Source organism: Conger conger, chromosome 6 (genome assembly GCF_963514075.1).
Source record: "Conger conger chromosome 6, fConCon1.1, whole genome shotgun sequence".
Classification (NCBI taxonomy): Eukaryota; Metazoa; Chordata; class Actinopteri; order Anguilliformes; family Congridae; genus Conger; species Conger conger.
Window position 1 is genome coordinate 50,409,035 of NC_083765.1, and position 144,179 is coordinate 50,553,213.

The 144,179-nt window shown below is 41.6% G+C and overlaps 4 protein-coding genes across 8 annotated transcripts in view; 2 read left to right on the forward strand and 2 right to left on the reverse strand.

The window, feature by feature from the left end:
• Positions 1-11,008: 11,008 nt before the first annotated feature.
• kcnc1a (potassium voltage-gated channel, Shaw-related subfamily, member 1a) lies at positions 11,009-56,506 on the reverse strand. Of its 5 annotated transcripts, none has more exons than XM_061246028.1 (5): positions 55,883-56,506; positions 32,375-33,308; positions 20,496-20,534; positions 19,510-19,692; positions 11,009-11,119 (listed from the first exon to the last, which is right to left on the reverse strand). In XM_061246028.1, the coding sequence occupies exons 1-5, from the start codon at positions 56,450-56,452 to the stop codon at positions 11,016-11,018; spliced, it is 1,830 nt and encodes a 609-aa protein (XP_061102012.1). In that variant the 5' UTR covers positions 56,453-56,506; the 3' UTR covers positions 11,009-11,015. The 5 variants fall into 5 exon arrangements, with proteins under 5 accessions (XP_061102012.1, XP_061102013.1, XP_061102014.1 ...); XM_061246030.1 differs by lacking the exon at positions 11,009-11,119 and adding an exon at positions 11,682-12,959; XM_061246029.1 differs by lacking the exon at positions 20,496-20,534.
• Positions 56,507-62,933: 6,427 nt separating this feature from the next.
• On the forward strand, positions 62,934-90,937 carry LOC133130405 (CD81 antigen-like). The gene is made up of 8 exons (XM_061244981.1): positions 62,934-63,272; positions 73,255-73,369; positions 81,680-81,777; positions 82,069-82,143; positions 83,584-83,682; positions 83,827-83,916; positions 84,188-84,274; positions 86,469-90,937. Exons 1-8 carry the CDS (start codon positions 63,207-63,209, stop codon positions 86,529-86,531), a joined length of 693 nt encoding a protein of 230 aa, XP_061100965.1. The 5' UTR covers positions 62,934-63,206; the 3' UTR covers positions 86,532-90,937.
• A 10,084-nt stretch (positions 90,938-101,021) lies between these two features.
• Positions 101,022-130,280, forward strand: LOC133130859 (plakophilin-3-like). The gene is made up of 13 exons (XM_061245784.1): positions 101,022-101,503; positions 109,193-109,284; positions 111,027-111,778; positions 114,694-114,817; positions 117,086-117,290; positions 119,527-119,701; positions 120,383-120,500; positions 120,709-120,873; positions 121,331-121,513; positions 122,686-122,839; positions 125,461-125,656; positions 126,670-126,757; positions 127,604-130,280. The coding sequence occupies exons 1-13, from the start codon at positions 101,275-101,277 to the stop codon at positions 127,643-127,645; spliced, it is 2,523 nt and encodes an 840-aa protein (XP_061101768.1). The 5' UTR covers positions 101,022-101,274; the 3' UTR covers positions 127,646-130,280.
• A 2,884-nt stretch (positions 130,281-133,164) lies between these two features.
• LOC133130869 (anoctamin-9-like) overlaps positions 133,165-144,179 on the reverse strand; it is a 34,581-nt gene continuing 23,566 nt past the window's right edge. Inside the window, exons 17-24 of the mRNA XM_061245811.1 lie at positions 143,512-143,609; positions 142,771-142,970; positions 142,130-142,282; positions 141,197-141,344; positions 139,168-139,290; positions 138,609-138,702; positions 135,717-135,829; positions 133,165-134,623 (exon numbers count right to left, since the gene is read on the reverse strand). Coding sequence (XP_061101795.1) covers positions 134,584-134,623; positions 135,717-135,829; positions 138,609-138,702; positions 139,168-139,290; positions 141,197-141,344; positions 142,130-142,282; positions 142,771-142,970; positions 143,512-143,609 — 969 coding nt within the window. The 3' untranslated portion in view covers positions 133,165-134,583. The remainder of the gene's footprint in view (positions 134,624-135,716; positions 135,830-138,608; positions 138,703-139,167; positions 139,291-141,196; positions 141,345-142,129; positions 142,283-142,770; positions 142,971-143,511; positions 143,610-144,179) is intronic.

A 144,179-nucleotide genomic window follows, 5' to 3' on the forward strand; every position in this document is an offset into this window, starting at 1 on the left:
TGAACCTTAACATGAATTCAAGCAAAAGCTGACATCATTGACCTGACCGTGTAGTTTTCCAGATTACCTTATAATATGAATTTTGCTCTGATCACCCATTCCATTCAATTCAATATTGTATAGTAATGGAAATATTGGCCCTAAGCCCCCAAATAGCATATGAGGTAAACAACTCCCTAGTAGAAGAAAAAAACCCTCAAACAGTGGCGATGGGAACATTCTCGAGAGGAACCCGGCTGTAGGGGTTGGTAAGGATGGCAACACGTCTGGTTGTAAAGTAGCAGGTAATCTAGAAAGTCCATAGCAATCTTGCTTTTACATTTTCAGAAAGGTCTCATGTACCATTTTGAGGTACAGGTCTGCCTTCAATCACATACAGATTCATTGTAACAGACATTTAAACCAGGGGTGCACAAATCTTTGCACCCTACCGAATGTCATTCTTCACAAACTATGTGTAGCTATCTGAAAAATGGAAAGGGAAATGGTCACTTAGCTAATGGGAGAGGGTCACTTAGCTAGCTAACCATCACTTGCCACTTGTAATACATTGTAACCCCGGTTTCTTAATGTAACAAACAATGGCTGTTTTAAGACAGAAACGTATTACTTGATTTTTCAAAATAACTGCTTCAGAAAATGAAAATCAGAATGGCATCATCGCTTGACAAACGCACAGACCTGTGAATCTGCTCAGGTGCTGATGGGCGCAAGCACATCCTCGGTGGCTAGCTCACAATGCAGTCTTTGCTCGCAACACTGTCATGAATTTAGAGTAGAGGCTCAAAACGAGCTCCCAAAAGAGAGGGGCGAAAGGGAATAGAAAGAGTAGCATACCAACACTCACAAGCAACATGTAATTATTTTGGGTGAGGTGCGTAAATTCTATTTCTGAAATGAAGAGATGGTTAAACTGCGTCTACATGCGTTTGCCCTCCACTACACCCCTGGTGACAGCATGTGACAGTTATGTTATGTTATGTAACTGTAAGCACATTATAAAAAGGGTCATTGGATTCTGCCTGGTCACAGTGGAGAATAGTCATCCACCTATGTAGAAACATGTGATTCTGGGGACCACAACAAACTTTCCCATTCAGAATCAGCAAACTGCATACTTGCTGACTATCCAATATTAGAAAAGAAATTAGCTTACCACTTGCAATGCAGAGAAAAAATGTAACACTATATAGGGAAAAAATGAATAAATAAATAAAATAAAACATTCAATAACACAAGACACTTGAAAATCAATTGTACTTTTTTATTTCATCACCCAGTAAATGACACAAAATGCATCAGAACAGCTAAAATGAATTCATTTTTTAACCATCAATAATGAATCCCATTATTAATGAGTTGACTATCTTCTCAGTTAATATGATGTTCACCTACACAGGAACAAATCAGAAATAACACACGTAGGTGCCAAATCAATATGAATTCTCTAAGGAATTCAGTGTCAAGTTAATTTCTAGCCGGTATTGCTTGATAGTACTGAACTGATGACAAGTGGTGGGCATGTATGTTTCCTATGAAAGCACTGGTGTGTTTAAATTTTCCATTATGTTTGTGAAGTGTATGGGGTCCATTTCAGGACACCGTCAAATATGCACTGGAGCCGTATCAGCATCAGACTAAGCGGACTCATCCAGAGTAGCTGTCAATGAGCCAAACTCATTCACTCGGGGCATCAGCTTCAGGATAACATCTCCCCTGTGTTGGTATGAAAGTAGCCTTGCTTGCAGGCTTGCCATTTAAGAATGGGACGAGTAGCTATCACTGAAATGGTGGCTTAAGTTGAATCAGTTTGCACGGTACATGAGTGGACAGGGGGCTGGGATTGAGGATTATTACTGCATTTTTATTGATACTTATTTCTCGACAGTTACGGTATATATTTAAGTTTTTCGGTTAGCTTTTTTCTGTCGTACCATCAACAATATACAAAATATATTCTGCACATATCGCCCAGACATAATTGCATTAGTCAGAATATCTTTGCTGAAACATATAAATGATGCTGTCCTAAAATGGACACCATAAAAAGGGTTTCCCCTGTACGTTTGTGCTCCATTAGTTACCTCCTGTGGCAGTGTGTCTGCTTTTATTGAAATATTGGTCCAGAACAAAACAGGCAAACTGGTGAACAACGGTTCCTAGAAAATTCAAGAAAAGTATTCAAGAAAGTCAAGAACTGTGACAAACGTGTTGTCTTTTGTCACTTATATATCAACACAGCTTACTGTTTCCATGATGTTAGCAAATAGATCCTGTCTCAAACCGTGAAACATAAAAAAAAATGATGATATGACTCATTAGTTTGCAAATGACGATAAGCTTCATAGGCATCAGGCTGATTCAGTGGACTGAGCATGTGAAGCATCCTGTATCAGATACCATAGGTACGTTATGTATATTATATGTATACACGGCAGTTCTGTACTGTTTATGACCTGTATAAAGCTTTTAATGTTCTGACACATTTGTGTTCCTAATTTCCAAATATTTATTCATGAGAACCTCGATGCAAAATTCTGAAGATGCTTAATTTTTCTGACAAGGCAGCTGTTTGATCCTGGATTTCATACAGTCAGACAGATCCTCTTACACCAGACGCCATAGCCCTAGCACTTGTGCTATACTTTTTATGCTGATTAAATTTTTCCTCAACTGAAAATATTATTTATTAGGTACAGCCTACAGTATAACATATTTTGAATAAGAATTATAAAAGTGTATGTTAACATACATTTTATTGCTAAATCACAAATAAGATTAAAATAAGTTTTATGTCAAAATGTACATGCAAGTAAACACTTTTCAATATTTTCATAGAAATAAGATGTTTTTTATTCTGTGAAGGAATTTCTTTTGGTGTTTATCCATTTACATAAATTGAAATAACATTTCAATCTTAGCTAGGTGTAATTGAATTATTTGTAAATTCCTTAACATTCTAATACATTCTTATTTAACATGGCTTAACACTGCACATGAAAACAGTGTAAACTGCATTTGTTGAATGCAATGCTAATGCTTAGATGACTAGACAATACTACTCTAGTGTTTAAATCTCAGTTACTGTATACACTCAGTGAGCACTTTGTTAGGTATTTATTAGACTTATTTTTTAGACATTGTTCTTCCGCTGCTGTAGCCTATCCACTTAAGAGGTTTGACGTGTTGTATGCTCAGAGATGCTCTTCTGCATACCACTGTTGTGATGTGTGGTTGTTTGCGTTCTTGTCACCTTCCTGTCAGCTTTGACCAGTCTGGCTATTCTCCTCTGACCTCTCTCATTAACAATGCATTTTTGCCCACAGAACTGCTCACTGGATTTTTCATACCATTCTCTGCAAACTCTAGAGACTGTTGTGTGTGAAAATCCCAGGAGATCAGCAGCTTCTGAGATACTCAAACCACCCTGTCTGGCACCAACAATTATTCCACGGTCAAAGTGACTTAAATCACATTTCTTCCCCATTCTGACATTTGGTCTGAAAAACAGATGAACCTCTTGACCATGCTTGTAAGCATTTAGTTGTAGTCTCTAGAGTTTGCAGAGAATGATGCGAAAAACCAAAAACATCCAGGGGGCAGAAGTTTGGTGAGCAGAAACACATCATTAATGTGGTCAGAGGGGAAGGGCCAGACTGGTCGAAGCTGACAGGAAGTTAATAACCACACATTACAACAGAGGTATGCAGAAGAGCATCTCTGAACACACAACACGTCAAACATCTCAAGTGGATAGGCTACAGTAGCAAAAGAGCAATAAGTCTAAAATATAGGTCTAATAAATACCTAATAAAGTGCTCACTGAGTGTGTGTATGTATATATATATATATATATATAGTCCCCTCCAAAAGTACTGGAACAGCAAGGCCAATTCTTTTGTTTTTGCAATACACGGAATACACTTGGGGTTCAGATTAAAGAGAATTTCAGCTTTTATTTCCTGGTATTTACACTTAGATGCGTTAAACTACTTAGAACATAGCACCTTTGCTATCAGACCTCCCAATTTCTAGCTGAGCAAAAGTATTGGAACAGACAGTATTTAAGTAATTGAAAGTAAATTAAACTTAATATTTGGTAGCATATCCCTTGCTTGCAATATCTGCATCAAGCCTGCAACCCACTGACATCACAAAATTGTTGCATTCTTCTTTTGTGATGCTTTTCCAGGCTTTTACTGCACCCTCTTTCAGTTTGTTTTGAGGGGGGGTGGGTTGGGCCATTGTCTTGCTGCATGATGAAGTTCCTCTCAATTCGTTTAGATGCATTTCTCCGTAATTTGGCAGACAGAATGTTTTTGTAGACTTCTGAATTCATCCTGCTGCTCCAACCATGGGTTACATCATCAATAAAGATTAGTGAGCCCACTCCAGAAGCAGCCATGCAAGCCCAAGCCATGAGACTTCCTCCACCGTGCTTCACAGATGAGCTTGTATGTTTTGGATCATAAGCAGATCCCTTCTTTCTCCACACTTCACTTTGATAGAGGTAAATCTTGGTCTCATCAGGCCATAAGACTTCGTTCCAGAAATTTTGCAGCCTTCCAATTCAAACTTCTGATGAGTGGTTTGCATCTGGTGGTATAGCCTCTATATTGCTGCTCGATACCTTCATCCCTGATTGTTTGTGATGTCACCGACTGATGTCAATGCTCTCACAATGTTTCTGTCATCAACAGTTGTTTGTTTTCCTTGGTCGACCTGTTCGATGTCTGTTGCTCAGTACGCCAGTGGTTCCTTTCTTTTCCAGGACAGGATTCCCCCTCTTTTCTCCCAAAGACAGCCTTCACAGGCAAAACCCAAGGCTAAAACCAAGAGTAGACATTCAGAACTATTTATTGTTTAACCAATCAATCTAGCAGGGCACATCTGAGCAACAATAAAACAAGTCACATGCTCCAATACTTTTGCTTACCAAAAAATTGGATGGTCTGATACAAAAGTTGTTTAACAAATGTAGATAAAAATACCGGGAAATAAAAGCTGAAATTCGGATCTGTCATCTGTCTCATGTTCATCTTTTAACCTCAAACTCAATTGCCTTCAGTTGCCATTCCAAACAAAGGAATTGACCATGCTGTTCAAATACTTTTGGAGTGGACTGTATATAAAATACAAAAAGTATTCTGGGCTGCATTTCCCGAAGCCTTCTTAACGCTACGTCATTCGTAAGTAATGCCTTAAGCTGTATCTTAACATTTCAGCCTGTTACCCGAAACACTCTTAGCTAAGTATAGCTATACGTTATCAATGTTGTCAGCTCACGCTAGTGGCCACCACTGTTACGACCGCAAGCCTATGACATCAGCTGTTGCTCTTAGTTACATCTCAATCTGTTAAGCAATATGTACACTAATAATTCTACAGTTGTATTTGGCTAATAATATTACTAAAATACCACATTAATGGGACTGTTTTCATGCAAAGAATAAAATTGTACATCACGAAGGCTGCATGTTGCACTTTATAGAACATGTTGCCTGATTGCCTTTTAAATTATATTTATAAACTATATTTCCCACTCTCTCTGTGAGCTGGAGCGATGTCTAACCATAGTTCTTTCTTTGTTTTGTTGGACACCATAGTCCTAAAACTGTAAAATAATGTTTCTATTTTCAGCGCCACGTTCTCTAACAATATCTCCATTTTGTTTGCTGTGAAGCTGTGTGACCGCTTCTTTCTTCTTTTTTTTTCGCCATAGCTTATGTTGTTTTCGTGTTGGTGCGCTTTTATTGAAAACGTCAGCCAATCAGAGAAAATAGTTAATTATACCAGTAATGTGATGGTGCGTCTGGCAAATCAACACTGATTGCAAAGTATTTTAAGGCACCATGACAAAGATATTAAAATAATGTAAATAAAACATGACATGCCAAAGGAGGCGTTGCCAAGGTGGCATAGAGGGGTGAGGTGTGATACCACAATCTGAGGTGCCGTGTTCTTGCACCCATTTGGCAAAAATTATATATAGGGTTGGATAATTAATTTTGTAAGTTTTTTATTCTATTAATAAGTTCCCACCAGTCATGATAAATGCAATATTTCTCTTATAATGCAGTCAAGCAGTCACTGCATGGAGTGAATAATCAATCCTGGAGACATCTATGGGCCTAGTAACATCGCATGTAGAAGCTATCCCTTAAGCAACCTCCTAAGTGATAGTTCGGGGACCACACCGAGAAAACGAAACAATTTTAGTAAGGTATACCTTTCGAGTCTTCGTAAAACGTTAAGAGACACTGTTATCGGGAAACGTGGCCCTGAATATTATTGTTTTTCTATTTATTATTTCTGGATTCTCCCAAAAGTATGAACATCTAGTGCACATGTTTTCTTGTGGTATTTGTACATAGTAAACCAAAAAAATTTCAACAAATGGTTCTGCTTCAGTCATACACTATAGAAACCTTCCTGTATTAATTTTGTAGCAAAGTAAGTCATGTTAGCTTGTGCTTGTAAATCACAATTTGATTTCACAATATAGACACTCAGAATTCACAACTGTAATGAATGTAAGCACACTTATTAGGATCATTGGATTTTGCCTGGTCACACTGGAGAATAGACATGTGGTTATGAGGTTCACAACACCCCCTTGGCCATTTTCTTCCCATTAATCAGTACAACAATGTTTGTTATCTTTCTAGCTTGCAAATATATCTTTTAAAAAGCTTACATCTATGATTATCAGCAGTTTTATATAATTATCTACAATTATATATGTATAACTGCCCAATGCTTACACATATATAGGCAGCAGCCACTAGCAAGTGGCCAGCCCAAGAACAGACATGATTTATAATGGGTGTTTCTGCTGGGTGAAGAGCAAAACACAATATCTGCCACATTTCTAAAATGATCACTTTAAAAATAAATTAAATGTATATGATATTCCATTGCCCTATTCAGTGGGTTGGGTGCTGAACATGCTGAATTGCTTTTTAATAGAATATTAAAATAAATATAAATATTAAAAAGCAATATTTTTTACTGTAATGTAAAACCAAATGTGGTTATTCCTCCAAAATGTGTTATTTCAGACATTGGTAATGCCAAAATGGTCTTTTCCCTCATTTTAATTTGAACTTGTGTTTGTCAAAACCAACCTTTGCAGCTCAATGTATTTGTTTGCATTGCAGTAGGTTACAAAACATAGAAATGGGAGAAAGATAACCTGATCTATTGCCCTTTCCATCTTTATAAAATCAAATGATGGTGACATGACAGCCATAAGGCTGGCCTCTCAGTTTTCAGGTCATATTCACAGCTCCTATGTACCCAGACATTATGTGTTCTTATCACCTACCTATGAATTTTAGAATTAGCATATAATATTTTATGCTCCTCATACACACTTACTTAGCACTTTATTAGGAAGACCTGTACACCTAGTTATTCATGCGATTGTCTAATCAGCCAATCATGTGGCAGCAGTGCAATACAATCATGGAGATACGGGTCATAAGCTTCAGTTAACGTTCACATCAACCATCAGAATGGGGGGAAAATTTGATTTTTACCGTGGCATGATGGTTGGTGCTAGACGGGCTGGTTTGAGCATTTCTGTAACTGCTGATCTCCTGGGATATTCACATACAACAGTCTCTAGAGTTTACTCAACTGGAAAGTTGAAGACTGGAAAAACATAGCCTGGTCTGATGAATCTCAGTTTCTGCTGAGGCATACAGATGGTAGGGTCAGAATTTTGCGGCAAAAGCATGAATTCATGGACCCAACCTGACTTGTGTCAACAGTCCACTCTGGTGGCAGTGGTATAATGGTGTGGGGAGTGTTTTCTTGGTACACTTTGGGGCCATTAATACCAATCAATCATCACTTGAATGGCACAGCCTATTTGAGTATTGTTGCTGACCATGTGCATTCCTTCATGGCCACAATTACATTACATTACATGAATGGCATTTGGCAGACGCTCTTATCCAGAGCTACGCACAGTAGATTAGACTAAGCAGGAGACAATCCTCCCCTAGAGCCATGCATGCTTAAGGGCCTTGCTCAAGGGCCCAACAGCTGTGCGGATCTTATTGTGGCTACACCGGGATTAGAACCACTGACCTTGCGTGTCCTTTACCTTAACCACTACGCTACAGGCCGCCCTACACAATGTACCAGCTACTTCCAGCTTGATAAATTAATCTCAAACTGTTTTCATGAACATGACAATGAGTTCAGTGTTCTTCAGTGGTCTTCCCAGTCACCAGATCAGAATAGAACACTTTAGGAGGCAGTAGAATGGGAGAATCGCAGCATCTTGTAGCAAATACGAATTGAAGCTGTTTTGAGAGCAAATGGAGGCCCTACGCAGCATTAGTATAGTGTTCCTAATAAAGTGCCCGGTGAGTGTAAGAATACAAATTATAATTGATTAATTTGTATGATTTTGATACAAAATTAACTTGTTTCCAGACATAAAATATGCAAGTCTATAAGCAATGCTCCATACCGAAACTCTAATCCAGCACATTACATTTGAAATGAAATGATCATCCCTTTCTATACATAGCCACCCCATTTTAGGGGACCAAAAGTAATAGGACTTCTTAGCTGTTCCTGAATAATCAGGTGTATTCAATCACTCCCTTATTGCAGGTAAGAAAGCTTTCAGTGTCAAGGCCTCATTATATGCTTTTGATTGCTTTTGGAGTGTTATTGGCATTTGTCAACATGCTTCTTGTCAATGACAGTCAAAGTAAGCTGAAAAATGAGAAAAAACTGTCAGAGACATATGCAACAATAAAAACAATAGGCCTACTAAAATCAACTGGAATGTGATTTAGAAGAAAGAGAGCACTGATGAGCTCTGATGAAGAAAAACATCACAAAAAGATCTACAGAGCTATAGATCTGGCACGATAGACACTGGTTTATTCCACAGCAAGGTATACCAAACACATACCAGCGCTTCATGATGATCCAAACATTTTTTTTCTATTATGTCTCTGTCTGTTTTTTCTTATTTCTCAGCCTCATAGGGCGGATTGCACCAAAAATGATTAATCCTAAACCTGGATTAAATCCAGGTTTATCTATTAATCCAGTTGCACCAAACTTTAAACTTGGATAAAAAATAATCAGGGTTAAACCACAAGGCTATCAAATGCTGGAGTTTACAAATGTCAACATACATGTAGCTAGCTAGATAGCTAGCTGGACAAAGTTTTTAGTTAGCTTGCTAGCAAAGAAGCAATGCCATGTAATGTTTTTAGCAACACGTTGGGTGTAATTTAGCCTGTGTAATTGAACTAGTCCAACTGCACTTTGCTAGCCTTCATCAAGCTAGAGCTACGAACAAATTACTAGCTGGGATGACATTTTTCCTTGTTGGCTATCACAAGCTGGCTAGCACTAATGTTAACAAGTTAGCCTCAAAACCTCAAACTGTAACTTTTTTTTATATATTTGCCTGCACAAGCACTATGGCTGTTTACTAAACATAGCTAGGTCTGTAATCATTGCATTCCTTGTAAAAGAGAATGAAATGTAGCCTAATGCTAATGGTTAGTCTCAATTGTGCAACATTGTTGTGGTTTGTTTACGTTACTCCATCATGCCGGACAATGAAAATGAATCGCAGGTCAAGGTTTAATCGCAGTTCAAGATGTTATTCGCAGATTTGTTAAGCAACACTTAAAATTAAGTGGTGCAACAGAACTTGAATTTAAATAAAACCTCAATCAACAAATCCTTGATTATTTCTAAACTGTGCTTAATGTAATTCTTCTTGGTGAAACCCCGCCCTAATGGCTATCTCATTGGCACAACTCTTGGCCTCATGTTGACAAACACCAATAACAGACAATAACAGACTCCAAAGGTCATCAAAAGCCCAGAATCAAGACTAGACACTGAAAGCTTTCTTAAACATGTGCCAAGGAAGTGAATGAATACACCTGACTAATCAGAAACAGCTGAGATGCCAACTGTCCAATTACCCCTTAAAATGTAGGGACTTTGTATGACAAGGGATGTGATTCCAAGACAGATTTCCCAGTATGGATGTAAATAGCCTCAAATTAAAGGTGGCAGTCTGCACTTTAACTTAATATTCATTTCAAGACTCATTCTTAAGTCTCATTTCAAATACAATGTTCTGGAGTACAGAGCCAAAAGAACAGATATTGTACCACGGTTCACATACTTACAAACTGCACTGTCCTCATATCCTCAACCTGGCAACCTATCCAACATAAAACAGGCAGCTTGATGGTCTTCTGATTCCAATGTAATTCTTGACTTATATTACTACAAATCAATCAAATGGACAAATATGAAATTTGGGACCTAATCATCTTCCTTTGCATTCTCTTAAAGGTACTCTTTTTAAGTTGACAATGCCCTCCTTTGATTCTGAGAATATGTAATTTCAGAACAGCAGGTGGACTCAACGTGTGTAGATGTGCGCTGTCCCAGTTTTACATCAGAAACAATGCTTTGGAACTTTCAAGACAGAAGTGAAGCATTTCAGAGCCCTCCAATCTACCGAGAGGAATGTAAAAGTTTACAGGTGCAAACACAGCCAAAGGCAACCCAGATGTATCAATTACAGTACAAAGAAAAAAATACAGCAATATGTCTTATATTGCTCCCCTTGGCGAAACACAGTTTGGGAATATTTGGTGATCGTTATCACTGGAGAGGGGAAAAGACATAAAATGACAAAAAAAAAAAAAAAAAAAACAACAACAAAAAAACATTTACAGACATGTTAAACCCTTGAACCGTGAACCATTTAAAGAGTCACATGGGGCTGGACAACACAAACACAAAATAAGTATATTTACAACACACACACACACACATACACACTACACCAATTATAACAAAGTCACAGTTACAGAACGCACAAGTACACAAGGCAGGACAACAAAGCTTCTTCTGTGCGGCAGGTATGCGGAGCTGGCGGCAGGGACGTCGTCTCTGCCCGCGCCCTCTCCACGCCACTCATCTATGTACACAAACAGACTACAGCGTTATCAGGTGGGGGCTCTATGGTTCATGCACACTGTGGTCGGGACACCGCGGTTCATGACACATACTGATTCTGTGGGTTGTCTGCGGCGGCCCAGTCGATGGGGCTCTATAAACATATAAAGAAGAAGAAAACAACAACAACAAGAGCGTTATTACCCAGCCGGGACTGAGGCGGTCAGTGACGGGATGGCGGATGGCGTCTCTAAAGTGCAAGTGGAGGGGAGCAAGATGAGACATGTTTCCAGAGTTAAAGCCAGAGAAAATGCGCTCCGTTAGTTTCCCATGGTAAATATGGTTTACCATGCAATATCCATGCTCAGCTGATGCATCATTCGTCTATGCAAATATATACATTATACATATATATATATATATATATATATAGATCTTAGTTTGACGTAAGTTTGCCATTGTATTTAATCATGCGTCAGAGAAAAGTCAGATGTTATGTAAGTTGTCACCATGCTGCGTTGTGCGGTTTTTCTCATGCTGATTCTGTGCCAATCTTGGCCACTAGAACTGCAACCCATTTTTCCCTCTTTTTCAGTCCCTTCAATGACCTTCTCTTTGACCTCTACTTTTGTTAACTGCAAGATCAAAAAGCAAGATACACTAGAGGGCAGAAAGGAAAAAATTAACTTTCCTTCAAATAAAGCAGACTCCAAATGCAGGTTTGATAAAAAATTTATTTCATGCTAGTATCTTTTATTTTATTTAATTACTTATCTTGCATAACATTGTGCATGCATTCACTTCCCCCCAAGTACTAAATTGCATACAATGCTCTCGTGTTTTTTCTTTTTGTTGTTTTTTCATGACTTAACATTTGAGTTAGAGAGTTAGCCACGTTTGTTCTCTCCCAACTTTTAAAGTAGGACATCCAGTTTTTAGCTCTTTTAAAAATGTCCTTTAAAAATAACACTGTTAAAAGTCAATACTTAATATGTGATATGAACAACGTCGCACTGCATGTTTCCACATGGGATCTAAACACCAATAATTATACCATAAAAAATAAAGTTTTTTGCCCAGCAGATTTTTTTTTTATACGTTCCAGGGTCACAAGCATGCCAACAGAAACAAAGTCTAAATTAATTTGCTTATTAAACTACACTGAGAACTTTTTTTTTCTGGATTTCTCAAGTATGTTTCTAAAATGAAAGGCGGTAGTCAATATGACCAGAGCTGCCTCATTTAAATGTGTCCATCAACAGAAGATAAATGACTGGAGGAAAGACCAAATAACTGGCTGACCAAATTAAGGGAAAATGACACTATTTCCTGTTCTCTTATATTTTGGCTAAAAGTTATGTAACAGTAAGGAGCTTTGGGAAGAATTTTTTTTTTTTTTCTTACAGATATTCATCAGGATGACATTTTTTCTTTTTTTTTGTAATTCACCATGCAACTCATGCTAAATGAACAGATAGAATTCTACAGTTGTCATTATCTGATGACAATATCGGTATTATTACCATGATTAACAGTTACTGTTACTCTTTGCTTATTATGTTTATTCCTTGTTTTTATTTTGGCTGCAAAAATAGCCCCATTGTCTTCTTCACATCGAGTCTTCTGTTGTCTTTGTATGGTCCTTTCTTGGGAAAAAAAATCCACATCTGAAAACCACATTTTCACAAAAGGTTTGATATCATCTTCTGCTTTCATTTTCTTTACATTTTAGAAAAAAAAAGTTTACACCATTTGGAGTGAGATTAGAGACATCCAATGTTGTCCTCCGTCCCTTTGTCTCTGTCTCACTGCTTTTCCCTCTCTCACACACTGTCTGTCCAACCCCCAAATCCCATTTGTGTATTTCATCCATTGTGGAATCAAGGATGCTTAAGTAATGTCCACCTTTAAGACAATATCAGGCCCCCGTCAGGTCACTTTGAGAGCCTCTGCTTGCATATACTTAACTAGGACTGTTTCCTCTTTACAGGCATCTGTGGTAGAGAATACAGGGCGTTTGCTGAGTGTCAGCCAGTCACGTTCATTGAATCATTTTAGAATGGTTGCAAGACAACAGAAAAAGAGTAGGGCACAACAACCCTGTACAGTTGTTTAAAAATGTTGTCTTTTGGTTCACAAAATCAACACATGAGGATGAGACAGAGGGACATACTCAGAGAGAAAAAGGAAGAGAGACCAAGCACTGAGGAGAGCTGTTGGGTAAGAATGGTGCGCATGCAGATGAGCCTGTTCCTTTCCGCAGCCAAGCTCCCCCATGCAACACCACACACCCAGCCAGAGCATCACACACCCAGCCTGAACATCACACACCCATCCTGAATATCATACACCCAGCCTGGACATCACACACCCAGCCTGGATACCACACACCCAGCCAGAACACCACACACCCAGCCTGAACATCACACACCCAGCCTGAACATCACACACCCAGCCTGGACACCACACACCCAGCCAGAGCATCACACACCCAGCCTGAACATCACACACCCAGCCTGAATATCACACACCCAGCCTGGACATCACACACCCAGCCTGGACACCACACACCCAGCCAGAACACCACACACCCAGCCTGAACATCACACACCCAGCCTGGACATCACACCCCAAGCCTGAACATTACACACCCAGCCTGTGCTCCTCCTGAACATCACACACCCAGCCTGTGCTCCTCCTGAACATCACACACCCAGCCTGGACATCACACACCCAGCTAGCACCCCTCCTGGACATCACACACCCAGCCTGTGCTCCTCCAGAACATCACACACCCAGCCTGTGCTCCTCCTGAACATCACACACCCAGCTAGCACCCCTCCTCAACATCACACACCCAGCCTGGATATCACACACCCAGCCTGAACATCACACACCCAGCCTAAACATCACACACCCAGCCTGAACATCACACACCCAACCTGGACATCACACACCCAGCCTGAACATCACACACCCAGCCTAAACATCACACACCCAGCCTGAACATCACACACCCAACCTGGACATCACACACCCAGCCTGAACATCACACACCCAGCCTGGACATCACACACCCAGCCTGAACATCACACACCCAGCCTGGACATCACACACCCAGCCTGAACATCACACACCCAGCCTGGATATCACACACTCAGCCTGAACATCACACACCCAGCCTGGATATCACACATCCTCCCAGAGCACTCACACAGAGGGGAGCATTATAGGTCGATAGGTAGGTCCATACTGAAAAAGTTGAAAGTGAAGAAAGAACAATACAAATGAAGAAATAAAAATGAAAGGATGGTGCTTGGATAAGGGGAGCATTGTACTCAGAATTTCCTACTGGAAATAAGTGTACATAGTGCTGTGTAAAAGTCTTAGGCACCCTAGATGTTTTTGTTTTTTTCTGTATTCTACGAAACAAAACAAAATAAATGTTCCAGAGAAATCTTTGTTTAAATTAAATAGAAACATTAAGGAATAGACAACTTCCAGATAAAAACTGGGAGAGCCAGAAGCAAGAGAGACCACCAAAGTCTGCAGAAGAACTGTTGTAATTTCTATGTTTGGAACAACCAACCAGCCGATTTTCTTTTGAAACTGTAGGCCAGTACACCTAAGATAATTGATGCCGTTTTAAAGACAATTGATCACAACAAATATCGGTTTTAACTGTTTACTGCTTTATAGTTATATTTATTTTCCATATTGAAATCTGTTGATTTTATTATTTTTGAAAGTATCTTTGCTTGAAGTTTTTCACACATGCCCAAGACGTCTGCACAGTACAGTGTTTATGTGCGTGTGTGTGATTTTAGGAATGACATTGACAGTGTAGAACAACAGGGACAAAGAGAGAGGAAGAGGTGGGAGAACAGAGATGCTTGGATCTGCAAAAGAAACATGAATAATGAGCCCGCCTAAATAAAGGACCAATGCTGAAGAAACGCACATGCCCTCTGCTTTTCTGCACATTTTTCAGGCATGACGTTGACTGGATTATTCGTTTTTTTTCCTGGAAAGTAGGACCATGGCTCTGAAGAACAGACGTGTTTTGGGCTCATCTCATCTAAAGCCCTGACCTGTAGCAGAAGAGGCCCCGCCCCCTTCTTCTGGGGAGAGCCTGTTCATTCAAGCCCCACCCACCACGTATTCATGTGTGTGTGTGTGAGATTGGTCTCTGAGACCAGACTGTGAGCAAGCTACGTGTACTCAAGGTTAGCACATCAAATTAGGTTTTCTATATCACAATCTTTGTCTTTTCCTATTTTTTTTTTTAAAAGGTTTCGGGGAGACATAACAAACAATCTACATAGATTAAACAGGGAGTAAAAGCTGAAATGGGAAAGTTAACAGGAATGGGACAAACTGATGCGACACAAGGTGGTTAGGGGCTGCTGTGGGCGGCAGGGGGGAGGGAGGAGGAGGGGGGCAGAGAGTCCGTTCTGTACTACTGATCCATGCTCCAGAATGGACGGGACGGTGCAGGATGGGCCTTTCCAACCATGGCAGCAATGCTGCTAAGGCCCTGAGACCTTTCCTCTAACATTCGTTTGAAGAGAAATGCGTTTGAGGACAGGGCAGCCCTGGATCAATATCAGAATAGGCATCTCTTTCGCTATGTCCCATTTTCTCTTTTGTCATCATTACCGATCAAAAACAAACATTGTAGCCAATTCAGCAGCGCCATCTCCCATGCATTCTCTGTGTAAGAGGTTCTAAAGCATGCACAGTGTGGTATCATGGTGACAAGAGGCATACCTGGTGTCAAAGGGGGCATCGTTAGGAAATCAAGTCAGGTTGGCAAGCGTTTGAGTTACCCGTTTGAAGCTGTATTCATAAGCAGACTCCATATATTTTCGTAAGAGTTGTTTTAAGAGACATTGGTTGCCGTGTTTCGTGATTGTTCCAGAAACAAGAATTTAAAGGCATACTATGCAGGATTTTTACCATGAAAATATAATAAAACAGCCATGCAAAGTCATTAATATGACGCACTGGCAGTCTGTATCTGTGTTCCATTCTGCCTTGCTTGTCTACCTGTATTTGTTATTTTAAAGCGTGCACAGGGCATTTCTGGGCGTGGCCTTCTGAGCAACGGTATATCTGAAAAGCATGTGGCCAATAGAAGACACAGGACGAAACCTGTATGGATTGGCTACTACCACACGACAGTGCGATAGGGTCCTCTTGGTGGCTAACCGCTAACCAAGTGGCTGATCAGCATTCGGTAAAGTTAGCTAGCTGCCATTATTGGCTAAATAAATTCAGTAATGCTTGGCAGCTGCTGGCCATGATGGCTCAATAGTTTGCTATGGGTCCTGTATTTTAGTATTTTTAAGTAACAATACTTAAGCTTGGAGAATAAGATTCCAATATGCTCCTCTCGGTTCATGTGCGGCAGCTAGCTATCGTTAGCTAGGCAATAGAGGTCATTCCAGCAATTAGAATCAACCAAAACACTACTATGCCGTATACTATATTTTTTACTACGCAGATCATGTACGACAGCACACTACAATATGTTGCAGCAACAGATACACAAATCTACACTATATCGCTGCAACAGATACACAAATCTACACTATGTCGCTGCAACAGATACTCAGAAGTAAGGAAAGGAACCCTACATAGTATGCCTTTAAGCTTTTCAATTCAAGAAATGAATTAAAATACAACAAATTCACAAATTCATTCACTTCCATTGTTGTCTGAATTAAGGAGGATCTGGACCCCACCCTTGGCTGTTATGCTGCCACCCTGAGTCTCAATTCAGAACTCCATATTGGACACAGCTAGAGTACCGCATGCAGAATGTAAAGTTCATGTAACTACGCGTATCAGAGTAACACACCTTTTTGTATGTGGTCTGCTCATGGACGCTGCTGAGCGGTTTATCTCAGTGGATAGGCAGCCTGACTGGCCCATACATCAGAGTGTGCCACTCTACGTCACCTCCCTGATACCACGCAAGAGCAGGAAACCGCATGCATCATTTGGTAAAACAAGTGCCTGAGGACATGCACAGAACAGTTGATTCACATAATATTGTGGGCACACACACGCACACAGTCAAACGGACACATACGTACACACATACACACGTACATAGGTAGACATATAACATGTGTTTTTTTTTTTTCTATTCAAATTTGATCCCTAAATCTGGGCCATCAATATTCTGTAGCAATGTTTTTTTATTCCTTACAGTTTGAATGCAGACTACATTAATAACAAATGTCAATATTACAACTTCAGCAAATTGATTTTCAGAGTCCGTATTTGTGTTTGGGAATCATTAAATCTATAATTTGGTAAACATCGTGGGTGGGTGGCAGCGTGAGGGTGACATCGTAGCACGCGGACGCACAGGAGGGGCCGTGTGGTAGTGACTGGTTCGTGTGAAGTTTGCAGGGTTCAGGAATGGTGATGGGGGAATTAGGACATGTGGTTTGCAGGGTTGGTGGCCTTTTGTTGGGATAAAAAAAAAAAAATTAAAACATGCTTAGCATGAAAGAAGAGTCACAGGGAATTTCAGTTCAGTGTAGAGACAGCAAGCTTGCAGATGTTTCAATATATTCTACTTTAAACGTTGTTCTTTATTGGACTTATTTGTTGTAGCATTTGGAAGGTTTTCATCAGCAGATTGCAGCAGGGGACCTGTTTGGAATGCGTTGTGCTGGTAGCTGATAGCAATGTGAACCTCTATGAATCTGCATATCTGGTTGAGTCCTGGGCCAGGGTAGGGGACAGAGACGTGTTTATGTCTTGTTGAACACAGGGAAGGAGGCTTTCCTCTCCCCCGTCAGTCAGAAGTGGTGCCTAATCCAGGACAGCACGACCTTCCCACCCCTTGCTGTGGCATAGCTTTGGTAGATCTTCACTAACCTTGCTATAGTCGCATGGATTTTAAAGGACTGGGTTGCAGTGATATCACCCCAAATTGAGTTCCTCAATTTCCTGCCAGATGTCTAGGTCTTTAGACACAGTGAGCCGTGTGTCTGTGAGTCTGGGTGTAGGAGATGCAGTCTACGTGGCTGCAGGGGGCTTTTAATTCCTGTGCGGATTGGACGTCACTGACTGCAGCACAGCTTCTCTGCAAAGTGCCGTGAGCTAAACTGCAGAGTGTGCAAAATGTGCAACAACAATGTGCAAAATTTCCACCTGGTGACACACACTGACGTGTGACAAGCAGGGGACAAGGAGGAGGTGATGTTCTCCTCACTCACTTTTTTGGGGGAAGTGAACATATCCTCTTGCGTGTGGTTTCTCGTGTGGTTAAAGGAGGACAGTGCCTAGCGCTGTCACACCCGCTTGGGGCCTCGTGTGGTTGCGGGGCTGTGGGGCGAGCCCAAGCTACGAGGCCTGCAGTGGCGTGGGGCGGGTGCGAGAGGGGTCTCAGGACTGGGGGCAGTCTGGATGTAGGGTGGGAGGGGCATCAGTGTGTGAGCCTGGCACAGCTGTCCTCTTGGCACCGTACCCAGCCTAGCTGCAGCAGGGGGTACACCTGAGGGCCGACCGGGGGGCCAGCCTCCCCCAGGGGCCTCCCGAGGGAGGGACAGGCTATGGGGCAAAGTGGAACGAGGACATGGGAGGAATAAAAGAGGAAGAAACAAACAAACATCGGGGGAAACAGGAAAAAACAAACAAACAACAAAGAAAAAGAAAAAAAGTAAGGTTAAGGTTGGTCCACAGGCTGTCTGTCCGCCTGCATTGTGGGAAAGGACTGAGGTTAACCGAAAGACACCCCGTGGCAGATGTGGACAGTCTGTTCGGTGAGACAGTGATGTGGAAGGGGTTAGGCATAAGGGGAGGGATCATGCAATGAGTAAAAGGGTTTCTCTAGGAAATCATAAAAGAACAAGGCCAGCATTTGCATATATATATATATATATTTATATCTTTCAGGCCATATGTTTGGGAAAAAAAAGATAAATAAAGAATGATGGATTGTTCTCTCTCTACAGTCTCAGACCTGGGTTGAGTAAAAAATGAGACGTGCGGTAGTGGGGGAGGGGGAGGGGAGGGGGGCGGGGAGGGGGGCGGGGAGGGGGGGGGGGCGTTGTCCAGGAGATGTACACCGTGCAGTACACCATCCAAGAGATCACACAAGAGCTGAGAAAAAAACCAGCTCAGGGCATGCGCTGGGGGAGGGAGAGAGAGAGAGGTGTTGCCCTGTGTTAGAACATCAAACCAGAATGCAGATCTCTGTAAGGTATGTGTGGACAGGGCAGTGTACTGGGGGCTGTGTGAGTGTGTGTGTGTGTGTTGGGGGTGGGGCGGGGGCTTCTGACAGTGGGGGATATGATGAGGTGTTTGGACAGGGCTTCAGAAGTGGGGAAAGGGGACTCTGTGCAGGGAGGGGTGTGATGGGCCGCTGATGTGCTGTTTCATAGTTTTTTTTGTGTGACCGTGTCCTCCTGTCTGCTCACAGTCTGCCGGTGGGTGGCAGCTGTTTCTCGTGAGCCCAGTTTTTTTGCCTGTTTTTTTCTTTTTTTGGGACAAGGCTTGTGGTCAGGGGTGCTGTTTACATACCCTTCCTCACTCTTCCCCCTGTGTGGCCTCGCCTGTCGCCCGTGGCAACGAGGAAGCAGGGCTGCTCGCTTCTGTCGTTCGGGCTAAAGGCCTGCCCGTCCTCAGGCGATACGGCCTGGTCTATATGAGGGCAGTCTTCATTGGCCAACGCCGCCTTAGCTGCCTCCCCATTCACTTTGGAATCTTCAAACATATAAGCACAAGTGAGAGGCTGTCCAACGCGGGAGACCGAGCATTTAGTTTCTTTGCATGTTTCCTGCTGTGACCTGCAGCTAAGGAGAGGGGAGGTTTGGAGGAGATGGCCGTATCTGCTGATGCAGGGGGGGGGGGGGGGGTGTGGTCTGAATAGAAGAACAACATTAGTGGCACATTCATCCAATGTTCTGAATAAAGTTAACGCCCACCGCCCTTCTCCAACCCCCAAAAGCCCCCCAAGACTAATGCCCATCTCCCCCAAACCCCATTCCTACCATCCAATACCTGTACATGAATGCATCAAATCAAAAACACATTACCATTCTCAATCTGCTATCCAATTTTTTTCTTTAAGCTTCCCCATTCCTTTAGCATACAGCATTTCTAAACAGATTATACATTCTAAAAATTGTTCAATTTATTTTTAAAATAATTTCCAAACCTCTCCCTCATAAATGTTTTCAAGGCAAAAAATTAAAAACATAGAGCAGAAAAAACAAGACAAGAGTGGACCTTCATAAGATTCTTCTAATTCTTTTGGAATGTAGAAGGTGGTAAGCAACATCTTATGTGTCCACATGATCAGCCAATACTGTCAAGAGAGTATTATCAGCAAGGGATGCTTATTGGAGCAGCAATGTAGGGTAGGAGTAGGATATGACGGTGGGAGGGGGATCTGAACTTATATTACTTCTTGCAAACATTATTACATTATTTTATGCAAAGAAAAGGCTGGTAGAGAAAGCGGAGAAGAAAGCAATCTCAATTTTGACAATGATAAAACACTTTACCTGCCTGCAGGGCTCTGTTGACCTGGATGAATTCACGGCCTATTGATCAAACAGAGAAGACAAATCGGGTGCTGCTAGAGGAAAGTAAAGTAAAGAACTTGTGTTTAATTATTTTTTATTTGTGGTCTAACTGTGATATTGCTACTTGGTCAGTTAATTGTTCTGCAATGGTTCAAGGTTTTATCGATGGGATCACTCTAGCACTCGGAACCACACTTCCCTCTAGGGTTTTCAGCGCATTTGTCCCTGGTTATGATTTGCACTTTATTGTAAGTTACTCTAGATAAGAGTCTGCCAAATGACAATAATTTAATGCAATGTAAAGTACCTTGGGGAAATGGACAGTAAGGCCTGGGATTTGTGTATGTGTGTAAGTTATACTTGCACATCCCCCCTTCATCTTGATAGTGGATAGCTATCAAGCATTTTTGTACCCATCTTGAATACAATTAACGTTGTTCACAGCCTTGCAGCAGCTATTCCGAAGAGTGAATGAAAGATATCCCTCCACAACAGTAACACTGTTCTTCTATAGTGACTCATTATTTAAGGAATCTTGAAAATGTACTGTATACATACGGCAGCCATCACAAGTGGAATCAGAGTGGCTTGGCAAACCTGTTTTTTTTTTTTTTCAGACCAGCAGCTATGACACTGTTCTCTCACATGTTGTGGCCAGGCCAGGGAAAGGGTGTTAGCAGGACATGACATTCCCAAAATTAACTCAACCAACTGGAAGCCCCGGAGGCCGCTGACTGTCAAAGCAGCACACCTGAAGAGGAATGCCTCACTATACCGGCATCAATCTCGCCCGGGATCACCAGTGGCACTAAGCACAGATGCAGGAGAGAATGGAGGGCGAGTGATACCGTCTCACTGGCCCTTTGAATGTTTGATTCTGACACATGTTCTGGCTGACAGTCTGGAGTGAGCTTTCATGACAGGCTTAACACGCTGTGTAATCATTTGGGATCGATTGTTGTGATCTGGGAACACGCTCAGCTCACTAGTGTTAGGCAGCTCTGTTCATCCTTTTCCCTTGCGATATTGTCGTTGGGTGAATTCCCTGTTTTAGCGCATTCCTCTGCCCGCCGCCCAGCACTATGGAGCTTCTCCAGACACAGTTGCTATGCAGCGTGTGCTTAAAAATAGAGCTCCAATCACTGACACAGTTGTGCACAGCATAGGCGACTCCTCTCATTACCAGCGCCGCTCTGCCTTTCCGGAAGCTTCTTCTTCACTGTTCAGGGAATCCGTCGGATTAATCAGAGAGAGAGTCCACTGTGCTGAAGCGGCCTGTCCTAAAATCATGTTAATAATGTTACGAATGACTGATAGCGATATACTGTAAGTCTCCTTCTCTCACTCACTCTCACTTCTCTCTGCCCCTGGTTTACTCCTGAGCTCCGCTCATTCAAAGCACCTGGACGCCGCCTAAAGAATAGAGGAGGTATGGAGGTACATACCCAAGCTTACAAAGACCATCTTACAGCTCTTGCCATGGCTCTAGATCTTCCTACTATGCTGACATCATTAGGTCAGGGAAGGTAAATGCAAGGACCCTTTTCTCTGTTACAAACACTGACCTGAGCACCTGTATATCATAGGGCCCTTTTCTCTGTTATAAACACACTCATCTGAGCACCTGTAAATTCTAGAACCCATTTCACTGTTATAAGCACACTCATCTGAACACCTGTAAATCAAATAACCCCTTTCACTGTTATAAACACACTCATCTGAGCACCTGTGCATCATATGACCCTTTTCTCAGTTATAAGTACACTCAAACCGGGAAACAGAGCTTTCTCTGTGTCTGCTCACTCTCTGTGGGGAGCAAGCGTACCTCAGGGAAGCAGAGACTATTGCCATTCACAAATCTCATCTCAAGACTCACCTTTTCAATATCAGTTATCCTTAACTCGTCCTTTGCCTTGTTTGTAAGTTTGTTTGTGTTACACCCCTCTGTATGATCTTCCCTTGTGTCTGTTCTGCCTGTCTGTGCTGTTCTTGCTGTTTTTACCCTTTTAAGCTCATGTCTGTTCTGCCTGTCTGTGCTGTTCTTGCTGTTTTTACCCTTTTAAGCTCATGTCTGTTCTACCTGACTGTGCTGTTCTTGCTGTCTTTCACATTTTAACCTTGTATCTGTTTTGCTTTTTAGCCTGTTTTTAGGATTGTAAGCAGTACAAGCCTGAAACAATAGTTAAAAAAATAAAAAGATTCACTTTCGCCATTCTTGTGTAGGCTGTTTGGCAGAGCTCTGTTATTTAAGAATTTGCATTTGGCACAGTTTGTATTTTTATACTGCCCTGATAATCCTTTGAGGACATTATCTACCTCACTATAAAATAGTCATTGGTGCTATCCTTTTTTTGGGGAAGTAAGAGTAAATATTTGACTTGGTCACAAAAAAAGAAAAATAATGAAACAACGATGTGCAGTCATTTACCATAAATGCACGCTGGTCTCAATAGGGGCCTGTCTCTTATGTAAGTGCCTGGCGAAAACGGTGCACCCCGGCAGTTACAAAATATTATTAGGGCCCCGGAGTACCACCTTCTCAAATAGTAAAATCCAGCATCAAATAAAGAAATTTACAGATTTACATGCATATCAAGCAAATAATTAAATTAATTGTTATGTAGTTTAAATTCTATATATTTGTTTGTTGGTTCGTAGCTGTTGCATTTCTGACACATCACAGATTTTATTTTTTATATCTATTTAATTTCATAACTTACTAACATAATATATTAATATTTATTATTTGATCCCTCCAACATTTACAAGCATTTGGCACAATATTACAATGAGAAGAGCGTAGCTAAGGGCAGATGGATCGATCCAGCGGTTAAGGTGGATCTGGCAGCTTGGGTCAGATACCTTCTATATAGACAGACCTTTATTTGCGCTAGCTGTCTTTCATCTGTGTGAAGGACACTTTCAAAGCAGCGGAAGACATGCTAATTAAAAGAGCCTTATAGCAAAACCAATAAGCACACGGGTGATGCCTTGAGCATATGGACAGAGATGGGTGGTCAAAATCAGGAAGAAGGGAAACACGTCCAGATACATAATGTGGTGGTGATGTAATCACACCGATAGATGCCTGGTTTCTGTGCTCTGTACTACTGCCATACCTTTTATTATCATTTAAAGATTTGGTGACTTTGTGGGTGGCTACAGGGGGTGGCCTGTAGCGTAGTGGTTAAGGTAAATGACTGGGACCCGCAAGGTCGGTGGTTCTAATCTCGGTGTAGCCACAATAAGATCCGTACAGCCGTTGGGCCCTTGAGCAAGGCCCTTAACCCTGCATTGCTCCAGGGGAGGATTGTCTCCTGCTTAGTCTAATCAATCAACTGTACATCGCTCTGGATAAGAGCGTCTGCCAAATGTAATGTAATGTAATGTAATGTGGGTGATCTTGTGTTAGTTTAAAGTAGCAGACAGTGTGTGTTATTTTGCAGGCGTGCGTGTGTGTGCGTGTGTGTGCGTGTGTGTGCGTGCGTGTGCGTGCGTGTGTGTGCGTATGTGTGTGCGTGTGTGTGTACGTATGCACGAGAGGGAGACAGGAAGTGCCAGCGCTGCAGAGCACGGTGGCGATGGTGGCGTGACGAGAATGGAAGCGTAAACTTGTGATCGGCTGTGCGGCTTGTTAGAATCCCATTACGCCGCGGTTCCAGCACTGTTGCCATGGCAACAAGGCTGAGCTGAAGGGAGAGACGGCTGAATGAAAAAATATAAGACACGGAATAAATCCAGAAGGAGGGTGGTGGGAACGTGATACAACACATAAGACATTAAATGAATCCAGAAGGAGGGTGGTGGGAACGTGATACAACACATAAGACATTAGATGAATCCAGACGGAGGGGAGTAGGAACGTGATAAAGCAGCGTCCTCCCCTCAGACCAGAGTTCGCTAGATTGCAATATGTAAAGCAGAGCAGGATCAATTGTCCAGATTTATGTCATAATTTACATTCTGCTGTCCTCTCGCTGGGCTAATTCTGAGCCGTGGCGGTCGGTTAGAGACATTGACGCTTGTTCTTGTTGCGTTGCCTCCCCCTGCTGTCTCAATGTCAGTATGAACTGATCCGTTACATCTAAAATGTTTTTTTTTCTGTCTGTGCTGCGACAGGGAGACTAATATTTCCGAACACTGCAAAGTGCTGAAACAGGAATTCACGTATGTGTGAGAGTGGGGTAAAAGGGAAACAGTTCCAATCATTTTGACCAATCTGATCAAAATGGGTCTATTTACTGTAGCTATTCTGGCCCCTCGGACAGACTGCACTTGGTCCTCACTGAGCCTACTGCTGTCCACTGAATAGCTCAGGGGGTATTTCATTCATTGTATTGTATTGTATTGTGCAAAGTAACAATTGTTCACCTAAAAGCACTAGCATGAGCTATGAGCCTGTGGTGTTAAAACAGGCAGGCCAATCCCCCAAGGGATCACAATAGCGTAGCATAAAGATATTATTGCACACGAAGACGGAAGACTTCCTCACAGTACGGACCTCACCAGCATCAGCACTCAGTAGCAGAAGCTAATTTAGAGCTTCTACAGCAATACAGTAAGAGGAGCTTATCTCGCCACTTCACATCTGAAATACACTGATTTATAAGAGTGTTTAAACCAGGTCAGCATATCACCCCTGGTAATAGGAGATGACTTATTTTCTGCCAATTTAATGTGAACGCACTGTCTGTAAATACAACGGACAAATACACTGACTATAAATACAATGGGCAGACTCACTGTCTGTAAATACAAGGGCCAAACACACTGTCTGTAAATACATGGGGCACATCCCAATGCCTAAAAGAACATGTAGTCTCCTATTCTCAATACCCCTATACCCTAGGATTAAATATATAACTAAAGATAACTGTACTCAGCAAAGGTAAATGGGAAAAAAACCCTAAAGATATGGAAGAGTGGGGCTAAGACTGGGCAGACAGTCTGGGGCTTATTAGTTAACAGCCTGCAGTGTTAACACTTAAGTAAGACATTCAATAGCTTATTCACTGATCACTGTGCAGTTCTATGCTCATATTACCATTAATGAGATAACTCAAAGGGACCAGCGCATTGTGGGTCTGAATCCAAGATGTTGCTCGCTGTTGGGAATAAGCTAGAGCCCATTTTATTCTACACATGCAGAGAATGAGGAGGCCAAGCTATCGATTACTATCGATTATCGAGTCTTCTCCTGTCATGACCGCAGAACCATGTACATACGTGAGCTCCATAACATTTGGAACAGATTTTCTTTTTTCTTGATTTGGCTGTGTAGTCTCTAATTTTAGTAATTTTTTTGTAATCAAACATTTAACCACATGTGGTTAAAGTACATCTTTTTTTATACATTTCGCCATGTGGAAATTACAGTTATTATAGATGTGTTCAAGTGCTTCCTTACTGTGGGTGGGCAGTTGACATTAAATGTTTTCACTGTTCCTTAATAAAAAATAAATAAAAAATATAAAAATCATAAATAGGAATCACATTTATAAAAAAATATATATATATTATCTGTTTTAATTGATAAACTATGAATTTTGATAAAACGTCTTAATATCATCATGTAATTTAAATGGAACATTTACAATGCCCTCCCCTGTAGATGTCCCCAGCTTTCAGCTTACATGAAGAATGTGAAAAAAATGATTAATTTCAGCAAAAATACATCATCAAAACCTCTACTTTCATAAATGATTAACCTTGGACTTATTGTAAAAAATATAGCAGCTTTTAAAATTGTCCCCCAGATCATCTCTGCCGATCTTTTGCCAGACATTGATTTTCAAACGGGCAGTTTCTCAGGCACACCTAAAGTCTCTGACCTCGGATCAGGACCAGGAATCCAGGACCACAGAGCAGCTATAGGGACTAGAGAGGGTGGGAAGTAAAGTATGGCTGCTGGGTACAAAACATAGAGCAGGGGTGTCAAACTCCAGTCAAACTCCATACATTTCTAAGTCTTTAATTGGCTAAAGAGTCCACACACCTTGTTCTCAAGGCCTTAAATGGCTGCTGATTGAAAGGAAACCACAAATACCAGCAGACACTGCGGCCCTCCAGGACTGGAGTTTGACACCCCTGACTTAGAGTAATAATATAATAACCTGGGAAAACTAAGCTGCTGGAATTAGTGTTGGTGGGCCAGTAGGGGGCGATCTTCCCTCTGTTCAAGTAAATCCCAGTGCCCCAGCACAGTGATGGGGACACAGTGCTGTAGGAGACACCGTCTTTCGGATGAGATGTTAAACCGCGGCCTCACTCAACCTGCCACCTAATCATCCCCTAATTTATTTGGCTAAAAAAAAGTTCTCTCCCTCTCTACCTCAGCGGATGTGTGGTGAGAGTTCTGGTTCAAGATGGCTGCCGTTGCATCACCCAGGTGGGTGCTGCACATTGGTGGTGGTTGAGGTGAGTTTCCCCCTCATCAGTGCTTTGAGTGGCCAGCTAGTGAGAGAAGCACCATATAAATGCAAGGAATTATTATTATCCCAAATTATTGGCACCCTTGAAAAATACTGTCAACTAAACATAAGCTTTATTCTCGAACATACTGTAGTGTAATTTATTAAAGATTCATTTAAATAAACCCCCCAAAAAAGGTACCACGATTATTGGCACACCTAGTTTAATACTTCAAATAGCCCTGGCAAAGATGACAGCCATGAGTCTTTTAATGTATTTATTTTATGTCCTCCAGCATGTTACATTTGAAATGAAATGAAGAATATGAGATCATAAGAATATGAATACTGACATTAAGTGCAGACTATCACCTTTCATTTGAAGCTATTTACATCAATATTGGGTGATCTGTGTAGGAATTACTTCTACTTTTAAACATAGTCCCCCCATATTTTAGGGGACCAAAAGTAATTGGATAGTTGGCTAATCAGCTTCTCACCCCCCAATCGCTTCCTTAGTATAAAAATGACCAATAAAAAATAAACAATAGCCTCAGAACATGCCAAACGTGCGGAGAATGCAGCCTATTGCAGTCACTATTAATGAAAATATTTGCGGCAGTCCACTTCCTTTGAAATCAGTATTGTTCTCTTTTCTGAAAGAAAAAGATTGCTGGGCAACATGCCTGTGAATGTTGTTGGCTAATGTGAAGTGTCTATTTATAACAATGTGATGATGCAGAGTGATGTAATTAGTTCGTTTTGGAATTGTGAATATCAGCGAGTTGGGAAGGAAGATGGCGACTGCAGAGGTGTGAGCTCCCGCTGTAGCTCAGGCCTCCATGGGAACAGAAGAGACAGCCGACTTATCAAAGGATGACATGATTTTATCCAGAACCTGTGACTTAAACGTGACAAACTGACTGTGACAACTAATTAGCGTTAAAGCAAGCAACGGCTGTAACCTTATCTTTAGAGATACTGCGGGCTCCAGAATTATTGGCACCCCTAAAAAACTTCACAAAAGCTGCTGATGTATTTGATGTATTATGATGTATTTCCCCCAAAAATTATTTTTCCTATAATTTGTGATAAGGTTAGAGAACACATGGGAGGGATTTCTGACCATTCCTCCATGCAGCAACTTTTCAGAATCATTGATATCTTTGGGATACCTGGTCAGAACATGGTTGTTGTTTTGACTTATACCACAGTGTGGGTGAATACTCAATTATGATTGGATGCTAGGTGGTGATAAAATTTGCATAATCCTTTGAACGTTTGGCAGGTAGTTCCGGTTAAGCCTAATCACTGTTCTAAATTAATACGCTGCAGTTTTGCCAAGGAGTGACCAAAAGCCAGCAGTGTGATACGAATGGGGTTTTATTTATTAATCACGATTTTCTTCATGTGCATAAGCACTTACAACACAAATTTAAGTTGGGACCGGGAATTACAAATAAGAATTTCCGAATAAGAAATCAATTTAATCCTTGTTTAAAACCTTGAATTTTACCAAGATAAAAAAGAATCAATATCGGACTTCTACACATCTGTGTAGCTTCACTAATTTGATCAGAACTTAACCAACATATGTAACCATAGCAACATGCTGAAACAGCAGCCACCTTAATGGCCTGAAGTAGTTAGTGGCAGCAAAAAAAAGTTGTATTTTGAGGGTGAATTAGCCAAAAATATTGACAACTTCTGCTGATATTTTTATCTCTGGTAAAAGGCCATGGTATAAGTGGAATGCACTCCGAGGTGGTCATTGCAGTTTTAACACACGATGCAGAGGCAACCTGGCATTGTGCGTTAAAACCGCTTATACAACGGATGGGTCCGGTCCATTGTCTCAATTGGTCAGTTTTAAGTAATGAATAATCCACTCCGGGGTGGTCATTACATGCTCGGCATCCAGTGTTAAAACCGTGTAGTGACCACGTCGGAGTGGATTATTCCTTACTGAACCGGTGTGGATTTCATGTATGCTTGGAGTAATTGTCCTTCTGGGCAATGGCATTGTCCTCTCAGCTTCCTAGCAGAGACAACCGTATTTTCTGCCAATATTTCCAGGTACTTTGTTGAATTAATTGTGCCATTGATCTTAAATAGCGGACCACTGGCAGCAAACCATCTCCAAATCAATGACCCTCTGCCATATTTGACAGTAGGTATGAGGTGATTCTCCTTTAAATTTTGGTCTCCTCTGACCATAGCACTCTCTTCCCATCATAATTACAATGAGGTTTGGCAAACTCAAGTAAGAGGTTTGTGCTCAGTAAGAGCTGTCTTTGTGTCACCCTTCCAAAGTTTGTTGGCATGGAGGTGCCACTGTATGTTTTTTTAGACTTGGTGACCCCAATCTCTGCAATTCCTAAACTGTGATCCTGGTGTTACTCATGGCCTCATTCACCGTCTTCCTTACCGTCCACTGGGGATAATGTGCACTTGCATCCTCTTCCTGTTTCCTGGCAACCATTCCATATGTTTTACACCTTTTGCCCTTATAGTGCATAAGTGGTATGCTTAATTGTTTATGTATTTTCCTGTACCCATTACCGGACTTGGTGGTCAATTACCATCTGTGTCTTCTGAATTGACAGTTATTTGGCTTTTCCCATGCTGATGGTTGACAATGCGATTTTGCATGTTTGTAACCTCATTTTTATACTCTACTGAAACAGTGATGGAATGACACAACAAAGCTCCTTTAGACAGAAATTAACTAAATGAAAGTTAAATTGTATTGCCAATTTCACTGTTTGATTTTATTTACAATAATCTTTCAGGGTGCTAATATTTTTGACACCTGAGGTTTTCATAAAAACGAGATTACTCAATAAAAAAACATTGAAACATGAGAGTAAAGGTATTGATATAAAAGTATATAGTTTGCCGGTATGTTTGAACAGAAAATATACACTCACTGAGCACTTTATTAGGTAGACCTGTACCCCAACTTGTTAATGCTAATTGTTAATCAGCCAATCATGAAGTCAGAGGAGAAGGGCCACACTGGTCGAAGCTGACAGGAAGGTGACAGTAATGCAAATAACCACATATTACAACAGTGGTATGCAGAAGGGCATCTCTGAACACACAACGCATCAAACCTCTAAGAGGATAGGCTATAGGAGCAGAAGATTTAATAAGTCTAATAAATACCTCAGTGCTCATGGAGTGTACATCATTATCAATGTTGTTTATTATATGCAGCCTTTTTTCTTCATTTTTATTAAGGGTGTCAATAATTCTTGAGCCCACTGGATATCACCAATAACATTCCCTGCTCAACTGTTTATATTCAGGACCTGTTGTAGAGATGCTCATACTTGAACCCCACCCAGTAACGTCTACCTTTGCCGATGTTACTTTACTGCTTTAACCCGGATACTAGCTGTTACAGTCCTATATGCATGTAAAATAAAGCCTGTAATTCTTGCACAGATCACACAATGTAAACACCCTCAAATCTAGAGCTAACAGTTTGCACTGTAACATCTTCATTGTTTCACTCATTGACTTGTGTCAGAGTGATGGCAAGATGAAAAGCCTGAGTAAACTGTGTAAAAGTAAACCCCCCTCATCTGCAGAATACGGTGGTGGGGGGTGTAACGGTTTGGGCATGTATGGCAGCCACAGGCTCTGGCTCACTTGTGCTCTTTGATAATGTAACGTGCTGAAGTTTAATCAGATTCCCTCAAACTCATTGGACAGTGCTTCATCCTGCAGCAAGGCAGCGATCCCAAACTTACACCAGCGCTCTGTCATGATGCTCGGCAAGCTTATTGTTTTGCCTGTAAATTGATTTCTTTACTGTTCAAGAAATATTTAAAGAAATATATACAGTATATACAGTTGTTTTGGCACATGCTGCTGTGACGTCAGGCAGCGGGACACACCTCTGTTCCACAGGTGATTTTGGTTGCCTCCTAAGTGATGTGGGGGTGGAGGAGGTGACGGCAAACAGAAATTGGGTTTGTGGTGAAGACAGTTAGAGGTACTGCTTAGGGGAAAACAGTTTATTTGTGCCCCATGTCGTTGCTAGTACCGGTCAGCGACATAGAGGGACGGTTTCCGGCCAGCACATCAGCTTAATGTGATCAATACATTTCCCAGCACTGAGGGAGTCATAAGATGTATAGTATTCTACATTGACTCCTGTCATGCAGTGTAACGTCATGTCCTGCAGTATACGCAGTTTGCTGCAGTTGCACACCAGGGACCGGGGTTCGATTCCAAAAGTTTGGCCGGCTCACGTGGTGCGGCATCCAGAGGGAAGGACTTGGCAGGGTGAGCTGATCGCCGCACAATAAAACACCTCGGGTGACTCGGAATCACGGCCACGAGCATGAGACGAGACTGCTTGAAGAAGGCGTGTCGCTCTCCTTCGGGCCGTCGAGGGACAGGGTGTCTAACACTAACTCTAATTGGATCAGATTAGCTACCATATTGGGAGAAAAAGGGAAAAATCTGAAATATATATATATATTTCTTTTTAATGCTAAATTATCTGGGTATTCATTATAGTTAAGAGCAATTTTGCGAAGATGGGCACAAATTTTGGAAAATTATATTAGGTTGCTAATGGAAAAGTGCTGTCAAGTGAACGTATTTCCTATAAACGGTTCCCATTTGTTCCTGCACGTTTCAGTTCCTTAATTTGTGATTGTCTGTCAATTTGCGACAGGATATTGCACATTTCTAAAGTTCACTTCTGCCTGCGCCCAGGTATCAACGAGCCGGTGCTAAATTCTGTGAGACTCCCGGACCTTCAGGGAGAGGTGGGATGTCTGTAGTATAACCATCTTTCTGCCCAAGAAACCATTAAACCATTTGCATAAAACACAAGACTCTCTAAGTTAAGTAATACATGATACATCTATGCATGGGACTGTAATGACTGTTTCTTCTGCATCATAATGAGTCAATACAGAAATGCATTATCGTGACCAGGATGCATAAATGGTTTTAAACTTAGGCTCTCTTTCGACAGTCTGCACTACAGGCAAAAATGGAAAACATTTATAAGGGAAGGTTTAAATACAGCATTAACAGTTTATAGACAGTATTGTAAGGGTGTGGTGCGTACTGTTACAGGGGTACAGGAAGGCGGTAGGTGAAATTTGAGAGGGGCATGGGTCACGGGGTGGTATGCCATTGGATGAACGTGCTGCAATGTTCCTCTATCAGAACACCGAGTGTGTGGCTTCACACTGGCAGGGTGGGAGGGAGCGATGTGGGGGGCACGTGGGAAGAGCAGCCTGGAGGGTGGGGAATGAGTTGAAGTGTGTGGGTGTGAAGGGGATCATTCAGGTGCTGTGTAGACCATGGTGCGTAATGGCTTGCGGGAAGGGGGGTGTCATTGGTGATTAGTGGTGATCGGTTGGGGGGGGATATTCTGTTTTTATAATCAGATGGACATACCTCTCAGAGGTTTCCTACCTGATCTGTTTATTTCTAATATCTCTTCTTGTGCCAGGGGGCACGTGTCGCTCTGTGTGCTGTGATGTGGCGAGTTTACACTCGACTTACAGTAATTAGGGGAGCCAAGTTGAGGGGCCCGTGGGATATGCTTGTTTTTTTTCTTTGGTAGCTTCTGTTTAGCCATCGCCAATGAGTAGTACATTCCAAAGTTGTTAACAATGACAGGAACAGGCATGGCAATGGTCAACACTCCAGCGAGCGCGCACAGGGCACCCACCAGCATTCCCGACCACGTCTGGGGGTACATGTCCCCATAGCCCAGGGTGGTCATGGTCACCACGGCCCACCAGAACCCAATGGGGATGTTCTTGAAGTGCGTGTGCTCGCTGGCCCGCGGGTCGTTGGGCTTGGCGCCGATGCGCTCAGCGTAGTAGATCATGGTGGCGAAGATGAGCACGCCCAGGGCGAGGAAGATGATGAGCAGCAGGAACTCGTTGGTGCTGGCCCTCAGGGTGTGGCCCAGCACCCGCAGACCCACGAAGTGCCTCGTCAGTTTGAAGATGCGCAGGATGCGCACGAACCGCACCACGCGCAGGAACCCCAGCACGTCCTTGGCAGCTTTGGAAGACAGGCCGCTCAGCCCCACCTCCAGGTAGAAGGGCAGGATGGCCACAAAGTCGATGATGTTCAGCGTGTTTCGGATGAACTCCAGCTTGTCCGGACAGAAGGTGATGCGCATGAGGAACTCAAAGGTGAACCACACCACGCACACGCCCTCGATGTACGTGAGGTAAACCACCGTCTCCGTCTCCTGGAATACGCGCTCGACGGTGCCGTTCTCCACCACCTCCGTCTCCGTGCGATTGGTGATGGGGTTGAAGGCCTCGTGGGTCTCCAGGCAGAACGTGGTGATGGACACCAGGATGAAGAAGAGCGATGCAAATGCTACCCACTGGGAAGGGAAAAGAGAGAGAGAAAGAGAGAGAGGGTTCATTAAGAGGGTCACAGTACATTAAGTAGTCCTCCAAAGCTCTAACCAGCATTGTGGATGCAGCATCAGAAAGCAAGTGAGTTTCCAAGACAACAACAAGCCAGAATTTCCTTTTGCGAAATGTAATCACTAATCAGCGGTGCATAAGCACAGATACGTATTTAATTGTTTCAGAAAGGAACTGCATCTTATAGAAGGTTATTAGTGTCACATTTGTTTATTTAACATGCTAGTATTTGGGACAATAACCAGTTCAATAACCATTCCTCAATAATTACAGATAGTTTACAACCACCTTAGAGAACATACAATGTCAAAGGAAAATAATCAAAATAACACGACAAACACAACAGTATGTTTATGTTTGCCAACTCTGTGGGTTTCTAGTAAAAATGTATACTTGTACCTTACATAGACAAGTCCCTGTGTGGGATTTCTGATGCCAATGCAAGGGAGCGTGGTTGGAGGCCTAAACATGACCAAGGTGGGTTCTAAAAGTTACCTGAGATAACCACTAATATTTTCTGGGAGAATCCCTAGAGCCAAGGGATACACCCCAGATGAGGAAGGCGAAAACGAGAAAGGGATTAAATAAGGCATTTAGCCAACCAATAAAACGACCTATCAAAACGGTTGAATCGAGCGAGGAAATAACGATGGCAGGGAAACCTCCCGTCCTACTGACTACCCCTGTGAGGCCCTGACTTACAGTGGTTTTCATCACCTTGGATGCTATCAAGCCAGCTGATGGAAGCAACACTAGACATTTCTGGCTAGCTAGCCAACGTTAGCTAGTTAAAGTAGCTGCCGTAAGAGAAACGTGACCTAAGGGTAACTACATAACCTTAATCATTAAGATAACTAACATACCTAAAGATAATTAAACATTAAAAAGAATCAACTACAAACTACAAATATATATCTATCGAAAGTGGTATCAACGGCGCTGGAATGGGTGTTGCTACTGGTGCTATAGCTCCACCTGGGAAACGGTTAGTGGTGCTATTGTAGCCCAAAGCACCAGCTAGAATTTCTTCCAAAAACACAAACTCTGAAAAGTAATTGTCCCGAAATAAAGAATATTACTACTCATACTAAAATAACTGCATGTTTAACACAATCACTAAACACAAAAACAGTGTAAGGTAACTGGCCAGACACTGATAGACGTGACACACCGACGTGGTTTCCCCACTTCGTTGCTGTTGCCATGTTGTCAAGCTGCCGTCATGGAAGAGCGCAGACTCCGCATGATTCCACGGACAGATCAGCAATGATATTAATAATATCATGTTGAGTTATATTGAAATTAACAGTGTTCTTTGTTTTTGTATGTGGAATATGTTAATACTAAACATTATTAAGACTACTTTTCTTTGAAGTAAAAAGTTTACTTTACTATGTAGTCAACATGCAGTCGTTTTTACGAATACAGATTGGTAGATATAGATTTAGGCAGCTAGCTAATTTGATCGGTTTTGCTGCTAACATTACTAGCTAGCTAGCTAGCTATTAATAGCCAAGTTAGCTATATGTAGCCTCAATTAAAAATAATTAATAAAAAACGGCCTTCTTTTTTTCTCACATCATTTCTAGAAAATTGGAGGCTGTGGTCGTTACAGCGAGACAAAGTTTCAAATGACAGCATATGTCACTTGAAATAGGCTGAAATTGTAGAACCATTTAACATAGCTGTATCGTATCCTATTTCTGTGTTGATCATATTGACTCTTTTTATTGGCGTTAAAGAGATCCACCAGCTCACTGTTTAGTGTAAATTCACAAGGTTGATTGGTTGAAAGGTTGATTGGGAGAGAGAATGCAGGCAATTATCATATTTTGCGAGCAAGGTAAAAAAATAATAACAATAATAATAATTCTTTACTCCAAGCTTCTTTCACACAAATCATTATAATTTTGAATACTTTTTTGATGACATAGGCATAAGAGGTTTTTTTATAGCAAGGATCATTTGTGAATTTGAAGAGCTTATCATGAGTTTTTCTACAGCTGTTGAATACAAAGCTGTCCCAAAACGTGAACTTAAATGACATAAACAACGTGATGACGTCACTTAGTGATGACGCATATGGAGGTGTGGTCACATAACCACGCAGTCAGCACCAGTAAGATTTTGCTTGTTCGCTGCCTATGCAGCTCACAGCACTCCAATGGCAGGTCATTTGGGGCAGGATAAAACACATTACAGTATAATGGTCAGATTTATTATTTACAAGAATCAATATGTACAGGATCATGTTATGTTCACAAAAGGGATAGAAGTTCAATTGCCTTGTAATCAAGTTGATTTTTTCGCTGGATAAACTTTGGCTCCCTATACAAATGGATGCGACTTAACATAACATGAAAGTTCATTTTTTCATTTTTAAATGCAAGAACAAATATTACATTACAACTTTTGGTCTCCCTGATTTCCCAATCTTTTTTTCAGCATGACAAAATTTTGGTACCGTGATACCTTTTTAATACCGATATACCACACAACCCTAGCACTGCCGTAGGAGGAAAGCTGTTCTGGGTGCAAATATTTAATCATCCGGCCTGGACATGGTCAAGAGGTTCAGTTGTTTTTAAGACCAAATGTCAGAATATGACTTTGACTATCAAATGATTGTTGGTGCCAGACAGGGTGGTTTGACTATCTCGGAAACTCAAAAAAATCCCATCTCCTGGGATTTTAGTGCTCAACAGTCTCTAGAGTTTGCTGGGAATGGAGCGAAAAACAAACAAAAAAGCAGTGAGCAACAGTTCTGCGGGCAGAAATGCGTTGTTATTGAGAGTGGTCAGAGAAGAAGGACCAGACTGGTCAAAGCTGACAGAAAGGTGACAGTAATGCATATAACCATGCATTACAACAGTGGTATGCAGAAGTGTATATCTGAACACACAATTCATTAAATCTAATAAATACCTAATAAAGTGCTCACTGAGTTTATATTTTCTGAATCATTATCAATTTCTCTTGCCCACTGTGAGTGAGTCTGTGTGATCAGAATGTACAGTTGCTATGCAAATCATGTCAGAAGGATTCAGCATTCAGCTACCTAAACGTTTCCACACACTCATAAAAGTTAACGTGATTGTAACCTGACATGTCAGCTATCAAAATCAATTTAAACTATTTACCGATCAATTGGGGCTTTAAAGTTTTAAAGCAGGATATAATGAGTGTCCAGCGAAAATATTGACCTGGCTATCAGTCAGAATTTGGAGAGGTCGAACTGGCACCAACTGACATGCATGAGCGTGTAAAATCAACCAGTAAGAGCCATTGTTATGTGACCATTTTCAAACTCCATAAATGTAAACAATGAAATAGTCAGTGAAATCTGCTTGCTTTTCGGTGCCCTCAGTGGTCCTGCTCTTATCATTGATGAAATGCTGGTAAAATGTGCGTTTAAAAGCCACCAAAACAGCCTGTTTATCACAGTGAAATTCCGTTAGGACAATTATTGTCCACAACACATTCATTTAAGGTTAAACTGATATTTTAATCACAATATTCATGTTCATTTCTGGAAAGAACATTCTCTTGCCCTTCCAACTCAAGTAGAGAATCTGCAGCTTAAGGATTCAAGTAAACATTCCTGGGTAGGTCTATCATGAGCTCAATTCTCATCGACAATTCTTATTTAGTGATGACTTGGGGGTAGGGATTGTGCAGCCACTCAAATTCCCTGCCTTGTGGGACATATGGTGCATTGCTGGTTGCCACAAATATTTTCAGTGATGACACAAATGTGCCATGGGTGTGGCCTGAAGGGGTCGCTATGGATTCATTCCTGTGATTAGGGGGGCAAGCTGCTACGAAGGGGGGGTGGGGGGGCGGGGGATGCAAAACCAAATGCACAAAACCACTATTTGAAGCAACAGGGGTGTAGGCTCTTATTAGGTAACTATAGGGTTAAATGCTTTCATGGGAGCCCAGGACTACAGAGCTCACTTCAGCCAGAAGAGCTGCCCGATGCCTTCCTCCAGGAGGTGTATTCCTAGACCAGTAATTATGCAGGCATCGAAGAGGACATGAAGAAAGCGAATGAACACTGCGTACCATAATGTTCTAAAAATAGAACCCCCCCCTCAAACATCAACCTGTTTTCCTCTCTGTGGCCCTCTCTTCCTCTTCAGCTGATGGAAGCAGGAGATGAAAGCGTGTCACATTCTCTTATGCAACGCTGTTTACAGCCTTTTTCCTACCCTGCCTCCCTCTCAGTCCTCCTCACCGATAAATGTCACACATAGTCTTGGCAGCAAGGTGCTGAAATGCATATTCCCCTGGTGTAAATGATTCCTTTAATATCTTGATGTAAAAAAACAATGAAATATCCATTCAAACTGGAAAGGTTTGTCCTTCCTGCTTAAAATAGTGCTCTGCTGTTTACACATAGGCTAAAATGGCTGCTATGGTATTTGTAAAATTCAGAGGTCTGCATAGAAAGCAGCAGTGTTGTTTTTGTGTGTGTCTGTGTTTGAGAGAAATAAAGAGGAGAGAGAGCAAGAGAGGAAGGAGGTGGGTTTGTGTGCAGACGTGTATGAATATTGTGCATATGAGAATCTGCTTGAGTGTTGGTGGGCTAAGGAGACTTAAGCCGATCTAAAGATCCACAGGTCATGAGAAAGGGGGGGTTGGGTTGTTTGTTTAAATCGGCCAAATATGAGCCTCAGGTATTGCACATCATTGGGAAGGGGGGGGGGGGGGGGGGGGGGGGCTCCATGACGACGACTAAGACTCAATTCAGTGATGAAAATGATAACCTTACTCCATTTCATTTCGGCATAATGGGCTATTATTTAAGAAAGTAGCCAGCACTAGTGGATGCATCTCTGATAAAATGTGGGGTTGCATCATTGGGAGGTTGAGAGAATAAAAAAGCAGGGACCAATACAGTGGTCAGTTGAAAATAAAAAAAAACTGAGTTTATCCACGCAACCAGTTTATCCAAAATACAGAACACAGAAACAAAATGTTGGAACAGTGCAGAACTAACTGGCACAGAGCCGAAAAACCGGCAGGTACATACTGTCGGGGAAACTAGGAGCAGCTGGCCAGGTGAGAAGACACATTTTCAGCTGCATGTGTGGCCCCCGGGCAGGATCTTGAATGACCATGTGCACGTGCAGGCACACCGAAACAAAGCGCAGCAATCAGTCGCCCTGCGGTAAACGTGCTTGAACACGACCCCCGAGACAGGTGCTTCGAGTCTGAGTCAGTCCAGTCAACTGTTTAGGTATTGTTTTCACAGTGACAAACAGACAGAAGAGCCGGTGGATCGGAGCTCAACTAGGTCTGCAGGTGGAAGTGCGTGCAGAAGCCCCGGCAGTACCCCTCCCCCCATGTCTCCAGGCGTCCGACAGGACTCGTTCGGATGAAGCTGGTGGAAGTCACGAAACAGGGAGGGATCCAGAATGTCCCGAGCAGGAAACGAACACTCCCGGGACCACAACCTCCCCAAACACTGCAGCACATCGCCCCGGCGATGAACACTGAGCATAACGTTAATGTTGTATGTCATATATTCAATGTATTTTATATCTGTTGAATTTATTTATTTATAACTAATAACGTTCATGAACATTTTTTTATTTATTAATTTGTTTATTCTCATGAGTAATTACACTATTCCATGCACACTACAATCTAATATAAATGGTTCTTATCCAGTAACAGGTTGTATTAGATGGCATTTTATTCACTGAGGTCGAAAAATACACATCACGGTCAGTATGTGGTTTAAAACTAAGAAATGTTGTGTACCATTATTTCAACCACATTACAATCTAACAGGCTATGCATGGGCATCTTAGCCAGACAAATGTTGTTTTAGATGGCAATACTTATGTAATGAGCTGTAGCTTTCAGAACGGGACTGGTAGGTAGCAAGAACAATTGTTTTCCACCGAGCCAATGTTGACATGCAGAAATGTTGTTGTCCAAAAATGTATTAAAAGTCAGATTGGCTACTGCTGCTTTGCTTGGCATGATTAGCCTAATTATTGGGAGATAATATCTGACCCTTATACTTAGTTTTTACTGGTATGGGCTGCATTTTATGAAAATTTAAATGTATTTCAGAGTTGTATTTAATGACTAAATGGCACAACTGAAATGAATGGCTTCTTCATTGTTGAATGCTAAATAGGGTAGTAGGAACATATGAAAAAGTCCTGAGAGTTTGGCAAAATATTTTCCAGTTTGGTATTTTCAAAGAGATGAGAAATTTTTTTTATTACCATTGATCCTTAAAGGAGCAGGGATTGGTATTTTAGTCAAAAAAAGCTATGTCATGCAATTGCATTAAGCTATGAACATTAAAATTACGATATAAACTATGAATATCAACACAATTGGTGAAAGTGATTATTACTATGTAAACTTGTGTACCTACATGTAAATACAAACTTATGGACGCCAGGACTGATGATAGTCACATGACATGTTTTGAACATCTCTAGCTAAATGTTTTGAGCTCAAATGGAAACAAAAAACGAACAATGGAGTGAAATGCTCATGTATTGTGTTGTTATAGCATAGCAGAGGTATGTTAAACTTTAGCACAAAAACAGAACAAATCACCATATCGCTTCACCTTGTATGAATTCAAATGTTAATGTAGTGCTCAAAATTCTCTTCGAAATATGAGCATTCATACAGATCATATCAAATGTCAGAATTGGGGGAATTTTCGGGGAAATGCTCATTAACCCTTGTGGGATAGATGAGACCGAGGGTGACTTGAATCAGAGTGATGGCAAGAGCAAAGTGTGGAGGCTAAGCATGGCATGTACTGCTGCCACAGGCACTCGCTCACTTGTCCACATTCATTCTGAAGCCTCTTCTCTGCTAAAATTCAAACTGTTTGCCTCCAAACTCATTGGATGATGCTTCATCCTGTAGCAAGACAATGAACCCAAACAGACTGCTAAAGCAACAAAGGGGTTTTTCAGCCAAAATGGGAACATTTGAACTGGCTAAGTCATTCATCGGATTTGTATCCAATTGTACATGCATTTAAGTTTCTGAAGACTCAGGGCAACCCCTGAAAAAGGCAGAAGTTGAAGATGCAGTACAGACCTGGAAAAGCATCACCAGAGAGGATATGTGACAAAGTAGCAAACATGACTTCTTTGTTTTATATAACTTTAATACGTCCCAAAAATGATGATGTCCCGAAATAGGGGACAACAGTGCAGTGCAGTCTGTATTTGGACCGCGGTACAATTTATCTTGTTTTGGCTCTGTACTCCAGGACATTTGATTTGAAATGAAACAATTTATATGAGGTTAAAGTGCAGACTGTCACCTTTAATGTCAGGGAATTTACAGCCATATCGGGTGATCCGTGTAGGAATGACATGTCAACATGAGGACCAGAGTTGTCCCATTGACAGTCAAGGGAGCCAAAGCAGAGCAAATAAGAAATGAAAAGAAAGTCAGAGACGCAAAACAATATGCTTAACAAAATAAATTGTTTGGAACATCACCAAGTACAAGTATTAATGTAGTTTAATTAAGAAATAAGTAACTTTATTTTTGTATGCTCTGGTTGACATTACGATGGAATTTGTGTGTGGAACAAGCCAGACAACAAATGAAATGAAAATACCTTTTTTATATGAAATCCACCAAGGTTTGTATAAATAAGTATCTTTCGATTCAGTGGTAAACAGTGACAATGTAAGACATGAAATATGTAGAACGATAAAACAACTTAAACAGGACGATGTACTCCACAATTATAGAATTCTAATCAAACAGTGCATATGTGCTTAATATGCAGATTCTCAGAAAGAGTATTTTGACAAATTTAATTTCATCTTAGGGAAATGACAGCAGATTTTATACATACAGTGAGCTCCATATTTTTTGTTAAATACATTTTTACACAATTTTTGATTTGTAATCAAATAATCCTGTGAGATCAATTTCTGGTGTAGCCTTGTGCATTCTCAAATTTGGACTGAAATAATGTGTTATTCTTTATTTGTATTCTATTCATGTAAAGCCCTGCATATTTTAAGTAAGTTATACGAAATACACTCCATAATGTGGATGAAACAAACTACTAGGGCAAACAACAATATTGAATGTTGGGTGTTAGATTTCTATGTGATTTGTTGGCTTTTTTTATTTTTGCACACAACTGTGTATTGGTATCACATTACCCTGTTTCCGGTAATGCCAGTCATCTGGTATTTCCCCAGCTTCTGAGGTTTAAAATAGTGGTTTGAAAATTATCTTTGAAAATGATCTCTGAAAATAGTGGTTTAAAAATGATCTCACTTAACTCTTTGAGTAATCTTGGGAATATACTATCAGGGCCTGTTGCCTTATTTGTCTTTATGTTATTTATCTAGTACTTCTTTATCCCCTATCTCAATATTGGCTAAGACATTGGCTATGCCTTTCCGGCCTAATAGTAACCTCCTCCATTTTAAGCATCAGCAATATCCTTATTCTTCTACAGCAGTTCTCCCTTGTTATTCTTAATGCACTTTACCTCATCCTTAACTTTCCTTTTCCTACTACAGTATTGAAAGAAACGCTTAGGATTACATTCATGCATTATACATAGGATTTACACTGTGCATGAAGTATAACCCTTTTGAACCTGCCCCAATTTTCCTTCACAGTCCTACGTTTTAGCCCATAACTCCTGAACCGTTTGGCCTAGAAGCAAAACTATTCTTTCTGCACATTCCTTGGCTGAGCCCAAATAAAACATATATTCTCTATTTTTTCTTCTTCTTCTCCAAATGTAATTTAATCTTCATCAAATGTTGAGCATGCTTGGAGTAACCCTGATAAAAGAGATCTTTCTTTGTTGTTCAAGACATGTCAATTATTTGTTGTGGGCATGGCTATTTCTTTTAAGACAGCTGGGACAAGTATGTAGACTATGATGTAGATGCATCAACAATTTCTGCTCATCTCAGCCAATAGGTGGCACAATAAGAAGCAAATAAGTTTAAATGCTTATAACTCTTCAACCATTTGACCAATACGGTTGAAATTTGGTATCTCCCCATCTCTGTGCAGGTCTCCAAAAGGATGCTTAAAGATCAAAAGATATCTTAAAAAACATGGCCTCCATCAGCCAATCAGGTATCAGCAGCCATTTGACAAGCTTACCAATGTCCAATCATGATGAAACACGGTGTGTATGTTCATGTCTAGACTTATACCACTGTGTAAAATATGATATCAGTTGGCCATTAGGGGACACTATAGCAGCTATAGCAAATATGCAGGATTTCTAAGAGTGTATGGCTATGGTTAATGAAAAATCCTATAACTTGCATCAGTAGATCCTACTACTTCAGATGAGCAACTAATCTTAAATAAATAATGTTGGAAAATTTTATACCATTATTATGTTTTCAAAAACAAGAAAACAATTTTGTTTTTGATTTTGCAAACATTTGTCAATGACGTCAATTAATTGTTGTGGCCGTAGCCATTTTTTAAAAACAGCTGTAACTCGTGAATCCTATGTCTGATCTTCACCAAACTCATATCACAATCAGTCGGAAGTCCCGATGGCCAATTTCACATAAACAATATTTCGGCTATTTCTACCAGAGATGTTCTCAACTCATCAAATGCAAGTCCAAGTCAAGTCTCAAGTCTCTGAAGTAGAGTCCAAGTCAAGTCTCAGGTCTCTGAGCTAGAGTCCAAGTCAAGTCTCAAGTCTCTGAGCTAGAGTCTGAGTAAAGTCTCAAGTCTCCAGAATGGTGCAACCTAAACAATAGTATGGCTATAGATGAAATCAGAATGTTTGTAAACAAAGGTCACTAAGATACTTCCAGGTGGCCACTTGGGTGGTTACTTGGTGGCCAAGTAATGTTACTTAAAAATCAACTGAACAATTAGCTAGTGAACTATGCCGAAATCGTGTTGTGTTTGGGACTGGAATGCCAAATGTAATCAGGCACACAGTGGATTGAACATTTTCCGATTCGTAAAAGGGAGGATAACAGGGCGGGCTCAGCTGCTTGGCACAGTCAATGACAGGGACACAGAGACGCCCAACATAAGTTTCAAAGTGTCAGAAACATGGGGGGAAAAACAAAGAACAATTGTATTGCTCATGTCCTTCACAAACGTTGTTGTCAGCTAATGTTAGCTAATAAACACCAGTTGCTCATTAGTGGCCATACAGAAAAATGCTGGGATGATTTTACAAAAATGAAAAAAGCCTTTCTCAAAATGGCTGGAGAAAGTCTTTACGAAAACCTCAGGTCTGGTGTGGTTGGTAATTGATATATCAATAAATAAGATCAAATAAATAACCATTAAAAACAAAGAACTCTGTGTGGCTCATGTGACGTAATGTAAGCATTACCATGGGCCTGTAATATAAGATGAGGGTCAATAACAAAATAAGGACCGGTTACATAGACACAGATCAAGCTTAATCCTGGACTAAATGGAGTTTTGTATGGATAATCTTCAATTAAATTTAGTGTAGGACTGGGCTTAATCTGCATCAGGGACTTAGTGATAATAATTCTCACTCTATTTGTAAACAAAGTTAAGTGTTGAAATTTGAATCACGTTGCAATATTGTTTTATAAATCTACTCTTACTTTTTCATTTTTAAATGAAAGGTAACTGTTGAGCATTTACTTTAATCATTAAAAAAATTAGGCTAGATATTGTTGTCTACATTATGCTATAGGAAAACCAATGCACAGTAAAATTATAAATCATTTCAAAACCACATGCAACCACAGTACATGGCAAACTCGGGGTTCTATGGTAGCTTTTAATGTTAACGTCAATTACAAACAAGCTCTCTCGAAAATACAGTTCATATTTGTATGACACTGGAATGCCAAACAATGTCCACGCAACTAGTGCATAACGTCACTTAAGACATTAAAAATAACTTGCTGTCCTGCTTGCATATCGATCTTAAAGACAATACTGAAAGGTTTTTAAAATAGTGCAACCCTTCATCAGGCTCCTGATCACAATCTCATTACATGCCCATTTTACTGAAAATGCAGCTGCGTTGACAATGAAAATGTACGGGGCTTTTCAAGCCAACCATAAGCTATTTTTTTTTTTTTTACAAAAAAATGACTTCTATCTCTAAACAAAAAAAGAAACAAACTAAACAAAATAAAGGCAGGGAAGATCATAGCACAGGTTATCAAGCCATTCACTGGAACTGTTACTCAAACAAAATAAAGGGGGACACTTTTAGGTATTTGCTTAATTTAAAAATATATACACATATTAGAGCAAATCTTTTTAATCCAGAAAAAAGATAAAAGGATACATGTGTTTGCTATGATTATAAACCATCGGTACAGTTCTTGGACATTCCTGGTGATGACAGTTCAGTCAAAGGTAGTTGTTTGGTTGTTCCCCAGTCTCCCCTACTCCTATGTACAGTGCCATGAAAAAGTATTTGCCCCTTTCCTGATTTCCTCTATTACTGCAGATTTGTCACAATGAATGGTTTCAGATCTGTAATATTAGACAGAGGGAGTAAACACAAAAACATAAAATGCATTTTTAAAATGATCATTTCGTTTATTTAATTCAAGTTATCCAAAACCCATATCACCCATGTGAAAATGTAGTTACCCCCTGAAACTTAAACCACCTTTACTCAACCAAACACTTCCTATGATTTCATATCTGTCATATCTGTGCCCTTTTGGCCATCTGTGTTTCCTGTTTTCCGTCTAAGGCTCTAGCGTTTTCACTTCATGTTTCCCTCTGTGACCACCGTAGTGTTTTCAGTTTCATTCCCTCTCATTCACTTGTTTCACCTGTGTTCTATTTTGTGTCTCAGCCTCCCACTCCTTATATGCACTTCCTTCCTGTCATTTCTGCCATGTCTCTCACTTGTTTCTCGTTGTCTGTCAATCAGTATTGCATTTAAACCTGTTTGTTTCAGTTACTCGTTGCTAGTTTGTCTATCCCAGTTTTCTGAGTTCTGCCCTTATATTCCTTTGCCCTGGTTCTAGCTTTAGTCTGTGAACCTGTTATTCGCTCTGTTTTTTCTGTGCCCTGTATTTTGGATTTTTTATGGTTTTTGGACTGTTTTGGATTTTTGTCTTTGTACCTCTGCCTGTTCGGACTTTCTCCTGGTTTCTGAACTCTGCCTGTTTCACGATTATGCTCTGCCTGCCCCGCATGTACCTGTCTGTCTGGATTAGGACCATTGCCTGTTTGTGGATAGCGTTTTGGATCTGCCCCTTGTCAATAAAGCCTGTTGTACTCTTGACACGTTATTTGTTAAGATGATATAAATGTCATGCATGATAGAGCATGTCTTAATATGACGTAGACTCACGATGATCACTTTATTAGGTAGACCTGTGCACCAGGGGTTAATGCAAATATTTAATCGGCCAATCATGTGGCAGCAACTAAATGCATAAAATCATCCAGACATGGTCAAGAGGTTCAGCTGTTTTTCAGACCACCTGTCAGAATGGGTAAGAAATGTGATCTAAGCCCTTGATCATGGCCCTTAACCTCACATTGCTCCACATTCTACTTAGTCTAATCAAGTGTAAGTCACTTTGGATAAAAACATCAGCCAAATAACATTTTATCTTATCTAATATAATGTATAATGTCATGATAATGTAATTTTTTCATGCACAACAGTCTCTACTGTTTGCAGAGTTTGCAGAGAAAAACAAAAAGCAACCAGTGAGAAGCAGTTCTGCGGGCAGAAACACGTTGTTAATGAGAGATGAGCCAGACTGGTCAAAGGTGACAGTAATCTCTGAACACACAACACATCAAACCTCTAGGTGGACAGGCTTCAGCAGCAAAAGATTCAGTAAATAAGCCTAATAAATATGTAATAAAGTGCCCACTGAGTATATTTGAAAGTATGATGTATTAATGCAACAAAATAAATGACTGACATGCTGGAGTGCTTGTAAATATGTGTTACTCTAATCCTGCGTGTAACATGCTTTTTACCAGAGCCAGAGCAAGGGCAGTGGTGCGTTAGTCCATTGCAAGGAATGAGACAATTTAACAATGATTTGCATTTATGTATTTTTATTTTTTATTTTTTTTATTTGGGATGGGACTACTTCCATATCAAATGGTGAAGGGTCAGTGGAAACAATTTGGAAATGTCTGATGCTTGAATAATGATCTGTAAGTGAAGTATCTTTGTGTCTATGCATTCATGCTGTGTCCCAAATGCTCTAATGTGGTGTCCCAAATTACCAAACACTATAACTCCATTTGCTATACATTGACATGTTATAATGTCGCAGTTTGGCCTATATATTTGAATAGCTAAGACCACGAGGATTGTGAAAATGTGCAATATTATGGGTATCTTATTAAAACTGGTGGTGAAGGCAGACTCAGAAACTGAATTTACAAATGGTGTCCCAAATTACCTGAATCCACCCTACAACCATTCCCTCAGATTTGTTTGTGGATGATTCTGGTGGCACTTTCCCGCTCAGACACCAATACCACACGCGAATCAGCCTGATCAATGACTGGGGAAGTAGACTGCCTCGAGGGTCAATCCAATAATATCCGCACATGAAAGCTGGGAGCAATCCAAGGACGAGGTATGTGAGATGCTCACTGTGTATTTGTGTATATGTGTTTATGTATCTTTTGTGTACACTGTGTGCACATGCTCTGACATGAATGTGTTCTGTCTCAAATATCTGAATGGTATGAATATCATCACTTCTTTTGTTTAAGTTTTCAACCATGTGTGTGCAGTAAATAGTTCTTGAGATATGCACACTTTTACAGGACAAAATAGGAGTAAATTGCCCTCTTGGGGGGCTAAGTGGAAAGGATTAAGGATTTTCTGGTACTAACTGGAATTCATGGCTCCTTCAATCATGGCAAGTTGCCCCAAGTCAGCAAACCATCCCCACACCATCACACTATCCCCACACACCATCCCCACACCATCACACTATCCCCACACACCATCCCCACACCACCACACTATCCCCACACACCATCCCCACACCATCACACTATCCACACACACCATCCTCACACCATCACACTATTCCCACAAACCATCCCCACACCATCACACTATCCCCACACACCATCCCCACACACTATCCCCACACACCATCACACTATCCCCACAAACCATCCCCACACCTTCACACTATCCACACACACCATCCCCACACCATCACACTATCCCCACAAACCATCCCCACACCATCACACTATCCCCACACACCATCCCCACACCATCACACTATCCCCACACACCATCCCCACACCATCACACTATCCCCACAAACCATCCCCACACCTTCACACTATCCACACACACCATCCCCACACCATCACACTATCCTCACACCATCACACTATCCCCACAAACCATCCCCACACCATCACACTATCCCCACACCATCACACTATCCACACACACCATCCCCACACCATCGCACTATCCACACACACCATCCCCACACCTTCACACTATCCACACACACATCCCTACACCATCACACTATCCACACACACCATCCCCACACATCACACTATCCACACAAACCATCCCCACACCATCACACTATCCACACAAACCATCCCCACACCATCACACTATCCACACACACCATCCCCACACCATCACACTATCCACACACACATCCCCACACCATCACACTATCCTCACACCATCACACTATCCACACAAACCATCCCCACACCATCACACTATCCACACAAACCATCCCCACACCATCACACTATCCACACAAACCATCCCCACACCATCACACTATCCACACACCATCACACTATCCACACACACCATCCCACTATCCACACACACCATCCCCACACCACCACACTATCCACACACACCATCCCCACACCATCACACTATCCATACACACATCCCCACGCCATCACACTATCCTCACACCATCACACTATCCACACACACCATCCCCACACCATCACACTATCCACACACACCATCCCCACACCATCACACTATCCACACACACCATCCTCACACCATCTCACTATCCACACACACCATCCCCACACCATCACACTACCCACACACACGATCCCCACACCATCACACTATCCACACACACCATCACACTACCATCACCATGTTTGACTTTTGGTATTATGTTCTTACTGCAAATGGTGCATTTGGTTTAAGCCAGAGATACTGGACCCCATGTGGTAAAAAAAATTCACACTTTTGGAATTTTGAGCTTTGCGATTGTGAGATGAGCACTGATGTTTCTCTTGGTTAGCAGTTTCATTCAGCCTTGCTACTCTCTCATGAATCCCTACTTTGCCGAGTCTCTTTCTTATTGTGGATTCAGGGACACTGACCTTAGCTGAGTCTCATAGCACATTTTGTCTGAAGATCTGAAACCTTTCAGGGTGAGGAATATGCAATAATAGAGGAAATCACAAAGGGAGCAGATGCATTTTCACGACACTGTACATAATGATGACAAACATTTCCCTGAACTTCCTAAAGAGACATTATCACTAGCAGACAATAAGCTTATCATAGGAGGGCGATATGACATATGTGATCTAAGTCTAGACAGGTCTACTCACTGATTCTCTCATACAAAAAAAGCTGCTTCAACTGCTCTTAGAAACACTTGAATCTTAGCTACTGTTCATAATTAGCTACAGGCCACAAGATGAGCAGATCATGCACAGGACTAGGCAAAACTATTATCTCGATGGTAGCAAACCAAACAGGTTATTAGCTTTGAAGCTCAAACAAAGTGAGTCCCTGGTATCTATAAATTGTTTTAAATCACCCTACAAAGGATTGGTGTGAGAGCCTCTGGAGACGATTACAACGTTTCTGTCCTTTTATCAAGACCTGTACAAGTCCTCCTATAATTTTGACGAAGACAAGTGTCACCAGTTCTTAAATAATCTTGATTTCCCTGCCCCGGAAGGACAGGGTGCAGACCATTTGGGATGTCCTCATCTCCTTACAGGAGCTGGAGGCGGCATTAAACGGGGCAAAAAAAGGGAAAACACCTGGCCCAGATAATCTGGCCCAGATAGTGTTCCGCCTAGTATTTCACACATAACGTCCCTGCTGAGGACACTCCACTGGCCGCCAGTTGGTGCCAGGGTCTGACTCTGTGCTACACTGCAGCCAACAAAGACAGCCACTCCCTACCTGCAGGACATAATTCATAATACACACCGGCTCGACCACTCCACTCTGCTGGCAGAGGCCAGCTTGCTCACCCTGCCAGTGCGTGAATGGCTCTTGGCTCGTGAATGGATTCTCTACCCTAGCTCCCCAGTGGTGGAACACACTCCCCGTTCTTATAAAAACTCCTCAGTCACTGGCCATTTTCTGCCGCGGTCTAAGGACTGTGTGGGTTGTCTGCGTGGGTTTCCTCCCACAGTCCAAACACATGCAGGTTAGGCTGCTTGGGGGGGGCATTAACAGGGCGTTGCTGCAAAACAGCTTGTGTGCTCAGTCAACTTACCCTGTATAAATAAAATTCAAGAAAATAAAGTAACAGCTCTGTTACTTTACTCCTCTGCAAGAGTGCCCTAATCTATTATCTTTAATGTTTTCATCTTCTAGCCCACTAGTTGTGCTTTGGATTTTCATCTAGGTCTGTAACATTTTCAGTAGTATTCATAGTAGTTCTGTAGTTCTGTAGTGTCATGCCATCTGCTTCCAGTTTGACATGCCATTCTTATCCACTTGGCTTAAGGCGGTTTGAGTATCTCAGAAACGGCTGATCTCCTGGAATTGTCACGCACACTAGTCTCTACAGTTTGCAAAGAATGGTGCAAAGAACAAAAAAGAATCCAGTGAGCAGCAGTTCTGCAGACAGAAATGTCTTGAGAGACATCAGGGAAGAATGGCTAGACTGGTCAAAGCTGACAGGAAGGTGACAGTAACGCACATAACCACACATTACAACAGTGGTATGCAGAAGAACATCTCTGAACTCAGAACGCATCATAACTTTAAGCGGATAGACTACAGCAGGAGAAGTCTGAAAAATAAGTCTAATATAAGTCTAAATAATGTGCTTGGTGAGTGTATGTTTCATAGCATGTAAGGTAGTTGTATGAGACCTCACAGTTTGGGCTACATAAGTAGCTGCCATTAAAATGAATGTGTTACCTCACATTAACTTCCCAATCCCTCTCCCTCCAGTTGGTAGTTGGGACAATGTTGATATATTGCTGAAGGGCTATTTATGGGATTTTAAACACCCAAAACGCAAGTATTACACAGAAAAGTAAGAGTGAATGGGGGCTCACTGTCCTGAATTTCAAGACTTACTATAATTTATTTCTGCTGCAGCTGGTAATGATTCAACCAACCTCCTTCCGTTTCATGGAGAGTTACTGAAAAGAATTGGATTTCTCATGATAAACTGAACATATACTATTTTAGGCATTACTAACAATTAATCCATGTTGCAATTAATTATTAAAAACAATTTTTTTTTAATCAACAATCAACTTCAGAATAGTTCCTGAGTGGCAACTGGAAATGACATGAGCACTCATCCGCCTCTTTGTCATCATTATTTTTCTTTGAACAGAATTAACTAAACTTGCACTTTTTATATGGATATATAGTAACATCAAAGTTAAGGTTTATGGCTTAATTCTGACAAAAAAATATATTTTTTACTATCCATGAATGTAAAAACATAGACAACAGTTCTAAAAATGTTTCATTTTCTTGATTAAGAAACACAAGAACTTTCAGAATCTCTGACCACTGGCAGATAATTAATTTTTATCTCACACAGTACTGTTTTCTTTGTTCAAGGCGTATGAGAGAGAGTTTTTATTCTTTCTTAAATTTCTTTTGTGCAATGGAATAAGTGTAATGCCAGATGAAAGAATTAAGCCTCAGGCACATATTATGTATCCATTACATCTTCATATCTTATTTCAGTACAGAATTATAGACAGTTAAGTAGAGGGTGTGCATTTATGACAACTTGGCCCATCAATGGGTAAGTTGTCACACTATGTGGGGTAAGTTGTCACACTATGTGGGGTAAGTTGTCACATTAGATTTTTGGGTGGCCGGATCTGGGAGGTGCTTTTCCCCCCAAGTGCAATTGCTGACACCCCCTTTATTGTCAGTGGCGAACCTCTGTGACCGGCAACAATCCCCATAATGAACAGCAGAACATCCTCCTTTCCCCCCCCCATTCCCAATCAATAATCCCTGTGATGAGCTTCTAGCCCCCAATCAACAATCTCTGAAATGAACAACAGCAGGGCACTGTGACAAGTGGCAGCTGTGGTCTACTGCATATCTGACTAATCTAACTCTTCAGAGTCAGAAGCACAGTTCTGGCACATATAAATTGCCTGGCCTTGGGTACGTGCATCAATTTGATAGTCAGAATCAGCTAAACGCCTGTCTTGTGTAGTCCAGGGATATGTCTGCTGCTCTAAATGATAATGATTTGCACTTTATTACACCTACTTATTCTTGCAATTATCTAATCAGCCAATTGTGTGGCAGCAGTGCAATGCATACAATCATGCAGATACAGGTCAGGAGCTTCAGTTAATGTCCACGTCAACCATCAAAATGGGGGGAAAATGTGATCTAAGTGACTTTGACCGTGGAATGATTGTTGGTGGCAGACAGGGTGATTTGAGTATCTCAGAAACTGCTGATCTCCTGGGATTTTCACACACACTAGCCTCTAGAGTTTGCAAATAATTGTGCAAAAAAAAGAAGCAAAAATACAGTGAGCAGCAGTTCTGCATACCATGTTGTGATGTGCGGTTACTTGCGTTACTGTCACCTTCCTGTCAGCTTTGACCAGTCTGGCTCTTCTCCTCTGAGCTCTCTCATTAACAAGGCCCGCAGAACTGCTGCTCACTGGATGTTTTTTGTGTTTTTTGCACCATTCTTTGCAAACTGTCAGGTTCTGTGTTTTTCTGTATCTGTAGCCTTTCCACGTATTTGTACCCTCTGCGCTTACCATAGTCTGTTTTCAGTTTAATTTCCTCATTCATTTGTTCCACCTGTGTCTAAACCTGTGTTTCTATGTACTTCCTTCCTGTCTCTTGTCATTCAGTTCACCTGTTTCTCATTGTGTGCTTGCTTGTAGTGTATTTAAACCTGTCCTTTTTTCTTGTTGCTAGTTCGTCTTTCTGTTATTCTGTTCCCTACCCCGGTTCTAGCTTCCTCTCCCCTGTGCCTGTGCCCTGTTATTTTTTGTCTGGTTCTGCTCTGTTTTGGGATTTTTTGGTTTTTGGATTCTCTGCCTGGTTTTTGGACTTTTTGTTTTTGTACTTCGCTGGTTTGGTCTGTCTCCTCAGTTTTTGAACTCTGCCTGTCTTGCGATTATGCTCTGCCTGCCCCACATGTACATGTCTGCCTGGATCTCGACCATTGCCTGTTTTTGGATTGCCTTATTGGATCTGGTCTTTGTTAATAAAGCCTGCCTTATATGATGTCCCTGAGTCTGCTATTGGTTCCCTTTGTCCGATCCCTGACACAAACTCTAGAGGCTAGTGTGCATGAAAATCCCATGAGATCCCCTGCCACCAACAATCATTCCACAATCAAAGTAACTTAGATCACATTTTTCTGCCATTCTGACATTTGGCCTGAAAAAACAACGGAACCTTTTGACCATGTCTGCATGCGTGTATGCATTTAGTTGCTGCCAATGAGTGTATATACTGACAATTTAATAATTAAAGTCACCCAAGTCTTGTAACATTGAATAATATTTTTTAAACAGAAAACAACATGGCAACTCTAGCCAAATGTATGTTTTCCATCTGTGGGTGTGGATGAGGACAGAGTAATTTAATTATATTCAGCACACCCATTTCAGAGTCCGGAAAAAATGGATTGGCTCCAAATTAAGTTTATTTCCATTTTTGAAAGCATTTCCTTTCAGAGAAAGGTCTTACATTTATAATGTGCAAATAGCAGTGTATTTCAATGATTTTGAAATTTTCATCAAATATGGCACACTTTTGGGTTATTGAGGCAAATGTGTTTAGAATGAGGAGAGGACTCATTTTCCATTTTCCATTTTCATGACTGTACAAGAGATGGGTCATGCTTTCAGTGTTTTCATTCTCAATTGGTTGCTACATCGTGCTTTAGCAACATTTGGAAATTGGCGGCTCATAACTCTGATTGGGTCCGTTGTCTTGATAATAATAATAATGATGATAATAATAATAATTAGCGTATTACCATAGTGGATAAGGTACATGACTGGGACCCGCAAGGTCGGTGGTTCATTGCCACAATAAGATCCACAGCTGTTGGACCTTTGAGCAAGGCCCTTTACCCTGCATTGCTGCAGGGGAGGATTGTCTCCTGCTTAGTCTAATCAACTGTAAGTCACTTTGGATGAAAGCATCAGCCAAGTGACATGTAGTGTAATAATAAGCAGTACAAATACAACAAGGTTCCAGCAGCTTCCTTTTAGCTTTTGTCGCAGCTCGTAGGATCTCAAATAATTTCACATTGAATGGGATGAACCTGTCATGTGTAGCATCCACCTCAGTAATGCGTGGCAGCCATTTTGATCCAGAATGCTCACCACTCTTCAGATGAGGTGGAGTGAAAGTTTTTATCTCATTACGTCGTCACAATAAGAGGCCTGGGTTGAGAATGTAGTCAACCAACCTGGATATCCATATTTTTTGTGTTAACTGCCAGATAGGCTTACTAAATATGTCTGAATATGATTGCAGTTTAACATCTTATTTTAAATGATTGAGTCTCCAACAGAACATTGTCTCCATCTGCACCAGGTTTTATGAAACGGGGTTCAGACAGTGACGTATGCACACACTGGTGCCAAACTGAAAGTAAAATAGTATAATGTGTAAATGTTACTGCTCAGCTCTGGTTTGGCAACAATGTTTGAGTCTGACATAGTCTGTCATAAGCCTGTTTTATTAACCTTGGTGTGCACTAGGACATCTGCTTTGGGCTTTGTCGACAGGTGGAAGAGCATATGCCAGGTATAACAGGTAATGATCTTTATTTAGGCTGTGAAACTTGTAAATTGTACACACAATTTTGAAAAAAAGAGGTTTCCCAGCATAATTGCAATTCTTCTGAAACATACTGAACACAAGCACAGTGTGTAAGCCATTAATGATGCCTTTTGAACAACTCTTAGAAACTCTTTGGGAAGCTTCTAAATCAATGATTTCAAGGAGTGATATGCCAGAAGGGTTAGGGTTAGGGTTAGGGTTAGGGTTGAAGCCTGAACTCAAGATGAAAAATAACTTCTCAGTTATGCCAGCACTTGCATGTACATACACAAATTTAAGATGTGGGTGTGTGTTATAGTTGCTTAAATACTCAAACCACACACACATACACAAAGGCATGCACACAGTGCATGAGAGAGAGAAAGGGGAGGGGGGTACATCCTAGACATTATGCCATATAATAAGCAAATTGCAGCCATGCCAAAATGTAAGAGATGTTCATTTGAACTACCATGAAGATTTAACTTGTTTGTTTGTTTGTTTGTTTGTTTGTTTGTTTGTTTAGAGATTTAAATAAATAAAAAGGTTTTCGTTTGTCTCCTGGTGTGTTATATCCCAAGCTGGACGGGGATATAAATAATGGAAGCCTTTAGCTTGGTGATGAATTCTCTGTTGTCTTCTCCCCGTGATTTTAATTTGTGTGTGAGCTCTCCCGCAGCGGCGAAGTGGGGTGCCTACATGTAGCAGCACACCAGGACAAAACCAGGCCGTTGATCAATGAAACAAGACGACTGGTCAGAATGCACATGCTCTCTGAAGAATAGCATAGTCCGATTGCTTAAATTCTGCTGCGTGATTACGTCGATGTTCCAAATACATCATACTATGCTCGGTCATGTTTCTAAAATATGATCACCATGGTTACAACATAACGCGATTGTTTATCGCATTCTATCGTAACGTCAGACAAGTATCCGTCGTTCCCATCTAACCTGTCATTGAATCGATGGTCAGGTTTACATTCAATAAGAAAGAATCTTATATTATCGTGGTTTTGTGAATACATCACAGCCATTGCAGTGTTAAGGAACGTGACTGTGAGCAGTAGGCTTCATTCCACGAATGGCTCGCCCAATCATGGAAGACGTAGCCTCAAAGACAAATATCTGTCATTTCCCCATTTAGGGTCTGTAACAGCGGAAAACTCGTTTTCTGTCAATGAATTTGACCTGCTCAATATCACTTCAAGGTTAGGGTCTGAAAAAGGCAAGCTTGCGCAGTGTAACAGGTCTCGCAGCTAGCTCTCTCTCTCTCTCTCTCTCTCTCTCTCTCTCTCTCTCTCTCTCGCACACACACGCGCACACACACACACACAGACAGGAGATCAATTGCAATTCAGCAAGATAACTGTAATAAATGATCAGATCTGGATCCGGTAGATGCTTTGCTTATTACTCCGTCCAGCTTACCGTCACCCATCTTAAATATTGCGAAGAAGAGGCTTAATTCTCAGTAAATTTAAAATGATTAAAGAGCGCTTACTCACTCTTGCATATTTTGAAGAATACGGGTCTTCAAATAGTGCCCAGACGCGCCGTTGCCAGCGCCTCCAAAGTCCAGCAGATTTGGCATCTAGGGAGTCCCCCATTGCCAGTCTCTTAGTCATCTCCAGCTCCTCGTCGCCGTCTCCCGAGTCCCCCATGCCATCCCCATCAACCTCCTCATTGCCCATATCCAGGGCTCCACCGCCGAAGCTATCCAGCGCCTCTTCGGCTTCACGGTGCTGCCGATAGGTCATCCAACAGCATGGCTCAACGTCCGTCTCATCGATACCCCAGAACGCAAGCTCTTCTTCGTACAAGGGCCCACACACATCTGCGGGGCAGTGTAACTTGCCGGTCCGGTAGTAGTTGAGGATGTGCGCAAACACTCCCGGATGCCGATCAAAGAAGAACTCGTCAATCTTGGGGTCATAGTCAAAGTGGCTGTGCGCATCGGGTTCAGCGAGCCAGGCTAATCGCGTGCCCGGCAGAGTGCGCAGGGTGCTGCGGTAAGTCTGGTGTCTGATCCCTCCCACGTTTATTACAATGCGATCGTTCTCGTCGCCTTGGCCCATCGCGTCCCTTAGGCATGTCTCGAATGAGTCCCAGGCATTACGACGCTAACAGTACACGGGGAAACCAATAAAGGTGAAAGGGATGGGGGGTGGGGGGGTTGGTATGATAAAAGATAAAAAAAACAACGAATAAAAAGGTCAAAGATAAAGGGGAGAGAGATGTATGTGGCCGCGGTTTAAAATAATAATAATAACAATAATAATAATAGTAATAATAATACAAAATCGCAACAGCTTATATTGAGGGCCAATGAGCACCTCAACGACTGCTCCAAGCGGTTGTCATAGCAAGTGGAAGCTGCCCCCAGAAGCACAAGGAAAATATACACATAAATATGTTCACATTAAACACAGTAACACAAAGAATAAACGGTAAAAACAGCCATAATTCCGAAAACACAGAAGAAAGCGTTTTCCTTAACAACGAAAGCCAGGACCCAGATCCATCGACAAGGAAATTATTCTTAGCGCCTGATGACATTCAGCGCAAGGTGACGGCAGTGGTGCTGAACGGACAGCACCAGTGGGTCTACGCACAGACTCGCGCCCTCATCTTCTCTTTTATCTGTCATGAAAAAAACAACAAAAAAAAACATGTATTCCGTTCTCCGTCGCTGATTTCTGTTCTTGGAGTCACCAATGACTACAGGAATATCTCAAGCACCGATCCACGCCACGTTCGTTTATTTATTTATTTACTGACCGATCGATACTCCGCTCAGTTCTCAATTGCGATGCCCAAGCCAAGCAATCCGTAGCCAGTTTTAATACTACACATCACTTGCGTTGATAAGCGGGTCCTTTTTGATAAGCTCTCCCTTTGAAATTACGCTGAAAAGATGCTGCAGCGGCAAGGGAAAGGGGGTCCTATATTTATGAATTCCTCTCCCCCAACTCACAATCGTGTATGCATTTTAAACCGCACCCTGCTGTCTTGCTTTAACCAAACGCACCATAGTCGTACCAAGATAAAGAGCAATGCTGGCGTTGCAATGGTGTTGTACGAGAAGGTTCGTATTTTTTTGTTGTTGTTGTTTGTTTGTTTGTTTCCACGGAGGCGATTTGCTTGATTTGAGTCTGCCCCTCCCTCTCTTCGTTCATGTGCCTTGCTGCGAGGCGCAGTAACCAGGAGCCGCTCGAAGCTTCACAGTCCTGCAGAGGCGCAACACTACCTCCAGATTTTCCCACCGCACCGCCACGCATGCGTACTAGCTGACTGGGTCGAGGAGGGACTGTGTTGGACATAGGGTTCTGGGAAACCCAATTCACATTTGTATTAGAGAACTACCAAACTTACCTATGATAGGTCACATATTAGCACAAATGCCTCACACAGGTAAATCTTCATTGATGCCACATATTACTCTACAGTTAAAGTATACATTTGGACAGTGCCTTGGTACCATGTACAATCAATCATTGGTGGTTAAGACTCTCAGTGATGTGTTATTTTATGCCATCTGCGGTACATTACAGAAGCTCATTAGTTGTTTAACAGTGGCAGTTCAGCAACAACAAGAACACCACATGTTCAAAACCACATGTGAACAGCCAACACAAAGAGTACAAATTTGAACTATAAAAATAGTAATAGTACTATTAAAAAATCGAATTTATAAGATGAGTGGGAAAAGCTAACCTATGCCATTTGAAGTCACATTTCACTTGTGAATAGTATAGTAAAAGAAAATTGTTCACATTGTGAAATTGTGATTTTTGCAAATTTCACATGAATTTTTTTGTGTAATGCACATTTCTTTTGGGGAGAAACACAGTGATAATACAAGGACAGAGGGGGATACAGATGGTAAGTATACAGTATGTACAATCGATTAATGTTTAAGTGATGAGCATGCGATTACATAACCAATTTACTTCATAAATTAGAAAAAATAAATAAATGGTATCCAACAGAGAGTGTCTAAAATGTCATTATGCAGACGTATAAGTATAAGTCCAATGTTCTTGGGAATTAGCTTAATGGCTTTGAAGCGAGATTGCAGGGTTAACGCTCTACACCTGGGTTTTATGTACTACAAAGCTGAATTACTTTAAATCGGGGTATACTGCCGGGGCAATGTATGCTGCCCGGCTAACCTAGCGGGCTATGCTCAGGCTATCAGCTTGAAGCATACAAAAGCACCGCCCTTTAGCCAATCAACTCCTTCGGAAGGAGCGTCCCACCAGAACATTCTCTGTGCTACATTCTCAATGGAGGGAACACAGCGGCCAGCCTAATGCAAGCTTCTTCAACCCAGTGCGTCAATATCTGCCTCCCTTAATCATCAGATAGGCTATAATTCTTGAGTTTAAGAATAAACTATGGTGTGAGTTTAAGAATAAAAGTTTTGGCTTCAGCCATATCTTCCATGAAGTTGAAGTTTTAGGGGCTCTAGAATGGGACAGATGGTGCAGTGGGTAGCACTGCCGCCTCACAGCAAGGAGGTCCCGGGTTTGAATCCCGGTCGGCTGGGGCCTCTCTGCGTGCATGAGTGTGCCCTGCAATGGACTTTTGCCAAATATATGCTGGGATAGGCTCCAGCCCCCCTGTGACCCTGTTCCGGATAAGCGGGTTAAGATAATAATCTGATTACGTAAGATAATATTCATTACGAGTGGTGTGATAGCCTAAATAATGTACACTATTAACTTCACAAATTTACACTAGCATATTCACAATTTTTGCCAATCCTTGTCCCTGTCTTTGTATTTCATGTTCTTTGTATCCATCCATTATATCCGTTCATGCCAGCGTTTTCCTCGGGTGAGAAATACGCTCTGCGGTATCCAGTACATTCCATGTTGCACTGCTCCTGGGTCATTTTTGCATATCTCGCAAAACATGCACAACAAAGCCTGTCTTCACGAGTGACCGCCCACTCTGCTGGAGCCAAATCCCTCTCCTCTGTCCTCATCTTCCTCCACCTGTCGGCCGCCTTCGATACAGTCAGCCATGAGATTCTGCTCTCGTCGCTGGCTGGGATGGGTGTCACAGGATCTGCACTCGCATGGTTTTCTTCCTACCTCTCTGGTCGTTCGTACCAGGTGACTTGGAGGGGCTCAGTTTCTGACCCACACTGCATATAAATTGGTGTTTGGATTAAAAGCATCTGCCAAATGACAAAAATGTACATGTAAAATGTTTATTTTTGGATAAAAAATATTTGCTCCAATGTTAGTATATATTTTTAAATTTCCGGTCTTCCCTCTTCTACAATGCCACCACACTGAAACATTGAATTATATTCTTTTTTAATCTTCCCAGTGAGTGGCAAGTGATGAGAAATTAAATAATTTAATGTTTCAGTGTGGTGGCACTATCAAAAAAGCACATAAATCAAAGTACACTGAATAAAATCGTAAATTCATAACCTATTACTCATAAACCATAAGTGGGTAACCTTGCGAACACTATAAACAATATTTATTTGTTTGTGATTATGCACTGTAGCATATGTTGCATTTATGTATGAAAGAGGACAAATAAAGTTTATTGCATTAATCGCTGGAGGTAAAATGCCTTGTTGTCCTGAAAAAAACACATTCCCTTCTAAATGTTCTTCTTACAAAGATGGCTCGTTTGTCGACAAGAAGCTTGCTTGCAGAGTGTGATTTCCACACGTGGTTTATATAGACTACATGTTATATAGACTACATCCTCCTAATTAACTTTAAAGCTAGCTTTTTGCAGGTTGGTTCTTGCAGGTTGGTGATTATTCCAGCAACAAGCCTGTCTGCTTTTCCACCAGGGTTGTCTGCATTCTGAGAAAAAGAGACAGAATTTGCAGCCCTTACAAAGAAATTCATGTTTAAAATGTTTTATCTGAGTTGTGTATAAATATAAACAAAACATAACCATGATTCAAATTTTTGTTTCCCTCTGGCGAGTATTTTGGTACTGTATTTACTTCCAGAAACAGACATTTCACACTTTTCACTCAAGCTCCTCATGATGAAAAAGTGCACTGCTGCCCCCTACTGTCGGAACCTGCAAGTACACGGTGGCTGTGCAAGTAACAACAATTACTGTGGAAAAAAAAAAAAAAGTCTCCCACTGCGCGGCAGAAGCGCCAAATGAAACACAAGACCACTGTAGACCTGTGTCTGCTACTATTTTTTGTACTATGATGTGGCTGATGTAGCCAGATATGTACTGTGATATAGAGATATACTGTGGTATACACTCAGTGAGCACTTGATTACCTATTTATTAGACTATTTTTTAGACTTCTACTGCTGTAGCCTGTCCACTTACAGTTATGATGTGTTGTGTGTTCAGAGATGCTCTTCTACATACCACTGTTGTAATGTGTGGTTACTTGCGTTACTGTCACCTTCCTGTCAGCTTTGACCAGTCTGCCCATTCTCCTCTGATGTAACAGGCATTTCTGTCTGCTCTCGATTTCCACACACTCTAGAGCAGTGGTCTCCAACCCTGGTCCTGGAGAGCTACTGGGTCTGCTGGTTTTCGTTCTTACCATGAAATTAACTGTAATCAACTGCTCTAATTTAATTAATTAACTCACCTCACCTGGTTACCTGGGTGCTGATTTTAAGGGGAAAACAAAAACCAGCAGACCCAGTAGCTCTCCAGGACCAGGGTTGGAGACCCCTGCTCTAGAGACTAGTGTGTCTGAAAATCCCAGGAGATCAGCAGTTTCTGAGATACTCAAACTGCCACCAACAATCATTCCTCGGTCAAAGTCACTTAGCTCACATTTTTTGTTGATGTGAACATTAATTGAAGCTCCTGACCCATATCTATATGATTGTATGCATTGCACTGCTACCACACAATTGGCTGATTAGATAGATTAGATTAGATGCTTGGTGAGTGTAGAGATGTAATGTGATGTAGAGCTCTAGGCAGATATGTACTGTGATATAGAGCTGTAGGCAGATATGTACTGTGACTTAGGATCAGAAAACATTCAGACACAGACATCACAGGGAAAGGCGAGTGCAAAGACTAATGAATGTAGACAGAAAACCAGACATGAAATGAAAAATAATAAAATTTCTAAAATATCAAATAAACTAACAGAAATCAGGATCATAACAGATGTAGGCAGAGATATACGGTGATGTAGAGATGTAGGAAGAGATATACTGTGCTGTAGATGTAGGCAGAGATACACTGTGATGTAGAGATGTAGGAAGAGATATACTGTGCTGTAGATGTAGGCAGAGATACACTGTGATGTAGAGATGTAGGAAGAGATATACTGTGCTGTAGATGTAGGCAGAGATACACTGTGATGTAGAGATGTAGGAAGAGATATACTGTGATGTAGATGTAGGCAGAGATACACTGCGATGTATGGATGTAAATAGAGGGGTACTCCGATAGATATGTGGGTATAGATATGTGGCCAGTGAGTTGTAGAGCTGTAGGCAGATATGTACTGTGATGTAGATGTCGGCACAGATATACTATGATGTAGAGATGTAGACAGAGATGTAAATAAGTAAGTTATTAAAACAATGTAGAAACAACTACATATCTTTAAAAAACATTGATGATATTACTGTTGATATTGATATTGATATTACTGGTAAAATGCTAAATGCACCAGGTATTCCCAGGCAGTCTCCCATCCAAGTACTAACCAGGCCCAATGTTGCTTAGCTTCCGAGATCAGGCGAGATCAGGCATTCTCAGGGCGGGGTGGCCACAATCGATTAATGTGGTGTCACTAAATTACTTAGTTCACCACAAAGATAGCATGTGATTAGCAGCAAAACCAGTTCTCTCCATCTGGGAAAAACAGAGTCCATACTCTTTTTGTCAAATGCAAAACTAAAGTGTCTTGTGGGTTCAGAGTGGTAGTAATTACAGCCAAGGAATCAGTTACTTACTTTTGGTGTATGTTAGACAATAAACGATCTGGAGAGAGTATGGAACTAAACATTTTCTCAAAGGTCAATCAAAAAACACTAACAGTGAAACACATACCTACACTCAAATGACCACAATGGAAATAAGATATTGGACTTTATTGTGTTTTATCCTTTTGACAAATACTGTAAAATATATGATGCCTCCTGGTTGAGGCTGCGCATATATTATTTATTCATTTTTTATATTGTCAATAAAGAATTTCAATCAATCAATCAATCAATCTATTAATATTTAATTATATGATATGTGTACTTATATAAGCAGATAATCATAAGTGAATTGCATTAAAAGTGTATTTTTTTTAATGAAAATTGAACTATTTTATCAAATATTTAATTCAAATCTCAACTTCCATCTAGCGTTCTCTCGCTGCGAGTCCTCTGGCGGCGGGTCTCTCGCTGCAGCTCCAAGGCTGCAGATAAGCCGTACTGTCTGGTGGTAGTGGGGGAGCAAAGAAGGGGGTGTTGGAGTTATGGGGCGCACCCCCTTATTCCCTCCCTTAATCTTCGTTTCCTTTTTTGGCTTCCTTTCCTTGCTCCTAGCTCCACCCACCGGGAAGGAGACAAGGAAAGGACGAATGAGGTGGAAAAATAAACGATTGGATTAAGTCCTAGCTAGGTCTCACTCACGCTTTCTTTAAAAAGGGGGAGGGGGCTAGCTGGGTGTAGTCTGTGTGTGCCCACATAGCCGTTCTGACAGTTTTGAGGTCTGCTCAGATTTTATCCTTGCGCCTTAGCCACCTTGCGATCTACCCGGCCTTGTATGTTCATTATTAAGGGGACAACGTATTTGTGGTCTGCGTGAAAGAGACATAATTTATAATTTAGCTAATAGGACTACGGTACAACAAGGATGGGAGTAGAAGGCTGCACTAAAGTGATCAAATATGTGCTTTTTTTCTTCAATTTCTTTTTCTGGGTGAGTAAGTTTTCTTCTTCGCTTGTGCATTCAGAGGTAATTGTCTGTTGCTAATTTATCAATTAATTTTATGTTTTCATCGATGTTAGCTAACAGCACGCTTGTAAATTATTCCACCATGTAACATAACTAGGTTTCTCAGTTAAATAAGACGTTACCTGCTAGCCAGTAAGAATTAGCCAGTAACCAGTAACGTTGCCAGCATTTTTGCATAACGTAAGCGTTATTCTAAATTCTTATAGCTAGCTGGAGTTAGCTAGTCTTTATATTTAGGTGCGTTGGTTAGCCTACCGATGTGCGTGTTTTATCGCGGTTAACTGACTGTCCGTATGGTGTAACGTTATATAAGTTATTATCTAATTACGTTAGAATCAAATTGGCTATGGATATGATTTAATATTTATGGCGTATTTTCTTTGGTTGTGAGCATGCTTTGATTAGTTAATTATTGTATCGTTTATCGTAATGTAATCGGAGTGCGTTTGCTAATGTCGGGAATTATTTTAGGATTCGAAGGAAGAGATTCGCATCGTAATTTACGTTTGAGCTGTCCTTGCTGTAAAGTCTGGATTGCTAGCGAATGTTTTCCTCTTTATTATGGGACATAACGGTTCATTGTGGGACAAGCTATCGATTTCATTCTCGTCCCATTTTCGTTAGTTACCTTAGCTAGAAATGTCTTGAATAGTGATGGCACGTTTACCAAATTACAATGCAAGTGTTAGATGTGTCTTTAACAAGGTATGAATTAATCCGCGCATAGCTAACATATTTAGCTAATTTAGAAACAATTGCGCGTTTTGCAGAAATGTAGCAAACTGCAAATATGTCGTTAATCTTAGGTAGTTCCACTATATGTTTTAGACGCTACGTAGCTACTAACGTTAGCTAGGATATAATAATTAACCAGCCAGATCGTAGAAAGCGTCTTAATCTTGCTAGCTACCATGATAATAGCTAAGCTAGCAGTAACGGTACCGTTATGTCCTTCCGTCGTTAGCTCAGTATTAGCTAACTAGATGCATAACATAACTCCGAATGATTCGTGTAACGTTAGCGTGAGAACATTTTTATGTTTAACTTGGGTAAGTTAGCTAACATCGAGCAAGCAAGTTGTCAGGACCCCCAAAGGAATTTAGCTAGCTAGCTAATAGCGAACTGCTAAACGGAAAAAGAAACCACGCCTTTATCTTGTTGTTTCCGAGAAAGATTACTCATTCAGAGCAGCGCACAAAGAAAGAGCCTGTCTGAGTGTCCAGTCTTTGATTTTAGAATCGGTTCTTAGAATATTTAAAGATATTTATATTTATTCTTAGATCTTAGATTCTAACGTTGCATAGAGCTAATATTTATTTGAATTTGGGAGCAATTTAAGTGAATGGTGTATTCGTATTTGGGCAACATGGGACATCTAACGTTTGCATTCTAGTGCCAGAATTGAAAAAGAATATAGCTAGCTACAGCAGCACCATAATGTATTGGACAGTGACATTTCTTTTATTTTGGTTTTGTACTCTAGCACTCGAAATTGAAAGGATAAAATTACAATGAGTTTGAAGTGTAGAATTCATAATGACATAAACTAAACCTCAATAAATATCGCTCAATTCATCATGACTTGTCTGGCTCAAATGAAAGTGAAATGAAAGAATACATCCTCTGCACATATGTATTTCTCATGTTCGGTGGCTGCTGTAATGAGTAACTGTGAAAGTAAATAACACTTAATATTTGGTTGCATATCCCTTGCTTACATTTACATTTACATTTTACATTTTTGTCATTTGGCAGACGCTTTTAATCCAAAGCGACTTACAAGTGCATAGGTTCTACCACAAGTCAAAGCATCACATCCATAACTAGGAAAATACACATGGAATGCTGTTCTAAACATAGTCGTCATCATAAATCTTTTTTTTTTTTTAGTTAGACAAGGAGGATAGGGATATCAGAAAGGGGGGGGGGGGGGGCGGGGGAAATCAGGAGGGAGGACTAAGGTAGAGTTTGAAAGGGTAACTGCAGTAACTGCATCAAGCCTGTGACCCATTGACATCACCACATTTTTCTATTTCTCTTTTGTGATGCTTTTCCAGGCAGCCTCTTTCAGTTGTTATTTGTTTCGGGGGGTTTTACCCTTCAATCTCCTCTTCAGGAGGTGAAATTCAATTGGGTTACAGTCTGGTGATTGACTTGGCCAGTCTAAAAGCATCTACCTTTTCTCCCTAATGAAGTCCTTTGTTGTGTTGGCAGTATATTTTGGGTCGTTGTCTTGCTGTATGATGAAGGTCATCCCAATTAGTTTGGACGCATTTCTCCATAAATTGGCAGACACAATGTTTTTGTAGACTTCTGAATTCATCCTGCTGCTACCATCATTGATCATCATTACATTTTACATTATTTAGCAGACGCTCTTATCCAGTGACGTACAACGAAGTGCAAATCAAACACAAATATAAGTGCGAAGAGGACCTGAGAGGACAGTACAGTTCCAAGTCCTAGTGTAAACATACAGATAATCAGAACCCTTGAATAGTACAATCAACTTCCAAACTAGCATACCACAGTTGGTAGCTAGAATACCCTGAGTACAATACAACAGCCAATAAAAAACAACAATATCTATACAAGTTACAATATCTATACAATCTATACATAAGTGCCATTACAGTCTAAGACTAATCATGGTGGTGAGTTAGGGAGGGAAAGGTGTAGCCTGAAGAGATGAGTCTTCAGTCTGTGCTTGAAGGAGGTCAGAGACTCTGCTGTTCTGACATCCACCGGGAGGTCATTCCACCACCATGGGACCAGGACAGACAGCAGTCGTGAGTGTGTATATAGATTAGTGAGCCCACTCCAGAAGCAGCCATGCAAGCCCAAGCCATTACACTTCCTCCGCCGTGCTTCACAGATGAGCTTGTATGTTCAAGTTGGTTTGGATTATGAGCAGATCCCTTTTTGAAGTCTTCTTCAAAAAGTTTGATTGAGACCTTCACCCCTGCCCTGTGGTGATTGTTTGTGATGTCACTGACTGATGTTTTGGGGGTTTTTCCTCAGAGCTCTCACAATGTTTCTGTCATCAACTGCTGTTTGTTTTCCTTGGTCGACCTGTTCGATGTCTGTTGCTCAGCATGCCAGCTGTACCCCATTACCTTGTCATTGTATGCTGAAATTGATCGCGTATGTGGCTCGTACAAAGTTTTTTGAAAATAGATCGAATTAGACTTTAACACACACAAAAACCAAAGCTGATCTGGAAGTTTTTTTTATTCGCCATGGAAGTTGCACTGTTGGGAACATGGTGAGCTAAGTGGGTGTACAGAGCACGGTGAGTTTGCGTTAGGTTTTTTCTAATTTGTTGTCCTGATTTTAAGTTGTTTGTTGTTCTTATCTCACAGTAATACAATAATTTGCAAAAACAAAACAAACAATCCTCATGAACAGGCTGAACTGGGAACATGGTTGACACGGATACTGGGTTTTTTGTACCTCCATTGACCATTCCAGGTCATTGCTGGAATTATTGACTTACTTATTTATTTTCATTTCAAAAACCTGTGTTAACCGCTACACCCGTGGAAAAATGCAGGATTTACCCATGGAAATTGGAAAGACCTCCGGAATCATCCACGCCCGTTTTATTTTGACTGTGTGTTATTATGAAAAAGTAATGTATGTGTGCAGCACTGTGTAAACATGTCCATGCCTTCCCTAATCCCCCCTCACCCCCATAGTCCCACACCCCCAGGTTTAACCGGTCAACGCGGTTACGTTAAGCTTGGTTAGCCCAGTATGTTAATTCTGTTACTGGCACAGCCCTGACTGCTTGAGCCCAAACCTGACCGGTGATGAATATCTGTGGATATGGTAAAACATAGGAAAATATTGCCCTATGTTTTCCACAGGGGCAACTGCAACTCGCCTCTCCTGCTCTTTTGAGCAACCTTGTCTTGTCCTCATAATTTGTGAACTGCTGTTCTAGAAAACTAATAGTGGCAAAGGGATCCCCATTGTGCAGTTTTCCATAGTGGATGATTCACCAAAGTAGGAGCTGTAATGGAATAAAAAAGAAATGGAAATATAGCAGTGGAATGAAAGGATTGCGAACCTAGCCTCAAAACCATATCCTAAGTGAGTGACTCTTTCGACTGAAGTGATCTGGCAATTCTCGGGGAGAAGTAACAGTTCATAGCAGACTGTTTTGAATTGGATTGTAGATTTGAGTTTGGACATTTAACAAATTTCTCTAAAGGATTACAAGCTGAATTTCCCTTGCATTTACTTGACGATTTATTTTATTACTGTTATTATTATTATTATTATTATTATTGCTTTGCTTCTCAAAGACAATTTGGTTTGCTATGTGGCGGAACATAATTGATCAGGTAGGCCTATGTTCTGAAGGAGAAACTCACATGAGCTCCACGGTGGAGTATCCATCATGTTCCGCCTGTCCTTTTTCACACTTCTGCTTAATTCACTGACACACTTACCTCATTGTCCTGATCTGCTTTACTGCCACAGGGTGTAGCCAGGGCCCTCAAATTCTTTCTCCAGCCTGAAATGAAAGAAGCGTAGTGAGTCATGGGGAGGGGCAGGTTGTCCGGGGGAAAATTGTATCGTAGACTTGGATGTCTTCAGTAAGCTTTATTGGGAGACTGGATGTGTGGTACTGGAGTTAGTCAAGGCATGTAAAAATACAGAGGTTCAGGTAAAGTTTGTATAGCTATATGCTACCCTTCCTTATATACACTCACCGAGCACTTTATTACATTTTACTTTATAGAACATTTTTACTTTATTACACCTACTTATTCATGCGATTATCTAATCAACCAATTGTCTGGCAGCAGTGCAATGCATACAATCATGTACATACGGGTCAGAAGCTTCAGTTAATGTGCACATCAACCATCAGAATTGGAGGAAAAATGTGATCTAAGTGACTTTGACCATGGAATGATTGTTGGCAGCAGACAGGGTGGTTTGAGTATCTCAGAAACTGCTGATCTCCTGGGATTTTCACACACACAATGCCTTGTTAATGAGAGAGGTCTGAGGAGAATGGCCAGACTGGTCAAAGCTGACAGGAAGGTGACAGTAATGCAAGTAACTACACATTACAACAGTGGTATGCAGAACACACAACGGATCATAACTCTTAAGTGGATAGGCTACAGCAGTAGAAGTCTAAAAAAAATAGTGTAATACATACCTAATAAAGTGCTCCCTGAATGTATATATATGGGAAGAAATCATTGTAATTAGGTCTGCTGTAATAAAAAGTACAAACATAGCAATGTGCTTTTTGCTGCAATGAATTTCTGGACAAAATGGCTGCCAGCGTTTGGCTGTGATGTCGAAAGAGAAACTCCCACTCAGTTATTAAGTGAACACTTCTTTATCTGTTCGGTGTCTGCATGTGTCTGTTTGTGACAATTTTTTAAAACAAGACGGCGGCCATTTCCTAAGCCTTATGTTGTGATCCAGGGCAGGCATTCGAGCATGCCGTATAATCATGTAGCAAGTCATGCTTCATGCACAGAGATATTAGCTTTGCTATTCTCCCAGCAAGGCTGGCGTTCTACACCCAAACAAGTTAATGGACATGTGTTAGAAATAGTCCTCTCACAAGACTGCTGTAAAAATAACCCAGTGAGAGAGGCTGTACTAAACAGACATAATTTATATGCGTTAACCTCCAGATACAGGGAACAGCCTCAACTGTATGTATGCGTTTTAATGCCCCCAGGGTATACAATCAAATTACAATAATACAATGGCTTTAAATCTATTCGCATGCATTTATTTAAGCTTAAGTAATAACCAGATTTCTAAGCATAAAAGCAGAAAGTATTATAAATGTCTAAAAACATGTTTTCACTTTGTTTGTATTGAGTGTGGATCGGTGGGCAAAAATGGCAATTTTATACATTTAAAATTAAATCCACAACACAATAAAGTGTGCAAGAAGTGAATGGCCCTGAATAGCCTACTTTCCGAAACCACTGTACACAATGACAAATGAACCAGGAGCTCTACCCCAGTCAGAAGAGAGCTAGGTTTATGGACGTGCGTGAATGTTAAATCGGCTGTCTATGAAGATGATGAATAATAATGGCCTTGCCTTGTGCCACCTGACGGCACTGCAGGGGCAGTGTTTCAGGAGGGAGTACTAGCTCTCCTTAGCTGCGCAGTCACCTTTCTTCTTCTGCTGCTGTGTGGGGCAGTTTCTGGGCCTCACTCTCCGGTATTGGCTGTGTTTCTTTGGTTGCCAGGCAACAGCTGGCCTCAGTGTTGAATTGGACTTTGCTGGCCTGAGACTGAAGTGCGCAGTGGCATGGCGGAGGGGGGAGAGGAAGAGAGGCAGGGTTTCAGTGTTTCCCATGTTCATTCAGCAGAGGCAGAAGCTGTGAGTAAAGGCACCTCCGCCCCTCTGTTTCGAGAGAGAACCCTGCAAGACAACGCCCTTTTTACAGTCATTTCCGTCCTCACCAGACAGGTCTGACACCCAGCCCTTTCCTGACGTGGGCTCATGTACCATGCAGGATCAGAGGGAGGCCGCAAAGAGCAGTATGTTTGTGTGCTACAGGTAGCATGTGAGTGGTCAGACATGCTCTAAATGTCATTGGTGCTTAATTCTTAATTTTACCAATAGGGTATTCTATTATTAATAAAGACCTGAGTGATTCCAATTGTGTCCTCAATGAATGTGAAGACTATGAACGATGAAATATCGTATTTGAATGGTTTTTGATTTTGTAGAGGGGGATCAGTCTTTTTTTATTCAAGTAAAGAGTTATCATTACCATATATTCTTCTGTCTTTCTAAACAAATTTCTGGCCCTACAAGATTAAATTGTTTGTGATGTCGGTATAGTTGAACTTAGCAAAATGCTTAAGAATAAAGGCATTTATTACGGATTAACTTAACATATTAAAATGCACCAGAAGCATCCAACTTGCGTCCAAAAAAAAAAAAAAAGGGGACATCATCTGAACCCCCCTGGCCAGCTACTTTTTCTCTCTGGCCTACCACTTAAATGTGTGGGGAACACTCTGGGTGGTGTGCGGAGGAGCGGGGGCTGCTATGAGAGGGGGTGGGATACGCAGGAGACTGAAGGGAGAGGGAAGGGATGGGATTTGAGGCTGCTTTCTATCTTTTCTTCGATCGACCCCGGATTCCTTCACAAACAACCTCTGGCTTTCTTTAATTTTGACTGTAGGAGCTTGGTGCTTATTAAGGCACTCCTTGAGCTCACATAACCCCCAATGCCGCTGAGTTATCTGCACATATCTCCAGCTCCGGGGGAGGTCGAGGGGAGCTCGCCATCCGTCCCCTCCCCCCACAATCTGTCTGCTCTTTACCAGGAACGGGAGGAAATACACATGTTGCAGTTTAGTTACCAAGAGGCTTTCTGCCACGGCAATACCCGTCATTGTCCTGATAATCCTGTTGATTACTTCAAACCGCAGTCTTAGTTTTACGATTCCCTCAGAATTACAGCACCGCCTATTTTTTATGAGATCAATATGACCTTGCACACCCAGAATATAGATCCATTTTTCTTGGTCTTGTTCAACAATACCTTGTTGTGTTTGATGGTTTCAAAAAGGAAAGATAAGTTTGGATGCCTGGAGGGCAGAGGTCATTGACCATCAGATAAATGCACCCTACTCTGGCCTGTGACCCCTGACTCAACCAAAATAAAAATCTTCAGTTGTCGTGCTGTTGGAGGGCACTGCTCAGAGAGGCAAGAGAGTTGTCTGAAAGACTCTTTTATGTGCTGCAGCAATACTGATTTTGGTAAAGAGAACATTCTCGAATGCAGTACTACTAATAAAGCCTTGACTCGTTTTGCATGTTTTGATGGCTGGCTTTTTGTTTGGGTGTTGCTGTGACACCTTCGAAGCCACATCCTCTGATACAACTGCAGTGGGTTTTATTCTTACTGTTTTCAGACTTTATGCGTATGAGGTTGTCGGGTTTTTGTAACCAATCCAGTTTCCCCTTTTCTTGACACAGAGAAAAGGGGAAATACGTATTCTCAAGAATCAGAATTAAGAAAGTAGTCTAAACACAGTGAAAGAGGAAGCTTTTCTTCTCACTAAAAATATTTTCTGCTTTTGATAATGAAGCTGTGTCTGATGTGGTCAGAATGACAATATCACCAACATTTTTTTGTATTTTGCCTAGACGGTTTAACAAAAAGGGCATTTGGAGACTTTTTGTTTGTTTCAGTAACTTTTGTTTAGCCTCTGTCTCTGTCTGACAGTTTTTTGGAAACTGGATTTAAATACCCTCAAATGAAAGCTGAACTTTAACGTCATTGTTCATCGTTTAATTTCTTTTTTTTTTAAGATATTTTTTTCGGCCTTTTTTCAGCTTTATTGGACAGTATAGTATAGAGAGACAGGAAGAATGGGAGCGAGAGAGGGAAAGACATGCGACAAATGTCAGACGGTCGGATTCGAACCGCTGACGTCGCGGCTCGCAATGAGCATGCAGTCAGTGCTCTACAGGCTGCGCCACCGAGACACCCATCGTTTAATTTCTAATCCAAAAGAAGAGTAATTGTCCAATTAATTGGACTGCACTGTATTAATGGAGTGCTGTCCCTTGGGGATGATTCCATCCCGTTGTGAACTGGTCCCGGCAGACAAAAGCTTCCCTTTTGTGGCGGGGAGTAGTCTGGCAGCAGAGGGCAGCCCGAGAGCTGTAGTGCAGACAACAGGAAGCGGAGCACATAAACTGTGGAACTCAGGGCTGTGTACATGGCACCTAAACACTTATTTCCAGTCCTGGAGGGCAAGCAGATTCTTGTGCAGACCGACAGTACCACCACTGTCTATCTGTTAAACCACCAACGGTGAACTTCTCTATGCATTGCCTTCAGACTCTTGCAACATGGTATGAGCCACACGGTGATGACCACAACCCCTGCTGGATGCTAACAAGTCTAGCTCTACAATAAGGTGTTGGTGTGGTTGCCATTTCAGCCATGAACCTTAACCACTACGCTGCAGGCCACCGCCATCAACGAACTTCCTGTACCTGAGAGAATTATGGGCCATTCCACCCAGAGTGTATCTACCTTAGGGACTGCCTTGGATGATGTACCACTGAAAGATATATGTTTCCAACACCTCTGCAGTCATAACAGGAATACCTTTCTCTTGACGGTCTGGAGGAGTGAAATGGAACATGGAGCTATGCATGTAAATCAGTTCTATGAATGAAGGATGACTCAGAGTCTAGCAAGAAGATTCTGTGGGAACAGGTGTGTAGATCACATGAGTATATATGGGGGATATAGATTGCCTTATGTCATCTACATCAGGCAGCACAGGTGACTTTCTTGTTGCAAGTCTCGGCCTGATCGTACACGACATGGAGACGAGTCCAGTGCTTAAATGCACGGTGCTCTGACGGTCATCCAGAATTCATAGAAGCGTGGATACATGCATGTTGCTTTGGCTTTATAATGAAGTATTCCTTGTTCCTATTCCTTGTGCCTCTGTGATCTTGTACATGGGGCCACTCAGCATTATTGTGTCACTATGTGTGTTGCATTGCAGAAACATGTCATAATCTCATCTGTCTGCGGGGCTGGCTGACTAATTCATTCAAAATCCTTCACAAAAATACATATTCAAACATTACTTATTTATCCAACTAGCTGTATCTCACATGCTAGGCATTAAAACATCAACATGTTAAAAGTGTTCAAATGGATAATTTGCACCGTTTAAATGATGTTGTCTTAACAGTGTCTGATTATAGTTTACGTATGGTTATCATAAAGATAGGAGTCAGAACATTCATACTCACTTTCTGCTAACCATGTCTAGCTTTGTTTACATGGTGTCACTAGTCAATCAAAGCAAGGTTTGGAGATACTTCACAAGTCATGTATGGTGTCAATCTTGTGCTATCAGACAACTGAATTTGAAACTCTAACTCTCTCTCTCTCTCTCATAGCTGGCAGGAGGGGTCATCCTTGGGGTGGCTCTATGGCTGAGACAGGACAGTCAGACCAGCGGCCTTCTCTCACTTAGGCTTGATGGCAACCAAGCTCCCAGCACCTTCTACATCAGTAAGTGTACACCATTGAACAACTTGAATGTGTACCCATGTAACGTTTTAGCTGCGTCCATATACTAAATTCCCTCTTCCTCGTTGTTTTAGTCTACATTCTTTTCGCCATTTTCATGATGTAACAGGAGTCAATTCACAGAATTGTTTCAAATGAATCAATCTTCCAATTCACAGATTTTTGAATGAATGTATGAAATTATTTTTCACATGCTGTCCTGCTTGCAATGTCGAGAGAATAGCTGATCATTGTTATTACTGCTCCTTTTTGTCAATAAAGAAAAATACAGAGAAAGGAAGTTTTAGGACAAACTTTTAAATTGGCTTGGTAGCAGTAATCTACAGGTAGTAATACAGTAAAAAGTAGGTTTTCCGGATCGGCTGTGATCCGAGTACAGCGACATTCAGTATCGACCGATAATGCTAATACAGTGGGCTCCCTTCATAAATATGCACAAAAAATACTGTAAACTGAAGAATAATACAGTGGTGACAAACTTTATTTTCCAAAATGAAAAAACAGGTTCCACAATTATTGACACCCCTGGTTTAATACTTTAGATCACATGCTAAATGCCACTAGGGCTGGGGGATGGTGAAAACCGAGCCCACACAACATGTCACATGTAGGGCAGGGAGATTCCACATGCAGTGGAGTTAGTGGACCAAGTTGTCATATTTGCCTGCTTTTGTGAGGCACTACCTATTGGGGCCGTGAGAGGGCGCTCTGATGTGAGCAGGTGTGTCTGATGTATATAAGCCTGGTCTTTCCGAGACTCGCTTGTTACTTTGCCATATCTCATTGTACGGTTCAGTCTTTTATTTTTGTTTGTTCACTAACGAGTGGTGTAGACGGACAAGACTCATTTACCTGTTGTGGTGAAGGCTATGGGAGCTGAACACGCAGCAACCCTTCATCGTTTTGAGGTGATGAGGATGGTCCCTCTCACCTTCACTTTCACATTGTATTTTTGTGCACAAATAGCAGCCGCAACAGAAGACAGGATTCCTTCAGGAATTGAAACCCTGTCTGAATTTTCCTTTTGTTTAAGCTAAGAGTTGGGGGTTTGAGTTTAGTGCACCACTTTTCTTCTTCACTCGCTTGCTGTTTGTCCAAGTAATTGACTTCCACCCTGTTTAAAAGCTACCTTTGGGAAGTAAGGAGCTCTAGGTTGAGTTGAAGGTGGACCCAGGAGTACTGAGACACCCTTGTAATTAAAGACAGGCTCCCAACAGCTTGGGGCAAGTGTAAGGGGAAGACTGTGTTCACCCTGGGCACTGCTGTGTGTCCATTTCCCGTAGCGAGCTGGTTCCAAAGCTGACAGCCGCTTTAGGTTCGTTTGAGTGTAGCGAGGTATTTCTTTCTGTAACCTTATTGAAAACGTTTTGTTTTAGTTTTCATCTAGTTCATGTATGTTATTGTATGTACTGCACTAAGTCTCAATATGCCGCTTTCAGAGGTAACACCTTTATCAGAGCAAGCTTTTCCCACCTCCGATAGTCCAACAATCTATGTTGGAGATCCTCGTGGCGGATTGTGGAGTTAGGTTATGTCTGCATGAGATACTTTGTAAGCTTGTTGTTTCCTTCTTAGGGTAGGTCTGTTTTGCGCTAAGACTAAATGCATGATCACTCCTCGTGGCGGAGAGCTCGGCGAACCTCCGATAATGCAGGGTTTTCTGTTTGACTAACCCTTGGAGCAGAATGTGTATTTAGTTGGCGCACTTGTAAGTCTCCTGCATTGTCAGTTGAGCCTAGGTGAACATCAGGAGAATCTCTGTGGTTACTGACTTTCCTAAAGTCAAGTGGTGCACGTGGTCATTGGAGTGTCGCCCCTCTCCGAGGAGAGATTTGTGAACTTGCCGATAAGCCCGTGGTTCTGTGACTGAGGCCCCCGTCTCTTGTTTGTGTACACTTCCTATATCTGTATTCCTGCTGTTCCATGCGTTCCATTACATTACATTACATTACATTATTGGCATTTGGCAGACGCTCTTATCCAGAGCGACGTACAGTTGCTTAGACTAAGCAGGAGACAATCCTCCCCTGGAGCAATGCAGGGTTAAGGGCCTTGCTCAAGGGCCCAACGGCTGTGCGGATCTTATTGTGGCCACACCGGGATTAGAACCACCAACCTCATTTACCTTAACCACTACGCTACAGGCCGCCCTCTATTTAAGTAATCCTGCTTCGTCAGTTGAATTAGAGACGGGATGTCTTGTGTGTATTTTAGTTTTCGCTTTGTCGTTTACAGTCCTAGGTAGGCTATGCCGTAGCTGGGAGACCGCATACTTATCTCCCGTGCTCTGTTTGTATACCCTCGCCTCTTTTTACTATCATTAAGGCGCGAGGCTGATTGTCCCTGCCGCTTATCATTTCCTTGTTCGAGTCAGAATAGTCTCACGACCGCTTTGCACAGTCGTACTTCTGGTTGGCTGAGTGCCAGGGAGTTATGTGTTCCCTTTCTTATTAGATTTAACAATGCCAGCTAGCTGATACGTTGCTTACCTGTGATCCTTTTTTTAAGATAAGAATGACAAAATATGACATTGATTATAGTGTATTAGAACAGCCAAATTATTGTCAAGTTATGTTCTCTCTGCGGCTTCCACGTCGACAGCCATTTCTGTTCGTGGCGTACTACCTTTTCAAATAGCTAACGTTAGCTAACGTTCGTGGCAAACAGAAAAAAAAAGTTTGAATACGTTTGCAAACGTTGTAAAACACACCTCATCGTGTGTTTTACAAGGCCTTGAAAGTTTGTGGAGCCTTGCGGGTTCCTGATGATGGGTAGGAGCAGCTGAGGGGCATACAGGCGACCAGACCTCCCTTATAGGGGGTGGCGAGAGACGACAATACAAAGACCCAACGGTTGTGTCTGTTGGGCTATCGAACCGCCAGCCCAGGGAGAGGGACTGAAAGCCAATCCCTCGGCCGCATTCCCTGGGAGGGGCAGCATGCTTGGCATTCTGAGGGACACACATCCCACCGGGGGGGGGGGCTGACTAAGCCAACGAGGAATGAAGTTTGGGAATGAATGAAGCATGTTCCAGGGTCCTCCAGGGCAGTCCCCTCTACAACCGCGGTCCCACTGGAGCGCGGGCGGGCGGGCGCGTCCTGCTGCGGTCGGCCACTCCAGAGTTTAACGGGGCAGGGTCGACCGGCAGCTGTTCCCGTCGCAGAGCAGATGGGCTCTCGCGGGTTATTTTCCTCTGGGCTTGAGCACGGGCCTGGGAGGGAACAAAGTCCAGTGTACATTCGACAACATTACAAACCCAAGGCAGATCTGCCTGCCCTGCCGGACTGGGGCTATATTTATATACTACTGCACGGGCAACAGTTGATGTGCTGCAGTTCAGGCATAAAAACTGTATGAATATTTTATAATACATAAAATAGAACAGAGAGGCCACGCAAAATACAATATGTAGGTACAGCACCACCCATGGCACTCTGATTGAGTTTGATTGACCTTATCGCATGGTAGATTTGGGCAGTAATTGCAGCTTACTCTCTGTAGTTCTAGCTTATTATATTATATTTTTGTTTTTGCATATCACCGTATTACTAAATTAATGAGGCAAATAATAATCTATATTTTATGTTCAAACATACAGGAAATCTACACTCAGTGAGCACTTTATTAGGTATTTATTAGACTTAGTTTTTTTTTACTTCTACTGCTGTAGTCTATTCACTTAAGAGTTATGATGGGTTGTGTGTTCAGAGATGCTGTTGTAATGCATACCACTGTTGTAATGTGTGGTTCATTGCCTTACTGTCACCTTTCTGTCAGCTTTGACCAGTCTGGAGCTTCTCCACTGACATCTCTCATTAATAAGGCGTTTCTGCCTGCAGAACTGCTTCTCACTGGATTTTGCACCATTCTTTGCAAACTTTATTACAAGAACTTTATTAGGAAGATTTTTACTTTATTAAACCTACTCATTATCAGCCAATTGTGTGGCAGCAGTGCAATGCATACAATCATGTAGCTAAGGGTCAGGAGCTTCAGTTAATATTCACATCAACCATCAGAATGGCGTCGAAATTTGATCTAAGTGACTTTGATGGTGGAATGATTGTTTGGTGGTTTGAGTATCTCAGAAACTGCTGATCTCACGCACACTAGTCTCTAGAGTTTGCAAAGAATGGTGCAAGAAATAAATCCAGTGAGCAGCAGTTCTGCAGACAGAAACTTTTTGCTGTCATTGCTTGTACATTGAACAGAGCACGAAATGATGTTGTTGTTTGTAGCACATTTGTAAGGCAGTGTCTTTGTGGTCAGTGACGTTTTAGGTTTTCATAAAGGCATTGTAACATTATTTAGGTAAATTAAAGTGTTGCTCTCAAGAAAAGAAGCAAATAAGGTATTTTTTTGTGTTTCAACAGATGACACCCCTCCAAAATGTAATTCAGCAACATTTAAAAAAATAAAATAAAATCTATTTAATGATAATCATATAATAATAATTTCCCCCAAATCTTTTTTTTTTTTGTTATAGATAAGTTTCGTAATGAGTGTTGTGGGAAAGCAGTTTAATGTTTTATATTTTTAAACTTATTATTATGTTCCCGTATGACAGGACAGAATTATCTGTAATATAACTGTCGATAGTTGTGTAAGCCTACACTTTCATCAGTGCAGGGTGTAGGCCTAAATATAAAGATACACATCTCCCCTATTTGTTGAACTGTGAATGGAGAATGGTCTTCTCCATGGAATTTATCAATATCTTGTCAAACATTAGGTTATTGCATGTTACTTACTGTAGCTATTAAATTAATTAATGAGACAATAATAACCAAGTAATGTCATCTACTTCAAATTTGTTGTTCTGATTTGAAGTTGTTTGTAGTTCTTAGCTCTCTTAAATCATGAAATAATTTGCTAAACATTTCCACTGGCCCTATTAAACAGAGTTTAAAAACGGCTGACAAGGACCTCCTTGCGCCTCCTGGTGTTATTGTCGACTATTGCAGGTCATTGCTGGGTTTTTAAAAATATTTATTTATTTATAAAGACCTCTGTTGACAGCAGAAACCCACAGGAAAACAGGATTTACCCATGGAAATTCATTTTAATTGAGTGCATCTGTACAGGGACTCTTTAAGCTCAGTGCTGACTGATGAGTTCTGCAGGTCTGAGTCTTTAGTCGGAGGATTTGAGAGATTTCCTGCCGCTGTCACAAACAGACCTGGCCTCCTTCTCCATGTTGTTTCCACCGTCTCGTTCCAAGGCATTGCCGCACTCTCAAGTTTTCTGTACGCCGGAAAGAAGGGGAACGGGAAATTAAGCAAATTTCTTACAAAACAGGTATACTTATTTTTCACATTAGGCACTAAGTAAGATCCACAGTGTTGGGAAACATTGTGTGTTTTGTAATGGGCCACAACCATTCACGTGTGAGGGCCGAGAGCTACAGCCTGTCGCACTGTCTGAATGTAACAGCCACAAAAGAGAAAGCCTAAAGAACAGAATGTGAAAAAATAAAAAACTCCTGACTGGCTAAAGCAAAGAAGGATAGAAACAGTGGATAATGTTTATTAGCCGAAGAATCATAAACCCACGTGAAACTCAGATTGCGTACTTCAATCCTTCATTACATTAGACAAGCTGTTTCAAGTGCATGTTCTGAGCTTGCTGACACACCAAAATAGTGATTACACAGATCTCAAAATACAGGAAAGGGAAACCATGTTTCCCCAAACAGCAGTGCTGCTTAATATCCTTGAAACACATTTGCTGAGTCCCCCTGACCCCTGAGGAGCTTGCCAGGGGAGTGAGGGGAGTCAGGGTGAGAGGATCTCAGCCAGCGCTTTGAACATGGTGGTGGTGGTGGTCTCATGCTCCATGCTGCCCTCAAAATGGCGGAACTGAGGAGCGGACAGCAATGCTCCTGACATTCCTTCCAGTGGAGGTCACTTCCCCCCCAAAATTTTCCTCGCTCTGTGAAGCGATTAAGTGCCGAGCCCAGAAGAGCGGCGTTGCTGTACAGGAGAAGAGGCAGACGCACGGCATCGTGTCCTGCGCTGTGAGAATAGCTGTAGAGAAATAGAGGCAGCGGAATGGTAATTAAACCTATTTCTGGACTTAATAAACACACTGGCTTCCTGGGTGTGAGGCCGTGTGGAAAAGCGGCACCAGCGCGGAAGGCTTGTCAGACGGAGAGGGCTGTGTGTGTGCCATTACACCGCACTTTGCATTTCATTACAGTCGGTTGCCATGGCTATTTTCCTTTGCTTCGCTTGTCCTTTGAAGCAGAAATCGCTGTGAATTCACGAGGGCTGCAGTCTTTAGCACGACCAGCATCATGAGGTCATTCCACGGGGAGACGGACTGCGAGACAAAGGGTGATGGAAAAGGCTGTCCGTTCACAGGGTGTAGGCATCGGAAAAGCGGGGGGGGGAAAAAAGGCTTGGGTCTTGGGCAGGCCTCCTCTCTCCTGTGCGTTTTAAGAACCAAAAGGAAAGTTCCCCTCACTGCTCCACCCTGCCATTTCCCCTCCCCCACCACTGGGACCTGGCCTACTGGTGGAGAAGTTTCCCTTAGCCTGCCAGCTTTCAGCACATGGACGTTAAGTTGCATCCCCATCTGTTTGTGTTTAGCGCGAGCAGGGGCTGGTCTTCGTCTCTCTCTCTCTCTCTCTCTCTCTCTCTCTCTCTCCTCCCCTCTCTTCCGAGAAGAGGGGGGGGCTGTGTTTTCCAGTGCATTCCGGCTTTCCCAGAGAGGAATGTCGCCAAGAAGCCATCGGTGAATTTCCCGGTTTTAAGGCCCACGATTAACTGTTATATTAGTAGCAGTTTTCGTGTTTGTTTTAGATTGGCCCAGGTTGACAGGTTTTGTGTGTTTCATATATTTAGATAAGTTTCTGACAAATTGCTGGTTTTACAAATTGCAGGTAAATAACATTTGGGGATTCATGATCTAATGCAAGAAAATACACATCAAGTCACAAAGCAGCTTGTGCAGTCAAATTAACCCTCCAGGAGTTGAAAAAATGTACACTCAAACATTTCTCACACAAAACCATCTTTTGACCCCAAATTCAATTGTCTTCAGTGTATAGCAAAAACAAAGGAATTGACCTTGCTGTTCCAATACTTTTGGAGGGGACTGCATATGTCTGTGGTATCCTGCTGCAGTCATGACTGAAAGCTATTTCCTGTTCTCAACAGGATGCACCTGTAAGCACAAGAGGAAATGTTTGGAAGTTACACATACAGTAGAGCAGAAATTAATTTAGTTTCCTGCACACAGTTCAATACTCATGTACAGTGGACTGTACACCTGCCTGGCAATGCACAAAAATACTTCAAAAAAATAAACAAAATTATTACTGAAAATAGGCGGCACGGATGGTGCAGTGGGTAGCACTGCCGCCTCACAGCAAGGAGGTCCTGGGTTCGAATCCCCGTCGGCCGGGGCCTCTCTGTGTGGAGTTTGCATGTTCTCCCCGTGTCTGCGTGGGTTTCCTCCGGGTACTCTGGTTTCCTCCCACAGTCCAAAGACATGCATGTTAGGCTGATTGGAGAGTCTAAATTGCCCGTAGGTATGAGTGTGTGAGTGAATGGTGTGTGTGCCCTGCGATGGACTAGCGACCTGTCCAGGGTGTATTCCTGCCTTTCGCCCAATGTATGCTGGGATAGGCTCCAGCCCCCCTGCGACCCTGTTCGGGATAAGCAGGTTCAGATAATGGATGGATGGATGGATTACTGAAAATAATTCAGAAGCAAACAACTATGCAATAATTCTGGTCTCATCTGACCAGAGCACCTTCATTCAATCATAATTTAAATGAATTTAAATGTTCTAATTATCCATTGTAATTATTATTATTATTATTGTTATTGTTATTATTATTATTATTATTATTATTATTATTATTATTATTATTATTATTATTATTATCCATTATTATTTGCACTCTTGTGGTCAAGGTTTACTAGTTTGACATTTTTGATTCTCAGTATTTAATTGCACAATAAGAGAACAGCTTAATGTTAGCATTTTTCGGCCACACTTTTGTATTTGTAGCACTCCATTTTCATAAATTAACTAAATTAAGTTAGTATTGTCAAATGCTAAAAGTGTCTTGCTTCATTTAAACCATTTTCTGAAGTCTCTGTGATGCTCACATCCGGTGTTATAGAACATTAAATTACAACACTGCAAAGAGAGGAAAGGGTTGCCAGATAGGGCATCTTGCCCGACAGGGCTAAATGAAATAATTGAAAGTGCTTTAGCGTCTACCGAATGACTGGAGTGTAGTGTGCGTGCGCTGACCTGCGGCCTCCTCTCTCCTCACAGGTGTGTACATCCTGATCGCCGTGGGAGCCGTCATGATGTTTGTGGGCTTCCTGGGCTGCTACGGAGCCATTCAGGAGTCTCAGTGTCTCCTTGGAACGGTGCGTCTGCTTCTTAAGAGAGCCACTCCACGCGCAGAGAGAACCACGGCTGACCTGCGGCTAACACGCAATGAATTATTTAGCCAAAGCAACTTACAAAAGTTAATTTCACGTGGTGAAAGTTTACAAGTGCTAAAGACGCGCAAAGTCAAAATCAACAAAACACAATCTGCAATCGAGAGAGGTTTCTGTGGCCTGTACACTTGTAGCTGGAGTAAAACAAATGTTGGCACCATAACGTGAGGTATAAGTAAAGAGGAAAATAACCCAGCTGTTGAAATTGTTTTCCAGTTCTTCGTGTGTTTGGTGATCCTGTTTGCCTGCGAGGTGGCTGCTGGAATCTGGGGGTACATGAACAGGGGCACGGTAAGAGCTCACAGAGACGCAGTGGATTACTCTGCATTCATGCATTGCAGTAATTCAGTAAGTAAGTAAGTAAATGTTATTAATGAAGCACATTTAAATCAATAACGTAACAATAGCACTTTGGTTACGTTTAAATCAACAACCAAAATGCTGTACAAAATAAATCCGTGTGAGATTTATTCGGAAAACCTGTACATCTACTTATTCATGTGATTATCTAAAGTGCCAGTCCTGTGGCAGCAGTGCAGTGCATAAACTCATGCAGATACGGGTCAGAAGCTTCAGTTAATCAACCATCAGTATGGGCAGAAAATGTGATCTCAGTGACTTTGACCGTGGAATGATTGTTGGTGCCAGACAGTTGTTGGTGGCCCGGCCCTGCTCCTTACTGCCCCGGCCGTGCACCTTACTGCCCTAGCCCTGCTTCATACTGCCCTGGCCCTGCTTCATACTGCCCTGGCCCTGCTTCATACTGCCCCGGCCCTGTTCTGTAATGCCCCGGCCCTGCTCCGTACTGCCCCTGCCCTGCTCCGTACTGCCCCAGCCCTGATAGATACTGCCCTGGCCCTGCTAGATACTGCCCAAATTGAGAATTACCAGTCTAAAATGTGTTCATTTTGTCTGCCTGTGCAAGCTTATTGCTTGTTGTCGCTTGTTAGCTAGGAAGTGCAAGACCGAGCACACTCTTAGCTCTGTCTGTTGGGACTGATTGTGTTTGCATTGCGTGTTACTTTGTGAGCTAATGTTAGATAATCCAATGCAATGCAGTCAGGATGGGAAAGGCACGCAGTGTTAAGGTAATTTCACCCAATCTGGAAAAAAATTCTACTTGTTACATGATTCAGGGAGCTGGAGATAAGTGCTCAAGTTCAGTCCCAAGTTCGAAATGCAGAATTTCAGTTTGGATGAGACATTTGTGAAATGTTTTGAGCAGACATTGATGCCTTAATTCATATATGATAAAATTAGGCATTTTCTATTGGCATCACTAGAGATGCTGCATCATTAAAGGTACAGCATCACTAAAGGTACAGCATCACTAAAGGTATAGCATCACTAAAGGTATAGCATCACTAAAGGTATAGCATCACTAAAGGTACAGCATCACTAAAGGTATAGCATCACTAAAGATACTGCATCATTATGCACTAACGGAAGTCAACTATGTTAACCAAGAATATAGAAGCAAACAACTATGCAAATACATAACCTTACAACGATTACATCATGCAACTGGCAAAGGATATAAGATAAAATGACAGTGAAAGTTTTGCCTCTTATAGCCTGCTGTATTAGATGTGGTTCCTCAGGTCAGAATGTTCTGGGTGAATCACTATACCTGGCACCATTGGTTAGGTTTTTTTCTCTGCTCTTCGCATCAACCATTTATAGCCAAAATGTCTATAATGTGAAAATGAAAAATGTTTTTCTGCATTTCAGATCTCCGATGAGATGATTCACTTCTATGATGAGGCTTACGACAAGGCACTTCTGGGCGACCAGGCAGCCGCCACAGTGCTGAAGGCCTTCCATGAGTCAGTAAGTTATTCTGTTGAATTTATTGACATTTCTTTACTCATCTGTGCAGAAGCATGAATGGTTGAGTTTACTTTATATTTTGAGTGAGGTACGGCGCTTTGGATAAAAAACGTCAGCCCAAGTGACATATTCTCTCCCCCATAGCTGGACTGCTGCGGAAAGGATGGTGTCACTGGCTTCTTCACTAAACTTCTTCAGGATGTTTGTCCCAAGAGTCCCCTGAGCCTCACTGAGGTACCCCTCTCCGTGCCTACCCTTATATCCAGGCCCAGAACATAGGAGGGTTCTTATGACAGCAGAAGAAAAGTTAACTTGTCCCAACACTGTACATTGCATTGCAAACCCCCTATTTCTTTTCGTTCTCAAGGTTAAGTGGCCATTGTTTAATTACATTTCTGCTGGGACCCAGGGAAGCTAGAGAAACGGTGTGTGTGTGTGCTTGTGTTTGTCTTTGTTTTAATGTTTTAATCCTGTTGTCTATTATTATTTTCATGAAATCTCTCAGGCAAACTGTCACACAAAACTGGAGAAGATCTTTTCTGAAAAGTTGTACCTGATTGGCATCGTTGCCCTGGTGGTTGCGGTCATCATGGTGAGCTTGTGAATGTTTTTGTGCTCAAGAGATATTAACCTGTGTGGATAATTGCCTTCGGTTCATGCCTACTCTACCCACCTCTGGTAGCACACTGTTCCTTTCTCCAAAACAAGAGGCACTACCTTAGAAATAGCCATTTTGTGTGACTTCATGTTCTGAGGTCAACTTCCCGTTTACATGTGGTCAAAGTCACATCAATCTGAGGTGTGGGCAGTTCACAAGTAAAACAATGGCACTTTACAATTTTCATGTATGGATGTTCAGAATATTATTTTTCTTCTTGGTAGGAGAGAGAATAAAGTATAGCTGCAGTCTAATGTTAAGATGTAATTTAGACATTAGCTAATTAGCACACATTTTGGGGCATTCACTTTGGGGCAAGTTGTCTCAATGACTTTTGGGCAAGTTGTCACATGCAACAACTTTGGCCGACTATTGATACATAGAACTTATTCACAAATCTTTGTGATAATATATACTATCAGCAAGTAGGTTTCTTATAATAGTACTAATGTTATTATGAATGGAGTATTATATGGTTTAGAGCAGCAGACATGTCCCTGGATTACACAAGACAAGCTTTTGACGCCTGTACCAAAGACCAGGCAATATACATTCACTGAGCACTTTATTAGGTAGACCTGCACACCAACTTGTTAATGCAAATATTTAATCAACCATCAAGTGGCAGCAACTAAATGAATAAAAGCATGCTGACATGGTCAAGAGGTTCAGCTGTTTCAGACCAAATGTCAGAATGGGGGAAGAAGAAGGGCCAGACTGATCAAAGCTGACAGGAAGGTGACACTAGCACAAATAACCACACATTAGAAACAGTGGTATGCAGAAGAGCATCTCTGAACGTACATGCCAAACCTCTAAGTGGATTGGCTACAGCAGCAGAATACTTAATAAGTCTAAAAAACATGTCTAATAAATCCTGGATAAAGTGCTCACTGAGTGTATGTGTGCCAGACATGCATTCAGTCGGGGGGGGTTATGATGTATTGCACCCAAGAAATGTAAGAGAGTGAAAAGTGTGACATTATCCCAAGTCAATATTCTTCAGCGAACCGCAGCAGCATTTGGAAGCTGTATTCTGTCTGATCAATCTAACTCTTCAGAGCCGATCCACAGGTGTGGCGCACATAAATTGCCTGGTTTTGGGTTACGTGCATCAAAGTGATAGTCAACGTGAATCAGTCAGGTCTTGTGATGTCCAGGGATATGTCTGCTGCTCAAAACTATATGTTTTGTGTATAATAATCAATTTCCAATAACATTAGTAGTATTAGTAGAAACCTAGGTGCTGATTACACAGCATCACGTATCAATTTATAGTATCAATAACTTGTCACCCTTAAACAATAAGCAATATTTAAAGGAGCACTGTCATGCTTGTTTATCCATCGCCTGGATGGGCGGCCGTCCATAAACTAGTCTGCATTCAGTGGTGGAGTTTGAGCGCCTGTTACCTTCTGGGAAACACAGGCTGGAGATTCAAGCCAAGTGTTTGTTTTGATAAGTTTTGCCCCATATTTAGGAAACGGCTACACTGATGGTGATTTAAAAAAAGGCCTACACACATAATTTAAGCATTTAATCCAAATCGGCTCCACTGAAACAAGCATGACAATGCTCCTTTAACAGTGTGACAACTTAACCGTGTAACAAATAACCCCGCTCTGCCTTACTAAATCAACTGAAAGCAAATGAAAAAGAAAATGCACACAAATATGGCCATTCTGGTTAAATTGATACCAAGCATACATCTTTTAGAGAGCACAACAAAAGTTCAAAAGTATATCCAGTTATACTGTCATAACTAGTCCAGTAATAATCCAATGATATGTGAATGTCGAAAAATCCCCAAGTTCAAACATAAAAAATAAAATTGGAAACCATTGGGACACACCCCATGTCCCCCTGTTCCTTGTCGTCCCCTTTTTCTTCAGTTTCCATCGGCTTATACCGTATACAGAGCCCATCCATTAACCACTTAAGGGGACACGTCTCGTATTCACCCATACAATTCAATATAATACGATTCATTGTCACTAATAATGATGATCCAACGTTGGTCATTTAAAGTCGAGCAGCGTGGGACTAACTGAGTTTTTTATAGAATACATATATTACCTTGAGGTGTATGTAGAATGAGTGTTGAATCTCCTCTGTGTTCCCCCCGCAGATCTTCGAGATGATCTTCAGCATGGTGCTCTGCTGTGGAATCCGCAACAGCCCAGTATACTGAGGCCGGGGGCCACGGGGCCACGGATCATGCAGGAACATTGAAAAACATATTTTTCAGTTTCGTTTTATATGGTGCACCACTTTCTTATGTAGTCGCTTATAAGCAGTTATTTCAGTGTTACTAAATACATTTCTTCTATAACAAATAAATTTAAATTTGAGGTACTGCGTTATTGTCACAGTCGGATCATCTGTATATTGCGCCAGTTGTCTTGAATAATGGGCTAATCGATATGCATGAATGACCTGGGACACACATTTACACATACATAAAATATTTAATGTACATGTAAAACCTTTCATTAATTTTGTATTTTTCCTGTATTAACTTGTTAGGTACTGTGCTGAAGTTGAAGATATATATTCTCTGTTTTATTGTTCTTTTTATATGTAGATATATAGACTGTATATATTGACAGTATCCCTTTTATCCCTGGCTAGCATGGATGCATTAACCTCCCTTGGTTCTTTGCTTGTTAGTTTGTTCTCGGTAACAGCCACTAAGAAATACCCGGAAGAGCAGAAATGTAGTTTTCATCCGGGAAGACCAGGGCCATGCAGGTGAGGGGAGCAGAGATGTGGGCTTAAGTATTCTCCATTTTTCCCCCTTTCTCTTGTTCTTGGTGTCCCTGAAACAATCTACTGCCAATGAGAGCAACAGGCTGGGCCATGCACTCACACACTGTTCAGCCTCCCGGTGAGCTGACTCCAGCTCTCTTCAGCTGACACGGGAGACCGTTTCAGCCAGGGTCCATGCCTGAATGTCAGACAGCAGTGGGTCCGGGCGGCTAGGCATTGTGCAGAGGTTTATGTCGTCATGGTCTCAGATAAAGCCTGCCTGTATGGCCCCAACAGGAGCTCTCTTTGCGTGCGCGGTCATATCCAGATAAGATACCTACGGTCCTGCTCACAAGGAGGACACACGTTTGCAGAGATCTGCCTAGCTAAGCTAATCATCTACTTTTTACAAATATTTTTTCATGCAGGTGTCTTGCACTTGCAAGCTATATAATCACTGGAACTACCAATGCATTTGATCAGGCTAGAAAAAATATGCAAATGTTTCCACTACTAGCCAGGTTGCTTGGATGGTTGTCAAATTTAGTTTATATCTAGCTCTGTAGGTACTTTATAGCTATATATATATATATGTGTGTGTAAATGATATGATATCAGCATGCACTAGTTTTCCTTCTTCTAGGATTGTCTAGCTACCTGGCTGTAATGACAGCAGCCAGCATGTTAATTGTCTAATCATCTAAAATGTCTCCGGATCAGTGGCAGATAGCAAGGCCGCTTGCATGACTAAGAGCAGGCAGCTGAGCATGTGCTCCCCAGCATGAACTGGACAGGGATGTACACCCTGTTACTTTCTATACACCCTGTTACTTTTATACTTGTTTTTTAACATGTGTGTGGTTCAAGGACAAAACTGCCAATGCAGAAACCACCTTGCCCACCCATAGTATACAAACAATACTCATCCTTTCATTCTACTGCCTATTTTTGCTGGAAAGTTGTATTATTGGAAAGTAAACCCACACACTTCAGATGCTACTGTAGATTGTAAGCCCTTGTCATTGAAACGTCCAGAACAGCGTAGTCGTGGTAACCACATCTCCAGAACAGCGTAGACGTGGTAACCACATCTCCAGAACAGCGTAGTCGTGGTAACCACGTCTCCAGAACAGCGTAGTCGTGGTAACCACATCTCCAGAACAGCGTAGTCGTGGTAACCACATCTCCAGAACAGCGTAGACGTGGTAACCACATCTCCAGAACAGCGTAGTCGTGGTAACCACGTCTCCAGAACAGCGTAGTCGTGGTAACCACATCTCCAGAACAGCGTAGACGTGGTAACCACATCTCCAGAACAGCATAGACGTGGTAACCACATCTCCAGAACAGCGTAGTCGTGGTAACCCCATCTCCAGAACAGCGTAGTCGTGGTAACCACATCTCCAGAACAACATAGACGTGGTAACCACATCTCCAGAACAGCGTAGTCGTGGTAACCACATCTCCAGGACAGCGTAGACATGGTAACCACATCTCCAGAACAGCGTAGTCGTGGTAACCCCATTTCCAGAACAGCGTAGTTGTGGTAACCACATCTCCAGAACAGCGTAGACGTGGTAACCACATCTCCAGAACAGCGTAGTCGTGGTAACCACATCTCTAGAACAGCGTAGACGTGGTAACCACATCTCCAGAACAGCATAGTCGTGGTAACCACATCTCCAGAACAGCATAGACATGGTAACCACATCTCCAGAACAGCGTAGTCGTGGTAACCCCATTTCCAGAACAGCGTAGACGTGGTAACCACATCTCCAGAACAGCGTAGTCGTGGTAACCACATCTCCAGAACAGCGTAGACGTGGTAACCACGCCTTGTTGAAGGATGAGGAAAAGGTGAGGGTTTGAGGAATACCTTTAAGCATGCAAACAACTATCCTGGCTTTGGCTGACAGTGGAAAAGCAGTCCCTGTGGAGTAAAGTTTGGGAAACCTGTCTTATGTTCTTAAGAACGTAGGCTTTCATTCCAGGTGGAACTTGCTATTAAAAACGTATTTTAGTAAAAATGTATTACAAACGCAGGTCTTGATAACTCGGAAATGAAATGATAATTTATTTCTGATCATATTTCTCAAGATCAGAAATGTGTAAAAAAAAAGAAAAAGCCATTCTTGCCCAACCTAATGCCAGGCATCATTGAGGATTATGACAAAATATCCTGTTTGCAGTTTGGCCAGGACAGTGCCAGGACAGTGCTAGGACAGTGCCAAGACAGTACCAGGACAGATTTATTTGGTCAGGATAGGAGTTCATTTCTGCTCATCGATTTTTTATCAACCCAAGCCATAGAGGGGTCAGTCCTGGGCCCCCGAGCCTTACATGCTGAATGTGTCTTATCCTTTCCCGTACTAGCTTTAAACAAAACTGTAACGCTTTTATTTTATGAGGACTATTGGGTCCCGTGGCATGTTTGTAAGTGTTGTTGTGCCAAGTGTAGTGTGCCATGACAGGTTGATTGCAAAGTAAAAAACAAAAGTCAAAGCTAAAATTCACAGAATGAGAATAGGATGTTGGTTCATGAATGAGTTTCATTTTTGACACCTTAGGGATATCTCGCTTTCAGTTTTTTTCCTACAGTACACTACAGTATATTTCAGATTTAGTGTATATTTGTAATTGCGCCTGACATTGTTTGAGTGGAATGAAGGATATCTTCCCGTATTTTGAAAGTGTGATGAAGCTTTGCTGTTGCAGGTTTAAAACATTTGGGGGTTAATTCCAAAGCAGCCTTTCCAAATTAGATTGCTGTTATGAAGTGTTTGTGCCTGTTTAAGTCATGAAAACTTGCTGTAGCCTGCATGCAGCCCTGCGCCAAGCATCTCACCACACAGCTCTCATACGACGGACCCACATATAGGACAGAGCGTCTCTGAGGTCGGATTCAATGGGGATTTCCTCTATGTTCAGACCTGTGCCTTGCCCCAGAGAGAAGCTTAACTTTACGACAGAGCTGTTAGGGCCAATGGGATCAGAGACGGGTTGGAACGAGCGAACGTCATCTACCAGCAGAGGGCGCTGTTGCATTCTTCAGCGGCCCTGAATGTGGGACACAAGCTTGTCATCCGTGATCACTGTCTGCTTAATGACTCAATAACGTGCCGCCCCCGCGCCACTAACACCGAGATAGTGTGTCTATCTGCCTGCTTACTCACCCAGACGCAGCCATGTCCCCGCATTTATACGTTTGTAAACCTACTTTTTACATGGCTTTTATGGCCAAGTAGAATATCGTCTTTAACACATAGTGCTTATGCTTATATTTGGAAAAGTGTCTTGTAACATGTACAGCTACATATAAACATACTAATTGCTATGAAAAAGAAAGAAATGTAAGCCTTTCTGCAGTTTTGTTCCTGGTACTTTGTTGAAAGAAATAGGGGCAGACATTTAAAAGGAAATATAATGGGACTGAAGAACACTTGGATCAAACGTATGTCAGGAGCTGGTCCTATGCCAGAGAAGTGTCCAAGTTTTAACCCGTGATTTAGTCATTTAAAGCCTGTGGCTTTTGAAGATTAATAATCAATTTGTGAGGAAGTCCATAAGGTGAACAGCGCACTGCGTAGTCCGCACGGCGTAGTCCGCACGGCGTAGTCCGCACGGCGTAGTCCGCACTGCATAGTCCGCACGGCGTAGTCCGCACTGCGTAGTCCGCACTGCGAGCTGCAGAATGTACTCGATCCAGAAGAGATGCTCCCTGAAGAGTGAGCTCCCCGCTGCCTGATCCTCAGTGAGAATCACAGGCCCATTATCTTTAAATGTTTGCTCCTTTTCAATTTGACTTTGTTTTTTGGCCGATATTTAGGATTAAATGTATTTTACAAATAACACCCGTTTCCAGCTTTTTCATTTCTTTTGGTGGCCTTTATGATGGGAACTCTGGGTCTGGGATTGATTTTAGTAAACTCTGGCTGAAGTTAAGAGTTGTGAGTTTTCTTGCATGGAATTTACTCCTGCAAGCCTGGGCCCATGTTGTGACCAAGACCGTTTACGTGATTTACATCTCTGTCTCACGGAAGAGACTGCAGAGATTCTTCAGATGCCAAGTGTCCCTTGACATCAGTGAGTGATGGAAGAGCAACTCATCCTGTTATCGTAATATGTCACTACAGCGGGCAAAAAGTGCTAAAAGTAAACTAAAAAAGAATAGTTATTTTCCAACATGCATACAGTAGTGCACATTATTAATGATTCAATGGAATGTTACATTTTTCTAATGAAAATAAATATTTACCCAAAACACAGCTTCCACAAATATTGGCACCCCAGTTTAATACTTTGTACAAACACTGCAGCCATGAGTTTTTTTCCAATAATTTGTGATCATTTTGACCATTCCTCCATCCTCCATTCATTGTGCCATTGATCTTAAATTGTGCCCCTGGACCACTGGCAGCATAACATCTCCAAAACATCAATGACCCACCTCCATATTTGACAGTAATAGTTAAGTAATAACAAAACCATGTACTACAACAGCCATCTCAGTCTCCAGACTTATATCCCAACCTGTGGTCTGAACTGAAGAGGGGGGTATCCCAAGGATATCAATGATTCAGAAAAGTTCTGCATGGAGGAATGGTCAAAAGTCCCTCCAAATATGTTCGCTCTCTCTGGTACGTATGGCCAAAACAATACATTTTGGTCTCATCTGGCCATAGCTTTCTCTTCCAGTCATAAATCGAATGAGGTTTGGCAAACTCAAGATGTTTGGTTTTATTTATTGTGCTCAGTAACCGCTGTCTTTGTGCCATTTTATGCTTCTATTTTTTAAAAGATTTTGTGATGCCAAGACCAGTCTCTGCAATTCTTAAACTGCGATCCTTGGGTTACGCCTCCCTCGCCATCTTCCTTCCCATCCATTGGGGATAATATGCACTTGCGTCCTCTTCCTGGCAAGTTTGCAACCATTTCGTATGTTTTGCGGCTTTTTATTATTGCCCTTCGACTGCTACAGTAAATGGTATGTTTAACCGTTTATGTATTTTTTTGTACCCATTACCCCAGCTTTTACCAATTACCATCTGTGTCTTCTGAATGAGTTCTTTGGCTTTTCCGATGCTGACGTATTGAATGTGTTGAAGTAAAAGTGTATAGTTTTCCTGTATGTTTGCACATAAAATATAGATCACTATGTTTATTATTCATTCATTCATTCATTCATTCATTATCCTAACCCGCTTATCCTGAACAGGGTCGCAGGGGGGCTGGAGCCTATCCCAGCATACATTTGGCGAAAGGCAGGAATACACCCTGGACAGGTCGCCAGTCCATCGCAGGGCACACACACCATTCACTCACACACTCATACCTATGGGCAATTTAGACTCTCCAATCAGCCTAACCTGCATGTCTTTGGACTGTGGGAGGAAACCGGAGTACCCGGAGGAAACCCACACAAACACGGGGAGAACATGCAAACTCCACACAGAGAGGCCCAGGCCGACGGGGATTCGAACCCAGGACCTCCTTGCTGTGAGGCGGCAGTGCTATGTTTATTATAATGGAACCTTTTTTCTCCATTAGGGTTAGGGTGCCAATAATTCTGGAACTTGCTGTATATTTACTTTCTAGATCCATGCACAGATATGTGTAGTGTACATTTGCTACAAAAAGTGTCAGCAGTTCCGGGTCCCAGTCATTTACCTTAACCATTATGCTACAGGCCGCCCTTCCTAGCAGGAAGGTGACAGTAATGCAAATAACCACACATTACAACAGTGGAATGCAGAAGAGCATCACTGAACACACAACGCATCATAACTCAAAGTAGATATGCTACAGCAGTAGAAAAAAAACTAAGTCTTATAAATACCTAATAAAGTGCTCACCGAGTGTATGTTGAAAGTACATTGGAACGGATAATGTATTTAGTAAAATCACTTGATCTGAAGTGTTCCCTGAAAGGATTCATTCAGTTCCTCAGGCTTTGTGGCTTTTCAAATGAGCGCAGTTAAGGGCTCGAGCTTCATAGCGTTCGCGCATCGTGTAATCTAAAGTGTAAACGCAAGTCCTGTAAGGGCTCAGCACAACAGTGCGGTCACACTAAACAGAGCCACTAAACAAAACGCAGTCGATTGCATTCTTATGTTCAAGAACTTTTGTACGAGTATGCAACAGCGAAATGGAAATTCTAAGTAAACGATGGACATTATATTTATGTTTCTCAGAGGTAGCACGTTGTTGGAATTAGAAACTAGTATGGGTTTGGTACGCTGGATCCTTGCCATTAAAAGAACACTTTACCCTGATTTACGTCTTGTGTGGATTCACAAAATGCAGAGCAGGTGAGGATTACGGCCGGATTAAATGGCCAGATGATACTCAACAAACATTCCTTTTCAGGCCCTCCTGCCCACTTATAAAAACGGTTGAGTTTCTTTCCTCTAGAGCAGCGTTTCCCAACGGTTTCCCTTCCACAGCACTTTCATTTAACCTGCATCGATCTGGTGCACTTTGGGAGGAAAATTAAGAGGCATGCCCGATGCATGACAAATTTTATCGACATGACGTTACATATCACAGTCTGGATATAGCTTTGCCAACTAGATGCTGGAACTAATATAGCCTACAAGTAGAGCAGGCCTGGATAAGCCAGCAAGCAATTCAACAAATTTCACAATCTCAAAATCTGTAATTATATCTTCCTCAACGATGATGATCAAATTTGGGAATTTGACAATTCCAAAGCCTTGAACATCTTGCCTGACAGTGCAGTCCGTAAGTATTTGAGCAGTGGTTCAATTTCTGTTCTTTTGGCTCTGTACTCCAGCACATTGAATTTGAAATGAAACAACTAATATGAGGTTAAAGTGCAGACTGTCACCTTTTACATTACATTACATTATAGGCATTTGGCAGACGCTCTAAACCAGAGTGACATACAACAAATTGCATACCCATAACCAGGGACAAGTGCGCTGAAAGACCCTAGAGGGAAGTACAAGTTCAATTGCTAAGAATAGAACAAAGACAATGACTTTGGCCTTGAAGATTAATCTGAGGACAAAGAATTACATCTAAGAATAGTATACACTTATGTAGGAACAACAATAAACAATTTACATAGCCAAAGAAAAGTAGCAATAAAATCATCCTCGCGAACACAGCCCTTGTAATGAGGCACACAATTGTGGGAACTAAAAATAACCGTTGACAGTCGATCGGAGATTACAGGGAGGGAGGGAAAGGTGTGTCTTCAGTCTGTGCATGAAGGCCTCATTTTAGGGGACCAAAAGTCATTGGACAGTTGGTTTCTCAGTTGATTCTGATTAGTCAGCTGTTTTCAAACCCATCTTTAGTCCAGGTATAAGGCAGCAATAACAGACTCCAAAGGCAGGTATAATACATCTTTCAGTATCAAGTTTTGTGATTGCCTTTGGAGTACACCTGATTAATCAGGAAAGGCAAAGAAGCTAACTGTCCAATTACATTTGGTCCCCAAACATGGGGAGATATGTATAAAAATTGATATAATTCCAATGTGGATCATATATGATGTATATACCCTCAAATTAAAGGTGACAGTCTGAACCTCAACACCATATTCATAGTTTCATTTCAAATCCTACATGTTGGAGTACAGAGCCAAAATAACAAAAAGAAATGTCACTGAATTATGGTGCTCACTGTAACTATAGAAACTAGAGGATAGGCTAGAACTGTGGCAGAAATACAACTTTGATGCACTGTGTTATGCTGTTATTTTTCACTAACAGCTCACAAGGGGAAGCTCTTGCTCCTCCCTGAGCCCAGTACACTTGAGTGACCCGTCAGCCAAGTCCCTCGCCCTGGGAACACGACGCGACAGTGTGGACTTACTAATATAATTTTGTGTCTGTGTTGAAGATGACACATTTTCTCCTCCTAACGCTCAGATGTACTATTCTGTACATGCTCCACCCTTATTTTCATGCGTCAGGTAGCCACACCCGCGGAGGAGTTGACAGTAATTGCTGAAACAGGTTTGTGAACATAGAGGCAGAAAACCAAAAGAATAACAATTTGTTTGACAAGTTGTTGGAATAGCACAGTTTTGCTGTCCATTTGAGCTGAAATGTCAGAAATGAGTCGCTGTAAGTGAAGCTTTGCTTTTCTTTTAGAGCTGTAATATGACCACATCACTATGCAGATGGCCTAAACTGCACAGTCAAAATGTTCCTGCCGTCTCACATCATTGTGATGTCTGAGGGAATCAACAGCCTTCTTTGGCCCACCTCGACTGCACTGCATGTTGCAAAATTCTGGTCGGATGTTGACGTCTCTTAACAAAATCCTGCAGCTGCAGGTTCTGCCAGCCTCATTTCCCATGAATTCATCTTGCCTTCCTAGCCCTGATTTAATGCTTAACCTAGCACCGTACATGCTGGTGTAATGCTGGCCCACATAGTCTAGTGTCGCTAGACAGTGCAAATGTGAACCTCAGCTATGTAATTATGCTATTCTGACTGGGAGTCCAAAGTTTCAATTTGCTTTGTCCTGCCAGCTGCATAATTCTTCCAAAGACACACCTGACACCCAAAGCTACTATCATCATAAACCTCTCATTGCGCTCCCTTTGAGCAATGAAACCTGTTCTGTCGTACTTGGCTGTGCATGAAACAATGGACATGTAAGTGTTCCATAACACCTTTTGTAAGGCAACTAATTGAGAGCATGTAAAACACCACAATACAAGTGCTATATAACCAATAGAGTGATCAATATCACTGAAGTTTTAAAACAACGAAATTTCACCCTGCCAGAGATAGATGTATGGTATAGTCAATTAGGATCCACATTTTCTTGAATGATGAATACACACGTGATACAATGTTTGTCATTAATTTAAACGGTGTGTTGGATATGGAATGGATATTTTTGTGAAGAACAGGGAGGGGGGGGGAACCAGAGGGTTGTTGGAACTAATCCCGATATACACATACATAATAATACTGGACAAATAAAATGTGCAAACAAAAAAACAACTGAGAGATTTGACACTGATTTGCAAAACTGGAATCAGAATACACAGGGCAATGTGAAAATACCTCAGACCCACCCACTCCAGACCAAAGTGCATAAGTCAGCCATTATGACCCGAGATTCTGCTTTATAGACAACGGTAAATCAGCTGTGACTCATTCACATGATGCTTTTTAACTTGACCCACAGATCCTTTTCAAAGCAGTTGAAAGAGGTGTAAACAGGGTAACTTCTCGGTCACGAATGCTGTCTGTTCTGGCCCCATAGTGGTGGAATGACCTTCCTGTGGACGTCAGAACAGCAGAGTCTCTGATCACTTTCAAACGCAGGTTTGAAAGCTGCCAGCCATGGTATGCTAGTTGGTAAGTTGATGTATTCTTCAAGGGTTCCAATTGTATCTATATGGTCACGTTAGGACTCGGAACAGTACTGTCCTCTAGGGTCCTCTTCACACTTGTTCCTGTGTTAGATCTAAACTTCGTTGGAGATCTCTGGATAAGAGTGTCTGCTCTTTGTAATGTCATGTAACTGAAACAGCTTTGAAGTAACACAGGTTTCCACAGCGACATTTCAAAAAGGCACAAAAAACAACCTTGATTATTATTTTTATTTTTACTTCTACTGCTGTAGCCTATCCACTGAGAGTTATGATTGTTGTGTGTTCAGAGATGCTCTTCTGCATAGCACTGCTGTAATGTGTGGTTATTTGTGTTACTGTCACCTTCCTGTCAGCTTTGGCCAGTCTGGCCATTCTCTTCTGATGTCTCTCATTAACAAGGCATTTCTGTCTGCAGAACTGCTGCTCACTGGATTTTTTTGTTTTGGTTTTTGCACCGTTCTTTGCAAACTCTAGAGACGTACTAGTGTACGTGAAAATCCCAGGAGATCAGCAGTTTCTGAGATACTCAAACCACCATGTCTGCCACCAACAATCATTCCACGGGCAAAGTCATTTAGATCATATTTTTTACCCATTCTGTTGGTTGATGTGAATATTAACTGAAGCTCCAAACTCATATCTACATGATTATATGCATAGCACTGCTGCCACACAATTAGATAATCACATGAATAAGTAGGTGTAATAAAGTAAAAATGTTCTGAATAAAGTGCTTGGTGCATCACCTTATTTTGAATAATACATAGTGTGTGAAATTGTAGAATGTATTTGAGTTGTCGATGGGGGTTGGGACAACAACTTCAATCAATGGACCTTAATGAATATATTAGTATACAAGATGTTATTATTGTGATTATTGTACTTATTTTTTATGATCTTCTCAACCTGTTGCTGTCTGAGGAGAGCGCAAGGAGAGGGAGGTTGAGACAGACGTTGGGGAGGGTGACAGGCGGAGGGAAGAGCAAACAGGATAAAAAGTGTCGTATAATTTAACAAGCAAAATGCAGTATTTTACACCTCATAAGACCCATGTTGCTGACGAGCTGATTGGCATCTTGCATGGCAGCCTATCATCGTTGGTGTGTGAGTGTGTGCGAATGCATCAACTGTAAAGCACCATATAAATACAGTCCATTTACCAAATAAGTAGGGAAACACTAGACTTTTTACTGAACTTACTTGGGAGCTCTCATCTAGTAGAGGACAATAAGCCAACAGTGTAGACATCTGTGATTTTAAGTCAGTTCCCAGGTTAACTACGTAACAAGTAGGGCAGACATTGTCACACTTTTCACTCTTTCTCACATTTCTTAGATATAATTTATGGAATACATATCATTCAATATGAAAGAATGATATAGTCTCTGCAAAAATAGTTTTCTCAAAAATGGCTGAACAGATTATGAAATAAACTTCAACATTAGTCAGAAAAGTCGCAGCTTCATAACCAGATGGGATATTTGGTTCCATAAATATGTTTGTATCAAATAATTTGCATATAATTTGCAATATGTCGGCCAGACGTGGAATAAAGTTTTATTGCTCTGCTTTGCAAATAAGAGGCCAATAACCATCTTAACCATCTGGCATTTTATTGCATCGCATCATTTTTTGTATGATATAAATATGAACGTAACGACAATTAGAGACGTCAAAAACTCAACCACAAGGGGGCAGAGTGTATCGGGTTAAGCAAAAACCTAAAAGTCTTCTACTCAAATCATTTAAATAAGTTTTCAAGAGGGATGAGACACAAAAAAATACATCCTCAGCTTTTGAGTTTTTGAGATGACAAAAATCTTAAAAGGCCTGTAATGTATCATCTACTGGAATTATTTATTTGGTTCTGATAAAATACCTGATACCTTGTAAGAGACTGGACAGATTCCAAAGGTTTTAAATACAAAAGCAGAGCCATCCTTACCCTGTAGCTTTAATTCATATCTCTTTTTTGTGTTGTAGCAGCCAGATAGGCTCTTTAGATTTCTCCAAATCGATGTGCTGTTTCCCTTTGCTTCATTAATTAAATCGATAAAAAAAGTTTGCTTTGGCTTTTCCAAATTAATCACAACTTTATTTTGCCGATCCATGTATTTGCATTTCATGAAAACCACTATTAAAATGGACAAATTTGCACAATGTTTGTTGTACTGCCCCCTAAGACTAAGACAATATGGCTGAATAAACAGCCAAGGAAATTTGAAGTGGGCCTGCCTTATAATGCTTATAACTTTAAGTCTCATGAAGCCGGATACATATCTTTGGCATGACTAACCAAGGTTGCCTGTATAATTTGGTTCTACTGTGTCAATAGGTAGTACTATTGCAGGTGAACATCATACATATTGCACATCACCGAGTAACTTGAAAATGTGTATGCTGTGACCATGACCATGACCAATTCAGCCTTTATTAGATGGACTTAATGAAGTCCAATCATCTTCAAATTTGGTAGTTGTGCACTAGACCTACTTCACCTTTAGTTTTTCCAGTATTATTGGATGATAGTGCAGTGGTTAGCACTGTTGCCTCGCAACAAAAAAGCTCTTGGTTCAAATCCCGACAGGGGCGTTAAAAAAAAAAAACCCAACAATATTTACATTCCAGAACATAAACATAAGAATCAAGTTATAAAACTTGGTATGTGCTTTCAACATCAGACCAAGACTTCAGCCATAAATTACAGTTTATATAGAGATCTTTAACTTTGTGCAGTGCCCTTTCAATGTGTCATGGCTGAAGACCAAGCCTGGAATTAATCAGACCAAACATTAGAGCTGTCCCTTAGCATTTTATGCTAATTTTAATATTCCAAAATATGACTGGCTATCACTGTCATCTTTCAATATATACGTTACGATTTATAAACTTTTCCATTAAAATGTATTCAGTCAGACAAACAGTGTTCTTGTTCCAAGTGGCATTTTGATCAGATCAGCGTTATTTTTTAGTACAATGGCTAACAATGCTAAACATACATTTTTATAGCTGCCACATTTTTTCAAGCTATCAACACCATTCAAACACTGTCTTTTTCAGAACGATGTGGCCTTAGATTCAGAAGGTGTTTTACACCGTGGCTGTGTCTGAAACCACATACTAGCATAGTTTGCAGGCTGACTTTCATTGAAACGTAGTGTGAGTAATATGAATAGTACGCGATTTTGGACGCAGCCCATGTCCGGAATTAAACGCAGTCATTTTAATGGACACGCCCAAATCGGTCAATTTCTTTGACTTGCCATTTTTTTTTTATTTCTCGACTATCTCTTTGTTAGGGACTAGTACAAATATGGTACACACCAATTCTGACATCACTTTGATGTACAGTTCATGAAAACAATAATTTCCAAATCACGGAATATCGAAACGCCTTTTTACTGCGCAAATTATTTTTAATTTTTTTATTAAAAGCAACAGCATTTGTTAATGGTGTTAATGAGCAACAGGGGTTTACCCCTTTTTAGATATTCCTCAATTATATGTACAGTTGAACTGATCATATTCCAATCATGTTTAGAAAATATATGAATTAATACTTTTAACATGTTTAAGGAAAAAGCTGTATTTTTTAATAGGATTAAATGTTATTTTGCCTCCTTCATTTCCCGCCGTCTTTCTGATTAGGTTACATTGGTCCCCTTCATTCAATTGCCAGTAAGTAGCCTACATTTGGAGGAACGTTCTGTCTTAACCTATGAGGGGCTTTTACCTAATTCTCATAATTGCCTTTGAGTGGCTTGCGGCCTGAATAAAGAATGCTCACTTAATTGCCTCACAGCTGGATATTGATTGATCCTCCTAATTGCCTGTCGTCTAAAAACACCAGCTACCCATACTCTGATGACGGCTAAGTAAGCGGAAACGCAAAGGTAGTTACAACATGGGTTTTTAATGTCATTTCATTGGTGGATATGCTACATCAATAAAGGTATTTTTAATATCTATACCAGATAATATCATTACCAAGCGATAGAGTAGATAATCCTCAAAGAGCACCTTCTTTTGTTACTGAACTCCAACCTGGCAGCCTGCCCTTTTCTCTTCTTTTTCCTTATGTAAATTAACTATTTAAAGTTGTTACGGATCACTGATTCATATATTTTCAACAACTACTCCGCAGTAATTGTAGAAGCTACATGTCATAATATCTCAGAATGCACATATCCAGCAATCCCCTTCCACCTGTGTTGCCGCCCTCTGGAGGAGCATCTAACATGTATCTGGGACAAACTGTTCAGAAGTTATGCATTTTCAAAGTTATACATTTCCACTTGCTCCCATGTTCTAAAATATCCCAATTTCACACATCCCTAACATGCCTACTAATCTTTAGGTCTGCTTTAATAAAGTTCGTAGACGCGGTGAAACATCTCGCCGCATAGCTATAGGCCTACGTCTTGAGCGATATTTTTTTCAACATCGTTTCCAGTCCACCTTAACAAGCAGGCATTTCCTGTAAAATAATAGCAGGGACGATGACCTCATTGTACCTGGATAAGGTAATCCGCGACTACAAAAAAGCTCCTCCCCAATCGTAGTCTCGGGAGTTTAGCTTCACTACCGTGCCGAAAGGAGAAGGGTGGATCTGACAGCACTGAGGAGAGACCAAATTCCGTGCGCACTTTCCGTCCGTTTTCCGTCTGGCTTGGTTTTATCGATTTATATCCAGCAGATATAAACCAGCCTTGGATATTGAAACGGAACTGGGTTTATATACAGGACGGAGACAACAGAACTGTCTGGAAGAAATACTTTACTCCGCGGATTGTAATACTACCTTCCTCCGGCAAACCACGAGATGAGTGCGAATGTCCCCTCAGAGAATGCGTTTCTGTCTGCTCTACAGCCCCATACTTCCGTGAGTACTTATGCTGTCCCCTCCGAGGTCCAACTCGGACATGGAGGCACAGTCTCGGACGAGGTCGCCAAGGCGAAGAGGGTGCAACAACAGGTTCAGATGCGCCTCGCTGAAAAATTTACGTCTTTACCACGGGCAAACGGTTCCAGCTCGCATTACGCATCATCAGGTGAGCCTCCATAATTGTTTTCAGGTTAAGAGGAGCTAAGTTTAATAAATTTGCTAAGTTTAATTATCCAACCAAACTTCATAATCGAATGACACACGAATGTCGCAGCCAGTGATTGACATGTTGTAAAATTACGCTTCTACTTAATTTTGGCGAGGGGAAATAATAATTTAGTTTCTTAATCGTATCAGTATCAGTTTTTCGTCGATATGGACGTTTCGATAGGGGTTAATGACCCAGCATATTGCCAGACTTTGCTGTAGTATTGGCACTGGTTTCAGGAGCAGTGAACCGTGATGGTTGTTCTAAATGATCTCTGTACTGGAAGCACAGCATGTTTAATTGTTTTTTTTACTTCCTGTGTTTGTTGACTGTGTTAGGGTGCAGTTTTTGTGTAGCTACAGTATATTAACAAGGGGCACCTTCTCTGTCTTTCTCACGATGAAGCAGTTAAAAGAGGCCCCTTTAGTGAAAGCTTGGGAATTTTGTTTCTGTGGGTGGATTGGGAAGTAATAAAGCACTTGTAAATTGAATTGGCATTCTGTCAAGCTGGCTTTAGGTAGGCCAGTTATGAGTTATACTCAGTAGTGTGTTATGAGTTTTAAAACAAGAGCAAAGCTATGTGTTCAGGCTAGTCCTGTGCTTCTGCTGATTTGAAAGTAAACCAGATATGAAAGGATTTTACTTGTGGGACTACCTACCAAAACATTTATTCATAGCGCACACTTGATAAACTAGTCATAATGCATAATATAATTATGGAACAAAAAGAATGTCAATGTAATAAAGGTTAAAGTCAGGGCCACTTCTGTCTGTTTTCTGGATGTTGGAACTCCCACAAGTAGGCATTCTTGGTATTCTATATAAAAACCCAGATGTGGGAGAATGAGACAGAATCTGCTGTAAACATGCTACTGAGCAATGGTGATGTGTGGTTCAGATTAACGCAGGAAAATCAGTTGTATCAATAAATTACATTTGGTTATCTTGTGCTGTGTTGTCATGGCCTCCTTGTGAATATTAACAAGAAACAATGACATTCCATATTTGGTATACCTTTTAGTGTTCTATGAATACTGATCTGAATATGTCAAGGGGCGTAAGGTTTTCCAGCAAAGAAATTAAGGCCTGAATCATTTATGCATCATTTATCTGCAATACAGCTCCCTGTTCACAACAACCAGGAAACTTTGCATGCAACTTGCTTTGTTGAAACTTAGTCATGAATTTGAGTGCTTTTTTGGTACTAAAACCTAAATACTGTTTTATAGTTGGGTCAAAATTAAAAAAAAGCTAATTTCAAGTAATTCAATGTGTATTAGCATGGTCTCTTTTGAGTGGAGCGCCATGTTGTAAATTCAATTTTCTTTGTGTTCTGTTTTTTTCCATTTTACCAACATTATGAGACATTTACATACAGCTGCATGAGATGTTTCAGTGTATGATATGTGATATTATATTTCTACGGCCTGATTTATATTATATTTAATATTGTTTGTGTTCATTGATACTGGCAAATGTGCTGAAAATCCTTTGAACCTGTGATATAAATGTACATATGGCAAAAACTGTCAACGTATCGCTGGACTGTTGCTGATGACAGATCTGAATGGCAAAAGCAAATGGGCATTGGGTTGTTTACTTGGCCTGTTTTGAGCGTCAGAAGAATAATCACAATTCGTTCATGCATACTTTCCCAGAATTAATGTGCTTAACATTTAGATATTGAAAATCACAAGTTACTATGAGACACTCAAATGACCTTGACAGTTGCAGAAGCACTGCATCACCTCATTAGTCTCTGAATTGATTGACCCAATGCACCAGACAATTAACTAATTTAACCTGTTTTATGTAAAGCTAGGAGATAAACAAAAAAGAAGACAATAAATATTCCTTATCAAGCAATAAAAGTATATTGTTGTCATTGTGCCATCACTACAAGATAATCACCTATTCATTTGATGCATTTGCTTGGATCTGAGCAGAGAAGATGTTTCTGTTTACTTTGGCATTCGTCCTGCTGTTGCCGTCAGCAGTGACATCATCAATGTGAGCCAGTTCCAGTGGCGGCCACACCTGCCCAAGCCATAACACTACCTCCACATTGGAGGTATGATTTGGATCATGAGCTGTTCCTCTTTCCATCACTCTGCTACAGGTTCATCTTCATCTCATCTGCCATAACACTTTATTCCAGAACTAGACTGGTTTTCTTTATGTTTTGATCTTGCGGTGAACCCTACATCCTGTCCTGGAGAGTGTTCTTGATTGAACAGTTACAAAGGGATTTTTCTTCACCATTCTTCTATGTACCGTATACAGGTCTTTCGTGGACGATGTATAAAAACGGCGACAATTCATACACTGCTCCCCCAATATGAAAAAAAGAAAAGAAAAGCTATAAGCACTTTAAAGACATTATTATTTAATTATTTTATTTCAACTGTTCGTTTGCTGGAGTGCAGAGAAAAAACTGCAGAAAATGTTGCACTGTACTGATTGCACTGAATAAACTTTAATCTTTAATCAATATTATGAATCAGTGCTTTCACTCAGTCATTAAAGATGGATTACAGATGTATAGTCATACAGATTGATTATGGATGTATAGTCATACATATTGGATTACAGATACTTTCCGGACAAAAAGCTCTTTGATCTCTGTATTATTTAATTACAGTGAATATCTCTGAATCTAGAGCAGATATCCCATCTGCATAGGGCATTATCATTCACTTAACCCAAAGATCACAGATCTACATTTTCAGAATCTGTCAATGAACTACACATTTAGCTAAAATGTGCTTGAACAGTAAAGGCCGTTTTAAAAACATTCTTTTTTCTTTTTCTTTAAAAAAAATAAATTGGCTCGCATATTTGCTTTAGGCAACTTATGGGACAGTGAATGTTGTATGTTTTTTCTTTTTTTTTCTTCTCTTTTTTGGATTCCTCTTATTACATATTTGTCACACTGGATAGTTTGAGATCTTTAGACAAAATTAAATTCTAAACCCAAAAGGCATTTTGAAAAAATGTCATTTATCTGATAAAAAAGGTATCAAAATCCCATATCACCCATGTTGAAAAGCATGTGTGTAATGAGTCATGAATAACACTCCTGTTCTACATTGGCCATGAGCCTTGTGGGTGACATTTTGGGGAAGTGGTGAGGAATCTAGTGTGTATGAAGTATGAGCGTGCTGTTTCGACCGTTATGCTTTTTGGACAGACGTTTACTGTACTATTAATGTGCTCCAGAGCTCAGTTGAAATTAATTTTTCTTTTAATAAAAACACACATCATGACAACAGTAGCATATGTCCTTATGTTGGCTTGTGTAGAATTTAACACACATTTTGGCTTGTGTCGTATTGAACACATATTTTGGCTTGTGTCGTATTGAACACACATTTTGGCTTGTGTCATATTGAACACACATTTTGGCTTGTGTCGTATTGAGCACACATTTTGGCTAGTGTAGAATTGAACACATATTTTGGCTGGTAGATCAGAAGAAAAAAGCTGAAACTGAATGTTTTTTCTTTCTTTTTCTTTTTTTCATTGAGAAATGAAATACTTTTGTGTTGAGACTTAGGTGTCCTTTGGTCTTTCTGTTGGGGTGTTGTCTGGGCGGGCCGGGGGAGGGAGGGCGGGATGAGTGCTGCCTGGTCAGACCGGTTTTCGTCAGAAGCCCTGCGGCCTTTCTGCTTCAGTCAGTGGCGAAGTTAGAGTGCTCCTCCTCCTCCACCCGTGAGAACAGGCACACGCCCTCACTGTCTGCTGAGCTCAACACACACGCCCAGCGTAGCTGCATTCTCAAATATGCACATGCCCTTCAAATCAACACAAGAATCTGCCCAATCAGCGATGGGTCAACGTGCGATCTGTCAGAATCGTATAAGTGATACTTGAACCATGACAGTGTTTGGTGCTCATAATGAGTGTATTGTTTTTATTTCCATTTGTTTATCCCAACAACAAGATTACTATAGGAGATTTATTATGTTATATGTCATAATAACTGGGTGTGTCCTGCTTTTTTGCCTGAAAGAACAAACACGGCTTTCTTTCAGGCAGTTTGAGCCACACCTTTCCTGCCAAAGGGAAAACTCAGAGCGGAAGAAGGCTGCAGTTTTGATCGCTTGTAGACAGGTATTTTCACACAAAGCATTCTGAGGACATTTGCCCGAACGAAAAAGTACAAAAACCATGAGGTGGGCAAACCGCAAAATATGCAAGCAAGACTTAAACACTTCTTCACAATTGTTGTTCTGTAAAATAATTTCATAATGTATTTCTTTCTGAAGAATACATTTTTTTTTTTTTTTTTTTACAAATAAAAGAACATTTCTGGCACAGTTTATTGACAGTCATCTTTAAATTGGTTTAACTTATGGATAATTAAATCTGGAAAGAGGTCAGACAAAAACAATGGCCTGATAATGAAAAATAACTTTTGGAGGATTTGATGCAATTCAGGAAAGATCAGTTGTTGTATTCTAACCTGTCTGAGTGGACAAGACCAAAGCAGCTTTTCCTACGTTACTTCTTTGAGGAATGTAGACTTTCAGGTCAAGGGCTGGGCTGACCTTCAGCCATCCTCCCCCTTCTGAAACAATGTGTTCAGTTTAACCACGACTGCCCTGGCCAAACTGCACAGTTACAATGTGTTCAGTTTAACTATGACTGCCCTGGCCAAACTGCACAATTACAACCTTTAAATAACACATTTAGGATACCGGGCCGTTCAATTTCAGCCTTGGTTTTCAACTGCTTGAATTCATTATCAGCATATTTGAATTGTCTTTCCTCTGTGTTTTGTTTAACATAGTCCTGGTATGACTATTATATTGAAATCTTTTTTGTTTTCTTTTGTGTAACATTAGTTTACACATCACTGTCCTGAGAAATAATAAACATAACCAAAGAAAAATCATATTGACATAAATAACAAAATAAGATATCAAAATACAATATTGTATTATATGATAATCTTTTGACATGTATGAAAGTGTTTGTAAGTTATGTTTGCATGGTTTTGGTTAAGCAACCCATTTTAAGGAGGGGTATGTACCATGTTGGAATCTGTCCATGCTGTGGCAAAATGCACATACCCAGAGAGACAATGATTACATGTATACTTTTTTACTTGGTAGAGCTTAAGCAGAGCTTATAGAGGTGCAGAAATGAGCTTTTTCAAGTGATGTCCAAAATGTGATTTGAATCTAAAGCTAGTTTTGAGAAATATAGTGTCTACAGCCACTTTCCCTCTTGGAGCCTTTGTTCAGAACCAGTTTTGATTTACGAACAGCACCAGACGGTCTGGAGCTCGAGAGAAGTGGTCTCACAGGAATCTGCCCCAGCTTAGGCACTGATAACCCCAAACTTGGGGGCGAAGAGGTGTGGGTGTGTGGGTGTGTGGGTGTGTGGGTGTGTGAGTGTGTGAGTGAGCATATATGTATGTGTATCCCAGGTATGCTTGTTCATTGGCAGCCTTATTTAGAGTTACATTGCTCTGGAGCAATGAGATCAGAGAGCTATCACACTCTTTAATGGATTCTGTATGAGTCTGTGCATTGTACATGTCTTTTTTTAATGCTCAGACTGACGCAGATGTTTGCTGCTTTGACCCGGCAACCATCTGTTCACTGTCAGTTAGAAAGCACGCTGTCTTTCACTCTTACCCTACAATGTAGTCGCAACTTATTGTATTTAGCTTTACAACAAACCTGCCCCACAGCCAAGGCAGGGCAGAATTTTATACACGTTTATTTTCCACATTTCGATAAAAAGCATTGTATGCCTTTCTCTTTATTCTATTCAGTGGGCAGAATCTGACTATCAAGTCTCAATTACCTCGGAGAGCTCTAAAATGTCGGTTTTTCAATGCGCCAAAGTGTGAGCTTTCCATGGGACAAATGGGTGATTGAGACGAGCGACAATAGGCCATTTTCATTGCTTGTGAGGACTTAGATTAATTTAAAAACGATTAAAAACCAGGTTGAACAGGGGTCCCGAAGCTGTACAGTTGATGGTCCTCCCACCCAGTAAGTCAGCTGTAGAAATGCAGCCTCTCGACCCGCTCCAGGCACCCCCCCGTTCCCCCGGCACCATATCCCGTGCCGCAGGTCCGATCCCTGTTCCCCTTCACTAGAGCCGTTGTGTTTGGTCTCATAACAATCCATTATTAATGCACCGCCTTCCCCAATGCGGGGCATGAACGCTTAGTTTAGTCAACTGTTGCAGGGCAGAGTGACTAATGTGGACTGGTTGACCAGGCGTGGACTTAGTAAATACGTAACGCACTTTAATATCTTTAGGAATCTTTAGGAATCTCTCATAATATGAAAAAGGCTTCTTGACATTACGAGTCATTACAATAATATTTAAAAAATCTTTTTAAACAGAATATCAGCGAATATACTTTCCTGTTTTCAGTAATCTGCAGGAATGCCCCAGTGTTTACGTGATTAACATACTTCAGACGATTATTTGACCTCGGTCTGATGTTGCCGCACGGTTAAAATGAAGAGAAAGTTTTGACCTTTGTACAGTCCATCACACGAGTGAGCAAAAGCACATATAAGCTTTGGTTTCAACTCAGATTATGAAAAATCTGTGGCGTTGGCCTTGGCTGCAATGACTCGTAAATAATCAAACAGGAAGTCTATGTCTGGCAAAGTACTAGGGAGGGTTGTGATTGACTAGACGGGGAAAATGTGTTTAGATTTTTTACAGATTGGCTGTGACACCATTGATACATAATATTATATAATACTGTATTTGCTCACAGCTCTTGACATCCTTAAAATTTCAGTTTTATCTTGGCTTGTTGCTACCTATTGACGACACCATTATTGCCCATCTCATAATTATGTTAGAAGAAGTTTTTCTGTGAAATATAATAAAGACATACTACGGCTTTAAACATTACACATACACTCACTTTATTAAGTATTTATTAGACTTTGTTTTTAGACTTCTACTGCTGTAGCCTATCCACTTAGAGTTTTGATACGTTGTGTGTTGCTCTTCTGCATAGCGGAGATGCTCTTCTGCATACCATGTTGTAATGTGTGGATATTTGTGTTACTGTCACCTTCCTGTCAGCTTTGACCGGTTTGGCCATTCTCCTCTGACCTCTCTCATTAACAAGGCATTTCTGTCTGCCGAACTGCTGCTCAATGGATGTTTTTTTTGGTTTTTTTGCACCATTCTTTGCAACCTCTAGAGACTTGAGAGAACTCCCAGGAGATCAGCAGTTTCTGAGATACTCAAACCACCTGGTTTGGTCTGCCACCAACAATCATTCCGCAGTCAAAGTCACTTAGATCACATTTTTCCACATTCAGATAGTTCATGTGAACATTAACTGAATCTTCTGACCCGTATCTACATGATTGTATGCATTGCACTGCTGCCACACAATTGGCTGATTAGATAATCGCATGAATAAGTAGGTGTACAGGTGTTCCTAATAAAGTGCTCGGTGAGTGTATATTCAAGTATGTTAATAAGCAAAACATATTTTACATATAAGTAGGTTGTCATTAAATTAGTGGACATATTTGTGCTTCCAACTGCATAGTGTCAGAATAATAGCACTACTAATAATAGTGTCAGCGTTTTAGGGGAGGGGTTTGATATCAGTTGTTGACGTTGACCCTTTTCTGCTTCTGGTCCTAGAGTATGGTGGCTCCAAGATGAAATATTCAACTTACAACCCGGGATTCAGCTCCAAGTCCCACATGTACACTGCGGGGAGCAGGACTATTGCGGTGAGTGTGCTCTCCCACATGCGGTTGTGTTGCTGGACTTGCTCTGGATGTGCTGTTGTCAAGTGTCCTCCAATGACTGTACACTAAAGTGTTGTATACACATTGATTAGCTTAAAAGCTACTACTGTCTGGAAGGAGGATTAGAAGGCATGGAGAGTTAATGTGTTCCGTTTTGTCTTTTTTTCTGCTGCACTTCTTATTTCTCTGTCAGTGTATTCAGAAGTTAACTAGGTTAACTCTTCCTGGGTTAACTGGATCAACTATTTTACTTGTTTTTAGTATTGAACAAAACCTATTTGCACAGTCTATGTACACTGCTTTCTAATTATATAGATGTACAGTACCGTAGTTTTTGCAGTAGGTAATAATTTTTCTATTGATCCATGTTATGCATATAGTCATGCATACAATGTATGTCTGTAGAATTTCAACACATTATAGGAAAATGCGCAATACCAAGGGCAGTTGGCACAGTTCTGTATGTTAGGACCTGTATAGCTGCTGCTATGCAGCTGTGTGGTATTTCGCACGGGCCTTCCATGTCTGTGCGTCGAACCGAAGATTTCTCCTGTGAGAAGCCTTTATTGGGCTGGGTCAGATAGTGAGGACAACATCAGATAATTCAACAAAAAAAGAATCAGAAGGGAAATAACAGCACTATACTTTGCACTGACTTCATTTCCAATTACGTTTTGAGCTTTTCTGAAAACATATTGAATTATTAATAGTTGCACATGATTAATCACACTTGAACCAAAGATTCTTGGGAAGGTGTTAAAAGGTGGGGCACAAGATGTCTCTGAGGGAGCTGGCACTCTGGAGAGTTTTATCATTACAATTAGGTCATTGGGCAAACAGTCTTTTCCAGAGCACAGTAAGGTAATGTACACTTCATCAACACATTCACTGTGTTTATGGGACAGCTGACACAGTTATCACGAGCACAGTAAGCTAGTGTTCACTTCATCAACACATTCACTGTGTTTATGGGACAGCTGACAGTTATCACGAGCACAGTAAGGTAATATACACTTCATCAACACATTCACTGTGTTTATGGGGCAGCTGACACAGTTATCACGAGCACAGTAAGCTAGTGTACACTTCATTGACATATTCACTGTGTTTATGGGGCAGCTGACACAGTTATCACGAGCACAGTAAGCTAGTGTACACTTCATCCACACATTCACTGTGTTCATGAGGCAACTCAATGGGCCATTGTTAGGAGCTGAAGCCAATGCTTTGTTGATGGCCTCTGTCAACTCGTCTTGCAGGAACAACACCAGCGAATGAACTGCCCGAGCAGAGAGGTTAACAAATGCAGTATGCGTCTACCCCTGAGGTCTAGCTATCTGTTATTGCCAAATAAGCGGTCCCATTGTCTCTTGTCTGTTGGGGAAAGAGACTTTAAACGATGGAGCCAGCGCTGAGTGTTTGAGTGCGGTCTTTGATGCTGGTGTTGAGTGTTTCAGCGCGGTCTTTGGCGCTGGTGTTGAGTGTTTCAGCGCGTTCTTTGACGCTGGTGTTGAGTGTTTCAGCGCGTTCTTTGACGCTGGTGTTGAGTGTTTCAGCGCGTTCTTTGACGCTGGTGTTGAGTGTTTCAGCGCGGTGGTTGACGCTGGTGTTGAGTGTTTCAGTGTGGTGGTTGACGCTGGTGTTGAGTGTTTCAGTGCGGCGGTTGACGCTGGTGTTGAGTGTTTCAGTGCGCCGGTTGACCCTTCGTGTCCTCGTCTCTCCAGGTCCCGCGGATGTCCCAGAACTCGGCGGGCTTCTCCTCGCGGTCGGCCATGGAGATGGGCCCCCGTCTGAAGATGAGCATGGGGGGCGGGGCCTATCACCACGACGACATGCGCGTGGGCGGCGGCCAGCACAGCTACAAGCAGGTGATGACTCGCACCATGAGCCGGCAGGAGCCCGAGACGCTGTCCGTGCGCTCCCTGCGGCTGCACAACCAGCACCCCATGCACATCCCTGGCTGGATGGGGCCGGGGCAGGAGGGCAGCGAGGGCAGCCTGCTGTCCGACCGCGACGCCACCTACCAGCGCCAGGCCTCCTACGGCCTGAGCAACGGGTACGCGCAGGTGCGGCAGGGGTCCGTGTCCAGTCCCGCGTCCGGGTTCGGCTCCATGCGCCGCTCTCTCAGCGGGACCCTGGCGCGCGGGGGCGGCGGGGGCGCCCCGGAGATGGAGACGGTCCAGCACTACCAGTCCTTCAAGGGCCCGGCGCACCGCACCATCAACCGCATCGCCAACCGCAACCGCCTGAGCATGGGCTCGGTGTCGGGCACGGGCACGCTGCAGCAGCAGTTCTCCAGCGGCGGGAGCAGCTACGGCGGGGGCTCCATGATGGTGATGGGCGGCGGGTCCCAGGGCTTCATGCAGCAGGGGCCCGCCATACACCGCGCCATGTCCATCAAGAGCATGCGCAGCGTGGGCCGGGGAGAGGACGTGGTGGACAGCCAGATGATGGGCAGCATGGGCAACCTCAGCGGGTGAGCGCACCGCAGGCACAGCCACAACGTTTCACAAGTACTGTGGACGAGGAGGGTACACATTATTATTATTAGTAGTAGTAGTGGTAGCAGTCATGCTCTTATTATTAGTAGAAGTAGTTAATAATAATAATAATAATAATAATCTTTGTAATCTAATCATAATCATAAGCACTTGTATTTATAAAGCTCTATTCAGGCCGCAGGTTGTGTACATGCTTGTGTCAGGTGCTTTTGTTTGATTCCCAGTTTGGGCGGTTTGAGAGGGAAAGTGGCAGGTTCTTGGGCACTCCCACTGGCTCAGATCCCCAGCCACTCCCACAGACACACAGGCCTGCGTTGTGGATTCACAGACACACAGGCGTGCGTTGTGGATTCACAGACACACAGGCCTGCGTTGTGGATTCACAGACACACAGGCGTGCGTTGTGGATTCACAGACACACAGGCGTGCGTTGTGGATTCACAGACACACAGGCGTGCGTTGTGGATCTACAGACACACAGGCCTGCATTCTGGAGCCACAGACACACAGGCCTGCGTTCTGAGTTCCTGTCCTGTCTCATGTTATGTGTGGAATGGCAGAAGCATGTCAGCCCATCAATCACCCTAAAATATGTGGAGATGTATTTGCCAGGCGCTTTCACAGTGTGTCTGAAGAAAAACCTACAGGGAATATGTCAATCTTATGATTTTCAAATTAGAGAGCTATTCTTTAAAAAAATGTATTATGTAGATGTTACACTCAATTATAATTTGATATATTGCATCAGGCAGCAGTGATTTATATACAGTGTTATAACTGATATAATCATTGATATGGCATGTTTTGGTAAAAAAAGACCCTTAGTGATATTTCATATCATGAAATAAGTTACTTTACTAGTGCTGTAATAGTTAACTATGTCCACACTGCTTGGTGAAGTGAACAGGTAATGCCTAGATGGTATGTCTGTTATGTTTCTTCTCACCCGTAGAAACAGTCACATGGTACAATGTGAATGCCTACTTTAATGTGTATTTTTGATTAATTGCAACATAAAATTGTTTAAGTTTAACGGATGAAGGGTTTAACGGCTGGAAATTGTATTGGAGATTATATTTTATAATAGTTTAAGATGTTTTCTAAATATAATAATTCCATGTCTTCTAAACTAAGTTTTGTGGAAGAATCTGTTCAGTATCTTTCCCTTTTGGACAAGAGCCAAATAACTCTTCTAAATAATTTTCAGGCGGTCTCTGTGGTAGAACAGGTCTAGGTGTGGTGCCAGATAAAATTAACAGACTGACATTTAACACAGAAAAAGCACAGCCCAACCATTTCAAATGTGGTTCTGTAGCAATTCTGATTGGACATATTTAAGTTCTGTTGCTCAAAGTTGTGTTTGCAGTGGAGAGTGAGCAGAGCAAGTGCAGGATTAACATGAATGCCACACCCAAGAAAGTCATGGCACCATAGCGTTTGGGACAAAGACATCTTTTGTTCTTGATTTGGCTCTGGGGGCTTAGATTTACAGTTCACTTGTGGTTAAAATGCAGATTTTTAGCTTTTGCTTCATGTTTATTTTTATATTCTTTGGTTTCACCGTGTATAAATGACTGCACTTTTTATACATAGCTCCCCCACTCTCATTTCATGGAACCATAATGTTTGGGACAATGTTATGCAAATGAAAGTACAGTAGTCATGCTTACTGCTTTGTCTCATATCAGTAGCACACAATGACTGCTTGAAATATGTGGCCCATCAACATCACCGGGTGCTGAGTATGTTCTCTGGTGATGCTCTGCCAGGCCTGGACTGCAGCCATCTTCAGCTCCTGCTTGTTTCACAGACTAGTTGCCTAAAGTTTTCTCTTCATGATATGTTCAATTGGATTTAGAATGGGTGAATAACTCGACCCGTTTTTTTACTTTGTATAGCACCTTTGTTGCTTTAGCAGTAAGCTTCAGATCATTGTCTTGCTGTAGGATGAAGTGCCATCCAATGACTTTGGAGGCATTTGCTTCAACATGAGCAGATAAGATGCTTCTGTACACTTTGGCCCCCTTTTAGTAAATCTGCCCACAAGACATTTTTTCCAGGACTCTGCATGCTCTTTTAAGCATGTCTTAAGAAACTGTTACCTGGCCTAATCTAGTGGCTTGCATCTTGCATCTCTGTAGCTCTGTTTATGCAGTTTCTGTGGACAGCAGTCAATGACAAGTCCACGCCTGCCTCTTGAAGAATGTTTCTGATCTGTTTAGCTGTTTTTCTTCATCATGGTGAGAATTCTTCAGTCATGAAGTGTAGAGATCTTCCATGGCCTACCTGCCCATTTTGGAATACTAAGCTCAACAGGGCTCTTGTTCTTCTTAATGATGTTGATTTCGGTAAGCCTAAGGTTTGGCACTAAGGTAGCCATTGACCACAAATGACCAATCAGAAACACCTGTAAAGCCATTTGTGCCAAACATTACGGTGCCTTGAATGGTGCCCTTTTTATAATATGTATAAAAAGTGAAACCAAAATATATAAAAATACCCTTTAATAAAAGCTGAGAATCTGCACTTTATCCATGTTTGCATCATTCAATTACAAATGTAATATTGTGTACTACAGAGCCAAATAATTTTTTTAAAGTATACTTTTTCCAAAACATTATGTCTTATTTGTCATTTTTGTTTCAACATTATATCTTACTTGTAACACAAATATTATATTGTAAATAAGTAATGTGCTAAATAAAAATTGTCACACAAGTCATGCAATCGTAATAAGCTCAGACCTTTTGAAATAATACAGGAAATTATTTGAAATTCAAAAACGGAAGATGGAATCCTAGCCGTCGAACATAGTATGTGAGTGGCTGTGTTAGTGTGGCGATGGCGTCCTCCTGCTGAACTTCTCCATGTCTCCCTCATCTGTGTGCAGGTTCAACAGCATCGACATGCCCACTGCAATCAGCTACCTGACCACAGAGGAAGCGGACCTGAATGTGCAAGGAGCGGCCTACATCCAGCACGAGTGTTACCATAACAATGATGCCAAAAATCAGGTAACCACACCTTCCTCACCTTACCATAAACACCAGATCTAATTTTAAATCCATGTTACATTTGTCTCTGGAGGAAACACAGCATTTGATTAACGTACTTCTATCTTTAGTGATGTAGTTCTATCATGCTACCTTTCAACAAACCCTATGAATTATTCTAATACATGTCAATGCCAATACCGTTCTGTGTTTCAGCAACTGCAGAATAGGAAATCTGTGCTGATGAAAGTTTGCTTCATGCAAACGTTAATGTATCTGGTTTATAGTCTTGGTTAAACAGACAGCTTTGCTATGTGCAAGAATATTAGTATTGAAAAAAACTCTTAACAGTGTAGGAAGTATGGAGGCATTGAGAGAATACCATCTGTTTGCTGATTACTAATCAAGAGAAACCCCTCTTCACCTCTGTTCAGATCAATAGTTGATTTATTGGTTATTAACATGATTTGTTGACTGGCTCTCCTGATGTTTAAGGACGGTACACTATTCAGGAGCATAATGACAAGTTGCTGTGCAATCACCAGGGACTGTAGTGTCTTTGTCCGTCATACAGGGTCAGAGCTAGTTTATAATATAGGGGCACCTGTCTGGATTTGAATGTGGAGTCAGCCTGATTTCAATATAGGAAAATTCTGTCAGTTCAGTCAGTGAGGGAAGATGGTTACACAGGAGAATCAGCAAACCAATGGTATTCTCTATGAAATACCTCTATTAAAGAACTTCCATACTTTCAACAATGTTCAGAGAGTTTTTTATGTTGCAGTTTTTGCTCGTATCAAAGCTGTCTGTTTAAACAAAAATACAAATCGGAAACATTAAAGTTTGCATGAAGCAAACTTCATCAGCACAAGATTTCCTATTCTGCAGTTGCTGAAACACTGATGGAAAGGTAACTCAACTTCTGGAGACTGAATTTCTGATACTAATGAAAAATGGTCATTTCAATATGACATTTGCATTTAAATATCGGATCAAAGCTTCCTTAACTAAGAGGTTAGGCAGGGAGAACTTGATATATGTTTGTAAAATAAAGGTTAGCAGTGTTCAGTTTGATTGAATTTTAGCTACAGAAAAGAAGTGTCATTAATTGTTACCTGAGTTTTCCGAATGGCCAACTGCTACCTAAACACGGGCGATGACATCATACTTTTTTTGTATTTCTAACCGAAAATGTGTCTCGATGGACATTTTGGACAACTATTATGAGCGATCTCATATAAACCTTTTCTAAAGATATGAGCCGAAAAGGTATCATCTATAAATAGCTGCCTTATGTGCGGACAGCGGTGCATAAAGTATGCAGCAGTGCCGGCTGTTGCCAGCTCAAATAGCTGGGTCCTGCGGCGTAGCACGGCCAGGCTACTCACATGGTTTGGCCAAGTTCCATTACAGTTCGATCGCTTCAAGAAACTCGGCTCATGTTTCATTCACTGATTAAAACTTGGGCTAGTTAGATTAACATTGAGAGAATGCAAAAAGTGGTGATTTTTATAAAAGCACTTCACATACTTAACAAAAAGTACTTCAGTAAAAAAATATCGGCACATTTCTAACACGTTGAACAACGACCATTCGGAAATAAACTAAGAAAACGAATGCCAGCGTAACCATGGAAGTGTGTTTGCTGAGGAGGATGTGTGTGTTTTTGAATGTGCGTGTTCAGAGCCGTGAGGTTCGGGTGCTGCATGTTCCTGCCTGTTTGATCTGTAGGAGGCTAATAAATAACTCACCAGTTGGAACACTGCTATTCAACTAAAAGACATATGTGTTGTATTGAATAATGTATCTGTATTAACTCAAAGCAAAGAAGCTGCGGTGAAAATACTTCAATAATAGCGGCTTGATTTGTTGTGGAACAAGCTTTATACACTCGAGCACTTTATTAGTTATTTATTAGACTTATTTTTTGGACTTATTAAGTCTTCTGCTGCTGTAGCCTATACAGTTAGAGGTTTGATGCATTTTGTGTTCAGAGATTCTCTTCTGCATACCACTGTTGTATTGCGTTACTGTCTGGCCCTTCTCCTCTGACCTCTCTCATTAACACTCTAATTAACACACACATTAATTTCTGCCTGCAGAACTGCTGCTCACTGGTTATTATGGCTTGTAAAAGGTGACATTGGCTTATGAAAGGTGACATTGGCTTATAAAAGGTGAAATTGCCTTATGAACGGTGACATTGGCTTGTAAAAGGTGACATTGGTTTATGAAAGCTGACATTGCCTTATGGAAGCTGACGTTGGCTTATGTCTGACCGGCTCCCAGGTGCGGCTCCTGAAGGGGATCCCCATGCTGGTGCAGCTCTTCAACAGCGAGAACCAGGAGGTGCAGCGCTACGCCACTGGCGCCATGCGCAACATCATCTACGAGAACCTGGACAACAAGGCCGCGCTGATCGAGGCAGGCGGCATTCCCCAGCTCACCTCTGCGCTCAAGGAGCAGGACGACGAGCTGCACAAGAACATCACCGGTGAGGATGCACTCGTCGCGAGAGTTACAGAGTCCACGTGCGAAGGGCCAGTCAGGAAGAAATACCCCTCAGCAGAGTTTCAGCACCGTTGTAGCATTTTAACAACAGCAATTACATTTCATTAGAGAGTTTCAATATCAGTATCAATATCACTGACATAGACCCAGTGCAGTGTTTTATTTTCCACATTAAATAGATCCAAAAACTGCATTAAAACAGTGTGAGCTGTTGTTAGAACTCAACCCACCAATGCAGCACTTGACAGTGTATTGCATTATGGCCTTCTCCACTGAAAGTATATGAAGAAAACGCAAGCTGATAAATATTGTACACTTATTTTTAAAAAGAGGATCCTAAGAAAAGAATAGTAGAAGTTGTAAGTCAGAAAGATGAATGGTCTTGGTGATGTCATTTGCTTAATATTCAGTTAGATGTCATACATACATACAATACATGCATATTGACGTGTTGATTCTCTGTCCGCTTCACTGTACAATGTGGTTTATCATAAGCTTAAAACAGGAAAACCCCAAAAATAGCATGTTACTGAGTTACTGGGTAGGCCCTCTCCATACCTGCCACGTTCAGTGAGGTTTAGCAATAAGGTGCCTAAGCAACTGTAATAAAATACAGTTTAAAAGTTAGTCAAACGACTTCTCATATAATATAAAGAGAAGCAATGTGAATATTTAGGTTACAAAGATAAAAATATATAAATTTGAAGTAAATGTGTGGAAAAATGATAGTAATACAATTGTATTATATTGTATTGTACAGTATACTTATGGTGCAGGTGTGTAAGGTGTTAACAGTGAGAGTGGCACCCTGTGGTGTTGTATATGGTGCAGGTGTGTAAGGTGTTAACAGTGGGAGCTCCAGTGGCTCCCTTTGCCCACAGCCTTTGTGCAGCAGTGTGTGCGTGCTCTGCTATCACCCCGCTGAGAGTAAACAGACCTTGAGATTCCTGGCCTGGGACAGAGCTCCATTTATCCCTGAGAAACGGCTCTGGAGATAGCCCAGTGCGCGGAGGGGTCAAACGGAAAACGCTATGCCATGGGCTTGTTTACTTTCATTTTTTCAGACTTTTAAATGACCCGAGTATTGTTACTAATACAATTTAGTGTCGACCCTACACTGAAATTGTAGTCACCTTACAGAAACTCCCTTGAAAACAAGCCATGACAGGCAAGGCTGCGTGTATTTTAACAGCCCCTACAACACCCTTTCCCACACGACACACGCTCGGCAGAGCGTGATGTTTCTACACTACCTGTGAGAGTGAGAGTTGCAGGGGCTGTTTTGGGGCGTTGCTCCGTGACTCACGCATAGTCATACGGCGCGGCCGCTGAAACCAGATGAGCGAAGGCCGGGCCCTTCCGCCATGCGGGCGCCTTGCAGGACGCCCCCGGGCTTGTTGATTTTGCCGCTGCATGCTGATCATCGGCCTTTGTGAGAGAGTTGCGGCCGACCCTGTTTATAGGGGTTTATTTGTGATTGAACAGCCAACCTCCATTACTCCATTTAGACTTCTACTGCTGTAGCCTATCCAGTTAGAGTTATGATGCGTTGTGTGTTCGGAGATGTTCTTCTGCATACCACTGTTGTAATGTGTGGTTATTTGCGTTACTGTCACCTTCCTGTCAGCTTTGACCAGTCTGGCCATTCTCCTCTGACATCTCTCATTTACAAGCATTTCTGTCTGCAGAACTGCTGCTCACTGGATTTATTTAGTTTTTTTGCATGTGGAAATCCCAGGAAATCAGCACTTTCTGAGATACTCAAATCACCCTGTCTGCCACCAGCGATCACTCCGTAGTCAAAGTCACTGAGATCACATTTTTTCCCCATTGTGATGGTTGATGTGAACATTAACTGAAGCTCCTGACCCGTATCTACATGATTGTATGCATTGCGCTGCTACCACACAATTGGCTGATTAGATAATCGCATGAATACGTAGGTGTAATAAAGTAAAAATGTTCCTAATAAAGTGCCCGGTGAGTGTATGACGCATACACACATCAAAGCTGCAGATCAGAGCATGCACTGGCAGCTTTAAGAGACCAGGGAGGACTGCTTCAAATTACTTTTTTGGCGTCCGTATCTGGTTTCTCATTAAAAGCGGATAGAAGGATGAATGCCCATCGAGACAAAGAAAGCCCCAAAACCCTTTTGACGCCGTCTCTCTTTTTCGTATTCCGTCCTCCTCTTTTCCGTCCCTCTGCTCTCTCTGCAGGGATCCTGTGGAATCTGTCCTCGAAAGACAGCCTGAAGGAGAAGCTGGCGAGGGAGGTGCTGCCCCAGCTCACGGAGAAGATACTGGTCCCGCTGTCCGGGAGTGGAGGCTCTGATGTGATCCAGCAGACTCCCTCAGAGGCGGACATTTTCTACAACACCACGGGCTGCCTCAGGTACCAGCATACGCTCCTCCCCTGTCTGATAATGAATTCCTTTCCTCTTCTAGCCTCAGGCACCTGGTGTAACCGACTTCGCTTTCCTCTCCCGGTTTACAGTAAGAAGGTTCGTAAGAAGGGTTTAATGCGTTGAGGCAACATTTGAAATCATATCGTTTGAATTTCCTGAAAAGATGTGCCCAGGGCAGAACTTCCACTGCCAGCCATATGTCATGTCCCCTCATGAATATGCTCATGAAATTGTGCCATCAGGTGTTCAGCCTTCAGCAGTTGGGAGGCAAGTTCTAGTGAGTGATTTCTTTCCCTATCATGTATAAATGGTAAATGGTTGGCATTTATATAGCGCCTTTATCCAAAGTGCTGTACAATTGATGCTTCTTGTTCACTCATTCATACACACTCACACACCAACAGTGATTGGCTGCCATGCAACGCACCAACCAGCTCGTCAGGAGCATTTGAGGGTTAAGTGTCTTGCTCAGGGGTACTTTGACTCAGCCTTGGCAGGGGATCGATCTGGCAAACCCTCCCGACTACCAGACGACTGCTCTGACCACCTGAGCCAACGTCGTCTGTGTATACTTCCTCTTTCATCCGATCACAAGTTTGACTCCCCTCGTCCCCCTTTGTACCCGGGTGCGATCCGCCCTGCTGACTCTCTGTGGTCCCGTTCCTCAGGAACCTGAGCTCCGTGAATGAAAAGACGCGGGACCAGATGCGTGGGACTACAGGCCTGGTGGATGCCCTGGTGGGCTACATCCAGAACTCCCTGGCCGAGAGCAAGGTGGAGGACAAGGTAAGCCCAACGGATGTCATATCGCATCGTATCATTTAAACACCAGCTGCCCTCACTGTTTGCATTCCTCCAGGGGTTCATATCTGGTCATTTCGCAAGGACTGATTCCCGGTGGATCACAATGGCTGTCCGGTGAGCCGTAATGGCCGCTTTGTGCTTTCGCTTGATTTGACCGAGTTTTCTGCTCCATGTGTTTGGCTTATCGTAGGGGGTTGAGAACGCCGTGTGCGTGCTGAGGAACCTGTCCTACCAGCTGTACGGCGAGATGCCGCCCTCTATCCTGCAGAGACTGGAGGGTCCCACCAGGGGGCAGGACAGTGGCAATTACGAAGCCATCGGCTGCTTCACGCCCAAGAGCAAGAAAGCCAAGAATGTACGTGTCCGTCAGAGCATCAGCTCCAAATACACCTGCCATAAACCAGATGTAACGAATGTGAAAATGAAAGCATGTCGTGTTTGGAACTGACTGTTGATAGATTCAAGATATATTGAGTCTATATATTCAGCTATATTGAGTTTATATATTCAGATATATTGAGTTCATATATTCAGATATATTGAGTCTATATATTCAGCTATATTGAGTTCATATATTCAGCTATATTGAATCTATGTATTCAGATATATTGTCCTTTAAGGAAAGCTACATATGTCTTTGCAGAAGAAACAATACACAGAATTAAGAAGGTTACTTTACACCCATATAAGTAAAAAGATCAAAGCCCCTGGGCAGTGAGGAGAACTCTTGTGAAAAGGTGTGTTTGACATGGAGAAGCGTGCCTGTCTCCCTGGCGTGTGTCTGGGGACTGACCTGCCCGTGCCCTCCACAGCGGCAGAACCAGGACCTGTCCACGTTCACCGAGGTGGCCAAGCAGCCCCGGGGCCAGGAGTGGCTGTGGCACCCCCAGATCGTGGGGCTTTACAACCGCGTGCTGCAGCAGTGCGAGATCAACACCACCACGCGCGAGGCCGCGGCCGGGGCCCTGCAGAACGTCACCGCCGGGGAGAAGAGGGTAGGCCCGCAGGCCTGACCTCAGCCTGTCAATAATTCACTCTGTACATGGCTTTCAGTCTGTCCAAGGCTTTCAGTTAATCCGTCCATTTCAGTCTGTCCATGGCGTTCAGTCTGGTAATCCCTTTCAGTCTGTGATCACTGTCAGTCACTCAGTCAGATAGGGCACCTCGTCCAGCAGCTTGTGTGGCCCCTGGTGCCGTGTATTAGTCAAATAAAGTCCAGAGTTTATTTTTGTTTTAGAAATGTGGTGCAGAGAATGATATCCAAAATGGCTGACATAATATGGAATGGAAAACCTGTAGCAGTGCTACACTAATAATAACTCAGCAGATATATTATTAAACACACATAATAAAACCTTACATATTTTACAACTACAGGATAAACATTTGAGCACAAGTGTAAACATCTGATCAGACAGTTCTCTCTCAGTCTCTCCTGAGTCACTATGACCTGTGCTCTACCCACATCTCTCTGTCCCTCGCCTGCCGTGCAGACGTGTGAGTGAGAGTCCGCTCCCTCCACTTTCTCAATGAGCAACAGTGGGTGTGTCTCAGGTCGTTGTCTGCACAGTGACTGCACTGTGAGTCATTGAGTCGTCAAGGTATTCACACAGTTCACAAAGAGCCAGTCCTCACTGAATAAGCACATCTTGTACAGAGGGTTAACCATTCAATAAAGGGGGGGGGCTGTATATTCTTGGCTGTAAAGTAATGAGGTATTGGTTATTGTCATTAGTCTAAATGACTTTGACCGTGTTTTGAAAAAACTGTGGAATCCAGGACATTTCTACTAACATTTTGCAACATTTTACAACAGTAGAGTTTTTTTTACAGTGTGTCATAGGAAGCCCCCCCCAATCAGAAAAGTGGTAAAGATTGATGCCACTCTTTCAACAGTGCGTGTGTGTGTGTGTGCGTGTGTGTGCGTGCGTGCGTGCGTGTGTGTGTGTGCGTGCGTGCGTGCGTGCGTGCGTGCGTGCGTGCGTGCGCGTATATGTGTGTGTGTGTATGTGTTAGTGCTAAACATAGAGCAGTGCTGTGATCAGCAGAACCTCTCTTCCTCATTTGGTGGCCATGAAGCACTCCGGATCATTCTGTCTGACAGGGGCTCTCTGACTCTGGTCAGTCGGCAGGTTTGTGATTGGCTCTCTGTCTCTCTCTCTTTAAGTGGGCGTCGGTTCTGAGCCGGGTTGCCATGGAGCAGGAGCGCATGGTGCCCGTGGTGATCGACCTGCTGCGCACCCACAGCGACCTGGAGCTGCGCTCGCTAACGGGCTTCCTGAGGAACCTGTCCCGCCACGCCCGAGACAAGAATGACATGGGTACGACCCTGCCCTCCTACCCATACATACTGTGATTTCAAAGGTAGGCAAAGCCAGTGTCAGATGGAGTCATCATTCCTGGAGCTTTACCAGCTTGTTTCACTGCTGAAATGGGAGAAGAGGCTTTTCATTACGGTTTGCAGGGCTCATTCTGCTGTCAAACACTGTTTGATAAGCTCCAGGAATCATTCCTGGAGCTTAAAAGCAGTTGGATGGAGTTGCCTGATATCAGTGATTGAGGCCACTGAGTGATATTAACCATAATGCAAAATAATTACATTTCCGATCTATGATCTCGTGTATTCCTTACAAGAAATTACATTTGTGTTTAATTTCTGAAAATGTCTAATATTACATCCTAATTATTCATAGACATAAAATATACAGTGCCATGAAACAGTATTTGCCCCCTTCCTAATTTCCTCTATTATTGTATATTTATCATATTTATTTTCAAAATATACTATTAGAGAAAACACAAAACACCTTTTATCAAACACCAGTGCCACCCATGTCAAAAAATAATTGCCACCGTAGTTACTCAATCAACCAACAATAACCGAATGTAAGTGATAATTAGCTGAACACAGCCAGCCTTGTTTGCAGCCAGCCCTGTTGAATCTAAACCTCAGTCATTCCCCACAAACGTTCTGCAAACACGCTATGCCACGGTCAAAGGTTATTCCAGAAGAGATGAGAGAAAATGCACTCAGTGACAACTTTGGTAGGCAGACCTGTACACCAACTTCTGCAAATGCGAATATTTAATCAGCCAGTTGTGGCAACAACTAAATGCATAAAAGCATGCGGACATGGTCAAGAGGTTCAAATGTTTGTCAGAATGGGGAAGAAATGTGACTCTGACCATGGACATGTTGGTGCCAGACAGGGTGGATTGAGTATCTTAGAAACTGCTGATCTCCTGGGATTTTTCACATCCAACATTCTCTAGAATTGGCAGAGAGTGGTGCGAAAGACAAAAAACATCCAGCAGCACTTCTGTGGGCAGAAATGCGTTGTTAATGAGGGATGTCAGAGGAGAATGGCCAGATTGGTCGAAGCTAACAGGAAGGTGACAGTAACCCAGATAAGGCATTACAACAGTGGTATGCAGAAGAGAAACTCTGTCAAACATCTAAGTGGATAGGCTACAGCAGCAGAAAACTTAATAAGTCTAAAAAATATGTCTAATAAATACCTAATAAAGTTCTCAGTGAGTGTATACCAGTGTATATCAGTCTGAGAAGGGTTACAAAGCCATTTCTAAGGCTCTGGGAGTCTACCGAACCACAGTGAGAGAGATTATATCCAAATGGAGGACAATAATAATAAATGGCATGTTAAATTGTGGCGGCACGGATGGTGCAGTGGGTAGCACTGCCGCCTCACAGCAAGGAGGTCCTGGGTTCGAATCCCTGTCGGCCGGGGCCTCTCTGTGCGGAGTTTGCATGTTCTCCCTGTGTCTGCGTGGGTTTCCTCCGGGTACTCCGGTTTCCTCCCACAGTCCAAAGACATGCAGGTTAGGCCGATTGGAGAGTCTAAATTGCCCGTAGGCATGAGTGTGTGAGTGAATGGTGCGTGTGCCCTGCGATGGACTGGCGACCTGTCCAGGGTGTATTCCTGCCTTTCGCCCAATGTATGCTGGGATAGGCTCCAGCCCCCCTGCGACCCTGATCAGGATAAGCGGGTTCAGATAATGGATGGATGGATGGATGGATGTTAAATTGTGTTTGACTTGTTGATTGGGGTTGGGTATTTGACAAAAACATCAATCAATGAACCTCAATGACTATATGATTAATATATATATATATATATATATATATATATATATATTTATCATATATTAATATTATTATGATATATATTTGGAATAAAAAATGTTGTATACTTTAGTAAGAAAAATACAGTATTTTTATTTCAGCTTCCATGTATCCTTTTTGAGTCTCCAAATGTCCTTTTTGGAAAACTGCTTAGACGTAGCTTAGAAAAAACAATGCAGAATGCTCATTTTTGGTGATATTGTCCTCAAATCTGAAGGGGAGTTGTCCAGTGTTTTGGCTATGGCTCCATTGTGTTTCTAGGCCACAATAATCTGTATCCAGTCAAAAACAGAACATTTTTTCACTGTGTTTCAGCTTCTGTAACTTCTATTTTAGTGATACTTAGACTATTTGACTCAGACCCCAAAGGGTTACCTTTCAGAAGAGACCAGGATTATGCTTGTTGTCAAAAGGGTTCAAGAATAGTAGGCATTTTATTTTGGGTATGTCATTTTTAAGAAAAGGGGTGGTACTTAAGGGGTTAAATAATAATACATTTTATCTAAAGATCTGGAACCATTCAGTGTGTCAAATATACAATAATAGAGGAAATCAGGAAGGGGCAAATACTTTTTTCATGGCACTGTACAATAAACTATATAATATATGATAATTACCATGCATTTTGTAAAAGGCGCACAAGCCTTTGATTATTTTGCATACACTTTATTTCTTATTTTATACAAATATCTGAGTAAAATATTTTCAAATATGGTTCGTTATTCCTTTCAGCATGATGTGTTTTTGGCACCTCTCTGTGAATGCGCGCTGTGATCTAAGATAACTGTCTGTCTCCAGCGACCAAAGTGGTGGGAAACCTGGTGTCCAAGCTGCCGAGCGACGGTCACCAGAAGGAGCCGTCCAGCGATGTGGTGGTCAACATTTGTGGGGCCCTCAACAACCTGGTCATCGGCAGTATGCTTGCCGCCCGAGATGTCACCTACTTTGATGGACTGCCAAAGCTGATGAGCATCAAGAGCTCCCATGACAACAGGTAGGCAGGCCGCAGAGACGGGGCAGGGCTTGTCAGCACTCATCTGTATGGGCTTGGGCAATGAGCGGGCTTTTTTTCCATACAGGCACTCAACTGATTCAGCAAAACATTGATACGGTTGAACTAATTAATCTTCCCTCTCCAGTTCTGAGAAGAGTCATGGACCTCTGAGGAATTCATACTCACACGAAAGCATGTAACACTGGAAATGATGGGGCGATTTATGCCGACGATACCTCCGTTTTAATGGTGCAGATGAAATATGCGTTGGTGTGTGTGAAGTATAACAGGTTGATTGTAATTGAGCTTTCTTTTACCTCTGCCTGCTCCAAGATTTTCCAGAAAGTAATAAAAGTAGTAAAAATTATAATAATTAATTGCATTTATATAGCTTTTCTAACTCACACTCAAAGCACTTCACAGTGAGAAGGGGGAAACTCTCCTCAACCTCCGCCAATGTCTATCACCCACCTGGGTGTTGCACGGCAGCCATTTTGAGTGTCATGGGATCTCTTAATCAACACAATGAGTCAGGACCTCGGTTTAATGTCTCATCGAAAGGCATCTCCTACAGCGCAGTGTGCCCATCACTGCACTGGGGCATTGGGGTTTATTTGACCAGAGGGAAGATTGCCCCTTATTGGCTCACCAACACCACTTGCAGCAGATGCTTAGTTTTCCCAGGAGGTCTCCATGTACCAAGGCCACATGCCCTTAGCTTCAGCTATCTGGCAGGAGCAGGGCGCATAGTGCTATGGCTATTTCAGTGGTGCTAGGTAATTTTTATATTTGTAAAGCAGTTCATTGGTGTTAGTTTATAATATTCCTACGTTTGGAGTGAACATGTGATTCCGTAACACACATTGTTTTACAAGAGCGACTGCTTATTAGGATGAAACAGGGACAGCGATTTGAAAATGAACCACGGGTTGTCTCTGGAGGTCCTGTCGGTACCGGTCGGCGTGCTGGTTTCCTGACCCAGTATCTCTCTTTCTCTCTCTTCCCTCACTCAGCCCTGGGAAGCTGAAGGCGTCCAAAGCGGCGTCGACAGTGCTGTGCAACATGTTCCAGTACAAGAAGCTGTACAGGGACTACAAGCAGGTGAGGGCAGAGAGGAGCTGCTGATTATGCAACTCTGATCTTAAAGGGATCAAGCCAGCAGGCCCATTATGAAGGTATACCCGTATGTAGTGGCCAATTATGAAGGTATACCGATATGTAGTGGCCCCTTATGAAGGTATACCCGTATGTAATGGCCCCTTATGAAGGTATACTCATATGTAGTGGCCCATTATGAAGGTATACCCGTATGTAGTGGTCCATTATGAAGGTATACTCATATGTAGTGGTCCAGTATGAAGGTATACCCGTATATAGTGGCAGCGGCTCTCCCTCATGCAGCTTAGCGCCAGAAGTCCACAGAAAAGCACCCACACAGAAAATATCTCTGTTGCTGGGCGTGCCCCACAGAATAGCACGCACACTGAAAATCTCTCAATTGCAGGGCGTGCCCTGGCACACCTCCCCAGCTCCACCTCTCTCTCACTGTCCCGGGTTTATCCCGACAAACAAGTCTCAACAGCCCAGCTGTCTGCTTCCCCCCTCTCGCCTGTGTCCTCTCCACGAAACTATCGCCAGTTGCCCCTAATCCGTCTTTTCTCCTGTCTGTTCCATGTAATATGTCTGTGTGACTGTACCTTTGACTGTTACGCCAAAGGTACAGTCATATGGTTAGAGTTGAGTGTGCTCTGAAAAACAGATGCACTGGTTTGATTTCAGCAGGTGTGTGGGCATCACAGGCCAATCCCCTTTGGACTGCTGTGCGATGTGATCCAGTGCTTTGAAAAACCAGACAAAAGTACATTTCATTGTTGATCTCTTGGACCTTTGTCCCTCGTTTATCCGCGTCCTGACCATTGTCTTTCTCTCCCTCTCCTGTTTTTACAGAAAGGATACACGCGCCAGGACTTTGCTGACATGACCATTTAAAACAGGACTGCTATTGTTATACTGTCACTACTAAAAACGAGCAGGCATCGGTGGAATAAAACATTATTCTGCCAGCAATACAACAACTAACCTTACACTTCACTTTTAAACACAGAAGCACAAATGTTTTCAAAAATGGCATCCATACAATTGAATGTAACCAAAGGAAGTGTAATTAAGGAGAATGTCTCTATAGATAACTACATGGATGTGCTTTCATTTCCCCCATGGATTCAAGCCCATTTCTATTATTTTTCTTTCTAACATGAAAGCAGTTACCGAGGGGGGCCAACAGCAAGTTGTGGTCGCAGGTCACTGATACGGCACCCCCTAAAGCTTTGGCTCTGACTGTCTCCGATTATGTGAGCCTGACTGAGCTGTCCAAGGATGAAGTCCTTCCGGATTACTTCTGGCCACCTCTGTTCTGTTGGTGCGTTGTTATCAGAGCGGGTTTCCTTAGTGAATGTGTTAAAAGAACTGAAACACTTGGGACCAGGGTGGTGTGGCACTTCATTCATCAAACGTATTTCGCTCAAACATCTGAAAGAATACTTTCCATCGTTAATAAGAACAAAGAAAAAAGCACCCTGAGAACAGTGCCGCAGCCAGGCCGTCATGACCTCAGCCAATCACAGCTCAGATACACCAGCAAACACACAGAGTAGTGCTCTCTGCAGGGTTACCAAAACTCTGCAGGGTACGACTTCAGCCCAAACAAACCAAAAGGCTGTGAGCTGTGGTGGATTTTTAAACCTAATGCTACTGAACAGTGACGCCTTTCAGTGACTGTTTCTCGCATATATGAATACCGACTAGATTACTGTGAATGATAGGTACAGAATAAAACTATCATAACCAGTATGCACACTGGCCATAGCCTTTTGTCATAATTACGTATGAATTCATGATCTGCTGTGAGGTCACATGGACACTCAGTCTTTATGCACATTCAGCGATTGTGACTTATTGCGTAACGGTGCCTTGTACCAACAGTATAATTCTCAGTATTCCACAATCCCATCCGAATACTCAACGTACAATTCAGGCTAATTTCAAAGTAGTCAAGGGAATTTTGTTAACACACCTCTGTTGATAACTATACAGTATGTGTCTTTTGAATTGCTATATTTTTGTAAGACTGGAGAGTGTAATTATGTGAGATGTGTAGGAGATGTGTATGAGATGTGTAAGAGATGTGTTCAAATGTAATGCCACAATGGTGTGGCTAAGTGGGCACAGGAGTGGGGAACTGTATTGTAAACGAATGTTTGAGACCGAGTGAGATTGTATGTACCCTTTACATATTTTTATTTTTTTGGATAAGCATTATGCATGTGTGCTCTGTAAAACAGTGGAATATCAATTTAACCAGCCTTGAAGAGTCAGCGTTTGTGTTCTTTTTATTTCATAATTTCCATTAGATTTAACAAATAAGAATTTTTTTTTTTCTTTTTTTTTTTTTGCTAAAACACTGTGCCTTAAGTGAAATACGTCTTTAGTGTGAAATTTCAGTCATTTGAGTGGTCTTTTAAATGACTTGTTTCTCTTTAATGAAGCTGGAAGGAACGTGAGTATAATAGATGTCAATCAGGAACTGTGGATCTCACCCAAAGCATCTTTACTGTTTCTGATTGCATGAGCTTCAATTTGTATGCACAGATTATCTCAATATGATTTTGATTTACTGTTTCAATTAATTCAATATTTTGTGCATGGTACTCTTTGTATAGTGGGTGTTAATGTCTTTGTAGATACTTTAATTGAAAAGTATTTTGTTTTTAAGCAGTCGTTTGATACTTGGATGTAACTGAGGCTTTATTTTTTATATTGAAAACTATTTTCTAATATACACTCAGAGGGCACTTTATTAGGTATTTATTAGACTTATTGGTCTACTGCTGCTGTAGCCTTTCTACTTAGAGGTTTGACATGTTCTGCATACGACTGCTGTAATGCATGGTTATTTGCATTACTGTCACCTTCCTGTCAGCTTTGACTGTTGTGTGTGAAAATCCGAGGAGATCAGCAATTTCTGAGACACTCAAACCACCCTGTCTGGCACCAACATTCATTCCACGGTCAAAGTCACTTGGATCACATTTCTTCCCCATTCTGACATTTGGTCTGAAAAACAGCTGAACCTCTTGACCATGTCTGCATGGTTGTATGCATTTAGGTGCTGTCGCATGATTGCCCGATTAAATATTTGCATTAAGAAGCTGGTGTACAGGTCTACCTAAAAAAGTGGTCACTGAGTGTATATGTTAAGATATACTGACTAATCTAATTATAATTAAGAATAATATATGTACAATACTGACTTGAATGTTGAATGTGCTGTTTGACTAAGGAGTGGTGAATTTATAGTGTTCACAACACTGTTGTTCTTACGTGTGTTTGTTTTCCAGGCAGAAAGTCGGGATCTGGGCAGAGGGAATAGACATTGTGCATTATGTATATTTTTCTTACAGGACAATAAAACATCCCTGTTCCAGCCACCTCAAACTCCATAGTGCCTCCTCAGAATGTTTCATTAGGCAAACAAATGCGACTGTAACCCTTATGGTGTCATGGTCTCTCACTGGTCATTTGTAATTGTAATTATCCTAATAAATGGCAAATTATTTTAGATGTGCATTTGCATGAATGTGGCATTTTTCTTCTTCTAAGAGACATCTCCCTGGCGTTACGTGTATGATGTATTGGGTAAGTTCTGATGAAAGACACAAGAGAGTCTATTCTAGAGTTAAATTATTTATTTTACCCCACTGCATTTATGTGAAATGTATACACTAAAAAAAGTATTGCAGTAAAACTTTTCTTGAAAAATATTTTATTAATATTTACATATAAAAAAACATAAAAAAAATTCAGTTCACGTTACATCCCTCCTTTAACGGGTATTTATAGCTATTTTTGATAATATAACTAACTTGATTTTATTTATAAATTGTATGATAATTCAATATACACTCACCTAGCACTTTATTAGGAACAACTGTACACCTACATATTCATGCGATTATCTAATCAGCCAATCGTGTGGCAGCAGTGCGATGCAAACAATCATGTAGATATGGGTCAGGAGCTTCAGATAACGTTCATGTGATCTCAGCAATTTCAACCGTGGCCACATGTTGATGCCGGACAGGCTGGTTTGATTCTGTAGCTGCTGATCTCCTGGGATTTATAGTTCACTCAGAATAGTGTGAAAAACTAAAAAACATCCATTGAGCAGCAGTTTTTAAATTTCTTTTACATTTTAAAATTCTTTTTCCTTTTTAAAACACACTCAATAACTCAAAATAATAATTTTAACAAAAGCAAGCACTCGACAAAACTAGACAACAATTGTAAATTAAATGAAACATAACTTTAAACAAAAGTGTGCAAACCGATGATTAACAAATGAAAAAGTCTTTAGAAAATCATATCAAAACAAAAGGAAAGCAACACAAAGTGTAAATCTAGGTGAATCACGGCTTGTCTGCACACGTACGGGTTTGCTTGTTGCCCTGACAGCGGCGTGGCTGTGATGTGACACCTCGTGCAGTGCGCACACACTCAGGGGAGGCATGCGCGACAGCCCCGTGAGTCAGGACTAGAGCATGCTGGGAGATAAGTACATTGAGTGTGACTGACGGGGAGCCGTACCTTGGCTGACACGAAGCGGTGAGTCACGCGGCGGGCGACACGGAGATCGCGTTCTCGTCACCGGCTCATACTCAGAGACACGCGCCCGACGGAAACAACGTGGATACAGTAGCATTTATATTTACCGTAATATTTCTTCACATATATTTAGCTCTGCCTCAGGTCAAATTACAACATGAGTGTGGCTACATTTCGACAGCATTGGGTTTAAAAGATTCAGGAGAGCAAGACACCAGCATCTGTGATGTACAAATATATGTAAACATATGTAAAAAGAGAATAGAATTGACTTAAAGACATTGGCTATGAAACCTTTTCTTTATACATGTTAATATAGATAACGTATTACATGGTTTCCAAGAGCAATGTGTAAGATGTGAGTTTCAGTATAACAGGAACTCACCTTGGACTCAAACTCATAGAGTCACTCTCATCAAAACCCAGTTGACCCTGTTATGAATGTCGTGTTTACAGTGTGTGCAGCAGAAGGGCTGTGGCATGGGAGAAACATTCAGAGAATGCTACGGCATGGTGGGAATGCACCCACAGCTGGTCCAGACTTGGGGGGGTTATTTTCCCAAAAGGAGGAGAAGTGGGTGGGGAGGTGTCTTCTGCCTGTCTAATGTTCCTTCATCACAGAAAGGGAAACTACCTGGAGCTAGTGATGAGGACATAATCGGGACTTATTTGTCTGGTGAGCCAGTGAAGAAATGATAAAAGAGGTCAAGAAGAAGAAGAAAAGAAAAAGTTATTTTAAAAAATACAGTTACAACTAGCACTTGTACAAACTGGCAGAAGAAATTAGTTCCATTCTATATAGCTAGCTATACAGACATTGAAAAACCTAAAAGTCCTACCTTGGACTCCGAAACACAAGCATCATTGCTAGTTTCAATTACAAATAAATATGCATAACAAAATGTGAAAGATTATTATTGTTTATCCATCCATCCATCCATTATCTTAACCCGCTTATCCTGTTAGGGTCACAGGGGGGCTGGAGCCTATCCCACCATACATTTGGCAAAAGGCAGGAATACACCCTGGACAGGTCACCAGTCCATCACAGGGCGCACACACACCATTCACTCACACACTCATACCTACGGGCAATTTAGACTCTCCAATCAGCCTATCCTGCATGTATTTGGACGGTGGGAGGAAACCGGAGTACCCAGAAGAAACCCACACAGACACGGGGAGAACATACAAACTCCACACAGAGAGGCCCCGGCCGACAGGGATTCGAACCCAGGACCTCCTTGATGTGAGGCGGCAGTGCTACCCACTGCACCATCTGTGCCGCCTATTATTGTTTATATTCATGAAAAATATTTAAAATACAACATGTCATTTTGGCTATTGATCCACATAAGACAATCACAATAATGATGACTAAAACAGGCCACACAACCTGGTGATGGCCTTTGTGGTGTGCGGTGTGTTACATAACATTCTCAAAAGGCGTGGGTGTGCTGCTCATCAGGTACATGACCACACAATACAGAAATCCTGGCCAATTGCATGCCAGCTATTGAACCAGCAAAAGAGCTGCTTCATCTGTTGCCAGGTAAGTGGACGGGTGTGGTTAATTTGCTTCATTTAAATCACCTCAACGCATTGACAGCCTACGGTCCTCAGGATTTTTAAACGTTTGGATACGATTCTAAAATGAGGATTCACTGCCCTGATGACGCATGCGATCCTGCAGGAACACGTAGGCGCAAGGCTGCAACTAGCCCACCTGCACCCAGGTGAGCTGCACAAGCAAACATGTCAGAACCTGTGCGAACAATTTTACAAGCTGGGAACTCTGCTGCCTGCTTACAGAGACAAGCCAAACAGGAACAACAAAAGCCAAGAGCTGGAGTCAAATACTTTTATTTCTCAATGTGTTGGCACACCTGATTACCCACTACCAGCATTCCTTTAAAGGTGCAGTTAAAACAGGGAGTGGAGGCAGTATAAATGTAACAAAGTATAATGTCAAAGTTGGTGCATATGTATAAAAGTAAATAATTTGACTCACATTGCACTCCTTTTACTTTGGTTATAACACTTGATTCCATGAATGTGATTCCCAGACTGAATGAAACACAGGCTTGCACTTGCCCTTGGCAAGCGTGTGTGCAGTACTTTCAGGTTTGACTCATGTGCCCAACATTCCAGCGCCGCTGTTGTTTTTCTCTACACTGAAGTCACACACCCTGTACTCAGTCACTACAGTCATCACCCTCATTGAAACTTCTGATTTCAACATGGTGCCCCATAAAACGTTAGACAAATTCTAGTTACCTATGGCTGTGAAATGTCTGCTTATACTGCCCCCTACTGGTAAACTGCCCACCTTGCTTCCCATCTTTAAAATGGCCATTTTCAATGACCAAATGTACTAACTTGCTAAAGAATAGCTGCCCATTTAACTTGCACAAATGTACAAAATTGTCAAAAGAATAGCTGCCCATTTAATTTGCCACAAATGTACAACATTGTCAAAGGAATAACTGGCCATTTAATTTGCACAATTACTAGCTTGTCAAAAGAATAATTGGCCATTTAATTTGCACAAAAGGACTAAGTTGTCAAAAGAATAACTGCCCATTTAACTTGCAGTCACTGCTCTCCGGTGAACAAAAAAGATAAAGAAAGCATTCCCACACTGGTGTAACAGTGAGAATTTCTTGGAAAAAAAGAAAGAAATCATGAGCATAACTACTAATACACAAAGGTGAGTTGCATGAATCAAGATACCTGTATTATTCGGAGGGATCCATGTCCGATCCATGGGACAAAAATTCTGTTGTTTGAAATAGGTAGAAGGAATGTTCTTGCAAAACTCAAGCACCCTCATACAAGGACAAATAGACTGTTGAAACTGCTCAGCACTAACTCCCTGTATGTGCACATATTTTCTGTGCAATCAAGGACATTTCTAACCTCGTTCAATAACCCGCATATATGCCAAAGGTTCAAGAGATAGAGGTCCCTGGCAACTATGCCTCACATCTGTGTCTGTTCCTGTACAGTATGAATTTATATAATGGTATAATTTGTGCCTATGTTTGTGCACAGTCCAAAAAAAATCCATAGATTTGCTGTTTTCATTAAAAAAAAAATTCTTTAATGAATTAATTAATGTGAAAAGTTATGCAACGGAACAAAGTGCTGAAATTTAAGGACAATCTGAAAACACCTTCCCACACAAAGGAAGATTTACAGGGGTCAGCTTTTGTCCGTTCATGTCCTATTCAATTCTTATATTCTTGGTCCCAGCACTCCTGATGTCACACATCTGTTGACCGGTCAAATCGGTTACTCCCTTCGCTGAAATACAAGATATTACCATTATTCAGATTACTATGAATGCAAAAAGAAAAATGTTGGGGTGGTTATTCTAGTCCAGTAGTTCTAAAACTTGGTCCTGGGGAGCCCAGTGCATGCTGGTTTTAGTTCCAATCCCAACTGCAATCCCAGAATTTTAATAAAATGTTGTTAATTTGACTAAATTAGACACCTTTCATGTTTTGAGGTACCACTTCCCTCTTAAGCAACATCTTGCAAAAAACCCGTATTCAAATTGTCCTTATTGTGCTATATTGCAAACAATACATAAAACCTTTTTTAACTGATCTCTATAGGCTCCTAATTGATGATCAAATCAATAGGCACCTAAGTGGTTAAAATGTGGTGACCTGGGGCACGTTCAATTGACAAACCTTTTGCTACGCTAATATGTTTCCTACCAACAGTGTATAACGTTTTGCAACAGGCTTTCAGGTATGTTTGCTCCAGTTTGATGGATGTGAAGCTGGAATCAGTACTGACATAGGCCTATACTTTAAAGCCCAGAGAACGACTTCTCAGATGCCATAGGTGCAAACTGCACCATGTCAGTCCCCAAGTGCTTGTTCAGCACGCCACTGCTTCTGTTTAAACAGATGTTTTGCAACGTTTTGTCTGGGCTGAACGTGGCCCTGGCCACTAAAACTAACCATCCGGTCAATAATGTAGAATTCAATGACAAGGCAAATGATAACAAGCCTAACCTGCAGTTAAAAAGTTTAAGGAACAAATTATGAAACTTAAATACATGTGTTCAATAACTTTAACTGAGCAAGAGATTAGCAACAAAAACCAGTGTACAGGTTCCCAGGAAGGTGTTTCACAACCACTGCTCTAGTGCATGCAATTAAACACTTTACAAGGAATCATTTTTACCTAATTTAAATACTTTTTAAAAAATAATATTTTAATAATATTTTTTTTTTGTTTCCACTTATAGAAAACTTAATATACACTATGTAAGTGCTGGAAGACTATTTGGAATATAAGAATATTTGAAATGGCAAGAGAAAATATAAATCTTATGACAGATGTGAAAGTGATGATAAACCTATCGTGTACATTTAATATTCACCTCAGCTCCTGTTTTAATCTATCAAGCTTGTCTTCTAGTTTGGTGTTCTTCACAGCCAAGGGGCAGTCTGGGACAAACCAAGCAGCAATGAACTTGCAGATGACCACAACGTGCTGGGAAGGCAAGGGGGAGATACCATAGAGAGAACAATTAAACACAATTACAAATAAATAGTATAATTGACAGGTTTAAACACAAGTTGACTCCATTTTGACATGACTGTCAGCTTAAGGTTTCATTGTATTGCCAATCGATAGAGTGATAGAAAAAGAAAACCAGATGCTTCATGGTTAAATCACTAACTCATAGGAGAGGCCTGGGCGCTATTTCAGATGCATCACTAAATCGGTTAGCCCGATTACAGTGTTGAAGTTTCGGGATGATGTCAGGACGTTCGGTTTCATAAAGGGATTTCACCATTTAGACAGGATTGTTCCTCTTAAAATTTTTAATGTAGGGGGCAGCAGTGTGACAGTGAAAGTTTACATTGTGGTGTCTGATGCTTTGACCAAGTGGGAACAAATAAATTAGAAACAGGATGGGCCAAAGCGCTGACCCCTGTGGGACACCACCGCAAATGCCGCTCAAGAAGAACCAGGATACTGGTTTAGGTTTTCAATGTCTGTATAGCAAGCTGTATAGAATGGAACTAATTTCTTCTGCCAGTTCGTACAAGTGCTAGTTGTAACTGTATTTTTAAAATCACTTTTTCTTTACTTCTTCTTCTTGACCTCTTTTGTCATTTCTTCACTGGCTCACCAGACAGATAAGTCCTGATTATGTCCTCATCAGTAGCTCCAGAGTCGGTTGCCATCAGCAGGTCATTGGTGACGTTTAGCAGGGCTGTTTCAGTGCTGTGGCTGGGTGGGAAGCCAGACTGAAAGGATTCAGTGTGTGTTATCACACAGATGTGACAAGAGCTGAGAGGCCACAACTCTCCCCAATATTTTGGAGATAAACAGAAGGTTGGAAATTGGCCTGTAGTTGACGATGAGCTCTTGGTTGAGATTTTGTCGGTCTGTAAAAACATATTCCCTTCTAAATGCTCTTATTACTATGTGTATGTTACTGTATCCTGCTAACTGCAGCTTATACCTGGAAATTTGTAGGTGTGTGCCTAAGACACTGTTGCCCCAGAAACAGGTCTGATGAAATTGTGAGATTGCTTTGTGAAACCGAAAATCCTAAAATGTTGACACGCTAATCTGGTTAACTGAGTTAGCCACGTACATGAAACAGGGCCCTACTTTGTGAAAAAGTACCCTGCTCCTGGAGAGCCAGAGGGTCTGCTTGGTTTTCTAATGGATGTAATTTGGTTTCTCATTGTAAACTGAAAACAAAAATATATACTGTATATACAGTGGGCTCCGGAATTATTATCCACATAAGTGCGGAAAACAAAAAAATAATAGTTATTGATATAAGCTGTATTTTCCAACATGTGTAAAGCCGTGCACTTTATTAATGAGTCAATAGAAAAAACTTTCAAAAAAAAAAAATACTTCCCCAAAAATAGATTCCAATGATTGGCAACCCTGTTTTAAGCCTTTGTGGAAACACCCCTGGAGAAGTTCCAAAAAGTATTTTTCTATAAATTGTGATAAGGTTAGACCACTGGCAGCAAAACATCTCAAAAACATGAACCCTTATCCCCATGGTTGGTAAGAAAGACAGTGAGGGAGGCCATAAGTAACCCACGGATCGCAATTTAAGAATTGCAGAGACTGGTTGAGTCTTGGGGTCACAAAAACATACCTCTGTACTAACAACCTCTTTAGAAGGGTGGCACGAAGACAACCCTTACTGAGCACAAACCAAGCATCTTGAGATTGCCAAACCAAATGTTTTGGCCATACACACCATCGACATGGCAACAAAAGAGGAATCCATACAAGGATAAGCATCTCATTTGACCTACTGTCAAATATGGCGGTGGGTCATTGATGTTTTGGAGATGTTTTGCTGCCAGTGGTCCAGAGGCACTAATTCATTGTGCCTATCAATGGCACAATGAATTCAACAATGTACCAGGAAATCTAGGGACAAAATATGGTTGTTTCTTCGAGGAAGTTGAGACTTGATCATAGATAGATTTTCCAGCAGGACAATGACTCCAAGCATACATCAAAATCCACACAGAAATGGTTAAGTAAAAACAACAACCATGTTCTGCAATGGCCATCTCAGTCTCCAGACCTAAATCCCATTAAAAATCTGTGGTTTTTAGGATATCAGTGATTCTGAAAAGTTCTGCATCGCAGAATGGTCAACGATCCCTCCAAATGTGTTCTCTAACCGTATCACAAGTTATAGGAAAAGACTCATTGCATTGCATTGCATTATTGGCATTCGGCAGAAGCTCTTATCCAGAGCGACGTACAGTTGATTAGACTAAGCAGGAGACAATCCTCCCCTGGAGCAATGCAGGGTTAAGTGCCTTGCTCAAGGGCCCAATGGCTGTGCAGATCTTTTGATTCCGTTGAATCATTAATGAAAACCACTGCCTTACACACGTTGGAAAATAAAGCTTATGTCAATAACTACTATTTTTAGTTTACAGCATTTTTTGTGCATATTTATCAAGGGTTCAATAATTCTGGAACCCACTGTATATACACAGGTAGGTGCCTTTCTAAATGATGTCCAATCAATTTAATTTGCCACAGGTGGGCTCCAATCAAGTTTTAGACACATGTCAAGGATACTGTTGCACAACTAGGTTGCACCTGACCACAATTTGGAGTGCTACAGCAAAGGGTCTACGCGCATCATAACTCTAAGTGGATAGGCTGCAAAAGTCTACAGAATAAGTCTAATAAATACCTAATAAAGTGCTCGGTGAGTGTATATCTATATACACGCAGTATATGATTTTTTCTACAGGTATTTTACCTCAAACAGAATGACGAAGGCGAAGCGCACTGCCAGAATGAACCAGAACTGTGCAGTAAAGCCATAGTCCTCCGTGTTTCTGTAGTCTTTGTAGCTGTGTCAACAACAAAAAACAAAACATACATGTACAGTAGGAATCGCTTGCTCAACATTACTGGTGTATTCAATGCAATCAAAGTGTAATCAGTGATGAGTCCAGCATTTTTTCAAAATATTATTTCAATGATGTACTGTATTAGCCTACAGTATCTGCATCAGCTCACAAAATACACATTTGACAGCTAATTGAATTCATACTTGCAATCTTTAGAATTAGGCTCACACTTTACAATAATGTTACATGAATTTCCATTATCTAATGTAGTTTTTAACATGAATTGATGTACAAATACATTCATTATTTTTAATTAGTCTGTTACCTACTAACTAAATGAATATGTATTTAATAGCAAACCATCAAGCTTAACCATCAAGAAATACCTACATCAACTGTTTTTTTATTCCAATATGAATCGATGTACATGAACAGAGCTGTACAGATGAACTAGCTGCTTTCTACCTGCAGTGGGTGGCGTTGAGGCCACTGGGTGTGATCAGCTGATCACTGAAAAAGTCTTGCTTGACACGCTCGTCCTTGACTTGCACAGTTGACAGGGTGTTGTTGATGTAGCCAGTCATGCAGCTTAAAGAGAGAGAGGGATGGTCACTGAAGTCAGAGGTCACAAACCTTACGGAAACATCTGCTACAAGGCGCAACTTTTGCTATATACAGTACTGTGCAGAAGTCTTAGGTACCCTAGACTTTATTATATATATGTTTTTTTTTTTTATGTGTTAGCATAAGTGAACACATTTCCAACTATTCATTTTCCAAAAGATGAAATTTTTACAGAGACATTTTTGTATTTATTTTAAAGAAGTAACATATTACTGTAAGCAATTAACTACTTTTTACATCAAAACTTGATTAAGGCTGTCTGAGATCAGAAATAAGGAGCCAACCAAAGTCTGCAGAAGAACTGTGGCAAGTTCTCCAACATGCTTTGAACAACCTCCCTGCTGATTGTCTAAGCCAACGCCGTCCTGCAGTTCTGTATCTCAGAGAAGTGATGCAGTTTTAACGCCGAAGGGTTAAAAAAATATTGATTTGATTCAGTTTTTAACTATTCTGCCAAATTACTAAAATGTAATGTAAAACGTATAGTATGTTTATTTAGGACCTTTCATTTAATTATTTTTTAAAGAATCTTATCTGTACAGAATGTTATACAGGTGCCTAAGACTTTTGCACAGTACTGTACATACACTCACTGAGCACTTTATTAGGAACATTTTTACTTTATTACACCTACTTATTCATGCGATTATCTAATCAGCCAATTGTGTAGCAGCAGTGCAATGCAAACAATCATGTAGATACGGGTCAGGAGCTTCAGGTAATTTTCAAATCAACCATCAGAATGGGGAGAAAATGTGAGTCTAAGTGACTTTGACCATGGACTGATTGTTGGTGGCAGACAGGGTGGTTTGAGTATCTCAGAAACGGCTGATCTCCTGGGATTTTCACGCACACTAGTCTCTAGAGTTTGCAAACAATGGTGCAAAAAATAAAATAAAATCCAGTGAGCAGCAGTAGACAGTAGACAGAAATGCCTTGTTAATGAGAAACGTCAGAAGAGAATGGCCAGACTGGTCAAAGCTGACCGAAAGGTGACAGTAATGCAATGAACCACACATTATAACAGTCGTATGCAGAAGAGCATCTCTGAACACACAATGCATCATAACTCTAAGTGGATAGGCTACAAATGTGTAGAAAAGTCCAATAAATACGTAATAAAGTGCTCAGTGAGTGTATATAAGTATAGAAATTGGTCTTTTATGAGGAAATGGATGCCTTCTGGTTCAATAACAACAGGATAGCTTCTAATTTTCCATAAGGTCTGAAATAAGTTGCTGGTTTGCAGTCTGCAGTTTCAATTAAAAAGTATCTCACGGTGATGACAGCAGGATGGACAAAATAGAATTATTTCACTCATTACTCATAGCCTAAAGTGGCTGGAACATTTAGAAAGAACAGGTGGATAAACCTGGTCTGTCTTTGCTGTGGATAATAAACCTGGTCTGTCTTTGCTGTGGTGAATAAACCTGGTCTGTCTTTGCTGTGGTGAATAAACCTGGTCTGTCTTTGCTGTGGTGGATAAACCTGGTCTGTCTTTGCTGTGGTGAATAAACCTGGTCTGTCTTTGCTGTGGTGAATAAACCTGGTCTGTCTTTGCTGTGGATAATAAACCTGGTCTGTCTTTGCTGTGGTGGATAAACCTGGTCTGTCTTTGCTGTGGTGAATAAACCTGGTCTGTCTTTGCCGTGGTGAATAAACCTGGTCTGTCTTTGCTGTGGATAATAAACATGGTCTGTCTTTGCTGTGGATAATAAACCTGGTCTGTCTTTGCTGTGGTGAATAAACCTGGTCTGTCTTTGCTGTGGATAATAAACCTGGTCTGTCTTTGCTGTGGATAATAAACCTGCTCTGTCTTTGCTGTGGATAATAAACCGGGTCTGTTTTTGCTGTGGTGGTTCTGACTCACTCCAGATCAGTCGAGGAGTTTTTGGCACAGGGGCCATAACGATAGCGGTACACCAGGCGAGGCACAAAGTCCGTGGAGACGCCGATGACCAGCCCGTTAGCAATCACCGCCAGCACGCCGATCATCTCCAGCACTTTGGTCCATACGCCTGAGGAGCAGACACAATTACATTACATTATATTACATTATTGGCATTTGGCAGACACTTTTATCCAGAGCGACGTACAGTTGATTAGACTAGGCAGGAGACAATCCTCCCCTGGAGGGTTAAGGGCCTTGCTCAAGGGCCCAACGGCTGTGCAGCTCTTATTGTGGCTAAACCTGGATTAGAACCACCGACCTTGCGTGTCCCAGTCATTTACCTTAACCACTACACTACAGGCCGCCCTGACAATGGAACATCATTCACAAAATGCATTCTCTCAGACACCAGCACACCATGGAGGAGCTACTCTGAGCCGGAACATGGACAACGTCCAAAGGCCAGCTCGTTACACTTCTCCATTAACCCTCTGGGGTCTGAGGGCAACATGAGGAACACTGGTGACTGTGCCGTGCCCTGACATTTGTGTAATTTTAATCAATGTTAAACACAGTGATTCCAAAGTGTTTCATATCTTTGTTTTCAGCACACACCCAGCTACATTAATATGGTAACAGTAGGTCAGAATCATTTGTTGGTAGTAAATTGCCCTAGAATCACACAAATTGTAAATAGTTTTGAAAACGGAATGCCGTAAAATCACATACTAATCAATTGTAGCGAAATCATTACCACAGCTGCCTCACCGATGTCAATGCCTTTTATACACCTTCACTTGATCTCTCCTGCCTTACCGATGTCAATGCCTTTTATACACCTTCACTTGATCTCTCCTGCCTCACCGATGTCAATGCCTTTTATACACCTTCACTTGATCTCTCCTGCCTTACCGATGTCATTAGTCTTCTTCGGCACCAGGCGGCGCTCAAGGCTGACCATCTTTATGGCGTCCAATCGGATCTCAATGATGTTGTTCAAGAGGGCCAGCAGTGGGGCCAGGGGGAAGGCCGCCACAAAGATGGTGGTGAAGCTGAACTGGATAACTGTAGAGAGAGAGAGAGAGAAAGGAGTGAGCCACTGCACACCACACAGCCCCGAATCACTGCAGTGAAGAGAGGAATTAGGAATCTCTGCAGGTAAAACACAAGAAATCAGGTGGCATGTTGATCTTAATCACAAGGAAAATGTCTTACGTATATGCTATATTCTGCCAAATCACCATAATTACTATTGTTAGGCAACAGGTTAACCAACATTTGAAAACGCCAGTTAACCTATTGCATTTTTTTTTTTTTCGTCATGTCATGCCACCATTCTTTATGTGTACCACTGTCTGGGCTGTATAGTTCATTCTTGCATTGATGCAATTTGGCAGCTATTGGGTCGGGTTACAGACCAATGGTCTTAAAGCAGAGAATTTCCCAGATAGATCCACACTCAACTCTCCACTGGAGCACTGGAGTGCTGGAGGCCTGGAGGCTAAGAAGGACATAAAGCAGTGCGGGGGACAGGAGCCGGGGCGGAGAATTACCCATTTCCAGGAACTCATTGAAGAGGCTGAAGGCATTGACTTCTTTCAAGTTGTAGTTGTGGTGCCAGTTCTGGAGCTTGCAGGTCTCGCACAGCTCGGAGCCGTCGTCCGTACCCCGGCACTCCTTCCTGTAGCAGACGCCACACTTCCTCTGGAGGTGCTTTGAGGTCATCTTCTTCTTCATCCAGTTGCGGAACCAGCTGCAGAGACCGAGGGGGCAGGGTGGGGGGGCCGGGTGAGGGAATGTGATTGAGCCCCACGACACCTCTGATTCACATCGTCTCCATTCTAAACCCCCAAACAGCGCACATATGAAATAATTGTAGGGCGACATGGCTCAGGCAGTAAGAGGGTTGCCGGTTCGATCCCCCGCCCGGGCTGTGTCGAAGTGTCCCTGAGCAAGACACCTAACCCCCAAATGCTCCTGACGAGCTGGTCAGCACCTTGCATGGCAGCCAATCGCCGTTGGTGTGTGAGTGTGTGTATGAATGGGTGAATGAGAAGCATCAATTGTACAGCGCTTTGGATAAAGGCGCTATATAAATGCCAACCATTTACCATTTACCATTTAATTGTAGCCATATTTGTGTTTCCTTAGTGGTAGAGACCAAATGGATACCATAACAAGCCAGCTGCTCTCTCCTTTTGGACACACACACACACAAGTAATTGTGAAAGTGTTGTCTGTTATTTTGGCCACTTTGCCCCTTTGCCCCTGGGGGAGACGGACGGTAAACTCACGGCACTGCAAACTCGAAGACGTTGTTGATGGTCTGTTTAAGTAGCATGATGATGGCCATCTGGATGAAGAGGTCCGTGAGGCACCCGCTGGGGTGGCACTGCAGGGACAGGACACCTAATTTAACTTAAAAAAACAAACAACTCACCCGGAAAAAGCTTCTTTATCCCAGAAACATAGTAACTCCAACAGGTAAAATGCTCTAACCCAAGAATACCAAAATGAAGCTTTGGCTATAGAAGCAAGACTGAAGCTTATTGCAATAGACTAAAGACAGGTGTGCAGTAGTGCAGTTACAGTGCAGATGGAGTGTCTTGTTCTGAGCTTTTGTGGAGTTTGGTGAGGAGTCTATGATGTCTTGTGCAAAATATATATTATTACAAAATGTGTCCAAATAAAAGATGACAACTTTAACTGATAACTTCAGATAGCTTTCAGCTCCACACTGCAAAAAAGCCTGTCTTAGCAAGTGTCTCGTAATGAGACTTAAAATCTTTTTCTCTTTAAAGGAGAAAATATTAGCTTGTTTAAAGTGACTGTTGGTTTGGCAAGTGACATTTTCTTACCCCGTTGACAAAAACTGAACTCTCCTGTCAAGAAGTGCCAACATAAATGTTGCTGACTGTGCAGATAAGTGCAGACCAGAGTCAACACTAATACAATTGATCGA

Excerpts from the sequence above, each read along its gene's own strand:
- kcnc1a (XM_061246028.1), bottom strand. The coding sequence starts at position 56,452 with ATGGGCCAAGGCGACGAGAACGATCGCATTGTAATAAACGTGGGAGGG. Across the intron at positions 20,535-32,374 it reads ATTAGAAATAAACAGATCAG|GCCGTGAATTCATCCAGGTC; the intron begins GTAGGAAACCTC and ends TTTGATCAATAG. Across the intron at positions 11,120-19,509 it reads AGGGGGAAGAGTGAGGAAGG|AGCCCCATCGACTGGGCCGC; the intron begins GTATGTAAACAG and ends ATATGTTTATAG.
- LOC133130405 (XM_061244981.1), top strand. The coding sequence starts at position 63,207 with ATGGGAGTAGAAGGCTGCACTAAAGTGATCAAATATGTGCTTTTTTTC. Across the intron at positions 83,683-83,826 it reads TGAAGGCCTTCCATGAGTCA|CTGGACTGCTGCGGAAAGGA; the intron begins GTAAGTTATTCT and ends TCTCCCCCATAG. Across the intron at positions 84,275-86,468 it reads TGGTGGTTGCGGTCATCATG|ATCTTCGAGATGATCTTCAG; the intron begins GTGAGCTTGTGA and ends TTCCCCCCGCAG.
- LOC133130859 (XM_061245784.1), top strand. The coding sequence starts at position 101,275 with ATGAGTGCGAATGTCCCCTCAGAGAATGCGTTTCTGTCTGCTCTACAG. Across the intron at positions 101,504-109,192 it reads CTCGCATTACGCATCATCAG|AGTATGGTGGCTCCAAGATG; the intron begins GTGAGCCTCCAT and ends TTCTGGTCCTAG. Across the intron at positions 109,285-111,026 it reads CGGGGAGCAGGACTATTGCG|GTCCCGCGGATGTCCCAGAA; the intron begins GTGAGTGTGCTC and ends TCGTCTCTCCAG.